Consider the following 130,933-nt stretch of genomic DNA (forward strand, 5'->3'; position numbering starts at 1 on the left):
AAGGTAACAGTATAATTTATATTCCTGTTCACATTTTTTCCTGGTTATCTAGAGTTACAAATACATTTGGACTTTTAAAAATATATCATTAAAATTTGTCTTTAAAATCTATGCTTCTCAAAAGATTTATATATGCTTCCTATTTCTACCTCTATACCTCCCATACACATTTTTCAAACTCCTAGAATCTGGCTTCTGCCCCATCACTATCATCACCAATGAGCTGTATGTCACTAAACTCAAATAATATCTTTCAGTCCTCAGATGTCTCAAAGCCTTCAACATTTGGACCAATTACACTCTCTTTCCTTGGATTTTTTGACTCCACATTCTCCTGTGATCCTCGACCTTTCTAACCACTCCATCTGTGTCTGTCTTCTTTGCAGGCTTATTCTCTTCTACCTGGCCATTAAATGTTGAAGTTCCCTCAATATCAGTCCTAGGCTGTCTCTTCATCTCACTCCTTACTTTGTTTCTAGGAAATTTCACATTCACACAGTGGTTTCAAACTGCCTATTACACCCATCCTTACACACAGATGGATTGCAAATTTATATCTTTGGCCTGGACAAATCATCTAAGCCCCAGACCCAGTTTTCCAATGTCTAATTGTGTCAGACACTGAGAAGCACTGCTTAGACCTCACGCCTTTCAACAAATGACCCATCATTCAGCTGCAAATAATGTGATGAGCTGACAGAGCTTGACTATTGGCTTCATCAGGGTCCATCTCAGGTTTCAAGACAGTCAAACTCCTCAGGAAGGCAGTGATGGTGGAGCAAGGTTCAAGGCCTAACCATGTCCACACAATCCAGGTCTCCTCTAACAGACAGTCTTTGCCCCACATTACCCACTGGACTTTGGGTAGTCTTTGCTCCAAACTACCCACTGGACAGAGACTTGTTGTCAGCTCTGCATCATCAACTGATGGTTCCCCTGCCCAATCCTCTTCCTTCCACTTTTCTTTCAGAAATGTTACTCCCCAATAAACCTTTAAATTTCTAACTCCATCTCAGCATCTGCTTTCTGGAAAACTCAATATTTTGTACTAGGAGTCATCCATGAAAACCTATATGGATAGACACGGGAATGGGTACAAAGAGTAAATATCTTGGTAGCACATTAACAACCACTGGAAAGCCCACTGTGGAAAAGGGACTACACAACTTAAGCAAAATGAATTGACTGATTGGTGGTAGCCTGACTCTCAGCAGCCACTCCAGTGCTGGCTAATAGCTCTAGCGACAAGTAGTCAGGGTAGTCAAGATGGAGGCTATGCATGGGTCCTACACCATAGATTCCCATGACTACCTCTGAATGTCTTACCTGCCAACAACAGAGAGCAAAGCTGAGTCCCTAATATGGTACTAGCCTTTGAGGGGACCAACTGGCTACTTGGCAGCAAGTTGAGTATATTGGACACCTTCCATCCAGAAAGGCAAGCAATTCTTTTTCATAAGAATAGATAGACACCTGTGAATTTGTTTTTCTGTCCTCAAAGACTCAACCAGAACCACTATCCCTGATCTATAGGCATAAAATCTCACACAACACAGCATCTGACCAGGAAACCCACTTTATAGCAAAGGAAGTACAGGGATGGGACAATAAGCATGAGATATACTGGCCATATCACATAACTTGCCACTCAGAAGCTGTCGGCCAGATAACATAATGAAATGGCCTTCTCAAGGCACAGCTGAAGCATCAGCTTGTAGGCAATGTCCTTTAGAATGAGGCACCATTTTTCTAGGACACAATATTGGTTTTGAGTCAGAGATCTTTACATAGTTCTGTGTCCCAAATAGAAAAGAATACAAGGGTTCAGAAACCAAGTGTGGAAAAAGAAATGGCCTCAATTTCCATTATTCCCAATGACCTACTGGGGAACTTTGAGGCTTTCCATCCTCTCAACCCTGGGCTCTGTAGGTAGCACACTCTTGCCAGGGGACACAACAAGGATCCTCTTGAACTAAAAGCCACAGACACCACCTGGGCTCTTGCACCTCTTTGTGTCTAGGGAGCAGCAGGCTTGAAGAAGAGTTACTTTAGCATCACAAGTAAATGACCATAATCTGCAGCAGATGTAGAGTTCTGTGACGCATTCACAGCAAGGAGGAATAAATGTGAAACTCGGGATCCACATAGGCGCGCCTTTTGGTTTCTCTCTTCTCCAATTATGACTATGAAGAGAGAAGTGCGGTAACCCTAGCCTGAGAGGAATATGATTACCAGCAGCTCTGACCCCTCAGGAATGAGAGGCTACCACCAGGTAGCTCACGAAGAGTAGCGGAAATGCTATCTGAGGTTGCAAAATTATTCTAATAGAGAAAAGTAGTAAAAGAATTGAGTCATCAAGTAACAGGCATACTAAATTCAAAAAACCTATACTAGATGGGTCAGTATTATATTTATGTTGCAAATAACAATTTACTTTCAGTAAAAGAGCAGCATCTTTCTCACTAAGTCTTGTTAATGTGAACTTATTTGGTTTTGTTAGATATTTTTGTATTTAATTTGTAAATTTACTTTGGGTTTGTGAATGTGTATCATCTACATACATAAGGAACTTCAACCTAGTTTTATGGTTATATTTATACAGTAACATTTGTCATCACTGGGAATTCATGAAAACTGGTTTCTTCAAAAGAGATTTATTTATAAATTACTGGGGTTTGAGAAAACACTATGCAACATTAGTACTTGAATGACTGGCCCAGTCTCCTTAAATTTTCTCTGAATCAGAATAGGGTCAGCTTGGAGCCTGAGCTAAAACAGCTCTTCAATAAAAATTACATGGCTCTGGGGTCATACATTGGAAGGCCAAAAAAAGAAAAATGCAGTGGACAAATCCTAGTCTAGCTTTTGCCCTGGTGAGATTTTCTGATCCTAGTCAAACAAAAATGATATTTGACAATTTGTTACCATAGAATGATTGCTACTCAGCATGGAAAGTTTAACTTTTTCAACATGAACAAAATTAGATCTGTTCTTGCAGCCATCTCACATTGACTTCTTTCATGTTCATGTTTAAGAGTTTCATCCAACTCATTTCTGACAGCAAACCTAAGTGTGTTCTCCCATGTGACTTGGAATGTGATTATTTCAAAAATGCAAATAGTACCATAATCATCAACAAGTTTTCAAATATTCTATTCAAATAGAGTATCAAATACTACCATCAAATACTCTTTTGCACTTAGGTTGTGGGAAACTGAAGCCTAAACAATTTAAGTATGGTCATAAAATGTCACTGAATAGCATGTCAGCAACACCAAGCTCAATATTTTGGCAATCTAAAAACAGTATAGATTATGACACTGAAGAAACTGGGTGGGGGTCTAAATAAAACAAGACAGTCACAGTGACTAGAACAGTTGTATTTTGATTCCGATATTTCTATAGAGAAAGGCTGAATAAAAAGAAACCACCTAGGTTTATCTTATCAATATGGAATCTGGAATTTAGCAAAACTCAGGGAGGTTGCTTAAATTAAGTAAATAAACACATTAATTTCCTACTTTTTCATCTAACTTGGTGAGAGAAAACCCAAGCCCCAAACTTCAATAGTAACTGACAGAGATCCTTGCTCAGAACAGTACTTTTAATATCAAGAGGAACAAATAAACTTTAGGATCTGCAGAATAGAAGCGACAGAGGCTGTCATCAGACCTAGCTCTTTTTCCAGAAAAAGAAAACAAAAGAGCTATTTCTGGCAAACTGGTGCTGAATTATTTTGCTAAAACAAACAAACTCGATTAATTAGTTGATTAATAAGTCAATTTAATTACATTAAGATAAAAAATGAAAAAGAAACAAAACTTTTAAAGGACACCTGTCAGGAAATCCTTTCTTTTATCTAATTTCTCATGTGTGTTCATAATATCCCTATGTTTCCTGCTGATACTTTCACCCCAAAATGGAGGCAGGAAGGAGATTGTGAATGTGTATGAATACCAGTGTGCCACTAATATTGATACACTTAATAGAGAGTTACATGGATGAGAAATCTGAAGAAAATGTGCTCACAACATGGCCACAATCTGGAGGGAGATGTCTAGGGAAGATTGCCTAGCTACTCATTTAGCTCCCCTCCGGATGGCATTAACCTTACTGAATTCCTCACAGCCTCAGCTCTCAGCCTGGAAAGCTCATAAACCTGTCTGTCAGTTCAGCAGGCAGTATCTCATTAGACCAGCTCACAAAGACTGACGTATAAACGCAAACTCAAGTACGCTAATTTGCAAAGGAATGCATTTACTGCTACTCAATCTCACAGCCTACACCTTCTTTACCTATAGGAGCACTATATGAAAAGTTAAATTACGATCAAAAGGTTTCTTGGTAACCATAACCTTGGAGTGAGTATTGTCATTTTTCTGCTGTCTCTGCACCAAGGTCTCTTGTCTCGAGATACATTCAACTTTTGCCCCTGTGATCTTTCTCTTTCTGAAATTTCAGGGCTAACCAAGCTCCCATACCTTCTGGCTGACACATTCTTTCTTTAGCTACTAAATACATTCAATCAGGTTACAGTTCAGTGTTACCCGCTGGGAAGCCATTGTTCCTATTTAGAGAAGATTTTCCTATTCAATGCTGTGATCCTTTTAAAACATTAATTCTCAACAGGCAATCTAAAGTCTTTCTGAGGAGGAAGGGAGCTCACCTTCACCCCCAAATATTCATAGCACATTGTAATCTTGAATTTTAAAAAATCCTCTTTCTTTAGCCTCCCTTACATGTCTCCGAAGTGTCATTTGGATAGAATTCTGTTTTAAGCAAAACTACATTTAAAAAGGGAAGAGAAATAATTGGGAAGTGTTAGTTAGTACTTAGAAGTGGGATACCAGTTTACTTTAGCCATAGTCAGTCCTGAGACCAATAGGTCAAAAGCTCAAAAGTGTACACAAGGTGAAAGTAAAGACAGGGAAACCAAGAAGAGTCAGAAACTAGAAAACAGAAGTCATGATCCATAAATAGCGAAACCCAGAACATAGAGTCAATCAGAAAACTAGTGCAGGCAGGAAGGGAAAGAGTCAGAGCAGGATTACAGCTGCCCCTCTGGACGGTTCTAGGGGCACTTTTCAGGTCACCATCTATGTGAATGGTGCCTGCTGGAGTTTTGCCTGCACACGCATAATGTTTACAGAGGCCCTGGAGAGAAGAATTAGATCAGAGGCCTAGATAGTCAGGAATAAATGAACTGAAGAAGAAGGGCAAAACAGGCAGGTCAGAAGATGTGAAGTCATTGCACTAAGAGGACTTTAAACATTCACTTTGTCTTAGGGAGCTTTACCATAGTTCTGCCAAAGTGGGAAAGAAATTCCCTGAGTACGATTGGTCTATGACAGCAAATTGAAGCAGGCTACATACACTGCTATAATGAGGAGAGGTTGGGTGAGGAAGATAGCAAATCCCAAAAGGAAGAGGTGTTTACTGTTAGGATTTCATTCCAAGGTTCACCCTTAATCTAGAGTGATGTTTCCAAACATATATTCTGATCCAGCCTGATATACTATTGAAAACAGCTTCTGTGGCCAAGAAATGTTTCAGCAATGAATACAATGTATTCCCCAGAGGGAATTTACAATTCCCAATCATTTACTATTGTTCATACATAAATGGCGAATGTAGTTTATTTGAATATGGGATACCTTTTTGGTAACATTAATATTCCATGGAATACAGTTTAGGAATAGGAACTTACTATCATGTGAGATAACTACTTAATTCTTCCTCATAGAGTTGATAGTACATTTAGGTTTACAAATATACTGTATTCATAACCAGACAAGATGAAAGAAAAGGAGATCGGGGAAATGCATCAGTAAGGAAATGGTTTGGACTGGTAACTGAGTTTCAGCTACAATGGCTTGATCCCATTAGGATCTCAATCTCTCTCTCTCTGTGTCTCTCTCTTTCTCCTGCACACACACACAGGCACACACTAAGGAATTCACTAAGCTTAATGCCATCATGAGGGGAGCTAAATAAATAGCTAGGCACTCTTGCCTAGTCATCTCCCTCCAGATTGTGGCCATATTGTGAGCACATGCATTCTGGAGGTATGCAGTTCAGGGATGCTATGTGATGCTACCTACAATGCTATGAGGAACTTAAACTTTGTCTTTCTTTCACCACTCATCTTGTGGCTGCCATCCTGTGATGGTGAATTTTATAATGTGTCAACTTGACTAGGCCATGGGGTTCCCAGATTAAACATTATTTCTGGGTGCCTCTGTGAAGGTGTTTTGGGGTGAGATTAGCATTTGAACCAGTGGACTTAGTAAAGTAGATTGCCCTCCCCAATGTGAGCAGGAATCATCTAGTCTATTATGGGTCTGAATAGAACTAAGATTTATGCCATCTGCTCTCCTGGTTCTCAGGCCTTTGGTCTCAGATTGTGTTATACCACTGGCTTTCCTGGATCTCTAGCTTGAGAACAGCAGATTGTGGGACTTCTCAGCTTCCATAATAGCATGAGTTAATTCCTCATTATAAATAATAAATAAATAAATAATTATCTCCTATTGATTCTCTTTCTCTGAAGAATCCTAATACACATCCTCAAAGTTACATGACAATTGCCAGGAAGAAAAGCAAGACAAGGAACAAAAACTTATCCTCCAAGCCGTCAGATAATCACTTATCATTTTTTTAAATTGCGTTAAAATCCACATAACTGAACTGTAGAAATCTTACATGTACAATTCAATGGGTATACTGTGTAACCAACACCCCGATTAAGAGATAAAATATTTTCACAATGGCAGCAAATTACTGTCTCTTTCCACTCAATTCCAATCTTTATCGACAGCCACTGTTCTATCTATTACTACAGTTTAGTTTTGCCTGTTCTTGACCTTCATATAAATGGATTCATGCAGGGTGTTCTTGTCTGCATCTGGATTCTTTCATTTAACATAATGATGTTGAAACTTATCCATGTGATAGCTTATGTCATTTGTTCTTTCTTTTATCTTTAAAATAAAAATTTCCTGGCAACCAAAGCGGAAATGGACAAATGGGATCACATCAAGTTAAAAAGCTTCTGCATATTGCAAAGGAAACAATCCAGAAGTGAAGAGACAGCCCACAGAATGAAAGAAAATATTTGCGAACTATCCATCTGACAAGGGATTAATAATCAGAATATAAAAGGAGCTCAAACAACTCTATAGGAAAAACTCTAATAATCTGATCAAAAAATGGACAAAATATTTGAATAGACATTTCTCAAAAGAAGACATACAAATGGCAAACAGGCATATGAAAAGGTGTGCCACATCGTCAATGCAAATGCAAATAAATCTACAATGAGATATCATATTATCTCAGTTAAAGTGGCTTATATCCAAAAGATAGTCAATAACAAATGCTGGTGAGAATGTGGAGAAAAGGAAACCCTGGTACACTGTTTGTGGGAATGTAAATTAGTATAACCACTATGGAGAACAGTTTGGAGGTTCCTCAAAAACTAAAAATAGAACTGCGGTGTGATCCAGCAATCCCACTGCTAGGTATATGCCCAAAAGAAAGGAAATCAGTATATGCAAGAGATATCTGCACTTTCATGTTTGTTGCAGCAGTATTCACAGTAGCCAAGATTTGGAAGTAACATACATGTCCATCAATAGATGACTAGATAAAGAAAATGTGGTACTTACACAAAATGCGGTACTATTCAGCCATAAAAAAGAATGAGATTCTGTCATTTGCAAAAACACAGATGGAACTGGAGGTTATTATGTTAAGTAAAATAAGTCAGGCACATGTTCTCACTTATTTGTGGGACCTAAAAATCAAAACAATTGAACTCATGGACATGAGAGTAGAAGGATGGTTACCAAAGGCTAGGGAAGGTAGTGAGAAGGAGGGGGGAAATGGGGGTGGTTAATGAGTACAAAAATATAGTTAGAAAAATTGAATAAGACCTAGTATTTGATAGCACAACAGGGGGACTATAGTCAATAATAACTGAATTGTACATTTTAAAGTGACTAAAAGAGTATATAATTGGATTGTTTATAACACAAAGGATAAATGTTTGAGGGGATAGATACCCAAATTTCCATGATGTGATTATTACACATTGCACGTCTGTACAAAACTATCTCATGTACCTCATAAATATATATACCCACTATGTACCTACAAAAATTAAAAATGAAAAAATTTTAATTTTCTAAGCAGTATTTCATTGCATGAATATACCACAATTTTTATGCATCCTTCTGTTGAAGACATTTGTGTTTTCAGCTTTGAGCTTCTATGGATAAAGCTACATAACTATTCTTATCCAAGTCTCTTTATGAAGATATATCTAAAGTTCTGTCCACTGAGAGGACCTCAGAATAGCCACATTCCAATAGTAACGGCCACACCTACTGTCCACTTCTTTATTGGCAAATACCATTCTCTACTAAAAGAAAACCAGGCCTTCTTGGAATAATGACTGACTTAATGTGTGGGGCAGAGAAAGTACAAAACAAGCCTGGAACAAGAGGTTTGTTTGTTTACTTATTTATTTTACAAACAACAATTTATAGAATTTTATTTCATAATCCACCAAAACCCATAACAAAATAACTAACTAAATAAATAAATAATTCTATAGAGAACGGGATATTTGCATAGTACCAAAAATTTCACCCATAAAAGTTATTATTTATAGTGAGAAAACAAAGTGAAGGAAACTGGCAGAGATATCTGCACTTCCATGTTTGTTGCAGCAGTATCATGAACATCACTAAAAACGGGTGTGATAGGCAGAATAATGCCCACCTCTGATGTCACATCCTAATTCCCAGAACTTGTAAAGATGTTACTTTATATGGCAAAAAGAACTTTGCAGATGTGATAAATTAAGGATTTTGAGATGAAGAGACTATCCTGGATTACCAGGGCTGGGTCAATGTAATCACAAGGATCCTTGAAAGTAGATAAGGAAGGCAGAAGGAGTCAGACAAGGAGATGTAATGGACACAGAGTTTGAAGTGATGTGATTGTTGATTTTGAAGACGGAAGGGGGCCGTGAGTCGAGGAATTCAGGTAGCTTATAGAAGCTAAAAAAAAAAAAAAAGGAAGGAAACAGATTCTGCCCTGGAGCCTCTAGAAAGGATACACCTATACTGATACTTTCATTTTAACCCTGTGAACTCGTTTCAGGTTTCTGATATCCAGAAGTGGAAAATAATAAGTTCGTGTTATTTAGTCCACTAAATTCGGGTTAACTTATTACAGTAGCAATAAGACATTTTTTAAAAGACAGCATAAATCAAAATCTTGTGCCACCTGATGGGATACAATGCATTAAATAAGGCATTTTTTTCTGTTATTTCTGACAAAGCCAGAGAACATAAATTTTGTCATGAGGACACATTAGACAATTTCAAATGGGGGGATATTTTACAAAATAACCGGTCTGTAATTTTTGTTAAGTGTCAAGTTCATAAAAGTCAAGGAGAGGCTCTTCCATATTGAAGGAAACTAAAGAGACATGACAACTAAATACAACACATGATTCTGACCTGGATTCTCTTTCTATAAAAGATATATTGGGACATCTGGTGAAATTTGAATGATATCTGAAGATCAGATGGTAGTAATGTGTTGATTACAGGTATCTAAGAAAATGTCACTGTAGGAAATAACACTTTATTCATGGATGATGGTGCATCATATCAGCAACATATTCTCAAATGGGCTTAGAAAAATGTTCATTATACTGTACTTGCAACTTTTCTATAAATTTGATATTGGTACTATTTGAATAAAAAATAAATCAAAACTGGGTGGTGGGGGGTACCAAACTCAAGTCTTCAGAACTCTGTGTATAAGTAAACTTTCAAGTGTGAATTAACTAGTTAGTCCAAGGGAAGGTAACTGGTAAATGACAAAAAGTAACATTAAATAACAGATGCAAACTTCTGGATCAGATTTATAAAGACTTTTCCCTGCAGGAGACAATTCTATTACATTATTTTGGGTCATTTTAAATTGTCCAGTTTTTCATTTCAAAGATTTCAAATGTTTCTGCCTTCAAAATTGAGTTTAAATCTAGTTTCTGATTCTATTTTCATTGTGTTGTTCAAAGCAGGCACACATAGAGATCTTTGCTCTCTTTGGGTTTAGGACATCCAAATTCAGTTCTCTAGTGCTGGGGGTGGGGGCAGATGCTAGGGGAATGAGAAATGGGAAGTTAGGGAGGATACTGTTTTTCTCCAATTTAACTCTGTGCGCTTGCCAGCATTCTTCCCTTTTTCCATCTTCTATCATTCTTCCCAGAAGAAAACCCCACATCAGAGATGGGTACCAAAATATTTGGGGAAAGGAAACAGTATTGTGGGAGAAAGAGAGAACCATTACATTTCCTTCACCTCAACCTAAGAAAGTATCACAATATGGCCCATATATCATTCTATACTTTTTTCACACATTGTAAAAAGTAATTCACATTATGACTTTTCCACTTGATTAAAGTGCCAGTGTTTCCACTGTATTCTCTGAATGCATTCTGCAAGATCTTCAATCTAATTTAGTATCATTCCATTTTTGTCAACAGCTCATCTAAGTGCTGACAGCTCAAATAAGCAGCATATGCTCTTCATTCATTCTGTTCTCAATTATTTGAGCAATTATTAGTTACAAATTTGCCATTTGTTAGAAGTTATTTTTATTCCTTTATTTAACTATCAAATCCCTAGTCTGTGGCTTACACTGAGATAGTGTAACTTCTTATAAGTACATTTTGCTCCAAGGAGCTCAATACCATCTCTCTCCCTCCCTCTTCCATAGTCCTCTACCTTGGCCTAACACTCACTAGCTCCTGTTGCATTCTATTGCATCTCTAACCAGTTGTGAAACTCCTTGCACTCTCAAACACTTTTCCAAAAGTGTTCTTTCAGTTAAAATAACATTATCAAAATCTATCTTCCCCCGATTATATCTTTAGCTTTGAAACTTGCTATAATGTGTTAATTATTATTTTCTCCAATTCACATAAAAAGAGGAATAAACTTTTCCCTGCTTCCCAATGCCCTTTAGTTGGCCTCATGCCATTTCCTCTTTTTCCCATCCATGCCTTAGGCCATCTGCTCCTTATACATGTATGGCCTGGCTCTCTAGGCCACATGGTCTATATGCTAACTAGATCTATATGATCCAGGCTAAATAAAGGCCTATGATTATGATACAATGTCATGACAACTCTGAAAATGCCCAAATTATATTAGTGTGGTATACCACTGCTACCTTGATTACTGGATTTCATTTTCCCTTTGTAAAGTATTCCAACAGTTATTTTATACATGCCTACCATTTACCCTGCCTGTACAGTTATTGCACTGTCTTCCATATTCTTCCATTTGTCCTTCTCTAGTTCTCGCCAGGTGATATAGACTGCCCTTGAAGTTGCCCGAAGTGACGCTATTTTTCAGTTTCTACCTATGAAGTTCCTTTTTTTGCTAATTCATTTTACTTTATTTTTCCAACCTTGTCCCCACCCCAAGTAGTCCCCAGGGTCTATAGTTGCCATCTTTATGTCCATGAGTACCCAACATTTAGCTCTCACTTATAAGTGAGAACGTACAGCATTTGGTTTTCTGTTCCTATGTAATTCACTTAGGGTAATGGCCTCCAGCTGCATCCATGTTGCTGCAAAGGACATGATTTCATTCTTTTTTTATGGCTGCATACTATTTCATAGTTTATATACTCCTTATTCTCTTTATCTGATCCACGAATAATGGGCACCCAGGTTGATTCCATGTCTTTACTATTATGAATAGTGCTGCAATATACAAATGAGTGGATGTGTCTTTTTCATAGAATAATTTATTTTCTTTTGGATATATATCCAGTAATGGGATTGCTGGGTTAAATATTAGTTCTGTTTTAAACTCTTGGAGAAATCTCCAAACTGCTTTCCACAGTGGCTGAACTAATTTACATTACCACCAACAGTGTATAAGTGTTCTGTTTTTTCCGCAGCCTTGCCAGCATCTGTTGTTTTTTGACTTTTTAATAACAGCCATTCTGGGATAGCTGGCAAGCCACATGCAGAAGAATAAAACTGGAGCTCTACCTTTCACCATACACTAAAATTAACTCAAGATGGATTAAAGATTTAAATGTAACACCTCAAACTATAAGAATCCTAAAAGAAAACCTAGGAAACAACATTCTGGACATTGGCCTTGGGAAAGAATTTATGACTAAGTCCCCAAAAACAATTGCAACAAAAACAAAAATTAACCAGTTAGACCTAACTAAAGAGCTTTACACAGCAAAAGAAATTATTAACAAAGTAAAAAGACAAGCTACAGAATGGGAAAAAATATCTGCAAATTATGCATCCAGCAAAGATCAACTATCCAGAATATATAAGGCCCTTAAACAATTCAACAAACAAAAACCAAATAATCCCATTAAGAACTGGGCAAAAGACATGAATAGGCACTTTTCAAAAGAAGGCATATAAGCAGCTAATGAACATGAAACAATGCTCAACATCATTAATCATCAAATAAATGCAACTCAAATGAGATACCATCTCACACTCATCAGAATGCCTATTTGAAATTTCTAGGAGAAAAATTGTGGGGCTTAAGAGATGTGGTCAGTGAACCCTTCATTACATTTGTAACCTACTAAATTCCAACACTGTCCTAACTTCAATTATTATTTTACCCTCAGGTTTAGATTATTCTCTCTAACTTTGGACACTATTATCTTTTGACTTCAACATCTATCCTAATTCATTTAATATTATGAACTCACATCTTAACCACCAAAACTATACTCAGCTTCTATCAACCAACACAGCCATATCATAAAAACTTCCTTCTAGAGTATACTTTCTCCGTTGCTAAAATCTCAAATTCTGAGTTTCAGCTCACTGCCCCTTCTCTTCAACTGTATTCCATCCTCATGCTCTGCTCCCCAAGGGACTTTATGTTCAAGTAGAACAATTAATTACAGATAAAAAGATCCCAAGTTTGAAACCAAATTATTTTTCTCTTGCCTAATGTTTTTATTAAACTGAGATCTTCAAGGGCAGAAACCATACATTTTATTATTCATCGTTATATCTACCCTTCATTCTTTGACAAATGATTAGCACATATAGAAACTCATAAATGTTTGATGAGTGAATGGTCACTCCTGAATTATTAAATATTGAACATTATTGTCAGGCTGGCAGATATCTTTCATAATGAGTAGAACCGGGAGAGGTGGAGGCAAAGGAGGGACAATAACCAAATTCTTTCTCAAAAATGTTCCCTCTTTGCCCTTCCTCCATGAGATTTATTTATATTATTAAACAAATCTAGAGCCATAGTACCTGAATATCGTATGTGTAAACTATTGCATGATCAGTATTAATCAAAGAAGGAATTCAGAGTAGAGAAAAGGATTAGTTGGCAGAAATAAAATGAGGTAAGTCAGTAAATTCAAGAGAAAGGATACATGTCAGTGAGATCCTGGGGAGAAAAAGACAAAACAATGTTGAAAGTAGAATAGTGTAGGATTTTTTTTTTTTGCAACCATGGTAATATATTACAAAGCTGGAAAAAATTGAGCAAAAAAACAAAATAAACTTGTATTATATTATAACACAATGTATATGATAAACATCTATGAACTTATGCTGATATAAATGATTGAATATATTAATAAATGGGAAAGAATAACTAAATCTCCCATGTAGAATAATTCCTAATAATTTATGTAGATACTCTACCCTAAAGATGGAGGGTGTAAAATAACTCTCTAATCCTTAAGTGTGGGCTAAGAATAGAGACTTCCTTCCAAAAAGTACACAAAATGAGTGCAAATGTGTAACTTTACAGTAGAGAACAAAATTTCCTTGGCAGGTGATCAAGATTCACATTAAATGTGGGAAGTCATGTGGATAGTGTGTACCTTTGATATAATGCAATGAAAATGGCAATTTAGCTCTGTGGTCTTCCTCCCAAAAACCTATAATCTAAGTCTAATCATAAGAAAAACATCAGACAAATTCCAGTCAAGGTGCATCCTACAAAATATCCGACCAGTACTCCTCAAAACAGTCAAGGTCACCAAAAACAAAGTCTAAAAGACTGTCACAGCCTAGAAGAGCTAAGTAGATGTGACAATTAAATGTAATATGTCATCCTGATGATATCCTAGAACAAAAAATGAACATTAGATGAAAACTAAAGAAATATGAATAAAGTATAGACTTCAGTTAATAATACTGTATCAATATTGGTTCATTAATTGCAACAAATATACCATACTAATGTAAGATGTTAATAATAAGGAATACCTCACATGGGGGATATAGGGACTCTTTGCACTATCTTCTCCATTTTTCTGTAACTCTAAAACTGTTCTGTAAATCAAGTCTGTTTTTTTAAAGACCTTTTTTGGTTCCATCTAAGGTTGATCTCTAAGTTTGTGCCCTTCCTTCCTCACTGCATACCAATTAAAAGTCCAAATTTCTTAGCTTAGTATCCAAGGACCTAGAATATTGCAAAATATTGTCCCTTGACAATTTGCAGCTCTCCTTATCAAGCAGTGAAGGCTTTTCTTTCAACTTTTGTATGTGGTCTTGGTCAACGACTTGCTAGTGTAAAACAACTAGTGGCTTGGAAAGTGCTTGAACATTGAGTTATGCATTCTTACACTCTTGGAACATTGCTGCTATATGAACAAGCCCAAGCTAGACAACTGAAATGATGACATGGAGGGAAACTAAGGCATACTAGCCATCAACCTGTCAGCTAGACATGTTAATGAGGTCATCCAATCCCAGTTGATCCTCTAGCTGACTCCAATGCATGGGTAAACCCAGGTAAAACAGCACAAGAACTGACCAACTGCTGAGAGCCCCAACTGCCCACCATTTGGTAATGAACTAATAATTGTTTTAATACACTAAAAGTTGAGGTGTTTTGTCACACAGCAAAGCAGCAAAGGTTAACTAATATACCTCTCCATTACTTTATCCCACCCAAGTCACATTTCCAATGTTGTTTTCCAGAATTCTCCTATGTCCCACCCAAACTGCATGATGTTTTTATTCCATAGAAATGCTTTGCACTTTCTGGAATATTTAGTTATAAAACTTCCCTCTGCCTGAAGTGCCTTTATTCTCAAATCTTTACTAAAGGAAATGTCACTCATCTTCCCCTTCTACAGAAAGTTATATATAAATATAAGGAAGAGGAGAAAACTTGGTTAACTAGATTTCCTCTTAGAAAGAGCATTGTATTCTTAAGAAATGCCGGGTGAGAGGCTGAAGAAAATGGTATTGATTAGGATGTAGACTCAGCTGCAGAAACAGAGACCCAAACTATAAATTGATTAAACAGAATAGGAGTTTACTTCTCTCTTGTGTAACAGGATGTAGTCAACCAAAGATAGGCATGAGGATTTGACAGTGTCAATCTATCTTGTTGCTCCACTATTCCTGTTGGCCTTATCTACACAGTTCCAGATGATTCATTACCACCACATGCCAGGCAGAAGGAAAGGGTCAAGGTGAAAAGGAGGGCGTGCTCATTCCTTTAGGGAAAAAGACAGACATTGTACTTCAGTTCTGCTTGCATCACACTGGCCATGGTCATATAATTATACCTGGTTGCACAGAAGGCTGGGGAATATATTGTTATCTTGGCACTCAAATATTTTACTTTTACTATAGAAGAAAGGAGGAATGAAAATAAGGCTCAGTATAGTCACTAGCACAAGGAAGCTCAAGTATATCAGCCTACTAAAACGCTATATAAAGGGCAAGAAGACAAATTGGCTTTGTTCCTGAGAGGTAGGAGAGTAGGAAAGACAAAAAGGAAGCCACAGGAATGATAGAAGGCTATGATTCCTCTCAGAAACTTTTTACTCTATTATGAATTTCTTTTCTAAAATCTTGGAATGAGAACCCTGATGAAAACTGGTAAAGAAACTCAATTTTTTAAGGTAAAATAAAGTACTACATTCCTGAATGCAAAAATTAGAGGAAGAGAGAGCCATGATAGTATGAAACCCTGATAACATACAGAAGACTATGGAAAGCTTTGAGTTTAACTGGACTTTGGAATTGGACATTAAGAAAACCTTACACTGATTTCATGAAATAGGAGATAGGAGGCCTTGCTGACTTCTGAGTACCAACAGTTTCTTTTAAAATCTGTAACATTTAAACAAACAAGGGTGCTAAAAGCAGAATTAAGCATAAATGAAAAAAAAACATGGTTTCTTTAAAAATAATCAGTGTAGAGTTCCTAATCATGCTACATATAGCAATCATAAAGTTGGCAATTTTAGAGAGCTTTAGTTAGACTTAACATAGTGTTAGTTTTAGCTACTGGAAATAGACATGAAGTATGAATCACTTTCCTGACTGAAATGTAGGCTAAATGTAACTATCACAGATTTTAAGAATGCCACCTAAATTTCTTCTCGACCACATTTTGTGTACTGACACTAAGACATCAGTAAAGGAAACAGGATGAATTTCCAGTCTTTCCAAAAGAGGCCAAATGGACTATAGTTTATAATGTTAGTGCAAACTACACAACAGATGGACAACTGTGCACTTCTGACAGATTGAGGCATGCCTGATTACAAAATAATTCATTGCTGAAGAGGCCTCGTTACCAGTAGAAGCTCTCATGGAGAAAGTTTAGTCAGAAACAAATAAATATTAACAGTCAGCAGGAAAACTTAGGTAAGCTTTGATGTTTCATTATTCATAGAAAGTGAACTTTCAGATGTTAACCACGTATAACACAGGCAGCCGTCTTAGAAGAAATTGCTGTTGATCAATTAGTCCACTCCTTCCTGTATAAGCTGTGGAAGAATAGAAGTTTAAAATATCTGGTCAACTGATGTTCTATACAGAACATCATTGTGTCCTATTTGAACTACTGGTGGGAGTTTCAGATTTCTGCCCAGATACTCAGGTAATGTCTATGTTACTAATTACTGACATGTAGAATTCAGGTAATTTTGATAACTATTTTACTTTGTTGCAACATAATAAATGTGGGAATATCTATTACACTGACAAACACATTCCTTTTCTGCACACACTATGACTTGCAAGTGCTTGTGTCCATTATGTATTAAAATATGTTGAAAGTAATAAGCAACAAATTCAGCTTCTAACACGTAACATTTGCAAAATCCTCATCTTTTTAATCCTTTAATCTCTTGTGAGCAGGCTCAACATCTCTGAATTTTGCCCTATAACCACTTCTGATCTTGTCTCTATCACTTGGAAAGGACTCAGGTAAATGCTCCATTTCCAGCCCTTTTGGGACTCAGGGGCATCTCTATAGTCTTTAGAATACCCTCAGCTGTGCTGCTTTTCTCCTAAGAATACTGGAAATTTCCAAGTACATGTTTCTGCCAATCTGCATTTCCTATGTTGCAGTGTTGTAAACTGGAACTCTAGTCCTGGTTATCCATTCCGTTTCTCCCAAATCTCAAAATCTTTTGTAAAGAAAAATAAGATAATGAATTATGACATATATACATATTTTGTGCAAACTTGTAACTATGTAAAACCAAATACCACTTAATATAAATGCTACATGTCAAATGTTTCTTTAGCATAATAGTATCTTTGAGCTATTAATTGGTTGCTACTCCCTCCTGCACATTCTTGTACCTATTACGCTTCCCCCCAATAAAGGCAGCTTTGATACTTTCTATACTGACAGAAAACATATATATGAACTAGAACAAATAAATATTTAATGGATTTTTATAAATTTATATGAGCCAATAATATTGAAATCCAGAGCTTTTGATCTTTAAGAGCCAGGAATTATGGAGAAAAAATGGACTTGGAGAGTCTAAAACCTTTCATTTGAAAACTAAAAGAAGGGCATAGATTACCTAGATCAGAGTTTATATCATGAACCAGAGCACAGGGAGACTGCTGATGACATAAGGGCAGTTTTTCCAACCAAAACAAAGTGAAACTTTTGACAAACTTACAAGTACCAGTAGGTACCTGAGAAAAGCCCCCCATATGATACTCCCTTCTAGGAGTCAAAATCCTAGGGTGGCAGGAGAGAAAATAATAGAAACCCCATATTTTGAGGAAATCTCAGAGAAGAAGGAATTACTTTCTCGTTTTTCAGAGTTCAGTCCAGAAGATTCTATGTTCTGGTTAGCTAGTGCTAGGAAAAAAACTACCTTGAAACATAATGGCTTAAGACAACAATCATCATTTTATTATTGTTCATAGTTTCTGTGGACCAGGATTTTGGGAAAGGCTGGGATAAACTTCTGGGTGTCTCATGCTTTTGCAATGAGATGATAGCTGGATCTGTAACAGTGGATGAAGGGTGTCCAAAAATCCCTTCGAAAGGTAGAGTCTCATCTCTGTTCCCTTGGGTGTCAGCTGGCCTTAGTGACTCACTTCTTTTTTTTTTTCTTTGAGACGGAGTCTCACTCTGTCGCCGAGGCTGGAGTGCAGTGGAACAATCTCGGCTCACTGCAACCTCTGCCTCCTGGGTCCAGGCGGTTCTCCTGCCTCAGCCTCCTGAGTAGCTGGGATTACAGATGCCTGCCACCACGCCCAGCTAATTTTTGTATTTTTAGTAGAGACGGGGTTTCACCACGTTGATCAGGCTGGTCTTAAACTCCTGGCCTCAAGTGATCACACAGCCTCGGCCTCCCAAACTGCTGGGACTACAGGCGTGAGCCACTGTGCCCGGCCAGTGACTCACTTCTAATGAATAGAATAAAGTCGAAGTGACAATATGAACTTCTGAAACCACAAAAGGCATTCCAGCCTCCTGCTTGCTGTCATTCTTAGATCACTTGCTCTCTCAGGAAAGCCAGCTGCCATGTTGAGAGGACACTCAAGCAGCCCTATAGAAAGGCCCATGTGATGAGGAATTAAGGCCTTCAGCCAGTTGCCAGGGATGATGCCTCTCATCAATAGCCATGTGAATGAGCCATCTTGGAACTGGATCTTCTCATCTTGGTCAAGCCTTCAGATGACTGCAACTTCAGCTGACATCTTGATTGTAACCTCGCAGAAGTCCCTAAGCAAATCAGACAGTCACACCACTCTTGAATTCCTGATTCACAAAAATTGAGGTTATTAAACTCTGTGGTAAGCCACTACATTTTGGGGCAATTTGATATTACTATGAGGCGACAGGTAACTAATATGGAGGAGAGGCTGGAGCAGTTAATGGCTCTCCAGTCATTCACCTCTTCTCATATAGTCTCAGGCCTCTCTGTGTGGCTTTTCTGCATGGGCTAGTTTGGCCTTCCTCCTAGTATAGCAGCTGGACTATTTACATGATGGCTGATAGGTCTTTTATGACCTATTTTCAGAAGTCACATAGCACCACTTCCTGCATATTCACTTCGTTAAAATTGCCACAAAAGCTGTCCAGTTTCAAGAGGAAGGAGTCATATACCACCACCTGTCACTGAGAGAAGTGTCAGAGTCACATTATATAAAAAGGTTGTTGGATGGGAGATACTGCTGTAGCTATCTTTGAAAATATATGACCTGCTACATTGCAAGCCTTATAGGGAAGTTCCATAAGAAACAGGGCATTTGAGTAGTAGATTAGCAGAGTTATAAATGTAGGAGTCATCAGTGTATAGAGGGCAATTGAAGCCATTGGAGTGGATGACATTACTTAGGGAAAGAGGATAGAATAAGAAAGAGACATAGGCTTAGGGGTCACCGTGAAGAACTCTAAAATTTAAAAATCAGGCCAGCAAAAAAGTGTTTAAAGAAGTAGGAGGAATTCCAATGTACTGTATCAGAAAGCCTAGAAAATGCATTTTCAAAGAAGGAAGAGGTGGTTATTTCAGGAGGAAATGTTGCTGACAAATTAAGTAAAATGATCATAGAAAATTGTTCATTGGATCTAGCAGTGTGGAGGTCACTAATAATCTTCATAGCATGTTATGGGCAGAAATCAGACTATAGTGGTGGAAAACATATAAAAGGAAGTAAGAATAGTTCTATGGGGAGATGAGATCAAAAGCACAAAAAGAGGAATTAGCCTTGAATAAGAGAAGGAACATCTCTAGGATCGGAGGGAAGGAATTTAGAATGAGCACAGATGAATGCATGGGGATGGAGGCAGGCTATTGAGGGAGTTTATGCTTAAAAATCTCTGTAAAGGTCATTTATTTATAGAGAATTAAAAGGAACATCCATCAGGGTGTGAGAAGCACTCCGAAAGCTTGTTACAGAGTGAAAAACAGTTACATTCCTTGCAAACCTGCAGCGTATGATCCATGACTTCTTTCATTGGAATTGAATTTCACTTTTTACTTGTTTAAACAACAATAAAAAGAAAAACAATCAACCACTTTTCTATTTAAATTTTCAAATAAATAAAGGATTTAAGAATATCACACTGTAACACCAACTGAATATGAGAATGGTAGGAAAACCCTGGTCACTTGTTGAATGCTACCATCAATTGTAAGCCATTTACCCAAGAGAAATCTAAAATCCTTCTTTCGATTTATTACTTTATCAAAAATATTGTTGTGGTAAAGACATATAAGAAAGCCCTAAAAGTGAAAGGCTTCAGATTTATTTTCAGTGTTACCCATAGCAGGAGACGGATTTCTTATATAGTACTATATTTACTGTGACCTTTTCAAATAACAGTTATTTATAACATTATGTATGAGACATTGTTGTATCACATATTTCTCTAGCAATTGGTCTACAATGGTAAAGTACCATGGATTCCTTCCCAGAGGAGATTCTTGTGAAAATTTATTACAGGCTCAAGATCAAGAGTGTTCTCAGAGAATGATTCCATGGCAGACAGCTGTTCGGCAAAAGAATAGAAAAAAGAAAAAAAGATTCCAGCATCATATGAAAATGGACTTCTGTTCAACAAAAACAGAGCTTATCCAACAGAGATAGAGAAAGGAGTTTCACCTTATTTCAGAAAATGACTGCGATAGCCTTGTCTTGCTACACCAGGTTGAATTAACATAGGCCAAAAGTTCTACGTAAATGTATATTTCTGGTTAAGAAATGTAAATAAACACAGAAAACAAGATATTAGAGATACTGTGACTGCTGAATTCACATATCTTCCTTATCCTAGGTTTGCTAAAATAGATATAATACTGCTGAAATTACAAAATATGATTATATATAATAAGGTTATTCTCAAGTCTAAACACCCCATAGAAACTCTCCTTTCCTAATCCTATTAGCCCCAATTTTATTAAATTAAAAATTATATATTATATGACTTCACCTCTGCCCACTTAAGATGCAGTCACTGTAACAAAAGTACTATGCTATGGAATTTAATTTGATACAGTTATATTTACTACAACTTACTACAATGTAATTCTTAAACTAGGTATTAAAAGACTGGGTTGATATTTCAGGTAATTTTAGAGGAGAAATAACATGTTTGGCAGTGTTTTCTGTTGGTTCAGATCTTAACTCTTAACAATTTCAGGTCCAGAAAGACCTCTACATTGCCCGTGTTTATATACATACGTTGTATGTCTATTAAAGGGATTCAGAGAACACCAGCCAAAGGAGATTCAAGAGGACGTATGTGTTTCTCTTGTGCATAAAACACTTTGCCTAGAAACATGAAAACAGAAATTTCCAAGAAGAAACACATTGACCCATCTTTTCTAATACTAGTAATTTAGCTTAATCTGATGATACCAAGTGATTTTGTCACAGGATCCTTTGAGAGTCACGTCACCAGCCGGAAACCTCTGTGGCCGGCAGCACCTCTGCTTATGTTTCGCTCGCACCAGCTGGGCTCATTCTGCCCACTTGGCCTGGCAGACTGCCCTCGGCTCGCACTACCAGCCTTGATCCCAATGCCTGAGGATGGCAGGCCAGGCGTGAAGCGGTGAGGGGTGTGGGAGTGAGCGAGCGCGAGGTCTGGCCACTGCACACAGATAGGCACACTGGATGCTGCAGTGAGGCAGGCAGCTCCAGGCACCAGCACAGGCACCTGCTCCACGCGAGAGGCTGCAGCTGGACCAGGCATACTTCAAGCGGCTTCCACTGTGGGCACCGGCGTCTGGACGAAGGGAACATGGTGGCACCTGAAAACTTGGGAGTCACCAGCAACTGCAGAGCCCCCCAAGGGCGGGGGGTGGGGGTCATGCTACAGCTCTCTTTCCCACTGCCTGCAGCTCAGCGAACCAGGGCGGGGACATGTTTCAGCCCACTCAGTCCTCCTGCCTCACTCCAGCCCACCACTCCCGGGATGGCTCAGCCCCACCACCGCTTCCCATCACGTGGGGCAGCTGCCCAACACCAGCAGATGGCGGGAGGGCTATAGTGTTACAGCTCTGGCTCAGGGAATCCCAAGGTCTGGGCCTCCAAAAGACTCGCTGCTCTTCACTCCCCTAGTCGAGCAAGTGGGAGCATGTCATCGCCCACTGCTCAGTGAGCCAGCCAGGAAAGTGTTATAGCCCTTTTCATGCCCTCTCTTCTGCAGGTCATGAGTTCTTGTCCTGCATCCAGGAAAAATGAGGTTACGTGGATAATCGGAGGGTGAGCAAGGCAGAGAAGAGTTTCACTGAGTGACAGACAGCTCTCAGCAGAGAAGAGACGCAAGTGGGTAGCTCCTATCTGCAGGCAGGTAGTGTTGACTCGTGGATGAGTCCAGGGTTTTTATGGGCTCAGAATGGAGGAAGTGTGTGTTAACTGGCCCATGGGTGGGAGGAAGTGCGTGCTGATTGGTCCATGAGTGGGCCTGGAAAAAGCACCATTTGATTCATTCAAAGGCATTAAGAAAGTTCTCACTCTGGGTACTGGATTCTACTTGGAACTGGCGGCCCGGTTTTCAGGCTTCAGGCTGTCTTTGGCTTGAAGGTCAGGTTTCACTGGGACCTGTCCCATCCACCAAGGAATTTGTCTGCCTCCTACTGCTATCAATTTGATTCATATTTTGTTTTCTTCCCTCATTGTTAATTATAAGCAAGTTTTACAGGCAGTTGCCAGTAATTTAGTGAGTACTTTACCCAAAAAAGTTTGGCACAAAGATGCACTTATACTACTATAATGTAAGCTCCTCCATTAGAATATATGTTCCTTGAGAGCAGGGTTGTCTCTCTTGTTCTCCATCATATTTCCTGTGCCTAAAATAGTGCTCAGCCCAAAGGAGGTGCTCAGGAAGAGCTGCTGAATGAAATGACCGAGTGTATCACAAATGTGCAAACTCCTGAAAGTTATAAACATTATCGTAGTTCCTTGTTTCTTCCTGTTTCACTGCATATTCTGTGCAAAGGAATTAAATGTACAGTGAATAGAAGGGAAGGGGATTAATCCAGAAGTCTTTTAATTCTAGAGAGCTTTCTCATATTTTGATTTCAAAGCAGAATCCTTATCCCTTTAGCTTTATTACTGTTGAGGCTTGTCCTTGGTCTGCCACAGCATATCATTAGCAATGAAGGCCCCAAAATTTCTATCTACTGTTGAAGTTACTACTTGGGAAAGAAAAAACAAAAACAAAAACAAAAAAAAACTCCTGCTGAACAATAGGGACATCTGCTGGCTAAAATGACAAGCTTCTATTCTTAAAATACTGCATCTAGATGCACAAGACTTGGGCAATAAGGTTTAGAGTAACACCAAATATGTGATGTGTTAAAATAACTTCTTTCCACTTGAAAAATAGGTAACATGTGTTTGTTTTAGTCCAGAATTGTCCAAGTAGCAACACTATCTGGAAAAATACTGTGTGATCGCCAGTAGTCAGCTGTTCTTGCCAAAGAATAGAAATGGCTAGCTTCCAAGTCTTCTGGCTTAAGATAATTATCTTTAATATCAACAAACATTTAAATGTCTGCTAAGTTAAGGTATTGTGCCATATATTAGCAAATCAAAGCTCATGGCAAAGGGGTAAGATGGCCCATTTCTGCTATGTCTGGGCATGCACTGAGCTCTAGTCTCAGAGGAATAGGAATACTATTCAGTCTTAAAAAAGAAGAAAATTCTGCAATATGCAACAACATGGATGAACCTTGAGGACATTATACTAAGTGAAATAAACCAGTCACAGAAATACAAATACTACATGATTTCACTTATGTTAAGTATCTAAAATAGACGAATTTTTAGAATCAGAGTGGAATGGTGGTTTACCAGGGGCTGGGGAGAGGGGATGGGGAGTTAGTAATCAGCGGGCATAAAGTTTCAAGTAAGATGAATAAGCTCTAGAGATCTGCTGTACAACATTGTACCCATAGTCAATGATAATGTTTTATATACTTAAAATTTTATTGAGGGCAGATGTCATGTTGTGTTCTTACCACAATAAAGTTTTTTGAGAAATTCAGCTAACATTTGCAAGGGACAGCCTATCACCTGGCAGTGCTCTGCTTTCACCATTTTATAAACATTTTACAAGCCAGTTGCTTTCTGCAAATATGCTTTCATGCACTAGCTTGACAAATGCTTTCCCACCTTGCACCCCCTACTATGCTTCTTTATTCTTACCTTTCTGCTTAAGTATCTTCTCAGAAAGGCCTACTCTGAACTCTCTATGTAAAAGTTCACTTTCAGAGCACCCAAGTTGTATCTTTCTCAGAACTTACAAAACATGGCAATTATTGCTTAGTTAACTAATACATTGTCCCTCTCTCTTCCATGCTAGATTATAAAGGAACAGGTCTTTGAGTCTGGGTCTGGATATTATCCTGTTTTAGTGAAGTATCTGAACTGTTTTGTTTTGCACACCAAAATTACAAAGACAGAACAAAAATTTTTATCCTTATTGGCTAGGAGTATTGGACGCCTTAGCTCTCCATTCCCTTGATAAGGAAACACTTTTCTGGCTAATATTCTATCAATAGGTCTCAACAAAGATTTACCACAAAAGAAGAAAAAAGTGAAGTGGATATAGAGAGGTTGTCACCAGGCTGAGGTATTAAAAGGATTGCAGAGATGAGACACATAGGCAAAATGCAAGGCGGGAAAAGGATTGTAAGATGGAGTGTCATAAGGCCCAGAGGGAAGCCTACAGGAAGAATCTGAGACAGGAGACCACCTGGTAAAGCCTGGTGTGTGGGCATAACTGGGACAGTTTATTCATTCCTCCATTAGCACAGCAATCTCCATCAGCTGGAAGGCCCTACAGTGTATACCCATCAGCTATATTAACAGGACTCAGAGCCTGTGTAGAAAGAAAATTACTCAGTAATTGTAATTTTCTTTTACTTTGAACAAAAGCTTATAAACATCTTTTTTTTTTCTGAATTAGCAAAAGATGATCATGAAACAACAGAACCTGCTTCTCAGTATTTGAAATACTTTATATTAATATATCAACCTGTCATAAAAGGCAATTTCATCATCAATCACTGATGAGGTTCACAAAAGTGTTATAGACACCTGGAGTCCAACAAAGTCAATTTTAACTAGCAAATGCAGTAAATACCATAGCTAAGCTATAAATACTTTAATAATTATTGTTTAGGATAGAAATACTTCTAATGATTTTTCTACAAAACATTTAATTCCTAAATAGGTAAATCCTTGGATAATATTTAAAACCTCATCCATTCCCTAGGTACACATTGACTAAATAATGAGGTACGGATAACATAGAAGTATAACTGCAGAAAATTGCTCTAGGAATCAAGTTGTGTTATGGATAGTCTTTACATTGATTATTCAAGCTAAAGGGATAGAGACGTTATTATATTTTTTTAAATTATGCATTAAGCTAATATTAAAATACATTTGTCATCCCCAAATAAATACCAATTGACTTGGGAAAAGGTAGTTATAAAAGAAACTCAACCAGAAAGGGAGAATTTAGTTATGAGGATGCACTTGACTTTTTGCGGGGAGTTAGCAGCGTGCAGGCTGACCTAAAATTTAGCAGAGGAGAATGGATAGCCCGACTATAATTTATATATCACTATTTTGTGCCTTAGCAAAAATAATCCTATATGGTTATGTCTTATGAAAAATATGGCTCATTAGGAACCACCTTATCAATGTTAATGTCAACAATTTTGCATATGTAATTATTATTTTATTAGAACTGCTCTTTGAGTAGTTGTATTGCTTTCCTGGCTTTAAGGTTTATTAGTTACCATTTTTAATGCTTAATACACGTCAGATTCCATGCAAACTACGCTGTCTACAATATTCTGGAAGGTACATCTTATTACTCCTAAAGTAAACAAAGCTAAAAGAGGTGAAGTGCCATATCCACTACTAAGAAATGGAGCCAAGATTCACACTCAGGTCTGACTGCCTGAGTCCATACCACGATACTATTCTGCCTCATAGTTTTGCTTACATAAACATTATTATGTACTTATTAAAAAATGGAATGATACACGGCTTAACTCCAACAGAATGCAGAGTGCCACAAATTAGTAATAAAGTTATCAACACAAGAAAATGCTGCTTCTGAGATTTATTTTTGAAAATTAGTCAAACATGTCGATCCTCCAGTAAAGCAAAGCATTTGTAAACTGGTTGTAATCATTTGTTTTCGTTATGAAAGTACTGCCAAAGTGTATTTTGTGAACTGCAACCGGGTAGTTCAGAACACAGGCTTTGGAGCTGAGGCTTCAATTCTAATTCCACCGCCAACTTGGGAGCCCTTGGACACATTCCTTCACTTCTCTTTGGTTCCTGTGTAAAATGGGATTCATTTGTAATAATTGTAGCGATGCACTTAGAACTTATGAACATTAAATGAGTTTAATATACGTAAAACATTTACCTGTCACATACGCACTCAAAGAATGCTGGCTCACATTACAGAACCCAAAGGCTTATTTATCCTTTTCGTTTATAAGGGTATTAAAACGCGTTTTCTATTTAGGATGGGTTTATACGGCTGCAACCCAAGGAGCATCTGTACTTTTAAGAGGAACTGGGCACAGCAAAACAGCATCTTCCTAGTCTAACAGTGAGACTACATTCACAGAGGACACATTTCATCAAGAACGACTTAACACGCCCAGATATCTCATATTATGCCCCTGCGGTAAGGCAAATCAAGTATGAAGACACACACTCCCTGTTTTCTTCAGCACTGAGATCACTGGTTCCCTCCGTTCCACACCGCGGCTCCCTCGGCTCGGAGCCACAGGGAACTATGAAAATCGGCACGCGAGGCCTAAGTGTCCCCAGAACCAGAGGAACCACAGTTGCGTCATAGCAGAAGGACCTCTTTTACAGCATCAGCAGTGGGATAGTCAGTGCCGAGTTTTCCTGGCAGGACAGCCGACAACCACCGCCACAGACCAGTACAAACATTCCAACCCAGGACCTTTTTTCGCGCGCCGACACAGCCGGAAGTGACGCGTACAGCCAGCACGCTGGGCCGCCAGCGGGACAGACGAGCGGGAGGGGCAGCGTGCGGGGAGCTGGGGGCGGGGCGCGGCCGCAGCTCCGTTTCCGGTGGCTCGTCGCGCTCGCTCACTCCAGCTGCAGCCACTCTCGCCCGTGGCTGCTTCCTCCATCCTGGTATTTTTTGGAGCTTCCATCCTGGTTCTTCCAAAGTGCCCGGACCCAAAACAGGAAGTAAGTGCGATGGAACCTTCAGGTTCCAACCGCCGCCAGGGCCGCTCCGCCCAGTGGAGCCTGTCCGGCCCCCTTGCTGCCCGCTAGCTCCCGCCGGCTGGCGCAAGCTGTCGGCGCCGGGGCACTGCGGGCGGGGTCGGAGCCTGGCCTTCCTGACGTTGCAGCTGCCGTCCCCGCACGTTCCGGCCAGGGCCTCCCTCTTAGGGCCGGGCGGTGCCCGTGGCTCAGGCTGCAGAGTAGGGAAGCGAGCGGCTGCCGAGGCACAGCGGCGATCCGGCGGGGGCGGAAAATGGCGGCGGCTTCGGAGGAGCTAAATGGCGCCGGGACCCCTGGGGGGTGGGGTGGGCCGGGAGGTTGAGTAGAGAACTGGGCCAGAAGGAGTGGAGACAGTAAGGAAGCCCTACTTGTTTTCTCGTGGTGTTCTATTTTTAGTTTTTATTTTTGTTACGTTTTCGGTTTTGTTTTATGGTCCAGCGTAGGAGAGGTAGGCTTGGGTGGGGTCGAGAGAGTGGGGGTGGGTCTCGACCCAACTTCCCCCCCTTTGCTTTTTTGTTCTTTTCCCTCGTTTGCGCTTTAGATTCTTCTGTAATTTTGCGGGGGTTCAGCCTTGCTCGGCGATTCACGGCCCAGACATAGAGAATCGGGATAGCTGGCCGAACCGTCTCTCTCAGTCTGACTCTCTTTAAAGAAGGGATGTGGGCTGGGGCGCGGGGACAGTCCTGGTGGAGCACGGAAAATGCGGCTGTAAAGTTGTAATTACCCTATTGTGCCGAGTTCCGAGAAAGTTCTTAAAATTGTTAAGTCCACTTTGTTCTCTAAAATGTACTTCGCTTTGAGAATTTCTTCAGGGAGGTATGTAGAATGTTTTACCACAATCTCCAGAGCAGATTTGAGAGTAGAAGTGGCCAAGTGCCCTTTTGTGCAATTGAATGATAGAGCATATGTCTTTATATAAAATACTCGGTGTAGATAAGGAAAAGGATAATAGTATACAGTATGAGTCAGGACTCCTCCCTTTCTCTCATTGAATTTGTGTAGTTGCTTTTTTCGCAACTCATTCATCTTTGTGTACCTCTTTTTAATGTACATGGATTTGATTATGTGTGCCTCCTTTCTGACAGTCGAGGCTGCATGTTGGGACGTCCTACAAAATGCATATTCTGTGGAATTATTTTTTAATATGACATGTCTTAAGCTTAAAGTGACGCCATTTGGAAAATTTTAAATTATACCTGTATTTTTAATTCGTGGGAGAAAACCATTTGTAGCTTTTAAGCTCCAAATACGAAAATATTCTTCCACTATGTTGAAAGTATTGCAAAATCTGTTTTTTTCAGTTAAGGGTTTTCATGTTTTTTCATTACTTCAAATTTCTTTAAGCTGGTTTTGAAATTATATTTCAAATAGCTTTCTGAGGATTACTGTCTTTTAATAACTTGAATAATTTGCCATCACTTTAACATTTAAAGAATGACTATGGCGATACACCAAAATCTTATCTTTTTGCTCTTATGGTGTACTTAGAGACAGGATTTCATGTATTTGGTTAGGATTTAGAAATTCTGTTAAGATTTAGAGAAAAAAGGTTAAAGCTACATTCCTTAACGTTACAAAAATTGTCATGCTGAGAGAATCCAATTTGGTGTGAGAATAATTTTTTTCTTCCATACAGAAAGCACAAAAACCAGCCTGATTGTATCTGGAAAAAACCATTATGTTACAGGTGTGAAAAATACATTTCATGATTGTGGTGATTTTTATCTCATTTTAACTCTCGATACTAGGTGCTTCTGTATGCCACCAAACAAGCTAATTTTTTTTCTTACTATTTTAGTTGATAGGCTCACCCCAAAATATGCTTTTGGGGACTGATTTAGCACCTGCATATTCTGCGTGAATCTCTTTAATTGGTTGCAGTTGAGCTAATGGTGGAGCCAAAATGCTATTGCCCTGTCTTCATCAACATTTAATCAGTAAGTACTGGGCATTGCATCTTTCTTAGAACTTTAAGTTCATACGTTGCAGTTATATGAATACATTATTTTATGTAAACATTTTTCTGAGTGTTCAGGTTTTAGAAGTATTTTGAGGGGAAGAAATCAAAGTTTGGGCGTTATGACTTGAGCTTTGAAAACAGCATGGTTGGGAAATGTTTACTGGTGGAGACTCATATCAAAAGTAGATAGCTGTCCTCTAGTCCTTTTTTTAGAGATCTCTTTTTTCAATCCTTTAGTTATCTCATTACACCCCAGGGGTGCTTTAAAGGTGGGGAGATAGTGTATGTATTTTATAAGGTTAGTTTGATATCACTGGTTAGTATTTAAATAACAACAAAAAACTTGCCTTTACCTCCTCCGCAAAAAATCTTACCTTTCTATTAGCCTCATTTATCTCTCCAAAATCTACAGACTCTAATTTTTATTAATGGTGTAATAAACTTACATGTCCTGAAAATAACATCTCATTATTTTAAACAGTTGCCTTTGCCATGCTTCATTAAGTGCATTGGCTTAAATTAACACCTGTGAGGATGAATGGGATAATGTGAAACAAGTATTCCTAAGGATTTACTGCCTGGCACATAGATGTTAAAATATTGAGGGAGCTTAGAAGTGTTTTTGAAAGTATTGACGTCTTGCATCACTTGTATTAAACACACATCTGTCTGTTGCAAAGACATCAAAAGCTTAGAAAGGAACAAAGTTTAAGGAGGGTTCATTCTACTTTTTTTTATATCTTATGTAGAGACTGCATATTTAACACTGAGGTGGTGTTCTGCCTTTCCAAAATGGAGTTTTCCATTTTAATAGTCCATTTTTTTTCTTACCACCATCATATTTTTCCTATATGAAAGGATTTCCTAGGAATTGATATACTTTTAAATGCTTTGCAATTGCAGCTCCTTTATGTCTCCAAATGATACAAGAAGACCCGAGAAAGTGGTAAACTAAATGATTTTTATTAAAGTAATTGCCAAATATTAAAGATAAAATATGGATAGTTACCAAATGTATGTGGCGTTTGTTTACTTTCATGTCATTTCTCCGTTTATCTTGATGGTGCTTTCATTTTGTGAAGAAAATTCCTGTAATAGAAATCACAAATAGATTTTGTGTTTGCTTTGATTCTATAAAGGTAGATAAGTTTAAATAAAAGGAGGAACGTGGTTGTGTCTCCCCCACCCCACCCCCGCCCCACCCAAGTTTGTAGAAAGATAATCCATTCCATGACTGAGTACTAGAAATAAGTTGTCAGAGAAAAGCACACTGGAGAGCTCATTATGAACAGTTTAATTTTCTATCATTTCATATATTTAAATGTCATTTTGATTATGTACACTGTTAGGTCATTCTTCCAAGCACCAGTGGTCAAAGCTGATTCATTCACTTCCCATCAGGTGTTACGTATCAGAAATGCTCATTAGGTTTATTTTAGTGCCGGTGTATATTTTAGTATCTAATGAGTAAATGTGCTTTAAAAATTAACTTCACTGTAAATCACAGGTGTCTGGTGATACTGTATATGTCCATGTAAAGAGCCTCTGATGGTGCCTTGTAGAAAAGTACTCAGTTTTGAAAGGATGAAATCTTTCAAGTGTGGCGAATAACACATTGTAAGCTCCTGAACCATGCATGAAGTGAAAAATAACATTTTTGCTTTTTGAATAAGCAATATAGTTTTATTGTCAAACCAGATATGAAATGCTGCACCTTAAAATCCTTGCTATTAAGTAATCCTCCTTACTCAAGTAATAGTGACATTGTTTTCAATAGTTGGTAATTGAAATCAACAAAGCCTGCTAGAATAGACTCCACTAACAGCTCTGTTGACATTTTTATGATATATAATCATATTTTACCATCTTAAAACCAAGCCATAGTAAACATTAATTAGGTACCTTAATTGAATATGCCTTATGTTCATTTATGGCTCTGCTGCTCAAACTTTTCCACAAAGTATATAGAGGAACAAATCCCACGGGGCCTGGCACCATAGTCCAAAACATTCTTCTTCAAGTGTGTAGTGTTCCTATTCGTATCTTGAATAAAGTTTGTGCTTATGAAGATGTTATGCTTATTCTATGACCTTACCTCTTGTCTGACAGCCCTCTGTGTACCCATGTTTAGGATGTATGAATTTGTTACCTATTATCTTCCACTAAGATTTTCTACTAAGCAGACTTTCATTATTTCAAAATAAACATATCTTAAAATTTATCTTCCAAATTCCTTAGACGTTACTAAGCAAATTCTCTTTTAAGTAGTTTTTAAAGCATTAGTTATACAATGATAGAGTAATAGTCCATTTGGAGTTTTATAATAACATAGCTACAAAAATGTTGAGTAATAGGTACGAATTAGATAAATTTAGATCTATGTGCTCATTCAAAATGTAAAGTAGTAATGATACTGGAAAATGCTCCTGATACAGTAAGTACAAAAAAGTGTGACAGTATGATCTTGTGAAAACAGTAAAAGATAGGCATGCTGATAACATGGGTAGAAGACTTGCAAATCACATAGAAAGAACATGAATGATTTTTCTTATACTGTATTGGGTCAGGAGAAAAAAACATCTGAAAACTGTCCTTACTGCCTTATTAGTTGATCTATGCCAGAGACTGTTTCTCAGCCTGTGTTTCTCAGTCTTTAACTCACCTAACAAAATTGTGGTGCTATATGTTCTGTAGCTTGCAAGATTTCACAGTATAAAGTGAGTGTATTAAAATAGGGAATGTTTTATATCATGTGGTCTCATCCCATGTTCCATTTTAGAATCACAGCTCCAAGCCTCTAGGGTCAGCAAATGTTGGTTCCTGTGCTGCTCATGATTGCCACTAATAGCATCTAAACTCTTTCATACTTGTATCAGTACTGTAGTTGGAAATGAGTATACAGCTGTTTACAGAATTAGCCCCCAAAACTGGGAAGAAAGGTGACTTTATTCCTTGATTCTGGTTTTTAGAAGATATTCAACACTTAAATGCCCAGAAAAATCAGGACGATAGGTAGACTCAATTGATGGAAATACCAGTCTAAGATAACCCATTGGATAAGAACTTTACATCAATACTGAAAGGAAGAATAGCATGAATAACTCATTTCTTTAATTGAATTCTGTGTTAAATAACAGATCCAAGAGTTATTTCTTTATGCTTATCCCTTTTCGTTCTTCCAGGCTATAGTATATTAAATAGGTTCATCTTTTTCATTGGGAGCTATAAGGTTATATTATAATGAAGACACAATAACTCCATTATAAGAGTTTTGTACCACACTTAAGGTTATGTGTTTTTTTTTTTAAGCCACCAGAATGGTTTTATTTTTGTCATTGACAACATGTACAAACCTGCAATTGTATAATTGTTTTGTTTGGTTTTTAAAATACTAAGTACACATTAAAAGTATGTTTTAAGAAATATGATGCATTAAAGAAGTTCACTGTAAACATAATTCTCAATGTATTTTCCTGCCTTGTTTCATGCATAAATAACAATCTAAGTAGTCATAAATAAAACTATCAACTTTTGTGGCCCAGAAGTATATACAAATTTTGAAGTTTGGCAGAAGGTGTTCTGTATGGTTTTATAAATTAAAACGCACAGCATTTGTATTGATTATTAATGAAATGACTTATCCCAAGTCCTTATTGTATCCCAACCTGTTCTGTCAATAATAAACGTTCCAATGTACTTGGTAAAGATGCCACATGTTTAAAAACTCAATGATTAAAATAATTCTAAAAGGTAATTTAAATAGTACTCAGTCTTATTAAAACCACTTCAGCTTGTCTGAAAAAATGCTTCTAAGGAGTGAATTCTGTACCATTATTTAAATGGCATCTAACAAAATCTAAAATTTAAGGAATAAATCAAATACATTTTAGTCTTGCAAAAAAACTTCATTGAGATTGTTACAGGAACAGAATGCTATCCTAAGTTTTCTAAAATTTATTCTTGAGTCATCAATGAGTTAAAACTTTAAGAGTTATAATAATTTTAGAAAGCCATAATTCTTGATGCAGAACATGATTAGTTTTTAATGACCAGAAATTATTTCTTCAGAAAGCATTAAATAACTGTTGAAACGTACCACCTATCTAGTGATTTATCAAGTAATCACTCAAGATTTATTAAGTACACATTTAAATTTTAGGTAATAAAAGTCAACTGGAATTTTGTACATTTCACTGTATTTCATTTTATACTTTTTTTAGGTCTTCATTTATAGGGTATAAAACTTAGAAAACATTCTTAACCAGTGTCTTCCTTAGAGTTAAATGATTCAAACAACAAGTAATGCTAAGCTAAATGCTGTCGTTAATACTGAAACCTAAGTTTCTAAAAGTTGTATTTTTCAATCAATACAAAAATGATCTGGCTCACTGTAAACTGCCTAACTTTAAAAAACTATTATTTGTTAAACAGCAGATTACAAGAAATGTTTCCCCTGTTCTTTTAAAAAACAAGATTATGAGATACATAATCTAAATAAAAATTTACAGATGGTGGTTGAAATCCTGTCAACTTTCAGCCCAGTGTAACAAATTCCATAGTTATGCATGAATAATTCAAAATTAAAGTTTTTAATGGAAATGTCAGTAAGGCATATAACTACATTTGTCAGGCACATGATAAGACTAGAAAATTAAAGCTATCAAAGCTATAAATAAGGAGTGCATAAATAACAGCAATGCCAAAACATTAGGGCTGTTAAAATTTAAACACATCTGATAGTTCTTTCTGTAAGCCACTCTCCACTGATAAAGCTATGGATAAAACTTAATTCCTTGCACAGCTTTCTAATAACTGATGATAAAGCTGAATTCCTTGTTCATAAAGCTGTACACCAATAGAATTTTCACATCTATTCAAAATTCTTGAAATCTCAAGCAGATCGTCCATGGTTTTCCTAACTGCATTTGGATTTGCTGCTACCCTCAGGTATTTTTTTCTTTAACGTGCTAAGGTATTGTGCTATTTAAAGATACACAGCAAATGATGAAAACATGCAAAAATGCCACTTCAGTTAAAATGGCTGTTAAAATTGTGTTTATTTTTCTTCTGTATCTTCTCGTTTTTAGTGTAAAAATAGTACATATGGTATAACCCATTACAAAGAAGGAAAATTGAGCTGATGTGCAGTCATGTGTTGCTTAATGACAGAGTTCTGAGAAATGCAGTTTGGGTGATTGCATGTGAGCATCATAGAAAATACACAGACCTGTACAGCGTGTTACTGTACTGAGTACAATGTTAACACAATGGCAAGTATTTGTGTATCTAAACATATCTAAATATAGAAAAGGTACAGTAAAAATATAGTGGTATAATCTTTCAGGCTTACCATATATGCACATTTGATTGTTGACCAAAATGTTACGTGTTACATGACTGTCTTTATTTTGCTCCAAAAAGGACCAAAAAAGTGATAGCAGAGTTGGCGATTTTCCTGTTTTCCAGATAAACCAAATGGGGAGGGATTCCAAAAGTTGTTAACCATAGGTTCATGTATAATGAATTGGAATAAAGGCACTAAATTACTAAACTTTCTACTCTACTATCACAATTTGATTTATTTTGATTTATTCACCACCGTTTCTTAGTCCAACATCAGAATACAGATGTATTCTGTGTAACAACTGTCTTGATTGCACTTGGTCCTTTTGTTCTAATTTGAAAGCTAAACTTCGTGAAAAAAGTATCAGTAGTTTGTCATTTCTTTTTTTTTTTTTTTTTGACGAAGTCTCACTCTCGTCCTCCAGGCTGGAGTGCAATGGGACGATCTTGGCTCACTGCAACTTCCGCCTCCTGGGTTCAAGTGATTCTCCTGCCTCAGCCTCTCGAGTAGCTGGGATTACAGGCGCCTGCCACCACACCCGGCTAATTTTTGTATTTTTAGTAGAGACGGGGTTTCAGCATGTTGGCCAGGCGGGTTTCGAACTCCTGACCTCAGGTGATCTTCCTGCCTCGGCCTCCCAAAGTGCTGGGAGCCACCCAAAATGAGCCACCACACCCGGCCTGTAGTTTCTTTTCTTCCCTACTTCTAATTCTGTACATACTTCAGTAAGGCTTCTGCCTCTACTACTCCCACCAAAACTACTTTTGTTAAAGGCACCAGTTCTCCATATTGCCAGATTACGTAGCTACTTCTCAGTTATCTTTCCCCCCAGCAGTTTTCAACATAGTTAACTACTTAATGCTCATTGAAAAAACACTCTTGTGCTTCTTAGTTAATACCTCTTAGGTTTTCTCCTGCATCTCTCTAGCTGGTCCTTCTCATTCTCCTTTGTTTGACTTCCCAAATTTAGTGGAGTGCTCTAGAACTGTAATCTAGGCTGTCTTCTCTAACCTCTTTAAGAAATCTTTAAAAACAATGTGTATGCCAGTAAGATTTATAGGTCTAATCCTGGCCTGTTGAACTCTAGTTTTATATATTTAACTCTCAGTTTGACATCTTCATTTAGATACCTTATATCTTATATTATTAGTATTAATACTAATATTAATAAAAATAACCTACCTTTTGAATCTTGAACTGTGTGTGTTACCCATTAAAAGTGAAACTAGGTCAGTTTCTTAAATATTAATAAATGTACTGACCACATAGCTCAGACTATAGGGGAAAAAAGGTGAGTCAAGAACATATTTAGGATGACGGGACCAGGCACATTGGCTCACGCCTGTAATCCCAACACTTTGGGAGGCCGAGGCAAGTGGATCACCTGAGGTCAGGAGTTCGAGACCAGCCTGGTCAACATGGTGAAACCCCATCTCTACTAAAAAAATACCAAAAAATTAGCTGGGCATGGTGGCACACGCCTGTAGTCCCAGCTACTCAGGAGGCTGAGGCAGGAGAATCACTTGAACCTGGGAGGCGGAGGTTGCAGTGAGCCAAGATCGTGCCACTGCACTACAGCCTGGGCAACAGAGTGAGACTCCATCTCAAAAACCACAAAAGATGACAGCATAAAAACAAAAAAGGTGACTGTATCCCCAGTACCTGCATATAGTAGAGGTAATATATTTGGATATATTTGTTGATTGAACAAATAAGCTTGATAATTTACAAAGTAGCATAGAATCATTCACTAATCTCTAACATGAGTTGCAGAACTTTAAAAAAGGAGCCAGGATTCCTGTTCTTTTTCTCAACGTTGTGGATTAACTGGGGTCCTGAAATGATATCATTAAAATGTTAAACCTGTGACCATTTTGCACCTATAAAATAAGCATTGTACTTTTTGCTTTGAAGTTTTTAAAAAATAACTATTGGCAAGATTACCAAGAGTACAGTTTGCATCTCAATGGTTGGGATATAAATTTGTGCAATTTTTTGGGAAAATATATTGCAGTATGATTGAAAAGTTCGAAATTTTGTCATATCCTTTGATTTAACAATTTTTATTTACTAATATTCAAGGAAATAGTGTAAAAATATGTTTTTCAGTATGGGTTAAGGAAATTAAAAATTGGGAACAACATAAATGTCCAGTAACGGATAACTGTTAAATAATGTCATGCTTTTTATTGCAGCATAAGTTTTATTTTTTGCTTTTCTATTTTTTGAGACAGGTTCTCGCTCTCACCCAGACTGCGGCCTTGATCTCCTGGGCTGCAGCCATCCTCCCACCTCAGCCTCCAGAGTAGCTGAGATTATAGGCATACACCACCACACCTGGCTAATTTTTTATTTTTTTTCTGGAGACTAGATCTCACTATCTCAGGCTGGTCTCAAACTCCTGAGGTTAAGTGATCCTCCTCCCAAAGTGCTGGGATTATAAGGGTGAGCCACCACGCCTGGTGCAGTGTTAAGTTTTAAGTAATAACTTTTGTTAGATGCCTACCTTGGTTTCCTTCACACTTTTCAATCTGAGCAGATTCTAAAAAGCAGGATATAAAATTGCACAATACACTATAATCACAGACACACATACACCGGGAGATGAGATTAGAAGGAACTACAAAGAGTATGAAAAATCGTTGGGAAGTTTATGGATGATTTTAACCTTCTTTTTTTTACTTTTTTACATTTCTTTCTCCCATCTTTTGTAGTAGGTATTACAAAAAAGCCAGCCTTTAAAAAATTAATGGATTCAGAATGATAACAACATGAAATCTAATAGCTTAATGGTTCTCCAGCAGGATCTGTACCTTTTTCACTGAAAATGCAAAGAGGATCTAATTAGAATGCCGCAAAAATTAGAATTTTAATCCCTAATTTTTGCTGAAACGTCCCCTTGAACCTCAAATCATGTGCTTTTTTTTTTTTTTAAGGTCTTTGGTTGGCTTTTGAGGATAAAGATGAGAAGCTTATTGAAAGAAACCTTTAAAAACCATTTCATATTTCATAAAGTTTCACATTGCTTTCAAGAGCTTGTAATTTGTCTTTTCTGGCCTAATTGTTTAAGGTTTTGTTTTTGTTTTTTCCACAGATTCCTAGATAGGGTTGTTCATCTGTCATCTTAAAAGGGTTTTCTGGATGAATAGGGTACTATATAATTTTTAATGCTTTAAGATAAAACATAAAGAGGTGTTAATAATTATAAAGGAAAACTATAGTTACTAATAATATTTATGGTGCTGTATTGATTGATATACACATCATGTTACATAATGGTACCACAGTCTACAGTTCATAGAATCACTAGCATAGCTGAGCCTGTTTTTTTTTTTTTTTTCAGAGAACGTTTGTCTGCCTGATGAGAGCCACTTGGGTTAAGAAACTACCTGTGAATAGTCATCATTTCTGTCCTTCATTGGGGAATACTTTTAGAGGCCAGTTTCCAAAAATTCTGCTTAAAAAAGAATTCTGGTTTTGTCTTACTCTTCCAGATGAGATATCACAGAGGCTTGGGCCTAGATTGTCATCAGCATACTGCTATACTATTCGTTTGTTCTTATTAAGCCTTATTGTGTGTAATGCTGTTACTTTTTCAGAGTGTTGCGGAGATAGGAACATGGGAGAGAAACAATCTGGGTAACATGAAAGTGATGCTGGTTGCTAAGGGAAGGCAACTTGATTCTGTGGGAAGGGCTGTAGCTGATCCATCCGTTGTCTAGGTAAGTCTGCTTCTGTTGCAAGGATCTCACATGATTTGCAAATTTGTCAAAACTAGATCATGATTTCCATTTACCTTTATTTTGGGAATGGCATAATTACTATTGTAAAATGAATGATGTCCTTTTCAAATAGTAATTTGCATAGTAAAATTTTAATGAATTATTGGATCTTTACCATGTAAATGTTAATATATTTAAGTTTTTGTGCCAAAGGAAAATACATTCACTTCAGTGGTAAATATATGAATGGACTAATATCTTGTGTATAGGAGCCAGAGAGAGCCAGGCGTGTTGGCACGTGCCTGTACCCAGCTATTCGGGTGGCTAAGACAGGAGTATCACTTGAGCTCAGAAGTTCAAGGCTCTAGGACCCTTAAGACTGTGCCTGTGAATAGCCTCTGCACTCCAGCCTGGGCAACAATGAAGACGCCTTCTCTAAAAAAAAAAAAAAAAAAAAAAAAGCTTAATAAACATTGAGTAATTATATCAGGGTTTGTGTCCTCTGTATTATTTAGTTGGTAAAACATACGTGCCAAAAGTGAGTATTGAGGCAAGAACCTCCTTAAACCTTATAAGGTATTTCTGAAGACTTCAACCAGGCTATTGATTATAGTTTCATACCTTTCCCCCCACTAGCCATGAGATGCTATATTCTGAGACTAGTTATTCCATCTGTCTGAACAAGAGGAAAATAATATTTGTGTAAAATAGCAGGTAAGGATACTTTGAACGATGTTCAAAGTTACCTGTTTCAAAAGAAGGACTAACTCGTCTTTTAAAATTACAATTTGGTCAGTGATGGATGTATGCACTTTTTCAATATTTTGAAAACACAGCAAGAATTATTTAGTGTTCCTGTTTTTCAGATAATAGAGCTTAAATACCTGTAAAAAATGTTTTGAAAAAATAATTCTTAAGATAAAAGTTTTGATGAATCTTCTGCTTAAAGAAAAAGAAGTTAAGTACCTACAAAGCTGTCCATAAAAACACAGTAAAAAAGTGGGGAAAGTTTTGCTGATAAGACGGATTCTCTTTTGTTGGATGTTGCAAAAACGTTTTTTAAAGTATTACAAATGTTGTAGGTTTTTAAAATTTATCAGAGCAAACAGATTCTTTGAGATATCTAATTCTAAATAATGGGTATAAATTTGTGAAAGGCAGTTTTTGAAATCTGAACTCTCATTGCAGTTTTACATGAAGAACACTGTAGGCAGATACCCAAATAAATGTGTGTGGTATTTCAGGGGATTATAAGGGAATACTTCATATTTGGGAATAATTTTTGAAATCCTGATCTGGAATCTGTTCTTGTACAGATTTGAGTATGAGCACAGTGGAAGAGGATTCTGACACAGTAACAGTAGAAACTGTGAACTCTGTGACTTTGACTCAGGACACAGAAGGGAATCTCATTCTTCACTGCCCTCAGAATGGTAGGAGAACTTGCTGACATATAATTCTGACTCTCTGAATTTATGAATTCCATGTCACTTTTGACCCCTATTGCCCAAATAGGGGTCTAGGTGCCTATGAGTTTAGGCTGCACAGTAGAAAAGGAGATTATCTCTTTAACATAAATGTTAGTTTTTGTCAATCTTGTTGCTATGTTATAAATAGGATCTGTTGAGCCCCCAAAGGTAATGATGGAATAACTATAATATATACTTCTTTTTTTATACTAATTGGTACCAGCAGCATAGTTAATACATTAGAAAATGTAGAATTATTCCTCAATGCAAGTAGACTTTTTTGTTAGAAACTGTGTTAAAAAATTGTACACAATCATTTCAGTATGACTTAATATGGTGATCTACAATGAATTAAGATTCAATAGCTTTCCAGCTGATAATTTTGTTGTTACTCCCCGACTTGCTCATTATTTATGTCATTTATTTATTGTGCTCTGAAGTTCATCTTTACTCAACCTAGGTTATGTCTTCTCTTCTCACTCTGTATATAATTCATAGGTTATTTAATTCAAAGTTAGGATTTTAAGTAGCACCTACCTATAAAGATGACTCAGAATCTGTCTTTATACAGAATTCTCTGTGCTTCTCATAGGCATCTTAAGTTTCATATGTCCCAAACAATCCTTACATGTACTTCCTAAACCTAGTTCTCTTTTTTCCTTTCTCTGTGAATTTCATTACTTAGTGTCCAGATCATGAATGTGGTTGGGAATAAATTACTTCTCTCATCACCTGCATCATTTCATTTGAAGACTTCTTGATAGTATTATGTTTTTTAAATCCATTGCATCCTCTCTGTTTCAAGCCTGCCTTTGTTAGTTCAGTTTCTCATTTCTCATCTAGGTAGCTCTAATACCCTTTTAACCAGTGTCCTACCTATCATTCGTCTTTCAAGCAGCTGATGAAATTGTTCCTGATACATTTAATAGCATAAAGCTTCCCAAGGTTTTTAGAATATAGTACAGGTTCTTTAATTTGGCCCATAGGCCCCAGTCATTTCTGCTTTCCTCATAGTCTTACCTCCTGCCGCATTTCATATACCTGTGTTCCAGCAGATCACACTATCTTTATTTTCCTAACATACCTATACCTTAAGCTTCTCATACGTCTGTGTCATTGCACATATTGCTTCTACTGCCAAGAGAGATAGCAGTTTTCCCCGGGCTTCCCTTCTCTTTCAAGTTTAAGACACCGCCTTGAGGAGTTGAATACTGCATTGCAGTAGGCATAGAAAGGCAGTGTCCTTTTGAATCCTGTTTGCACAACTAGGTTTAGTTAAATGAGCAAATTGGTAAGAAAATTTTTTTAATAGATAAGAAAATTGTAGAGCCATTGTTAGAGATTTTATTTTCCCTCTTTGGTTTGAAATTTTTGTTTGTTTGTTTTCTTCCATTAGAAGCGGATGAAATAGACTCAGAAGATAGTATTGAACCTCCACATAAAAGGCTTTGTTTGTCCTCTGAGGATGATCAGAGTATTGATGATTCTACTCCTTGCATATCAGTTGTTGCACTTCCACGTAAGTCACTACGTATTAAGAGCCATAGAGTTCCCTTTTAAAATCAAAGTTTAGCTTCCAAGGCTTTCAGTTGGCATTTCTAATAGACTTGGACTTACTGCTTTTTTCTTCATTTAGTCAAACCACCTCTTTTTAGCTAACAATAAATACTATGTGCCAGGCATATCGTTAAATACTTTTATGTATATTGCCTACTTTAATCTTCCCAACCTTTTTTTTTTCAATTGCCCCACAAGGAGCCTTTTTAGACTTTTATTCCTGATTGTGCTTTTCATGAAAATTACAAAATGTCCTCAAAAATAGCTTGTATTTCTTAATGTACTGTCTGTATGTCCTTGCTTTGTTCATAAAGATAATAAAATTGTTTGTCACATGCATTTCCCCCTACCCCAAGAACCATATTTGCCCTCATTGAGAAGAAAGCATGCTTTACAATAGGTACTAATATTGTTATTCCTATTTTATAAGTCAGGAAACTGAGACACAGAAAATTATAATAACTTGGCTAAGAGCATATCTAGGCATTCTGGTTCCTGTAATACATACTCTTAACCCCAATGCCATATTGCCTCTTCAGTATGCTGTATGACAGCATGAAAGTTAGAAGCCTAATTAGTTTATTCTTACCGAGAAAGTTCTTAATGTGTTTCTATTTCAAGATCATTTAGAGTAGACTGGCTTCTATAGGAGGTACAATATTTCAAGTGCAATACTGTTGGCACAAGACAGCATACCAACTGCAACATTAGGTTGTATTTCTGATTTGCTTAGCAAAGAGTGTGGAGTGTTCAGGAAGATTCTGGAGTAGATGCTTTTGTCCATGGCAATGGGGATGCAACACATGGCTGTTGGCACTCTTAGCACAAAGGAGGGTTTTGCCATAGCTGAGAACTTTGATTTTACACTCAGCATCAGGCAAAATCACATCTTCATCTTTTGAAAAAGCAAGACTTGGTTTTCAGCATGGAAAATCATATCTATCATATCTTAACAAGTAGATATGTACTCTGAATTTAGAGTTAATTGCTTGCTAAATTGAACAGAAAAACTTTTAGTTTACTGTAAGACTTAATTGAAAAACAGTGTTAATATTGCTTCCAGTTGTGGCATAGACAAGCATAACATTTCTAATTAAATATTCGTTCCTCCTGATGATTCCTATGTTTTTTTAAAATCTTTCCTAATTTGACTATCATTATGTTGTGATTCAATTCTAAAACTTAATTGGCCTATCTATACAGATGTAATCCTAAATATTTTCTAAGCTAGAATTTTTGAGTGGCTATTTTGATATAAATTGACTTCAACCAATTCATTTTGTTAAAGTGCAATGTCTTGTTCATGATTGTAGGTTCAAACTACACTTGGTATTAGTTTTATTTTATGGTGGTAAACCAAATCCTTCATGGCGCTGTTCACTTAGCTTCAGATAATAGAGGTATGTTGACATGAAAGCACATGAGCTGCTTAATGTTGGGTCATAGCATCATCACATATGGAAGACACACTGAAGCCTTATGTTTAGCAATAAGACTGATAAAGTTTATCTGTCTAGATTGTAAAAATCCTCACAGCATCAGCCTAACTCTCATATTAATCATTCTAACTCACCACTTCTTTTTGTAGTCATCTGCCACTACATTTATCCCATTCCCTATTTATAGTTGTAACTGTATAGTGATTACAGTATTCATCTAGATGATTCTTTCAGTACCTTAGCCTCTTATTCCTTTTGTTCTCCATTTATTACTCCCTTTACCACTCTTACCTATTACTAGAGTCCATTTGTGATCTATTTCAGACTTTCTGTTTTCCTACCGCTACTTCTGTCTTTCCAGCTCACTTCCTGTAGGGCTCTAACTCTGTAGTCTTTTGCCTCACTGGGCCCCATTGATCCTGTTACGTTTTCATTGTTCCTTCTCTACTTGTATCCTTTCTTTCTTTTTTACCCTGTTTTACTTTTATGGTTAATCATTATAATCACTGTCTTGCATTCACCAAGTCCTTTTTTTTCTCTCACTTATTTGGTGAACTCATAACTGTCTAAATCTGTCTTTGTCTGTTTATTTCTGTACCAGTGCAGCTAATTGAAAAGTATTAGAGAAAAATGGCACAAGCAGGCTGACTATTCTCACTCTAATTCCTGATCATTAACCTGAAGTGGGCTCATAATGCTGCCCACCAGTAACAACAGCTCTCTAGTGTTCTTTTTCCCACTCTGAGATGACTGTTTCATTTGTCCCGAAACTTGCAAATACCTTTTCCACCTTTTTACTCTGAGCTGATAACCCTATTCCCTCTTCACAAAGAAAATGGAAGTAACCAGAAAATAATTTCTACAAATTCCCACTACCACAAATACATACCTACCTGCATCTATGTCCATCCATATATTTGTTGTCCTATCTTAGGCCTACCCTTCCATTTACTTAATTTCTTCCCCTTTACCTACTCAAGGACATTGTTCCAATAATTATTTTGTTTCTTCTGTATCACCAGTTTTTCTTCTACTGAGTCATTCCCACAGTATCACAAACATACTGTTATTTTTCCTTAAAATAAAAAGTCCCTGGTCAGGCATGGTGGCTCATGCCTATAATCCCAGCACTTTGCGGGGCAGAGGCGGGCAGTTTGCTTGAGCCCAGGGGTTTGAGACCAGCCTGGGCAACAAGGCAAAACTCTGTCTTTACAACGAATACAAAAATTAGCTGGGTGTGGTGGTGCACGCCTGTAATCTCAGCTGCTAGGGAGGCTGAGGTGGGAGAATTGCTTGAGCCTGGGAGGTTGAGGCTGCAGTAAGCTGTGAGTGTGCCACAGCACTCTGGCCTGGCAACAGAACAAGATCCTGTCAAAAAAATAAATAAAAAGTTCCTTTAGCTCACTTTTGGTTCTTACTCAATTTTCCTCCTTGCCTTTAGAGCAGAATACCTTGAAAATTGCCTATATTTGCCTTCATTTCCTTTCCTCTTTTTCCTTAAACTTACTCCAGTCAAGCTTTCACCCCTTAACTAAACTGTTTTTCCCAGCTCTCCAAAGACCTTCTTGTTGCCAAATTCAATGGTCACTTTTTTAGTGTTTGCGTTACTTGATCTGTTGGCAACTTTTGACAATATTTATTACTCCCTCCTCCCTGAAACGTTTTCACTTGGCCTGTAGAAAACATTCCTCTGGTTTTCTATTTTTCTGTCCATTTCTTCTTAGTCTCCACTGCTGACTTTTCCATGTCACCAGAACCTCTAAATGTGGAGCACCCCAGGACTAAGTCCTTAGACTGCTTCTTTGTTTTCTTTACTCACTTTTTAGGTGATCTCAACTCAAGGTTTTAAATACTATCTGGTGTTAACTACCAGATTTATTCCAGACCAGACTTCTCATTCTCTAAATATTTAGCAGTTGTCTCAAACTAATGTATTTAAAGCAGAGGTTCTGTAACTTCCTGAATCCTTACATTTGCTTCTTTTACAATCTTCTCCTACTAATTAGTAGCAGGTGTATTCTTCCAGTAGTTTTGATTTTTTTTAAAAAAATTTAACGTTATCCTTGGCTCTTCAGTCTCTTCCATCTCTTCTTTGTCTACAAATCATAGTGGCTCTGCCATCCAAAATACATTCACAATTTGAACTACCAGCCACTCTCACTTGCCTTCACCCTAGTCCAAGCCACTGACCTATCTTTTTTGCATTTGCCCTTCAGACTGTTTTTCTTATAGCAGCCAGAGTGAGCCTCTTAAAATAAAAGATTATATTATTCCACTATTCAAAATCTTCCAGTCGTTTCCCACCTAAGAGTTAAAACCAAAACCTTCTGGCTTACAAGGGCTTACACAATCTCCTACTGTTCTTGTTTAGTCTGCTTTAGCTACACTGGCCTCCTTGCTATTCTCGTGAACACTCCAAGCATGCCCTGTCTCAGAGCCTTTGCACTTGGCTCTCCTTGAAATGCTCTTCCTTGAGATACCTGTAAAACTAGCTTCCATCCTCACTTGTTCCAAGTCTTGGTCACTTTTCCTAGCCTCCTATATAAAATTTCAAATACTATCCTCCACCCCAACACATTCCCTTTCCTGTTAGGTTTTTTCTCACTACTAATCACCATCCAACGTAGTATCTTGTCCATTTTGTGTCTTTCCCCACTAGAATACAGGCTCCATGAAGAAAGGATTTTTGTTTCCCTTGCTCACTGCTATATCCCCAGCACCCACAGCAATATCTACTATGAATTAGGTGCACATTAAGTATTATTAAGCAAATGAATGTATGTATGTGAAGATGTATTAACAAGGAGTGTGTTAGGAAATTAGATGATCATGTTTTTTTTCCCATGGATATTTTTAGAATAATTAGAACTTGCCGTTATTATTCTGGAGATGAACGGTTCCTTTTCTTGAAGTTTCAGAAAATGATCAGAGCTTTGAAGTGACCATGACTGCAACCACAGAAGTAGCAGATGATGAGGTTACTGAGGGGACTGTGACACAGATACAGGTATAGTAAATCTTTTAACTGGCCTCAGGAGGATGATCCTTTACACATTGCTTAGCTAATAAAATGATGAGAAACCTCAGCCTCCCAAGTAGCGAGGACTACTGGCACATGCCACTGTGCCCAGGTTTAGCCCTTATTATGAAACAAATTACAAAGTTTTTTTGTTTTGATTACTGCCAAAGAGTTGAGTTATAATTTAATATTTAGCCTCTTGGTTTGTTATCACCATTTTAGTGAACAAAAAACTTTTCATAATAATTTCTAGTATTTGTTTAATAAGATTAACTTTAGACACAAAATGGACAAGATGTGAACTGAAAGTCAGCATAGTTAAAAACCCCCTCAGAAATAGTCTGTTTCTTACTGTGTCTTTGCTGTGAACCAGGTGCAGCTATTTTGACATAGTTTGGTAGTTAATGTACTGTGTCTCCTTCCAGTGATGAGACTAGCTTGAAAAACAATTAGAAACTATTATAAGTCCCTATGTATATAGTACTTTGTGGTTGCAAGAGGTCTTCAGTGGGCTGAATATTTTAATTTCTAAGCCTTATATATACATTATAGGCATGAAATCCTGCAACCAACTCATAAAAGCTTCATTTTAAAAGCAACAGCATACTAAATAAAGCTGAGTCAACTTAATAGATGCATAAAGTAGTGAAAAATGGGGGTAAAATACTCTAAGACTGATTAATATTTATATGTCATACATAGATAGGTACCCTTCAAGGTACCTGAGTTTCCTGCTGTTGTACTCACTAAACTCATTTTATTGACAGTGTTGAATACTACTGCTATTGCTTAAGAATTATTTGCTCATTTGAGGGAAAATTTGAGCCCTAAGGCATTAAATGTTTGCCCCCAAATAGTGGTTAATCAGCATAACAGACTTATTCCTAAGGTTCATGGAATGGGCTCTGCTATATAGACATACTTTGGGAAATGGTGATTTGATTCTCATATCCAACTGATTAAGAGAAGATAATTTAAGAGTATTTTCTACATTATAGTTCTTAAAAGTGAGTATTGTATGTATCAAGGTCTTTTGATAGCTCTCTGTTACACTCTTTACTGATGTATAACTCTAGGATCAAATCTTATAAAAATTGTGATCTTCAGAATATAAGAAGCCTTAGACACATATAGTCTGTCTCAATTCTTAGCTTTATACAGGTCCCTCTTGATTTAAAAAATCAAAAAGTATGACATGTAAATAGAGGGCTATAAAACTTATTCACACTTGTTCCAGTGATTTCCAGCTTTTTGCCCATGGATTCAAAAACGCTTTCATAAACACACTATATGTATTACCACCAGATATAAAAGTAAAGTAATAGGCAACAATAGAAATGTGGCTTTTCTCCTAATTGTACCTTGGTTGTCCACTGACAGCTTACCTCTTTCCAAGAGAGATGAGGACAACTTATCTCTTTCCAAGAGAGATGGGTTTCAATTTCTCTTTATATTAGAAGTTCAGTTTCTGTTTATTCAAGAAGTAGTAGTCCAGTCCTTCTTAGGATTTACCTTCAGCCGGTGACATTGCTTAGTCTTTTTTTAGCCCAGAGACTGAATTGGGTTCAGTGGTCACTAAATACGTGACTCTTCCCTTATTCTGCTTACGATAGGCTAATACCTCATACGGTAGCACTGTTGCCAGGTCTTCCTCATTTACATTACGGTTCTCTTTAGGCCAGGGTCAACTCTGCCGAAGGCAGCTTTTTTCCCCTACAGGGTTTGTTAGATTAGATATGCTTGTAACTGAAAATACAGCTAGTGGTGGTTGCACAGAAGACTTAGCTGCATTAAGAATAAGTAGTACCATATAGTTCTTTGAGAGAAAGGTGCATTAATAAGGCTCTAGAGGTTGGCTAAAGCAAAGTTGTCAGAAAACAATAAGCGGACAGTGATTTTGCAATAATGACTTATGATTGTGCCTGTTAATATTTTAAGTTAAGAGATGACATTATTGATGATTTAGGCAGCAAGCTTATCTCTGAGGGCATTAACAAATCATAACACCCAACCCTAGGACTTCCATTTTCCTATCTAGAACAGATAATAACTGTATATTGTATATTGAGCTCATTTACATGTGTAAATATTTAAATTTCCCTGAATATTCTATGTTGATTTAAATACTTAATGGACTCTTGGCCCATTTTATATAAAACTGAAGCCAATAGTACATTTACTTGCTTAAATGAAGGTCATATTGTGTTAATGCATATAATTTTGTTTTCATACTGCCATAATAAAAACAGCAAGAAATATTTTTTTGTAAATTGGATATATTTTTACTATATCTAAAACAAGTGAATTCCATATGACTATATTTAAGTTTTATAATGCTTAGCATTACAAAGATGAATCCGGTTGAGCATTAAATCAAGCTGCCATTTTTTTGTTTTGTTTTGTTTTGTTTTGTTTTACTTTTACCTTTTCAAGATTTTGCAGAATGAGCAACTAGATGAAATATCTCCCTTGGGTAACGAGGAAGTTTCAGCAGTTAGCCAAGCATGGTTTACAACTAAAGAAGATAAGGATTCTCTGACTAATAAAGGTAAGATAACACTGTGAATTTTAGTGCCTAGTGAAAAAAAATGGAGATAGAAAGGGCTTATAGTCATCAGGATTCTGAGTTGGACCTTCATCACTGGGATTGAGCAGTTAGAGTAATTGAGCTTTTCTAACTGAATTAAATTTGGCCCCAAATGACTTTGAATTAAGGTTATGAAACCACCATTTGTTTTTCAGTAATTAATTATTTCTCCCCTGATTTGAAGTAAATTTTGTCTTGTTAATTTTTGAACAAATGCATAGTGGTGGCATTTAAGACAATATAGTTATTGCTTATGAGAGTAGGAAGTCAAGCCTTTTCAAGGGTCTACTAACTTTGGTCTGATAAGCAGCTTAGAGGCTCAAGGTAACATAGTGTTTACAGTGTTGGCTATGCTCAAGCATAGCTGGGGAAGGTGCTACAAAAAAGTGAGGGTTGTGTCTGTGCCACTCTGAAGTACAGAAAGGAAGCAGAAAAACGTAAATAATTTTCAACCACTGTATAGTAAATACTCATTAAGAATACATTATTCACTTGATATTCAATATTTACCTTGCCCTAGAGTTTTTTGTATGTGTTCTTTTTGCCCATAAAATTTTCACTGGAGAAATTTTTCAAAAAGTTTTGAGCATGTTTGGCTTTTTTTATTTTTATAAGTTTCTTTTTAGCTGTTCTATATTGTTGAAAGGCTAAGAGAGGTAATTTTTTTTAAATCTTTTAATTACCATTGTCTTTTTTTAGTAGGGTCAAATAAATGTATTCTAGCGTAAAAACCAGAAGTTACAAAAGCAAGTTTACCTAGAGACCTTTCAGATTTCAGAGGAATGAGAAATGAAATTAGCTAAATTTTATCCCCAAATATAATTTAATCACAAAGGAAATCTTTGGTGTTTTATTTCTTTCAAGGAGTAACATTTTTTATAACATTACTTGTTTTCTTTTAAAGGACATAAATGGAAGCAGGGGATGTGGTCCAAGGAAGAAATTGATATTTTGATGAACAATATTGAACGCTATCTTAAGGTATCTTATGGCATATTTTTATGTTTCACCAATTTGTTTATTGCCAATTGCAAAAATATCAACACAGAATGTTGTGTGCACTTATTAGGAGCTTTTTACTTATTTTTGTAATGGATTTTCATAATGGCTAACATGTAGCTGAATAATTCTAAAATACATTATTATAGTACAATAATATTTTGAATTCTCAGTTTAAAATAGCTTTACTGCTTTAGTTACCACCCTAAAGTTTAGATAAAATCTTAGTAGCCTCTCAACATTTTAAAGCCTTATCTTTTCAAGAAGCCTATAGAGTTTAATTTATTTTGTTTAAAGCTTAAGGTATGCATCTTTGTTTTGTTTTGTTTTGTTTTTGTTTTTTTTTTTTTTGAGACAGTCTTGCTCTGTTGCCCAGGCTGGAGTACAGTGGCACAGTCTCAGCTCACTGCAACCTCCGTCTCTTGGGCTCCAGCTATATTCTCCTGCCTCAGCCTCCTGAGTAGCTGGGATTACAGGCATGCACCACCACGCCCGGCTAATTTTTATATTTTTAGTAGAGACGGGGTTTCACCATGTTGGCCAGGCTGGCCACAAACTGCTGACCTCAGGTGATCCACCCATCTCGGCCTCCCAAAGTGTTGGTATTACAGGCATGAGCCACCGCACCCGGCTAAGGTATGCATCTTTGAATGAATTTTTGATGTCATAGTAGTCCTTACCTTTTAAAAAAAATCAAAAATTTAGTTTATTTTCTTATTCAGGTTTATTTCTTATTAGCTTAGTACTCTTCATTAAATGTCTTTTGAACACAGTATTTTTAAGGCTTTGGATTGTGTTAAGGCATGGATTGCTTTAACAGTGTTTGCTTTTGAAGTCAGTGATCCATTTGGGCAGACTGGAAACAGGTGAAGAGTGTTAGAAAGCCTGGTATCATGTGAATGATACATGTGAATTCTGTACAAGATTACAGAAAGAAGAGTTTTTAGAGCAGTTATGGAAAATTTTGGTAGAGAAAGGATTTGAGCTGTCTTAAAGGATAGAACTTGGGCTAGAGTAGAACTTGAGGGAACTGCATGAATACATGCCGAAGCAGCAAGAAATCAAAGATCAAAACCAACACACATTAAATTAACCCCTTTACCTTGAACTAAGATAAATAGCCTCTGGAAAACTGGGCTCCGAAGTCCATGCCAAAGAATTTGAACTTTATCCTATAAGAGATGAGAAGCATTAAAGGGTTTAAGAAAAGCTAGTAGTTTAGTTGAGTAAGAAATTGGTGGGGTAAATCTGTATTCTCAAGGAAATCTTTCTAGAGACTTGCTGGCCATCTCTGTAATGGAGTTAGATTCAAATAGTGTTATGTCTAAAATGTAGATCATTAGCATCATTTGGGGAAGGATGGTGTACGGTGTTTAACCATTCTCCTATCGTTTGGTATATTGACTGCTTACTCTTTTCCACTCTACACTAATGTAGAAACGCAGTGCTGCCTAGAAGGCCCACATTTTTAAGTTTAATTTTAACTGCAACTTTCCCAACCTAAGCTCTTTGAAATACAGAATTTTAAAACTCTAATTCTTCACTAATAAATGAGATCCTTCCACCATGTTTGTTGTTTTAAGAGAAACAGAAATACAGTGGCCATTGAAAATGAATCCAGAAGTGTATTTCAGTTGTCCTCTAGTCACATATGCTTTAGTTAAACCTGGAAAATGCTATTAGTTTAGATAAAGCAGTAATCAGTGCTAAGGAACACTGAACTTTGAGAATTAAGCTGGTTTCTTGTCTAGGGGATTGAAGTAGATGATCTCAAGGACCCTTCCAAGTTAGTGATTAATGGGCAGGAGTGTGAGTAGGATTTGAGACCTTTTAGAGGACTGTTTCAGTAGACCAACTGATTGTGGCAAAGGACTTAAACTACAGTGGTAGAAATAGAATTGGTAGGGAAAGGGCAGATAACCAAGTATCTGCAAGGATGCCTGAACTGAATGTTGGGCAAGAAGGAAAAGGAGTTAGAGCAACTTAAGAGTTTTTATTTTAGGTGATTGGGAGAATGATGATCAGATTGGCAGAAATAGGAAATGTCCAAAAGATTATTTTGGAAAAAGATGATTTGTTCAATTTTGGTTTTTGACCATAGCTTTTATTATGTGGTGCTCTTCTAAGACTTCTGTAGAGCTAGTTTTAAACTTCAGAGAATTCGAATTAATTGGGTGTCATATGTTTCATATTTGGGTTAAAGGATAAATGCAAGTAACGTCTATAAGCAAGAAAAAGGGCAAGGAGTGTGGAGGCAGGAGAATCTTTCATCTCACTCTGTGGTCATCCTGCAACACAGTGTGCTTGCATGTAGTAGCTCAGTAAATATTTAGGTTTAATCATTGGCAAAATTGGAATTGCATAAGAAAGAATTTTAGAAACCATTCTAAAATTTAGAAATTTTTTGCTGTGAAGTTTCATACATTCAAAAGTGTATAAAATGCATACACTGTGATTTCACCTGTTTTTGAAATTTATATAAATAGATTCATTCTCTGGATATTCTGTAACTCAGTATTATTTTAATATCCTTACCCATTTATTTAGGTGTATTTCATTGTGCAAATGTGCAAGTTACCCATTTCACAGTTAATGGTCATTTGGGTTCTTTTTAGTTTTTTATTATTCATTTGTACCAATCTAGTGGGTGTTAATTATGGTTTTAATTTATTTCTCTGATAACATTTTGATATGCTTATTGGCTATTTGTGTTTCTTCTTTGAAATTCCTGTTTGTGTCTTTCACCAGTTTTTCTGTGGAGTTAACTTTTGTTTAACTTAGACTTTCTTAATGTATGCTGGGTACTAATGGTTTATTGGTCATTTGTATTACAGATACCTTGTCCCAATTTAGTGGCCTGTCTTTTCCTCCTCTTTAGGTGTCATTTGATGAGAAAAGATTTTTAACTGCAATATCAAATGTATCACCTTTTTTGTTTGTTTGTTTTGCATGCATGCATGCTTGCTTGTTTAAGAAATCATTCCCCGCCTCAAGGGCATGAAGACATTCTCACATTATCTTGTAAAAGTTTTATAATTCTGCATTTCATTGCTGTAGGTGTGAGATATAATTTCAGTTGTATCTCTTTCTGTGTAGATGTCTAATTCCTAATTTACAGTGTCCATTCTGTTCTAAATCAAGCTGCCACAAATTTGTTTCTAGGTTTTCTAACTTGTTTTTAGGTTCTGTTTGTTGATACTTGCACCAGTACAGCGCTGTCTTCAGAAATCCCAATATCTGATGGGGCAAGCCTCTTCATAAATATCTTGGCTGTTCTTGGCCCTTTGCTCTTTTGTTATAAATTTAGAATCAGCTTACAGAGAGTGAAACACTCAAATGGAGTTTTTATTGGATAGCATTGAATTTGTACATCAACTTGGGGGGAATTAATATCTTCACAGTATGTCATCTTCCTGTTTAAGAACATGGTATAACTTCATTTAGTTAGTTCCTCTTCAGTATCAAGTTTTATATTTTCCTCCATAAAGGACATTGATAACTTGCCTAAGTTCTGATGCTCTTAATTTTGACGCTGTGTGGGAGCTTTTTAAAATGTTATGTAAACTGTGTAGAAACGCAAATAACTGCATTTTGATTTTGTATCTAGCAACCTTGCTAAAATTAGTTCTTTTTTAAAGTAACATATTTTTTTCATAGATTTTTGGGTTTCTACATATATATCGCAAGTGATTCATCTTTTCTATTCTTTATAATTTTGGTTTTTTTAAAAATCTGATTATCAGTGAATCCTAATTTGATAAGACATACGAATATTGAATTTTATGAATGTTTTTCCCACATCTGTTGAGATTTTACATTTTTTTCCATAAATTTGCTGATGTGATTAATTACATTAATAATTTCCCTGAAATTAACACAAACTTGTATTCCTGGGATAAACTCACTTTTCTACGTGGACATACTAATGTTTTTATACATTGCTGGGTTCAGTGTGCTAAAATATTATTAGGATAGCTATGTTAGTGAATGCGTTTGACCTGAAAATTCTGTTCTGAAACTGTCCTTCTCTGGTTTCACTATTAAGGTTATGCTAGCCTGATAAAATAAGCAAAGAAATGTACCCACTTTTTTTTTTTTTTAAACTTTTGATAGTTTAAGAACAGGATTGTGTGTCTATTTGGTAGGATTTACCTATAATGTCATCTATGTCATGTGGGCCTAGTGTTTTTATTTTGAGAAGATTATTTAATAACTGATTCGATTTTCTTGATGGTCTGTGCCTATTTGATTTTCTGTCTCTTCCAGAGTCAGTTTTGGTAAGTTGATGTTTGATGTCTTCTAGGAATTGATTCATTTTACCAACATTTAAATTTATTACCATAAAATTGTTCATTTCTGTTAATGGTCTAATCTCTGCAGCGTCTCTATTTAGGCCTCATTTTTCCATTTCTAATACTGTTTGTGTCTTTTTTTAAAATTTTGGCAGAACTTTAATCATTTCAAGTTTTATTAATCTTAATGGATGTTTTCAAAGAACCAATTTCTAGATTAGTTTATCCTTTCTGTGCTTTGATTCTGGATTCCATTGATTTTGCTCTTGTGATTTTCTTCCTTCTGCTTTCTTTAGATCTATTTTTAACTTTTTATAATTTTAAAAGAGTTGATGGAAATTCAATTTATTGAATTTGATAGTTTATTCTTGGAACATTTAAGTGTCACTTTTGTATCTCTTGCATCATCTTAAAAGTTTATATTTGATTTATTAATGAATTAGTGATATATTATTTTTCTAAATGCCGTTGATGACCTTTAACATTAAAACAAATTTTAAAAGCATAGTATATCCATATGCATTTTATCAGAAATCCCTAAATCAAAGAAATGTAACCCATTTAGGCACGCGGAATAAAAGATGCTACAGAAATCATCTTTGAGATGTCAAAAGACGAAAGAAAAGATTTCTACAGGACTATAGCATGGGGTCTGAACCGGCCTTTGTTTGCAGTTTATAGAAGAGTGCTTCGCATGTATGATGACAGAAACCATGTGGGAAAGTATGAGAACTTGTAATGCTGCATGTTTTCATGTAATTAGGGGAAATATTTGAGGAACTGTCCATTTTTTTAAACAATAGAAATATGGTCAAGGTATTAATTGTTGTTAATATTTTTATCCTCCAGGTCCATGTTGTGAATATGGTGAAACCTTATTATTAAAGCCTCTTTTAGAAATTAGGATCTAATTCACTTTATATAGGTTAGATTTAAGACTTGGCTTACTTAATATGTCAAAGTCTGCTTTGTAGTAAAGTAACATAAAAAATACAGTAATGATTAAAGATTTAAGAAGTGTGAAAATAACTTGAAATTTATTGGTAACATTTTTCCTATTTATTTTTAGAATATAGCATTCCTAGGTCAGTGGCCTTTTTTTAAATCCAGAATGGAAAAGAACTACATTTCTGAAAACAATGTATGGATTTCTGTTTTAGATAGCATTTATGGGAAGGCATCATTAAGATTCTTCAAATGCAATGATTATATACTGTTACTGACATATTTTTAATTTCTCTTTGGAAATTTTAGGTGGCAGTAGTATGGCTTATTAGATACTGCCGAGCTAATGTTGGAGCTCTTTCTCTAGCTCTTCAGCAGCCTGCTAATGAAAGTACATTTGAAAGCTGAAGAGGATTAAATTATGTTTTTGTGACAGTGGAAAAAGAGAAAAAATTTTAAATGGAGCATAAATGACTTGTTAGCAATTCATAAACTTTCCATGCATTACAAATGGTTACAAAGTGAGCAGCGTTTCATAATTATTAAATGGACATTTTTAAAAAGAACATTACATAGGCTGTATTGAGTACTTGCCTACTGTAATAAAGAGCAAGAGTATGTCAGATGTCCATACCTGGGTAAAGGAAATGAAGATAATCTTAATTTGTTCAGTGCTTTGAGGGAATTTTCTGTAGATTTTCTTTTTAGCTCTAGTTTACAATGTCACCCATAAGTTTTTTTGGAGTAGTTATGATTTGAGAGTGCCAAAATCTAAGTTTGAAATAAAGGAACTGTTAGACAGCATAGGAGCAAATGTATGTTTTAAATGTTGATTCTTTTTCTAGAGAAAATTATACAATCCTTACCTTTATTATAACTAAAAAATATTTACTGTTTAAAAAAAAATAAAAATAGAAGCATTTATTTTCAACTTTTTTTTTTTTTTTTTTTTTGAGACAGAGTCTGTGTTGCGCAGGCTGGAGTACAGTGGCATGATCTTGGCTCACTGCAACCTCTGCCTCGTGAGTTCAAGCTATTCTCCTGCCTCAGCCACTCTAGTAGCTGGGATTACAGGCGCCTGCCACCAGCTAATTTTTCTGTTTTTGGTAGAGATGGGGTTTTGCCATGTTGGCCAGGCTGGTCTCGAACTCCTTGCCTCAAGTGATCCGCCTGCCTTGGCCTCCCAAAGTGCTGGGATTATAGGCGTGAGCCGCACCCTGCCTATTCTCAACTTTTATTAATCCACTTTAAAATGGGTTACTTTAAAAGTATTATATGCTAAGTGACTTAACATTCAGCTCCCTAAATGAAATTCTGATTTTTATTGAGGTTTTTAGCATTCATTGTTTTAATTGATTTTTTAAAAATTTCTCTGAATTTCTAGATATACACCTGAAGAAATTGAGAAGCTCAAGGAGTAAGTTTTAAAGTTTTTTTCATTAATTCTAATTTTTTATGTCTTACGTCCTTAAAAGTTTTACTTTGAAAATTTCAAGAGGTTTTTGGCAGACTGGTATAATTGAATTGTGCTATTAAGCATGATTGGCCTTAAAAAGATCACATCAAATCCATTACTTGCACAAAATAACCATTCTCATAATGTATAATCTGGTCTCCTGATGCCATTCACCAGATGCTTCCTCAGACCACTAATAGGGGTTCCAGAAAAGATTAAGGGGCCATTTTTGGTAGCCTGAAGACTAAATTTGGGGAATTTATATACCAGGATGAAAACCAGGGTTGTGCTACATGGCTTGGTTTAGAATGGTGACTTGGCAAATGTTTCAGTGAATATCTGGGCTGACTCAACCTTGCAAAGGCTATTGAATCTCAGGAAGTAGAATTTTGCTTTATTGAGTTAGACCTTAAAGTATGGTTTAATGAATTGTATGGATCATGAAAAAATTTGAAGGTAGATTCTGTTTATAATGATAAAGACCTGTGAAACTTTAGATGTCTAAAGAAGAGTTTGTTGGGTATATGCTCAAAAGGGAAAGTCTGGGGCTTGCCTGGGAGATTGTGTCAGTAACCTGAGGGGAAATTGGTCTTTTTTGAACACATATCCAAGTTACTTATTTCTTCTCTGACCCAGGAAAAAGGCAATTGCTGCCTGTTTTTTTTTCACCCACAGACAACTGTGGACCCCAAAAAAAGGCCACACTTTCAAACTTTGGCTCTCAAAGTATTGCTGCCCACAACTTCCAAACCAGTCAAATGGGAAGAAGAAGAATGAAGAATAAATGATGAAATTAAAAGGGAGAAAACAATTGAACCAAATGCTGATTGGCAGACTCTTGTTTTAGGCTCCGGATAAAGCATGGCAATGACTGGGCAACAATAGGGGCGGCGCTAGGAAGAAGTGCATCTTCTGTCAAAGATCGGTGCCGACTGATGAAGGATACTTGCAACACAGGTACTGTGACTACTACTGGTAGCGTTTTCTTGTCACCACTTAAGCCTCCTGCCCCTTAGGATACTGCCTTTTCTTTGCTCTTGGGGAGCGATTTAGATCATTCACCTTAGTTCAGACTTTATTTTCTAGTCTTCCTTTTCCTTGAGCTTATTAGATATATCAAACTAATCTTTTACTTTGTTTTTGTATAAGGTAACATTGTCTTCAGGGACACAACATCACCTTAGTGTCAAGATGATTCAGATCTAACATGTTTCAGTTTTGTAACAATTTCAATACTTCCCCAGTTGAGAAAGTATTTTGAAGACATACATGCAGCAAGTAATTTTAATTTAGGCCCATCTAACTGTTGAATTTACATTAGCAACAGCTAATCAGTGAGTGTTTATGAAAAACTTTAGTCACAGGTAAGTCCCAAATTAGGAAGAAGCTGTGTTCCAAAGATTTGTAAATATTTTGCTTATTTTAAACTCAAAGTATATTTTTCCATAGAAAAAATTTATGATTGGTGTTTCAGTCCCCTGGCAAGACCACAAATGCCTCTTAATGCATGCAGATGTCCTGATCATACTGTTAAACCTAATCTTTGCGACCAACAACGTATTTAGGCTCTGCTATTAACTGTCATTTAACCTTTCTGAGCCTCACTTCCTTCTGTAAAGTAAAGAGATTAGAGTAGGTGGTCTCATAGTGCCCTTTTAGCCATAATGTTCTCTGAAGGATCCACAATCCATGCCCACTGTTGCAATTAAAAAAAAAATTTCTGAAGTTTAGCTTTAGCTTCCAGGGCATATACATTTTGACCTTAACCCCCTGCTCTAAAAATGAAATCAGAATTCTTTCCTGCTTAACTACTGCACTATCACTGTTACCTGCAGGGCAGTGAGAACATAACTTCTACCAACTTTGTCATTCTGTGACATGGCCAGCTTAATGAAAGAAGCAGGGCTGTAAGCTTTAGATTTAGGATAGGATCTCAGAGTTTCATGTAAGATGCTGTGAGTACAGAACCCCTTTTGGTAACAAAATTTGGAAGGACACAGTGGCATTTCCTGATTGCCAACCTGAGGGATTGATTGATCTGCCTGCTTCCTTCTCATGTTGTGACATACAGCTGCTGATGAGGCCATGCCATGAAACAGCACAGTCTCAAAGTAGTCCCATCCTTTCACAGCATGCTAGAATAGGAGAGTAGAACTTTGTCTTGAATCCATCCACAGTATTCATAATTGTGCTTGGCATATAATGAAAATTCAATAAACATTTGCTAGATGAATGGAATCCCAAAGCAAGCACAGTCTTTTTGAAATTTTCTAGAGGTTTTCAGCTAGTAATAACAAAATGGAAACAGAGGTAAAGAAGATGAAAAAAAATGGCTTTTTTCCCTTTCTGTTTTTCTGCTCTAGCTCCATAAGAAAAAGACAGAGAGGAACATTTGGGGTTATCTATTAGTGGGTTTATGGGTTGAGAAAACACAGGAATAAAAGTAAATACTTGTATCAGACTTTACTAATATTTCATCACAGTAGCTTGGAGTTGGGATAGTGAGGAAACAAGATGGTAGAAACCTAGTTTTTACTAAAATAGGTTGAGCCCATTGGTGTAATTTCCCTTGTCCCTCATCATTCATTCCTATAAGTAATGGCCTCTTGAACTTACTTTTGCAGAGCAGGGAATCTTAGGTGACAGTAAGAAAAAAAGCATGCCATTTCTTGTCTGTCAGCCATTGACGAAGCTCTTCCCACTTCACTGTTTATAAAGGACTTAGTGTAACTTGAGAATACATTCTTCTTTGTAGTTATGTTTTGGGTGGTTTTTCTTTTCATAATTGGTCAGTGCTTTCCATTAGGATTCTTTATTTTCTTTTCTACTGAGACCCTTACTGGGCTAGTAAAATGAAACTGTCTTAGTGGGTATATATGGTTTTCCACCAGAGGGTCATTCAGAAACAAACTCTTAGTACTATTGCTTACTTCCTATCAGTCCTTGTAAATAGAGGGCTGAATCAGATTTGTAAAAGAAGTTAGCAGTGGTAGTCTGGATGATTTCCTTTTTTCAGGGAAGTGGACAGAAGAAGAAGAAAAGAGACTTGCAGAAGTGGTTCATGAGTTGACAAGCACTGAGCCAGGTGACATAGTCACACAGGGTGTGTCTTGGGCAGCTGTGGCTGAACGAGTCGGTACCCGCTCAGAAAAGCAATGTCGTTCTAAATGGCTCAACTACCTGAATTGGAAACAGAGTGGGGGTACTGAATGGACCAAGGAAGATGAAATCAATCTCATCCTCAGGTTTGTGTCCTGAATCTTGTAATGACAAAAGCAACTTAATTTCTGTGGATGTCTTGATAGACTTTCCTCTTTTGGTTTTCCTGGATGCCTAGTGTCTGAAAAGTATCCTTTCCATAGAGCACTACTGTTTAAGATCTTAAGTATTTCATATTGAGCTCTTTTTTTGTGTTGTGTTTGTTCCTTTTTTTTTTTAGTGGGTTTAGTGCTCATGCAAAGTACCAGATTGAAGGCGTGGAGACTGAAGTCCTCTCTATATCCACAGAACAGGTATGGCACAGGCAGCGGCAGTGTAGCTTTTCCACTGTCCCACCAATGTGCCTCAGTCCTAGCCTAGGGGGAACACGTTTAGGATAAGAGGGCTGTTCAGTCTCCATGCCCTTCAATCCTTGGCTACTGTGCTAAGATTGCCAAGAAGGGGGCCCAGTCTGTAGTTACCTCCACACCTCCAAAGTAGACCAAATCAAACACATCCATTTCATACAAATTCAAAAAAGCTTTAAGATATCATAATCCCAGCTTATTTTTTTAAGTAGCTGGTTTAACCATTAAGATTTATTAACTAAAATGGGCAAAAATACTAGCAAGAAATTATTTAAGACCCTGAAGTAATAGAGACTGTCACCATGGCTACTCCCTACCGAAAATCAAATTGTCACAACAAAGCTAGAAAACGAACAGATTTTTTTAAACCTCAAATTTTGTTGTACTGTTGTGTTGTTTTTTGATTGCAGCTATTGCTTTTGTGTTATTTTGTTTTGGATTTTTTTTTCAACTAGTCATCTTTATAAATAGCTCATTTCTAAATATTTTTGCTTAACAATGGAAACGCTCAGATCCAGGAAGTAAATGACTTAGTAAATGCCACACTATGAAACATTGCATATATACAACTAAATCTGTTCTTATTCTAACCTTTAGCATACTCCTTTTCCTTCACAGTGCCTCATCTGGCTCTAACCATTTATAGTTTAGCCCATTGGTTGTACCTTTAATTAAAAGTGGTTGCTGTTGGTATTTCTTAGCTGTTAGCTCTGAAAGCAGATCTGCACTCCTGGAATCCTTTCCCGTGTAACTTAACAATAGCATCTCATTGGCATAACCTGCCATTCCCTTTATTTGCCAGTGCAATTACCTGTAGTCAGAGGAGGGGTTCTTATAGAGAAATTAATTTAATGTCTAACGATGCTTATTTTGTAACTGTAGGATAGCAGAACTTGATGTAGCTGATGAAAATGACATTAACTGGGATCTGTTAGCTGAGGGATGGAGTAGTGTCCGTTCACCACAATGGCTACGAAGTAAATGGTGGACCATCAAAAGGCAAATTGCAAACCATAAGGATGTTTCGTTCCCTGGTAATGTATTACTTACTTTTTAAGCTCCTCCCCTTTTCTTACCATATTTACTCCTTAGGAGTGAGAGGTTAGAAGTTCTTTGCCCCAGCTAGAGATATCATAGCAGATTTCTACTTACACCACTTCCCTGTTTCTCTCAGTAATTGTTTCCTTCCCCAGAGAAGAGTTAATACTGTTTGTAATTCCTAAAGCCCCTAAAATGAAAATGTACACACTTATTCTTGTTCTTCTACGTAAACTATCAGGAGGAAATAAAATCATGCCACATAACGATTTAATTTTTATGTTTTTAGAGACAGGGTCTAGCTTGGTTGTCCAGGCCGACATGCAGTGGTGTGATCATAGCTCACTGTAACCTTAAACCTGTCGGCTCAAGTGATTCTCCCACCTCAGCCTCCTGAATAGCTCGGACTACAGGCACACACCACCATGTCCAGCTATTTTTTTTCGTAGAGATGAGGTCTTGCCATGTTACCCAGGTTGGTCTCCAACTCCTGGGCTCAAGTGATCTTCCCAGCTTGGCTTCCCAATGTGCTGGGATTACCTGCATGAGCCAGCATAGCTGGCCACTCATAACCTTTCAGTCAACAACAGATGTCATACATAGTATTGGTCTCACAATATTAAAATACTGTATTTTTACTTTTTTTCTATGTTTAGATACACAAATATTTACCATTGTGTTACAGTTGCCTACAGTATTTGGTACAGTAACATGCTGTAAGGGTTTGTAGCCTAGGAGCAATAGACTGTATAGATCATCTAGCCTACGTGTGTAGTAGGCTGTACCATCTAGGTTTGTGTAAGTACACTGTGATGATCCCATGACAGAATCACCTAATGGCTCATTTCTCAGAACATATCCCCATCCTTAAGTGATTGATGACTATATTTTTATTTTGTACAAAGATGTACTTCTGAAAACCTAAGTTTAAGTCAACTTTTGTGAGTTGTATAATTTCAAATATCTTAGCTAGGTGTGTTAGAGAAATTCTGTGATAATTTTGTAGAACAAAGGCTCTGTAATTTTCTAATTTTATTAATTATATAAATCTAGAGATCTTAAGTTGGGTTTGCTTAAAGTGAAGCATACTTTTTGTTGCCTGTTTTGCATTTAGGTATTAAACTTAGTTGTACAGTCTGTTTAATTTAGGTTACTAAATTTATTCCCCTTATTATAGCACTCTTAACTTCCATTATTCCAAAGGAAAATTTAATGCTGAGGAACTTTGCCTTGATGAAAATGTGGTTTTTTAAAATACCCAGGTATAGGCCAGGTGTGGTGGCTTATGCCTATAATCCCAGTACTGTGGGAGGCCAAGGCAGGAGGATCACTTGACGCTAGGAGTTTGAGACCAGCCTGGGCAACATAGCAAGACCCCATTACTACAGAAAAAATAAAAACCAATTAGCCAGGCATGGTGGGCATGTGCTTGTAGTCCCAGCTATTGGGGAGCAAGAGCCTGAGGCAGGAGGATGGCTTGAGTCCAGGGGTTCGAGGCTGCAGTGAGCTATGATTATGCCACTCCAGCCTGAGCAACAGAGCAAGACCTTGTCTAAAAATAAAATTAAATTAAAAAATCCAGTTAGAGAGGATAAGCGTATTTTACGAATAGAGCAAAGCAAAGTCTAGAATTGGCTTCCCTGCGCAAGAATACCATATTACTGTTTGGAAAAGAGAAGTTGCTACCTCTAGACCAACAGTCAAGGGCCCTTCAGCCCTGGCGGGGAAAACATACACTATTCGTTTAAAAAATGAAAATAAGCTGTTTAGCATTGCCAGTATTCTTCCTAAATAATAATCCTATCAAGACACCCTAGAATAGAAAATGTCCTGTTTCCATGTTCTTTGTAATGTCTACCTTTTTTTAACACTATAAATCTTAGATGGCAAGAATAACAATATTAAGAATTAAAATTTGTTACGATGTTTATAAAAATCTCAGGATATGTTGTTTTTTAAAATATCTTATTTTTATAAGCTCTCACATCCAGTATGCAGTTATTTATTCCAAATACTTTCCCTCCTTACCTCCCCCCACCTCCCTTGCTGCTTAGATGGTGGTCTGTCGGAGAATCAATGTTCTTTTTGTCTACCCATCTCCCTTCAGTCTTAATAAAAGGTCTTAAACAGTTACATGAGAACCAAAAAAACAACCCAACGCTTTTGGAGAATAAATCAGGATCTGGAGTTCCAAACAGTAATACCAATTCCAGTGTGCAGCATGTTCAGATAAGAGTTGCCCGCTTGGAAGATAATACAGCCATCTCTTCTAGCCCCATGGCAGCATTGCAGATTCCAGTCCAGATCACCCATGTTTGTAAGTGTTTGATCTTCAAGATTCCTTGCTGTTTGATCTATATGATTTGGTTAATGGCTCTGATGTCTTTTGGTTTTCTAGAATGTTAATAGAAATTTACCCAAGTCGGTGAACTGAAGGACATCTAAGATATTTTGTTTAGTTCAGTTAATATTTGCACACACAATGAATGTGTGACAGGAAGGATGTATAAGCAGTTGCCCAACCATTATAAACCATTTGAAACCATCTTAATTTCTAGATTTTGTAATTAATGACTTAATAGAAATTATTAAAAATAGAAATTAGAATGAATGATAGAAAACTACCTAAAAAGCAGTCAATCAAGCAAAGAAATAGAATTCACCAACTGGTATGTCGTGTAGTAATTTCACTAGAAGACATATCAATTGGGGATTGATTTGAGGTCGTTTGGTAAAGAAATGAGTTTTGGCAAGGTTAAGAATGATTTTCTTCAGGGAGTAAAGGGCCAGTTTCCTATTGGGAACTGTGTTTGGACAGTTTTATGCTTAATGAGATTATGGGAACCCAGCCATTGTTAGAGTGAGAACTTTTTTCTTCTTTAGGTATAAGTCAAATTGATCTTTATCCCTTCCCGTCAGTCTTGAATTATAGTGACAAAAAAAGGAATGAGGATGAAATTCTCAGAACCATATTCTTCCTTGTTTTTGGTCTACATATGCTACCTGCATTTGAAAAGATAACCCAAGAGTATTCCAATCACTATGTTAGTCTCAACCAGGTGATTATTGGCATTTTGAGCGACAGGTTTTTGCAGACTGTCCTTTACATTGCAGGATATTCAGTGTCCTTTGATCTTGCCCACAGAATATTAGTAGTACATGCCAGTCATTATGAGAAACAGAAACACCCTGCATGTTTCCAAATATACCATTATGATTCCCTGGTTGAGAATCGCAGAACCACATATTGGTGTTTAACACCATATATCCATGTACATTGACTGTCAGAGTTACCTTAGAGACATTTAAACTAACCATACCTCTTATTCTTAAAATCCTAATCTGAATTTGGTTATCTTTCTACCAGTGTAATCAACAATGAAGGATTTCTTTTCGTTTTTGTTACAGTCTGAGGATTGCAAAGCAACTAAAATTACTAGTCCAAGTAAATATGAGAGTTGCTATTGGTTATAAATTGATTGGGCATGTTAGTTTTTCTTGGCTATTGAGTTGACAGTACCCATTGGGAAGACAAACATTTTATAAATGATACCTTAATATTGATAGCATCATTTTAAATAGTATTTAGAATTTTCTCTCTTACAGCAAGAAAAATGAATATAGTTAAGTGTTCTACAATCCACCTATTACCTGTAGCATTCTAACTAAAATCTCTTTTCGTTTTTTAGGTTAGGGAACAGGGATCAGCAAATTTCTTTATGTAATGAGCCAGATAGTAAATATTTTAGGCTTTGCAGGCCACATAGGTTTCTGAGGGATAGTCTTTGTTTAGCTTTTAAACAACCCTTTGAAAATGTGAAAACCATATTGGCCTTAAGCTACATTTGTCCCTGACAGTAGTTTGCTAACCTTGATTTAGTTTTATCTGGAATCACTTCAAATTATTATAGCTGTGATCTTATGGATCCATCAAACAGTAAGATGAATATTACAAATCAAGTGCATTTCTATTGGTAAGGGCATTAGATTCCTTTTAAATAGCTGAGAAGTGTTGTAGTCAGAATTTAATAAACTATAATAAACATTACACAGTAAAAGTTCCAAATCATATTTCACATAATTTACCTATAGGTATGACTGCAAGCGCCAAAAAAGATGACATTTCTAGCATGTTCTATTTAACCTTGAGCAGACGTTGATAAAGTCTGATCCTCAGTTGACACACATGTAAAGACATTATACTGTCTGATCTTTATTCAGTCCCCAAATGTGGTCTTCGGAAATAATGCTCTCTTAACATTTATTTGTGTTTACAAGCACTTTTGATCCTCACAGCTGTATGAGGTAGGCAGGACAGGTAAAAAAAAAAATACCTGAACATTAGTTTATAAAGTAAGTTATTTACCCAGGTTTTATACTGCTAGGAAGTGATTAAAGCCTAGTATTTTTGGACTACCAGTCCAGACATCCATAGTGCTTACCCATATATACAAGAAAACTAGTTTTTACCAAGTTCCTGTCTTTTTGCAGGTTGGTCTTAGTGTGTTCCTCTTTACTTCCTACCGTTAGAAACATTTAATCATGTATACCAAGGGTTAGCAAACCTTTTCTATAAAGGAACAGATATAGTAAATATTTTAGGCTTTATGGGCCTTCTGGTGTCTGTCACAGGTACTCAACTCTGTTGTAGTGCTAAAGTAACCACAGAAAATATATAAACCAGTAGGTGTGGCTGTGTTCCAATAAACTTTATTTACAAAAACTGGCAATGGGCTGGATTTGTGGGCCATAGTTAGCCCACCCCTGCACTATATGTCATGCAAGACAAATTCATTAGATTCCTTATCTCTCTTAAGAAATGTAAATGACTTCAGGTCTCCAGGCAAATTATTCAATATTAAATTGCCTTTATGATAATTGAGTACACTAGAGAAACTTAAATTAACAAAACATTTATTGTAAATTATTCTTACCACAGCTTACCTTATTCTTACCACAGCTTCAGCAGACTCTCCTGCTACCGTTGACTCAGAAACAATAACACTAAACAGTGGAACACTACAGACATTTGAGATTCTTCCCGTGAGTAACGCTTCATATATATTGGCCATTTTTATGCATGAGAAAGATCAGTTGCTATCACTTTTGTGTTTCATTTGCTTATGATTCATAAAAGTCTGAGGCCAAATGAATGGTAGACTAAATCAGACTTCTACTTTTATAATTTTAATCAGCTTTTCTCTCATCTGTATATAAACCAAAATGTTATCTATATGAAAATGACAGTGCTAATGAGTATATACATACTGTGGATTTGTACTGAGTTATAATTTATAACCAAAAAGTTCATATTGGTTATTTGAGAAAGTCTGTGGACAAACTAATCATGAGCAATTTAACAACATTCATTCAGTAAACACTGTACTAGCCACTGGGGATACAAAATGTAACAGTCCCAGTGCTAAGTGGTTTAGCTGCTTTGGAAATGTGTTGTAGCTCCTGAAGAGGTTAAGCACAGTTACCAAAGGATCCACCTAAGAGAAATGAAAATATCTGTCCAATAAAAACTTGTACATGAATGTTCATGGCATTAAACAACCAAAATGTCTAGCAACAGAAAAATGGATAAAATGTGCTATTGCCATGCAAATATTACTCAGCAATGAAATACTGAAACATGGTACAACATTGATGAACCTTGAAAAATAGGCTAAGTGAAAGAAACCAGACAACACAAAATATCACATAGTACTGGGCTCCCATTTATTTGAAATGTCCAAAATAGGCAAATTTGTAGACGAAAAGTAGATCAGTGGTTTCCTGCAGCTGAAGTGTAGGTTGAAAGTGGAGCATGACTGAATGCCCTTTCTAAAACAAGTAAACCTATAATTCATATTTCCTTAAGAAAATAAAAATTTTATTAAATCAAGATTTAATTTACCATGAAGAACACAGAGTTATTATTAGTGCAAGACTTTATTCATCCTCTCCCCAGCCAAATCCCAAGAGGATGGCCACCTTTGGAACTTTTTACTGGCAGCTTACTTAACCTAAGTCAGTCTCCTAATCTAGTGGTCTTTGAAATGGGGATGTATAAGACAACCATTTGACACAGGTAGAAAACTTTTACTTTTTTAAGCCCATTCCCCTGGTAAACAATATATGTACACACCTACATATTTGAGGTATGTGTTCAGGTTTTTACTTATGGGGTCACAATATTTAGGCTTTCCCTTAATTTATTAACAGGATAATAATAGTACTCCAGCTTCAAAAAATTGTGAAAATTAAATGTTAAGTATATTAAATAAAACACATATAATATATACATGTACATATAAAGTATTTAAAATAAAGCCTCACATTTGTGATTAATATATGCTACCTTTAGGAAAATGATTTAACCTTTATGGAAAGGAAAAGAAATTGAGTCCTCACAGAGTTCCAGGCACTTTCATAATCATTTCTAATCCCAAACACTTTCCATGAGAAGTAGTTACTGTCTCCACTTTAGCAATAAGGAAACCTATATTTGGGGATTTAGTACCCAGGAGAGTTGTTTCAGCTAAGTACACAAGACTGAAAAACAGGCTACATGATTTTAACTCCCAGACCTATTTTAGAGTGCAAATACTTTTTTAGAATATTAAGATAAACCTAAATCAAATTTTTTATATAGAAGCTTATGGTCGTGAAAAGTTTATTGGTCAATTTTATTATACTTCCTTTAAAAATTCAAAAGAAAATGTGTTATTTAATAGTTAACCAGCTTTTTCAGATAAACATCTTTCTCCTTCAGCAGAACATTGCTAATTACTATTTCTGTACCCTGTCCCTTTCTATAAAAAATTTCCCAAAATTATACCGTGAAAAAGTGTTCAAGTAAACACTGCTGTTGTGCCTTTTTTTTTTAAACTGGGGGCCTGCCAGTTTTTACGTGCTACAAAGAAAGAAAAAGAGGGGTGATTGGGTGTTGTGGGTTACTGCACTGGAAACAGTGGCTCATACAACTGTCTTGGTGCCCTGAAACAAATAGCTGAGACCAGACCATAGAAATACACAGGAGCAAAGAGCAGCCTCTTAAACCTTCAGGCTAGGTAATGACTTGAGACGATTATGCCCTACATTGTATTACTTGTTCGCACCTTCACAATGGGTAAGTACATTTGTGTCTAGTAAACTAAACTCAGTCCGTTTTTGTATATAAAAGTAGACTTAATCATTGTTAAACTATCTTTCCTTTTTCCTTTAGTCTTTCCATCTACAGCCCACTGGCACTCCAGGCACCTACCTACTTCAAACAAGCTCAAGCCAAGGCCTTCCCCTAACTCTGACTGCTAGTCCCACAGTAACCCTGACAGCTGCTGCTCCTGCTTCTCCTGAACAGATTATTGTTCATGCTTTATCCGTATGTTACATAAATTACTTGATTTTTGAGTACCTGTTATAGACCAGGATTAGTTGATAAGGACCAAAATAGAAGGTAGTTATCTAAACAGTTCTTCCTACTGCTGCTGTTCCAGGCACAGTGTTATACACCATCACTCTGCCTTCACTGGAGTGTATGTTTCATCCCTTCTCTTTATGTAAGATGGCTATACATTAGAATAGGGACATTAGAAGAACAAAGGCCCTAGCAAGTAAAGGACAAGGGTTCTAGAAAAATAGTGATAAAAGTATTTACAGTTTGAGAGGTAAGAGATGTGGGGGGAGACAGTGAGGTACCCCCATAAATGTCATTTGATTTACAACTTTAACAGGTTCTTTAATGTTTTATAGCCAGAACATTTGTTGAACACAAGTGATAATGTTACAGTGCAGTGTCACACACCAAGAGTCATCATTCAGACTGTTGCCACAGAGGACATCACTTCTTCCATATCCCAAGCAGAACTGACAGTCGATAGTGATATTCAGTCATCTGATTTTCCTGAGCCTCCAGACGCCCTAGAAGCAGACACTTTCCCAGATGAAATTCATCACCCTAAGATGACTGTGGAGCCATCATTTAATGATGCTCATGTATCCAAATTCAGTGACCAAAATAGCACAGAACTGATGAATAGTGTTATGGTCAGAACAGAAGAAGAAATCTCTGACACCGACCTTAAACAAGAGGAATCACCCTCTGATTTAGCCAGTGCTTATGTTACTGAGGTAAGTTGTACTTTAAGAACAACTGAATGGATTCTTGCCTTGAGCCTCAAACCTGCAGTTTGGGAAACTTTTTTCTGAAGACTCATGAAATTAAGCTCAAACCCCCAACCTCACACCTCACAAAGTGTTGTCACTGGCAGAAATGGGCAGGCAGTGATCCTGTGGCAGTCAGGAAGAATAAGAAAACCATGTTCTATCTTACCACAGTTCCTCACTAAAACTTTTTCCTCTTTACCTACAATACATTGAGAAATGTTTGTTAGAACCCATAGAAGCATTTTCCTGAGTGGTTAGTAATCTTTGTGGTTCAGCCTAGGAACATCATCCTACACTGTAACAGCATTGTTTCTTCTGTTATATTCAGCTGACCTATAACTGACCTAGTCCTTATGAGTTCCTTTTGTTAAAAGTATGTTAGATTGTGAGGTCATCTTTTGTCCCTGTGAGACCTTAACTTTTTATTTTATATTCTGATTTTTAAATGGGTTATGTTTAAGTCTAACCTATACATACCTATACATGGGATTTTAAGGAAGACTAGTAAGAATATGAGTCAATATTTTTTTTTTAATGTTATTTAGGGTTTAGAGTCTCCCACTATAGAAGAACAAGTTGATCAAACAATTGATGATGAAACAATACTTATCGTTCCTTCACCACATGGCTTTATCCAGGCATCTGATGTTATAGATACTGAATCTGTCTTGCCTTTGACAACACTAACAGGTACTGTAATATAATACTTACTATGTGCCTGATAAATTTTAGATGGAAAAAAACAGACATTTAATTAACTTGTTTCAGTCTTTCTTGATCCAATAAGCTACTAGTCCTGTTGAGTTCTACACTGTGGTAGAATACCTTAAATTCTTGACATGGATTAGAGAATAAATATATACATTTAAGACTAACTTGAAACTCATTACAGATCCCATACTCCAACATCATCAGGAAGAATCAAATATCATTGGATCATCCTTGGGCAGTCCTGTTTCAGAAGATTCAAAGGATGTCGAAGATTTGGTAAACTGTCATTAGAATAATTCTTAGAAATAGGCAGTTCAAGCAAAGAAGGCACACTGTTAATTACAACCTCTTCAAAGAAATAGGAGCAACCCCCAAGAGGCTTAATTTACCAATTTAAATAGCCACAGTCCTTAAGCCACACACATTGTTGCTGCTATGACTTTTTACCTCCTTTAAACACATCATCTGAGGTTGAGTTTTATGACAGTATGTAGTTGAGTGGAGGCTGGGAGTTTTAAGCATAAATCCCTGTTTAGTGTTACATGGGAATAAGGAATTTCATTCACTTCAGCCACTAAGAAAAGTTTAGAATCACGAAAGCTTAACTGCTGTGGTTTAAAGTACAGTTTCTCTAAAGATCAGACATGGCACTGTCTCCTCTCAAGCCTGGTTGTAGTTCAGATGAGTCTTTTCAACATGGTCTTCAACATGGTCTAGAGCTTACCAGTGATCTTCTGATCTTCAAGAAGACTAAGTTTGAGACTTGACCAGCATACAAGTATAGAGACCTAGGAGGTGGTCTTGTGGTGGTACATTTGGTTAACCCATTGCTGGCAGTGGGAGCTGATTTAGGCAGGGTAAACAGGAAAGCATTAAAAGTTAAAATTCACTACAGGTTTTTTGTTACTTTTAAAGGGAATATGGATAAGCATAGTAACAAAACCCACCAGAATCTAAGCAGTTTTCACCCCCTCAGAAACCACTGTCATTAGTTTACAAAGTTAGCACTTTGAAGTAAAACTAAATGAGGAAGGAAGTAATGTTACCTATCCTTGATACCATGACCATTTATTAGATGTTTTGCTATATAAATTACCGAGAGAATAGTTTGTCATCCACTTAGTGTGTTAGCTGGTGGGGTACAATATAACCTCTCATCTCAGGCTATTTTAAAAAAACAATATTTGCTTCTATAACAAAAGGAAACAAATCTAAGAATCATTCCTGTACTACAGAAGGGTTAAGGCAAAGGTAGCCTTTTGGGCTTTTTAATGAATATGACCCCTATAGAAAAGTCAAGAAAAAAAAACCCTTGTATAAATTATTTTATTTATTATTGTAATTAGATCTTCACAAAGTTGTCTTTTCACTGTGTTTTGTCAACGTGAAATTAAATTGTAGTTATAAGCAAAAGTTGGTTGCCTAGGGAACAATTGTATATTCAGTTTAACAGAAATAAAAGAATATTTGTCTTAAGATGCAAGATTTGTTTTTACATAGCCTTTTGCCATACAATTATAAAAATTTCATTTCAAAAGTGAAATTTTTTTGTGCTGTTTTAGCTTTAAGGGTTGGAATGTTTAGGTGCAACATCAGCTCCTTAAAGAAAAAGCAAAGTGATCTAGGATATGTCTCCCTTGCAAGAGGGAATTAACATTTACAATTAACATGAAAATCATGTATCAGACTTCTGCAGGAGATTCTTCAGCATACCTTATCCAAAAATTACTCACTGTCCTAATGTATCATTTTGAAGAGTCCTGGTAAGTACTTCTCCTTGGCAGCCTCACCTTCCCACATCATGGAAGTACAGGTTTGCACATATACACAACATGATGATAGAAAATATGATATAGTAAATTAGCTTTCTAAATTTCGGTTCTAAGTCTCCTTGTCGATACCAGTAGATCTAAAAGAAGAATTAAAGTTTATAAATTAAAATTTGAAATATAACATTTTCTCTACCAATTTCAAATTTCATTAGTATTTGTTTATTCCCCTAAATGAGACAGACATTCTCCATATTCTGAGGTCTCTACATTCCTGAGATCAGTACAGCCAGAATTTAATTCTTACTCTGAGTTTCCACATCCAAGATCATACTTATTCCTACTTTCTCAGTTTACTTTCCTCTATATTCACACCTGTATACTCCACCAGTCATCTGGCAAGCTATCCAAGAACATATACCTGGGCATACTACTTAACAGGAAAGGAAGACAACATTTAGACTCATGATTCATACAGTTGGTTCAGACCGTAAAATAGGGCTTCCATAATATATTTGGATTAAACTAGTTCATTGTCTGTTAGTCACTTTAGGCTTCAAGCTAGGGGAACAGGAAAGCTCCCAAAGTGGGATGGGCTAGTTCTTCTTCGGGTCATGGGAGTATATAGCAGGATCAGTGAATGAGAACACTTGGAGGTGTCTCCTGGTTTAATTAATTTTAACTCAGATAAGCAAATTACTATTGTTTTTTCTTTTGATTCTGCCTCTAAAGGAACATGAAACAATGTAGCCAACTAATGAATGAACACTGAGGAGCCACCACCATCTTTGTTTCTTCACCATAAAAGAAACATTTGCAGTAAATCAAACATTTTTACAACAACTGCAGCTTTAGATTTCCCAGGAGGTTTTGGTGTTAATACCTCCATTTTGGGAAACAAACATGTAGATTAAACTAATTTTGTAATAATTAGAATTAAATCCAGAGTGCTCTATCTCTTCCCTTAGCAGTAACTGGCATTTCCCAAAGACTGTTGGCCCTTACGTAGTCCTTGAGTGAAGATGAATTAAGTAAATTAAAATCTTTGGCCACCTACGTCTTTCCACTAATTTTTTTTTTTTTTTTTTTTTTTTTTTTAAGCTATCAAGGGAGTGGAATTTCTCTTTGGGGTTACAACTTTGGGATTTAGGAGAAAAGGAGAAGACTCAGATTTTATTGAGAATTCTAACATACTTTTAGGGGGAGGATGAGGATATAATTAAGAGATACCCTTTTGTATAGACCCAAGGCTGAAAATTTTTGTCCTGTGCATTGCAACTTAAACCCTCAAGAACACTGTTTAAATTCTCAACAGTACTTACAAGTATGCAGGCAGTAATACTACTCAAAGAGATGCAGACAGCAAAGAATATATTCAACGGTTTTGGAGGTAGTTGAGGGAAAACAAAAGCACTTATCAGCGTTACCTGTATGAAGAGAAATTATGTAAGGCCTTAACAGTAATTCCAAGACTTGGTAATTACCAACTGGAGTCTAGGCAACAGTACTACAAAATGCTTCATGTTATAAAATTACATCTGCCACCAAGTTTGCTTTCTAGAATGTTAATACAGTAATTATAAATATGTTCGAGTTATTTTAGTACTTCTTTTCTAAACTTTCCCTTACTTATGAAAGGAGAGAAAACATCAGTAATACTAGCTGATGCCAAAATAACTTCATTAACTAAACCTCACTCCCAGGATTAATGATTCTGCTGGTAAAAGTTCTAGCCATTTTGTTATTTTAAATATTTCTAGCAAAATGAATATAATCAAAGCTGGTTTTGCTATAACATTATGAAACACACTGAAAGACTTCTAATGTTGTATAGTTCTGTTTCTAACAGATGCAGCATTATATGCAATCTTTTCATTAAGAAGCCATGGAAAAAAATTCTCTTAAATTTAATGTGCCAGAAAAATGTCAAACTATGGAAAATACAGCTTTTAAAAATTTTATTGTAATAGCTCCCAGATGTATACTGTATACAGGATGTATACAGTACAACTACTATACACTGTGACCAAATCTTTTAAAACTTGACCAAAGGGTAATGGATATGTTCTTCAGGAACAAAATAGAAATGGGGAATTATGGTAGATGACAGAAGGAAGTGGCTACTAGCCACTGACATTTTTACAAATTTACTAGGCAAAACATGGTAAACTCAATTATCTTAAAACGAAGTTGTCTGACTTGTACCATTTCACATATTCAACCTGGGGGTGGGGCAGAATTAAATTAGCTACTCCAATTAGCAACTGCAATTTTGTGGTAATAAAATTAAAAGCACTTATTTAGCTTTTTTTGGAAAGTTAACCATAATTGATAAAGTTTTCAAAACTGGCTAAGAGCCTGGGTGAGGCACAAAATGAGGATACTTACTAGAATCAATAAGGATGTTAAGCTGCCAACAACTAAATTGATGATTCGATCCTGAAAGAGAAAAGAATTTTTAAGCCATATGACTTGGATCCATGTTACCTTCAGTATAGTACAATGCAAGGCATTTGGATGGTTTACTATAAAGAAACCCAAGATCCAGTCCTCTGAGCTTTACACATAAAACTACCAGACAAAGCAAAGTGTACTGAACCATAAGAGTGGAAAATGTACTTTGGGAAAATGGCCAACTGGGGAAGGTTTCTTGAAGGGACAGAACATTTATACTAGAGTCTTGATTGGGTAGTATCAAATGGGTAAGGGAGGCTTACAAATAATGCATGTGCTGCTGAGGATAGCATAAGCCAAAGGAGAAGGACAGGCACTGCAGGAATGGCCAGGCCAGAGCATTGGTTAAAGGTATCAGGAACCGGACTAGATGTAGAGTACCATGATGTGTCTGGAACTATATTTGTAATACAGCTTAGGTATCCTTGTCTAGTCTAAAAATAGATGCTACTGTTAAAAGGGATGGGTCCTAGAGTGCCAAGGCTTGGCACTTGCAATCTTAAGAGACCATCCAGTCCAGTAGTTTTTCCAAGTTATTTAATAGTGAAGGGCTTTAGTATATAAACAAAATATTGGTTGAATGAAGAACCTACCTACTGAGCTTTCTTGTCATTCCCATCCCACCCCAACCAACAAAGAATGTTTGAAAAACTGATCCAATCCTAATTTTACAGGTTAAACTAAATTTAGGCCCAGTGTGGTTAAATTATTTTCTAAGAGTCATAACAAGTTAGAAGCAATTTTGAAACCAGAGATTCCTAAATCCAGGTCACTGGTTAGAAGTAGTTTCAGGTACTACTAAAAAGGTAAAGTATGATAGTGACATGCAGTCTTATTTCTGAGAAGTCAAAGCTGAGTCTTTAACGAATCAGTCGTCTTAAATGTTGTTTTGATAATGGTCTGAGCAGAGAATGGCAGGATATGGAACATGCCGCCAATAAACAAAACCTCAGAGATGGGAAGGACACAGGAACAATCACAGAGCAGCAACCGAATTCTCATTTCCAAGTAGTCGCCTTTTAAGGATAAGAACCCACAGAAGTTAAGAGTCAGGCAAAATTGGGAGGGAAAGAGTAAGAAAGCCAAGTATTGGATGTGTGTGATCTAACCAAGGACAAATCACAACTCTCCAGACCAAGGCCACTGCAACTGAAAGGTTACAGAACAAAAGATACTGGACTCCAGCCACACCCTAACTCCAGAGGACTCAGAAGAGATCTTACCACGACCTCAGCTAGAGAAGCCTACACAGCACACAGGAGCCTGAACTTAGGACCACTTTGTTAGGAAAGGGACCCAGGGACAAGTCACCACTCACTTTAACTTCTTCCCACATGGGACAACATAAAATGTGTAGAGAGACAAAATCCATGGGAGCCCCACTATTTTTGAGAAGCAAGAATATCTGCTGCTCTCTGAGCGCCAGGGATTTCCAAAATGAAGCACTGCATACCTCATAACAGCTCCCACCAATAGAAGTCAAGCCAATATATCACTAATTGCCAAATGACACACAGCAAGTTGCCTACCAGGATCAAAGTAGGAGAAAAATAATGGTAAAAGGATATTAACTATGCCAAGCACATTCACCAATCCTCTCTTTAAAAATTCTAGGATGAAATGGTAATATGACTGTTTCACAGGTAGCAAAACAGGCTCAGGGAAACTGAGAACTTTCCCAAGATCTCAATACCATTAAGTGATAAAGACAAGATTCAGTGCCAGGCCTCCTTTCCCTATTTATGCTTCTCACCCAAAGAACAACCTAGAGTGCTAGTGCTGGTCTAGACAAAGATGTCAAGTGGCAGATGACACCTCAAAAAGCCTATTAGCAAAGTACTACACTGTGCTTACCTTTCAAGAATGATTTCCTCATGGGTGACTTTGTTCCACATTTTTGGATTTCTCCATATAACTGATTTTAATCATCCTGATGAAAATATATCTAAACTTTAATGAATACTTTCCTGCCTACCTTTTAGATAGTCACTGAACAGAATTCCAACAGATTTTCATGAATATCAGTTATTGTTATAATGTAGTGGTCCCCTCTGGGATTCCCAAGATGGGATGAACTATTTCGGACATGGCAGAAGTGTTTCTCAGAATATTTTCTTTCTCCAAGCCAAGGCCTTCTATCAACCATGAATTCAGGTATGCAGAGTTAACTTCAGAAGCCCTCCTACTTCTAATGCTCTCTGTTTTAAACTTGCTACTCAAAGTGTAGTCTATGAACCAGCACATCGGCCTCACCTGAGAGAACTGCAAGAAATGCAGAATCTTAGGCCTCACTGAGACCAACTGAATCAGAATCTGCGTTTTAACAGGATCTGGTAATTTATGTGCACATTTAAAATGGAGAGGCTGTGCTCTAAAGTTTAGTCTAAAATAAGCCATTTTTAAATATTAAGTTCAAATCACAGGGTACAGCTCCTTCCCTGGGCCTAGAGATTATTTTTCAGGGTTTTAGCAGCTCTTCTAGCTCCCAATCTCCAAAGAGGATAATAGAGAATAATTAAATAGCTAGTTAATTAACACTTCAAAGGACAGTTTGGGGAATAATATGCTCCAAATTGGAGCTAGAGTACATGGAGAAAAGTGAGTAATACATTTAAACTTTGCTGTTTATGGAGTAAATTGAAACTCATTATTTCTACTTCTACAGCTAGTCTCTATTAACTCAATTATTTCTCACAGAAACTAGCTCTGTCTCCTCCCCAGTTTTATTTTCACTCTAGTTCTACCTACCATAACTTGTCTCTCCTACCAGAATTTTAAACCTTGTACTGTGGCTTATTTTCACTCCACAAGGAAGCTTGACAGGACAAAGGATGGCAATTAGCCTGGATCCTTGCCTGCTGAGAGGACAGGATACAGATTTAGGATTTCCTTCCCAGAGACAAAATATTCTGCAACAGGTTTAGAGATAGTCTGAATTCATATATACATGAACATAAAGACAGACGTTGTGTGCATACATACATGTATATATATAGTTGAGATTTCACCTATATCATCTTGTAAGTCATATATTTATGCATTTAAACATTATCTACTATAATTCAGATGCAAATACAAAAGTGAATAAAAACATCTCTACCTTCCAGAAGTTTACACTATCCAGAGTTCAGGAGGGCACTAAGAAGACAGAAAGTGAGCTATCTTGGACAGTCAAGGAGAGACTACCAGAGAAGTCAAAACCCTGAGGAAGACTAGCAGATGAAAAGGAAAGGAAAGATGGTTCATGAAAGGAATTCCACAAAGACCCATGGGAGAACAAAAGCATTGCTGTTACAAAAAATCAATGGGACAAATGGAGATTGTTGACCAAGTTTCATGAGAGCTGAGAGGAAAAGAGCTGGAATGCAATGCACAGTGAAGAGCCTGGGCCTGACGGATTCATGTCTTTGTCTTCCTTTAGAATGAGGAAGGAGAAAAAGATGGAGATATATGCAACTGGTTTGTATCTGGAATGGTGGAAAGCAAGTAAGGAGTGTTATCTCTATTTACCAATGGGTAACTAGGTTCCAGAAGACTGACTTGCCAAAGGTCACACGGCTAGGTAATGGCAAAAAATCTCCTATCCAATGCTGTTCACAAAAGACAAGTGTAATGAACAGTTCAAAAGGTCTAACAGTCCTAAAACTAATAAATACAGACCTTAACACGGTCTAGAAACCAAGGTTCTCATCTCATTCTGCCACTAGCTAGCTTCGTAACCTCAAAAGGATTCCTTAACCCATTTGACTCTATCAAATGAGAAGACTGGGCTAAATGATACCTGGTCCCTTTCAGTTCTTACACTTTATGGTTCTGAATCACCAGACTGCACTTGGGCCAGAGAAGGACTAATCCCCTAGTGATTAAAAGCCAGAGAACCCCTATACTTGCCTGGTCAGTCATTAGCCAGCATCTGCTAGAGAAACTAAAACTCAAATGATCAGGTGGTAACAATGGCCCTGGGAGGAAACTGGCAATAACATCCCAAATAACCAAAAGCTAGCTCTGCCCTCAGCTCCTCAGCTCCCTGGAAATATCCTGGTTCTAAACAGTTTGGAATGCTTACAAGCGACATTGTATTCAGCCTTCCATTTCCATGGCAATGTTTTGCCTACTTCCAAAATGAATTTCAAGGGCATGTGCTACTATAATAAAACCCTAACCTAACTAACCAACAATAAAAAGACCAAGACAAAATTTCGAAAAGGCTTTGGGGAATGGTGGAATGGGGGGGAAAAAAAGCTAAAGAATCTACAAAGGCCAGGCATGGTGGCTCACACCTGTAATCCCAGCACTTTGGGAGGCCAAGGTGGGAGGATCACTTGAGTTCAGGGATTCAAGACTAACCTGAGAAAAATACTGAGACCTTGTATCTACAAAAAAAATATAAAAATTATCTGGGTTTGATGACATGTGCCTGTAGTCTCAGCTACTTGGGAGGCTGAGGTGGGAGGATCACTTGAGTCCAGGAGGTCAAGAGTGCAGTGAGCAAGGATCACGCCACTGCACTCCAGCCTGGACAGAATGAGAATCTTAAAAAAAAAAAAAAAAATTGTCTTAAAAAACATTTCTCATTTAAACGCAAATGTTTGTATGAAGATTTCTGACAGCCAAGTGGGAAGTACAACAGAATTTTAAGTTCTAACTAATAATAAAAGTAAGCATACTGGATAGAGTCAAAATTCTCCTGGCTCTAAAAAGAATTTGTCCCATGGGTCAGAACAAATCTAGGTACACAGAAAATATAGATAATTCATACACAATCATTTCTTATATTGGTCCATAAAAAAATCCCAAAGGCATAATGTCAACTCATTTCCCAAAAAAGCAAGCTCTGGCATGGTTAAAATGCTACTCCCAATTTTGACTACTCATCTGTATTAGTTTCCACACTGCTGATAAAGACATACCCAAAACCAGGTAGTTTGTAAAGAAAAAGAGATTTAATGGACTCACAGTTCCACATAGCTGAGGTAGCCTCACAATCATGGCATACAGTGATAGGCACGTCTTACATGATGGCAGGCAAGAGAGAAAATGAGAGCCAAGCAAAAGGGGAAACCCCTTATAAAATCATCAGATCTTGTGAGACTCATTCACTACTACGAGAACAGTATGGGGGAAACCGTCCCCATGATTCAGTCATCTCCCACCAGGTCCCTCCCACAACACATGGGAATTATGGGAGCTACAATTCAGGAGGAGATTTGGGTGGAGACACGGCCAAACCACACAATTTCATCCCTGGCCCCTCCCAAATCTCATGTCCTCACATTTCAAAACCAATCATGCCTTTGCAACAGTCCCCCAAAGTCTTAACTCATTTCAGCATTAACTCAAAAGTCCACAGTCTGAAGTCTCATCTGAGACAAGTCCACCTATGAGTCTGTAAAATCAAAAGCATGTTAGTTACTTCCTAGATAAAATGGGGGTACGGGCATTGAGTAAATACACACATTCCAAATCAGAAAAACTGGCCAAAATAAAGGGGCTACAGGCCCCATGCAAATCCAAAAACCAGCAGGGCAGTCAATTTTTAAAGCTCCAATGTCTCACATCCAGGTCATGCTGATGCAAGAGGTAGGTTCCCATGGTCTTGGGTGGCTCTGCCCCTGTGGCTTTGCAGGGTACAGCCTCCCTCCCAGCTGCTTTTACAGGCTGGCCTTGAGTGTCTGTGGCTTTTCCAGGCACATGGAGCAAGTTTCGGTGAATCTACCATTCTGGCATCTGGAGGATGGTGGCCTTCTCACAGCTCCACTAGGCAATGCCCCATGGGGACTCTGTATGGGAGCTTCAACCCCACATTTCCCTTCCTTGCTGCCCTAGCAGAGGTTCTCCATGAGGGCCCTGGCCCTGCAGCAACCTCTGCCTGGACATCCAGGTGTTTCTGTATGTCCTCTAAAATCTAGGCAAAGGTTCCCAAACCTCAATTCTTGACTTCTGCGCACCTGCGGACCCAGCACCACATAGAAGTTGCCATGTGCAGCTCTGAAGTCATGCCCTGAGCTGTACCTTGGCCCCTTTTAGCCATGGCTAGAGCTGCTGGGACACAGAGCACCAAGTCCCTAAGCGGCATACAGCAGAGGGGGGCCTGGGCCCAGCCCACAAAACCATTTTATCCTCCTAGGCCTCTAGGCCTGTGATGGGAGGGGCTGCCTCAAAGGTCTCTGACATGGCCTGGAGACATTTTCCCCATTGTCTTGGGGATTAACATTTGGCTCCTCTTACTTGTGCAAATTTCCACAGCTGACTTAGATTTCTCCTCAGGATTTTTTTTTTTTTTCTATTGCATTGTCAGGCTGCAAGTTTTCTCCTTAGGAATTTTTTTTGTTCTATTGTACTGTCAGGCTGCAAATTTTCCAAACTTTTATGCTGTGTTTCCCTTTTAAAACTTAATGCTTTTAACAGCACCTAAGTCACCTCTTGAATGCTTTGCTGCTTAGAAATTTCTTCTGCCAGATACCCTAACTCATCTCCCTCAAGTTCAAAGTTCCACAAATCTCTAGGGCTGGGGCAAAGTGCCACCAGTCTCTTTGCTAAAACATAACAAGAGTCACCTTTACTCCAGTTCCCAACAAGTTCTTCATCTCCATCTGAGACCACCTCAGCGTGAACCTTATTGTCCATATCACTATCAGCATTTGGTCAAAACCAATCAACAAGTCTCTAGGAAGGAAACTTTCCCACATCTTCCTGTCTTGTGAGCCCTCCAAGTCTCTAGGAAGTGCCAAACTTTTCCTATCTTCTTCTGAGCCCTCCAAACTGTTCCAACCTGCCTGTTACCCAGTTCCAAAGTTGCTTCCACATTCTCGGGTATCTTTACAGCAGCACCCCACTCCTGGTACCAATTTATGTATTAGCCCGTTTTCACACTGCTGATAAAGACATACCTGAGACTGGGTAATTTATAAAGAAAAAGAGATTTAATGGACTCACAGTTTCAAGTGGCAGAAGGCAAAAGATAACGTCTTACATGGTGGCAGGCAAGAGAGAAAATGAGAGCCAAGCAAAAGGGGCTTCCCCTTATAAAATCATCAGATCTCATGAGACTTATTCACTACCACAAGAACAGTATGGGGGAAACTGCCCCCATGATTCAATTATCTCCCACCGGGTCCCTCCCACAACACGTGGGAATTATGGGAGCTAAAATTCAAGATGACATTTGGGTGAGGACACAGGCAAACCATATCATCATCCTTCAGAACTCAACACTATCAACTTCACTGTAAATCCTTTCTGGACACCACCCTGGGCACCTCCCCTCAGAGCACCCACATCACTTTGCTCAGTCTTTACACTTAACTGCATCAAAATGTATTGCTTGTGTCCCACACTGGCATTTAATGATGGGAAAGACAGTCTACAAGTAGTCCCCCTTACCGGCAGGGGATACACTCCAAGACCACCAGTGGATGCCTGAAACCACAAATAGTACCAAACCCTATACATACTGTTTTTTCAATCAGATAACAGAGATGGCTACTAAGTGACTAACAGGCAGGTAGCATCTACTGGACAAAGGGATGATTCACATCCCCAGCAGGAGCAGGACAGAGTGAGAGTTAATCATATTACATAGAACAGTGCACAGTTTAAAACTTACAAATTATTTCTGAAGTTTTCCATTTAATATTTTTGGACCATGGCTGACCACAGGTAACTGAAGCCTAGAAAAGTGAAGCTGTGAATTAGTGGGAACTACTACACTTGTTTTCCTTCTTGACAGTGTGGCACACTGTAAGCACTCAATGAATGTTCGTTAAATGAAAGACTCAAAGCAGAAATGGCCAACGGTATTTTCTTTAGAATGCCTCTCACCAGTAGAGACCATTCATCTCATCTTACCACTTAGGGCCTGGCCTATCAATAGGAACATAATGTGCCTCACTGCTGCAGGGCAGGCATGCAATGGCACCACAGAAGCTGTGGCCTGATCCTGCAGACCAACAGGTCACGGTCTGCCAGCCACAAAGGTGCAACACCCTAACAGATACCTCCCAGGCTAGGCTCTGTTGTTCCCAAAGAAATATCAATGGTAAACAATGGGGATCTCTGAGGTCCACGTTTTCCTGAGTAGAAGCCCAGTTACTTTCTGCTAGGGCAGGACCAAGGACTGATTTATAAGGCATCACAGCTCTGAACTCCAGCTGACAAATCAATCCTTCGGCAATGCTCCCCAACACTCCCAGAGAGGGGCAAGGCAAAACAGAGAAAAGTCTTTGCAGAAAAGCAAAAGCCGGCCGGGCGCGGTGGCTCACGCTTGTAATCCCAGCACTTTGGGAGGCCGAGGCGGGCGGATCACGAGGTCAGGAGTTCGAGACCATCCTGGCTAACACGGTGAAACCCCGTCTCTACTAAAAATACAAAAAAATTAGCCGGGCGTGGTGGCGGGCGCCTGTAGTCCCAGCTACTCGGGAGGCTGAGGCAGGAGAATGGCGTGAACCTGGGAGGCGGAGCTTGCAGTGAGCCGAGATTGCGCCACTGCACTCCCACCTGGGCCACAGAGCGAGACTCCGTCTCAAAAAAAAAAAAAGAAAAGCAAAAGCCTGGATGGACAATGCCATGAAGACATTCCCTACTACATTCTTGAGGGAGAAGGCAGGGTAGAGGGTGGAGGAAGATTGAGAACTCCATTTTTGGTGTTACTTCTAAACTTTCTATGTGATTCTACAAAAGTCTTTCTCCTCAGACAGCATCGCAGGGAGTCCTATAGACCCACATCCCTTACCAGGTGCTCAATCCGATTTCCAGGTTAGACCTCACACCTTCAAGTGTCCTCCTCTGTCAGACATCCTACCCCTGGGAAGCTGTTCCACATGAGCAAACTGCATCCTAACAGAGCTCATGCCCCTGTGTACTCAGCCAGAGCTCATGAGACTTATTTACCACCACGAGAACAGTATGGGGGAAACCAACCCCATGATTCAATCATCTCCCACCGGGTCCCTCCCACAACACATGGGAATTATGGGAGCTACAATTCAGGAGGAGATTTGGGTAGAGACACAGCCAAACCATATAATTTCATCCCTGGCCCCTCCCAAATCTCATGTCCTCACATTTCAAAACCAATCATGCCTTTGCAGCAGTCCCTAAAGTCTTAACTTATTTCAGCATTAACTCAAAAGTCCACAGTCTGAAGTCTCATCTGAGACAAGTCCACCTATGAGTCTGTAAAATCAAAAGCAAGTTAGTTACTTCCTAGATACAATGGGAGTATAGGCATTGGGTAAATACACACATTCCAAAATCAGAAAAACTGGCCAAAACAAAGGGGCTACAGGCCCCATGCAAATCCAAAAACCAGCAGGGCAGTCAATTTTTAAAGCTCCAATGTCTCATATCCAGGTCATGCTGATGCAAGAGGTAGGTTCCCATGGTTTTGGGCGGCTCTGCCCCTGTGCTTTTCAGGGTACAATTCTGATACTTTCTTTGAAAACCCAGCTCCAGGTCACCCCCAAACCTCCAACCACTTCTAGATACCAGCAATAGGCCTTGCTCTGAAGTCTTTAAGCTATCCTAACTACAAATGTCAGTTTACTCCTCTGTCTCTTCCTCTACCTTGGAAGGTCTGGGAAGGTAAGGACCATGTCTTCCTTGTTCACTGTTGAATTTTGGGCCACCGTATATGGCTATATAGCTGAAGTTCAGCCCAATGTTGCACTTTCCAAGTTTTGCAGCCTGGCATCAGCCTGCATCTACCCAGAGGCAACAGCACATTTTTCTAATTCAGACAAAGCCAAGCCACATGTTTTTGAGGGCTCCCACTACCCAGGGTGTAAATACTCTAACGATTGTACAAAGGTGCCACCGTATGGCTGGGTGATGGCCCTGGCCATATCCCTCTGCCAACCACGATGGCTAGCAGGAGAGATAATCAATATTAGTTGAAATAACACACTAACTGGGCTTACTACAAACTCATGTTTTCTATCCTCACCTGGGCCTTCACTGTATTTCCATGGCCTCTTATTTTGGGTGGACTGCCCCTGCTTCTCTCTGGGAAGTGGTTTGAAGCTCCAGCTTTCCTCAGGTTCCCAGTCCTACCCTTGAAGCCTTTACATCCATTCTCACACTACTAGAAAGAACTACCTGAGACTGGGTAATTTATAAAGAAAAGAGGTTTAACTGAATAACAGTTCCACATGGCTGGGGAGACCTCAGGAAACTTACAATCATGGTGGAATGTGAAGGGGAAGCAAGCTACATATTACATGGCAGCATGAGGGGGTGGGAAAGGGTGGGAATGAGGGAGACTGGGGAGAAGAGGTTGAGAGGGGGGAAGAAGAGGGGAAGAGAGAGAGGTGGGAGAGAGACAAAGACATAGTGAATGAGAGAGCGAGAGTGAAAGAGAGTGAGACAGAGATTGAGACAGTGAGACAGACAGAGTGAGACAGAGAGTGAGATAGTGAGAGAGAGAGAGAGAGAGTGAGAAAGACAGTGAGAGAGAGAGTGAGAGAGAAAGTGAGAGACAATGAGAGAGACAATGAGAGAGAGACAGTGAGAGAGACAGTGAGACAGTGAGAGAGAGAGAGACAGAGAGAGAGACTGAGATAGAGAGCGAGAGAGACAGTGAGAGACAGAGCGAGAGAGAGCGAGAGCGAGACACAGCGAGAGAGCGAGACACAGTGAGAGCGAGACACAGTGAGAGCGAGACACAGTGAGAGCGAGACACAGAGCGAGACAGTGAGAGCGAGACAGAGCGAGACAGTGAGAGCGAGACAGAGCGAGAGACAGTGAGAGAGCGAGAGACAGTGAGAGAGAGACAGTGAGAGCGAGAGAGAGAGAGAGCAAGAGACAGTGAGAGCGTGAGAGACAGTGAGAGAGTGAGAGACAGAGAGAGAGGACAGTGAGAGAGAAACAGGAGGGGGACAGAGAGACAGAGGAGGGGGAGGGGGGACAGAGAGAGAGACAGAGGAGAGGGAGGGGGGACAGAGAGAGAGGAGGGGGAGGAGGTGACAGAGAGACAGAGGAGGGGAAGGGGGGACAGATGGGGAGGGCGGGAGCGGGGAAGCGTGTGGGAGCGGGGAACTGCCACATGCATTTAAACCATCTGATGTCATGAGAACTCGTTCATGAGACAGCACTGGGGGATGGTGCTAAACCATTAGAAACTGCCCCCATGACCTGATCACGTCCCTCCCTGCCCCTCAACATGTGGAGATTACAATTTGACATGAGATTTGGGTAAGGACACAGCCAAACCATGTCATTCAGCCCCTGGGCCCTCCGAAACCTCATGTCCTTCTCACATTTCAAAACCAATCATGCCTTCCCAACAGTCCCCCCGAAGTCTTAACTCATTCCAGCATTAACTCAAAAGTCCAAGTCCAAAGTCTCATCTGAGACAAGGCAAGTCCCTTCCACCTATGAGCCTGTAAAATCAAAAACAAGTTAGTTACTTCCAAGATACAATGGGGGTTACAGGCATTGGGTAAACAGACCCATTCCAAAAGGGAGAAATCAGCCAAAATGAAGGGGCTACAGGCCCCATGCAAGTCTAAAACCCAGCAGGGCAGTCATTAAGTCTTAAAGCTCCAAAATAACCTCCTTTGGCTCTATGTTTCACATCTAGGCCACACTAATGCAAGGAGTGGGCTCCTAAGGCCTTGAGCAACTCCACATGGCCCTGTGGTTCTGCAGGGTACAGCCCCCACAGCTGCTTTCACAGGCTGGCGCTGAGTGTCTGTGGCTTTTCCAGGCATACAATGCAATCCATAACGGCTCCCCCTTGCAGCAGACTTCTGGACATCCAAGCATTTCCATACATCCTCTGAAATCTAGGCGGAGGCTCCCAAACTCTTGCCTTCTGTGCACCCACAGACCCAACAGCACGTGGAAGCCACCAAGGTTTGGGGCTTGGACCCTCTTAAGCAACAGCTCAAGCTATATCTTGGCCCCTTTTAGCCACAGCTGGAGCTGGAGCAGCTGTGACACAGGGCACTGGAGTCCAGGACCTGATCCACAAAACCATTTTTCCTTGACAGGCCTCAGGGCCTGTAGTGTGGGGGCTGCTGTGAAGCTCTCTGAAATTCCCTGGGGACATTTTCCCCATTGTCTTACCTATTAACATTCAGCTCCTCAACTGCATCTCATTATTGGGCCACCAGAAATAGCAGCCTGACCCTCAGTTTGGTCTAGGAACAATACCTCCAGGCACTTTGTTCTTCCTTTTATAAAAGGCTCAATCCCATTTTATACTCATCCCTTACCCTCCCTACCCACGAGTTCCTCAGGCCACTGAAGACAGTGATTGTCTTCTCCTGGGATGGGGAAAGAGCAAGGCAACACATTGAGCAGGTATTAAATGCCCAAAGGGTGCTACTTCCTACCATTGTTTACCTGGACTGAGTGATTCAGACCCTTGAGCCACATCCTACAATTTTGCCTCCAAAGTTCTGCATTTCTCAAGCAAACTTAAGGGTCCCAATACCATAAATAAAAGTTTGATTCTCAGAAATGACTTTGCTTCTCTTCTTCCAAATCACAACTTCTCACCATGAAAGCTGTGTAAGTGGCCCAGTCAGAAGCCTAAGGGGCCAGGAAAAAGCATAACGAGAGGATGCAAAATGTGGGAGAAGGTTTATTTTGAGCCCAGCTGAATAAAGAAACCTCAGGCCCTGTGTCCAGGGATTTAATATGGGTCCCTCAGAGCAGCATGGCTCTGACTGTACAGGAGCTTCCCCTTGCACTGTCACTAGAGACAACCGGAGGTATAGCAGCCACACAGGTGGAAAGCAAGGAGACATTCTGTCTCACTGGCTAACTCTAGGACGCCGCGAATTATGACCCATAGGTACTACTGCTCTGAGACTTCCCAAAGCAACACCAGACTTTGAACAGTGCCGAGAGCACGGGATGTGCAAGAGAAAGCATTTATGAGAATTTGGGCACACCCACCCTTTACAACTTTTACACTCGATTCTCTCCCAAACACATGACCTCCACTGCTACATGTGGACCTGTATTTTAAAAGTTACAACTTTTAAGCCTTAGTTTTCATATTTGTACAATGTCTACCATGTGAAGTCGTAATAAGGATTAGAAGAGAATACATAGAAAGCCCCTACAAGAGAGTATCTGACATTCAGTAGAGGGTCAGTAAATGGCAGCTAATATGGTATTTGCACTATTTATACCATGTCTAAGGGGGAATCTTACCAATGAGAGATCAGGCTCCTCAGAGCTGAGAGAGCTGAGCTGGCTTCACACCCTGGCCCCAATTTCTATGGCAGCTCCAATTTCAAATGCATTCCACCATTCTCACAGGGACACTGAGGTTTATCCACCCATATGTCCCTTCAGCAACTCAGAAAATATGGTCACTATACCCATACATAGCCTATGAGCCAACTATAAGAAAAAAGTGACTCAATTCAGTAAGCAAAGGATATTACCAAAGACCAGCAAAAATCACATCCAGAGAAAACTCAGTAGACCATCAGCTTCTGAGAGACCAGACCTCAGTTTAAGTTTTTTTTAATACAATATTTTATTTACTACTGGCCTCTGCTACATACAACTTAGCAGAAAGAAAAAGAGAAAAATGATTTTAATTGCATGAGAGCTTGAAGCACCATTTCCTGTTTTGATATCTAGCATATCCAGGTTTCTAAACAGTCCCTGCCTTCTACTGTGAGCTCAGAATGTCCCAAGAATGTAGGTTACTTTTTGATAACGCTAAATTCTCACTTTGCTTAAAACTTAATATACATGAAATCAAGAACTTGGTAAGTCATTGTCCCTAGGGCTAAAAAGGCTACAAAAATGAGGAAACTGGCACCTACCATTAAAGAAGAGCTTATTCTATAGTTAGGAGGCAAGACCTACACAAGTCCCTCACAGCACAAGGAGTAAGTGCCAGGGCACATCTTTGACAGCCAGGCTCACAGAAGGAAAGTGAGAAGAGACTGGATTACAGGGAAGGTTCTAAAGTAGGGAATCAGACTGAGCAGAATTCAGATATTTAGAGAAGAGAGGACACAGCAGAAAGGAGAACGACATTTATGAAGAGCAAAGAGGCAGCTAAAAGAAGGGGTCCATGGAGAGGTATTAGCCTGGACTGGGCTTACACACAGCAAGAGTAAGGCCAGTGCATCTCAACCCTTCCTATGCACCAGCATCCCCTGAGGACCTTCCAGAAATACCAGTGCCTAGGCCCCACACCCAGAGATTACAGTCCACTGATCTAGGGGTGGAAGAGAGAAAACTTAGAGTACTAAAGAAAAAGTGATGGCATTTATTTTTCTTAATTACTTTTCTAGCACACACAAAAAAAGGCAAAGTTGTTTTGGCAGGCTGAATGAGAGGAGAGGAGAGAACTGTTTCACCTTTGGGTGACTAACCCTCCTTTGAGAGAAATAGCTGTGCTTGATCACCTAGAAGCTCTATCTAGAGGAAATAAACTAAAGCCTGCACTCCTCAGAGAATAGCATTGGTAGCTCTAAGACAGAGGAAGGGGCTGCTGGCACAGACCCAGCTATCTTAATCATAGCTTTATTCTTTTTCTCTTCTTTGCATTTTTAAAAATTATTTTATTACCATCCCTACTGATCCTTGTTCTTAAATAAGCGACAACAAAAATGGCATGAAGTAGCAACTCTAATCTTACATGATTATTTGCAGAGGCCAAATGCTCCAAGTTTGAATTGCTTGACTAACACTAATCATAAAAAGCCCTTGCTTTTCACCGTCTTTGTTTTCTTCTTTTTTTTTTTATTGGGGGGATGGGGATAAAGGAAGATACTTTTGTCTTTGGAACCAAAGATCTGAGCCTCAGAGCCCACTACACTTGCCCCCTCCACAGAGGGCCTCCCTCTCACTATGGTATCTACTGAGGAATTCAGTGTATGTACCTTCTCCCCAAATCATTGACTTTATATATCACATCCAAGAAGGAATAAAGGAGCAAGAACTGTCACCACCCTTCTTAGAGGATGAGTCACTTATTTTGTGATCAGTGACCACCCACAGAGTGGGCTGATTTAGAAACTCGTTTGCACTACATGGCACCAAGTGGAGAGTGTTCCTTCTTTTCCCATTTGCCCTAGCTATGGGATGCTGCTTTGCTTTCTCGAGAAAACCATTCTCTCCCTCTCCTCCTAGTTTCACCAGTCTAGATGGACTGAAACTGACTTCAGATGATACCACAGCCAGCTAATAAGTTGAGATCAAGACTGACTCGCAAGCCCTGAGAATAATTTAGTGCTCTTCTAACACAAGACAGTGGGAAAGACTGTCCAAACTGTGTACTAAAGCTTGTACTAAAGAAAACTTTTAAAGGTAGTTGTGGGCAGAAGAGGGGAGGACATTTTCAGGTTTTAGTTTACCCTAGGGGGCAGGATGGGAGGGAAAAGCAGAGGAAGGCGATTCATTGAACCATGTTTCCCAAAGTATATTCTGCAGAAACGTATCTAGTGAATGCTCTAGGGAGCTGGAGTTAAGAATTGAGTAAGGCGTTGTGCTAGGGCTAAAAAGGCCACACCACCTAAACAGTTTATAAAGTGCTACTCATCCACCCTCACCAACTATAGTCACAATGAAAATTGGCATATTAAAGCTTCCAAAGTCCCACAACAAAGAAAAATGTTTCACAAACTTGGTTATGGAATCACCATAACATTTCAGCTGCTTTAAAACTAAGCTGTCTGAAATGGTTGGGTATCCCTTATCCAAAATGCTTGGGACCAGAAGCGTTTCTGATTTCAGATATTTTTTCGGGCTTTGGAATATTTACATATACATAGTGAGATCTTGGGGTGGGACACAAGTCTAAGCACAAAATTTGTTTCATATACACCTTACACACATAGCCTGGAAGACAATTTTATATTTTTAAAATTTTTGTGCATGAAATGAAGTTTGTGTTAAGTACTTTTGTGTGGAAATTCCCACTTGTAGCATCAAGTCAGTGCTCAGGAAGTTTTGGATTTTGGAGCATTTCGGATTTTGGATTTGGGACATCGCCTGTACTAGCCATACGTGGTAACTGAGCATCTGAAACATGGCTAGCGTGAATTCAGATGGGCTGTTAATGTAAAATACATACTGGATTTCAAAGACTTCATACAAAAAAATTGTAAAAGTATCTCAGTTTGTTTTCTGTTTGAGATAGAGTCTTGTTCTGTCACCCAGGCTGGAGTTCAGTGGTGCGAGCCTGCAGCTGGGACCACAGGTGGGTGCCACCATGCCCAGCTAATTTTTTGTGTGTGTGTGACAGGATCTCATTTTGTTGCTCAGGCTGGTTTCAAAATCCTGGGCTCAAGTGATTCTCCCACCTCAGCCTCCCAAAGTGCTGGGATTACAGGCCTGAGCCACCATGCCTAGTTTAAAATTTTTTTTTAAATATTGATTATATGTTGAAATGATAGTATTAATATTTTGGAAATAAGGGGTTAAATAAAATTATTAATATTTCACTTGTTTCTTTATACTTTTTCATATGGCTACTAAGAAATGTAAATTACATATATGGCTGCTCACATCATATTTCTACTGGACAGCACTCTTTTAGAAAATGCTAAGCCATAACACAGGCTTGGAAACTTCAGATATTTCTTATCATCTTGGTATCTGTGCCATATTTTTCACCTGAAAGAGAAGTACTATAGCACAAAACTTGGGAATGGTTCAAAAAAGATGTAAAAAGCATCTGGGCATTCAAACTAGGATTCATAAGATAGCCAACCTAACATGAAAATTCCATAGGTATCAAGGAATGAGGTCTATGTTTCTTACAAAAGATGAACACCTTTCGTTTTTTGTCTTGTCAATAATCCCTAGGACAGGCACGATGGCTCAAGCTTATAATCTCAGAACTTTGAGAGGCTGAGGTGGGAGGATCGCTTGAGGCCACTAGTTTGAGACCAGCCTGAGCAATACAGGAAGCCCCATCTCTACAACAAATTAAAAAGGGCCAGGCGTGGTGGCTCACGCCTGTAATCCCAGCACTTTGGGAGGCCGAGGCGGGCAGATCACAAGGTCAGGAGATCGAGACCATCCTGGCTAACACGGTGAAACCCCCATCTCAACTAAAAATACAAAAAAAAATTAGCCAGGTGTGGTGGTGGGTGCCTGTAGTCCCAGCTGCTTGGGAAGCTGAGGCAGGAGAATGGCATGAACCTGGGAGGCGGAGCTTGCAGTGAGCCGAGATTGCACCACTGCACTCCAGCCTGGGCAACAGAGTGAGACTCCGTCTCAAAAAAAAAAAAAAAAAAAAAAGTTAGCCAGGCTTGGTAGAAGGCGCCTATAGTCCCAGCTACTCAGGAGGCTGAAGTGGGGGAATTGCTTGAGCCCAGGAGGTCGAGACTGCAGTGAACCGTGGTCAGGCCACTGCACTCCGATATGAGTTACAAAGTGAGACACTGCCTCAAAGACAAAAAAATCCCTTAGATATTTATGGAACAATAGAGAACTGTTTCACTTTGCCTTTCTCTCCATGACTATGTCTGTAAAGCTATTCCTAAATAGGAATAACTTAGAATGAACAATTTTCATGCTAAAGATTGAACAAATTTCAGTAACTGAAATCACTATGTGCACTCAGCACCCATAAAGGCAAAAAAAGTTCCTTCAGGGATTCCCCAAGAGGGTGCTGCTCAAGGCCAACTTAGTTATATATTAATAGTCATTGTTCTATAATAGATTTCATTATCCCTCACTCACCTCACGACTTGGGGCAAACCACTTCAACCCCTATTTTCTGTGAAAGGGCAACAGGTATGCAGATGTCTGGAGCACTTTGAGAAGCAAAAACTGCCTAATTACTGACTTCACTATTCAACTCATGAAAGGGAGTTAGTGAAGCATTACCAGAGGAAACTACTTGTATGACTGAACACGTAACTGTCTCTGAGGGTTCCACTTCCTTAGTTGTATAACAGAAATAAGAACACCCATCTCACAAAGGAATTTGATGATCAAACAAGGGAAAGCTGAATGCCCACCATGTTGCCTGGCACTGAGGAAACACAAACATACTCTAGACTCTTCTCTGCTCTTTGAGCTTCAGTTCTCTTTGCCTTAGAGCTTGCACCTAAAGTTGAGAGGCTATATGTGTCCGTTCTCATAAAGCAAGTAAGATTACAAAATGCAAAGGAAACCACCTGTGAGACTAGGATAGGAACTGGGCTTTTATTCTTTCTCGATGTTCTCAGAACTTGTAGTTCACTAACAGCAAGTTTCCACTGTGAAGTGGCTATTGTGTCGTTTCCTGGCATGTAAAACAGCAAGCTGCAGACACCCACACACAAGAGCAAGGGATGGGTTTCTCAGTGTCCCCAGGATCCTGCTCTAGCAGTTGCTGCCTCTGTGGAAATGGCTCCACTGTAATGTGTCCTACCCTTTCACTATTGAGGCTCCATTCCTGGGCCTTACCCTCCTCAGGCCCTCAAATCTTCATTTGCTGTGAACACATATGGAGGCCTCTCCTCTCTCAGATGTGGCATCTCCATTTATAAGATACATGTTTTCTCCCACCTCAGACCAGGGGTCTCTCTCCCTTCTCCATTCTGTAGAATTTATCTATGTCCAATCACCCTGTCAACTTCACAGAGGGAGCTAAAGGGAGAAATTTTGAGAGATCAGGAATTAATATATATTAACTTTTTTCTCTGAATAGCTGAAGCTATTATTACAATGCCCTAAAGTTTCCTAAATAATCCCAGTGTGATATATTCTTGTAGTAAGTAAGTACGCAATAAAAGATACATTTGGAATAATAAAGTTCTTGAATGGGTTTCAAATGGATCATGGGCAATAGGAAACTGAAATCATTGGACGTTTTGGCCCAAGCTGTTCAGAAAACATCAATATTTCTAAGTGTTTGCATAAATGGACAAGTCCATTACACCAAGTCATCTACCTCTATAATTACAAGAGCTATGAGTTAAAAGAGGTCAAAGGTCTGGATCACCCAGAACCCCAATCTATGTGCTGAAGCACGCTGGGGAGGCACTCTCTTAGTTCTTGGGACAGATGGACAAATTTCTCATACAAAAGCAACCAGTTCTTGTCTGTACCCTAACATGTCCCTGTCGTAGCACAGATCCAACCACATCACATTTGTCTACGTTTTTTTTCTCCACCTGACAGGGTTCCTTGGCTCCCCAGGGCCAAGTACATAATGGTCAATAAAGTTTGCCTAAGATGGAACATCTACTGGAGGAGGAATGCGTCTCAAACCAGGAGCACTGTGGGCTGGGATTATACAAAGCCACAAGATGAACAAGGTGCATCTTCCTGGAGATCGAGTTTAAAACGCTTTCATATTAAAACATTTTGAGAAGAGAAAGTAAAATCCACGTGGAGTTTAAAAAATAAAGTAGTCCTGTGGCAGCCTCTTAGCTTCCAAATTCAGGGCTATTCCCCAGACTGCCAGGTGTACCACTTCCCTATCCTATCTGCTGGAGGGCTCCTGCCAAAACTAAGAAATCCCGGAAGCTCTGGACTCTACACGTGCATTACCTTTGGAGAGTTGAAAGCACTTTATCAGAGGTCAAAGACCACCAATGCCACTTTTTTTTTTTTTTCCTTCTTTTAGGCCAGTCAAGTGAAGCAGGGAGATTGGAGAAGGAGCAAAGAAATCTGTAACGGGCTATGATCAATTAGTTGTCAACACCACTGCACTGGGACCAGCCAACCAATGCCACTTTTAGATGAAAAAATAAACCAGGCAGATCTTGCCCAAACTACTCAGAAAGTTAATGCTGACGATAGAAAAAGATCTCTCCTCAATTGTTGGCCCAAGACATCACATAATTAATCCTTTTTAAAAGGTGTTAAACATTTTAAAGCCTAGAATAACGTATGGTAGCCTGTTCAGGTTCAGGGACCCCTTGATCACTTCCTGGAATGGAGGCCATCATTCAAGAATCCCTCACCTCAAGCCTCTCCCCTTTCCTTGCTTGGCTGCTTCACTGCTCAGCAATGAACCCTTATGAGTTCTATGTAAACAGGAATCAGAAGCACCCCTTCTCGGCTCTCTCAGGAAGCTCTGGGCGCACACCTGAAGTCTCTGGAGGGTCAGTACTCCTGCTGGAGGTGCAGCTGTACAACCACTAAATCAACCTCCCCTCCGGAGGGGGTTCCCGCACTCCCCAGAAGGGCTTCCAACAACCCCGAACTTTCTGAACTTTTCTCCACTCCAGCCTTCAAGGCTCTTAGCCAACCATGTCCCAAAGCAGGCGACGATTGGCCGGGCAAACATCTTGAGAGGGAAGTGGGATTGCAGAACCAGCTTCCTCCCTAAAAGTGCTTTTAGGAGCCGCAGAAAGACGCAGCCCGGACTCCGCCAGAGGGCAGGCAGCAGACACACCCCCCATCCCAGTCTGGAGTCACAATCCGCACTCACCTTGGCGGACGTCTCCCCAAACAGAGGTCTGTTGTCCAGGCCACTGGTGCCGTAGGTCCTGGTAGCAAAGTCCTCCATTTTGGGGTTTCTTCACTTTCCCCAAGCCACTTAAAAGCAAGACAGCATGACCTCCCGAGGTCTCAGGTCCACGACTGCAAGCCTCCTCCTCACGGCTCCCGCATAGCCGAACCCGAGTGGTCGGGGAAGCGCTGGCGCCAGGGATGGGTGGGGGCTCACACGCGGGGAACGCGACTGCTCCGCCCCGGCCCCGCGCACCTCCTCATCTTGAGCAGCTGCCGCAGGAAGTGAAAGGAAACAAACACTGCGTGGCAGACTCTCAGCGGGACGCCCCCGCCCGGGCAGCTCCCACTTCCTCAAATCTCAGCCCTTGGCGCCGCGTGGCTCTCCGCCCCTCTGGGCCGCCAGGGTAGCGCCGCCCGCCGCTCGCCCCCGGCTAGCACAGCAAATCGCAGTCCCCTCGCCCCGGGAGAGACTCCCACACGTCGCCCCCCATTTTTACACAATAATTTCCCATGTTTTCCCAATTTTCTACGGTAAGCACGTATTCCTTCATGTTCAAGGGAGAAAAAGTTTTCTTGGAAGAACGCATTGAGAACCCCTCGCCTAGCCTTCTGCGTCTCCCCCACTACGTTCCCCAGTGGCGGCGGGAGGAGTGAAGTTGCCGGAGCACAGCCCAGCGCTCCGCACACCCCTCCCGCAGGGCGGCGGGTTCAGGTCGCTGCCGGGGCCGACCCAAGCAACTTGGATTCCCTCTCATGTGTTGCATCTACCCCAGGGCCGGCGTGCTCGCCGCAGCTCCCGCCGCTGCTCTCCCCGCGCTCTCTGCCGGAACTGCAGCAGGAGTACGGTCTAGGCACAGCGAGAGGGAGAATCCCGCCTCGGCCCTGCCCATATTGGTCCCGCGCCCGCCAAACCTCGGCATCCCCTAGGCGCTCGCACGCTGGGGGGCCCTGGCCGCGCCGGGGAGAGTGGGCCCTGGGTCCACACCCCCGCCGGGATCCGGTGCCGAGGCCCAGGAACGCGGGCCAGATGCGTGGGAGAGGAATCGCGCGGTCCCGTCGCAGCGCTGCGGATCACCTCCCGGCTCCTTCTCAGGTCCCCCGACCCGGACCCGCTGCCTCCGTCGCAAGTCGGCCCGCCCAGGTCGCGTCACGACCGAGGCCGCCAATCCCGCGGGCCAAGGCGCCGCATTGGCTGCGGAGCTTTATTTCTAGAGGTGCCAGCTTATTCCCCGTGGGGCGGCCAATCTCCGCGGCTGCACGTTTCTCAGCTCCTTAGCCCTTAGTAATTAGTGTCCATGCGATCCACGTGGGCAAAGCACATTTCTGCAGATAGCCTTGCACCTGGCTGAAAGCATCTTAAAAACAATCAACCTGCTTTAACCACCTCAGTCTTCGCTTAACGAGGACAGAATGGCAGTCACTGGTAATTTTGGTTTAGGGTTGTTCGCATGTTTGCCTTGATTTGTTCTGTGACAGGGATCTTATGTGTTTATAGAAAGTCAGGAGGCGACAGTGCTAGATACTTATTTGACTTGTCCACTCATGCCGCCAGTGATGGTGCTGACTAAGCAAGTTTGCAGCTGTGGAGCCAGCGCTTCGCATACCAATCTCGTCTTCCAGGCTCTAGGGCATAGACAACTGGAGGTGGACAGGTCGTTAAAAGTAACAACGTCACTCTGCATTTCGAATCATGGATAAATATACAGCCACGCTGGATTCTCAGGGCACTATAGCGCCGAGACTGAAGAGAGCTCTGAAAACGTTTGTGTGCAGGGAGGATCTGGGTTGGAACGTTGTACCCACACAACATTTAGAATCCAAGCCATGATTCCCGGCGTCCACTCAACAGTTTAGGACACGGGATGGACTACAAACCATGTAGATACATAGATCTGGAATTTGCAACACTGAGCAGGATTAGTACGGTGCATATCTGACCTACAAGTTATATATTTTACAAATCATGTTTGTTTGCTCAGGACTTTCTGATAAAACAGCAATGCTACGCAATCCTGCACCCAGTTATCTTAGAAGATTGAATGGCGGTACAAATAACTTTATTCACTCACATTCAGCCACATTCAACAAAATACTTTTGAGAATCTGCTATGTACCAGACAACTACCAGACATGGTAATATAGTGGTGAAGACACAGGCATAGTCATAGTCTTGAAGCTAGAGTGGAAAACAGAGATGCATAATTAGAATCTAGAGAAAAGAGATACGGTGGCTAAGAGCACAAGCTTTGAGGTTGATCGTTTCTGCCTTCAAACCCTGATGCCACCATTGACAAGCTATGTGATCTTAGACAAGTTATCTAACCTCTCTTGATCTCCTTCATATGTAAAAAGTGAAGATCATAATAATAAGTGGAACTATAGTATATACGTTTAACTGTTTTTTTAAAAGTAATAAAGAATATATAAGACACCAACAAATAGTAAGTATCCAAATGGTGGCTGTCATAAATGGTGACAAGTGCTGTGAACTGGACACAATGGAATGCTATGGAGATACATGGGAGGAAACCCACTAGCTTCAGGTGGCAGGAAAAGTTTTCTCGAGGAAGGCTTCTAAATCAGGACCCAAAAGGAGAGTGTGAGTTAGCCAAGATGAGGAGGAGAAGCAAAATGCCAGTCCAGAGAGGCCAGATATCCGTGGAGGCTATGTTGGAGGTGGATGGTTGAGTAAGGTATCATGACCTTAGCACTCGAGAGCTGCTTATTCCCTTCTCATCAATTTTCTATGCCTCTGCTCCATTTGTTTTCCTAAAAACCAGCTTCCTCTGCTTCCTCATGATCACTACTTTCCCAAAACTTCAACTTGCATATGGCTTTAGTTTGTCTTGGTGCTAAACTCAAGGAAAATGGACCTTACAGCTCCAGTGTCCAACACTGCTTGGCAGGCCCAGTCTCTATTTCTCAGTTCGGTTTCTCACAAGGGGTTTTTATTGTCTCAGTCCGGATTATGAACGGATTTATAGCTGCATCAAGCTCTTCACCCCCAGCCAATAGGAGGGACAAAGTGGCACCTAGCTTCTAAGGTCTGCCTCCTTTAGCCAAGTGGGATAGAAGATTATTTAAAAGAAGACAATATATGTGGAAGTCAATGGTAAGATTTTCCAGTGCCTTGTGCTCAAAGTGTGGATCTCCAGACCAGCAACATGGTCATCCCCTTGTTAGGAATGCAGAATTTCAAGCCTCACCCCAAACCTACTGAATGGCAATCTACTTTTTAATAAATACCCGGGAGATTCATATGCACATTTAAACTTGGAAAGTCCTTATTTCATACACCTTTATATTTACAAATTGGACCAAGGCTGTAGAGTTTACTCTCCCAATACCATGACTTATCAATTATTTCTCTTCATTCTGCTTCAGCCACTCATTCCCGTTTCACATTCTGGACTTTGTCAACATTTAGAACTGTACCAAGCCTGAAATAAATCCAGACCATTTGGTGAGCTTTATCTTCCAGTTCTCTCACTCACGGTCAATATATCATTTATTTGGCCACCTTAGTGTCTCTGATCCTTTGGTCCCTTGACTTTCTCCTGGTAGATCTACTCCCCTATTTTCACTTTCTTCTAATTTAGATTCCGTGTTTTATCACTCTGATTGCTCTTTTGATAATATCTTCAATTCTTTTGCCTCATTTATTTTATCACCCCTGGGCAGAAAGTCCCCTGAGATATTAATCCTTCTGTGTTCTTAACACGTGTAACTTACTAGGTGTCTAGTGCAGCTGAAGGGGGAAAGAAATCATAAATGTCCCTGATTGCAGTAATCTTAAATTGAAAGCAGCCAATCTCAACTGTACCCTTAAAATCATCTGGAAATCCCGCGTTGCCTGGGCAACTCTCCTTATGTTGCCTATTTTATTCAGTCTCCTGGCCTCTCTCTGCTCCTCCCTTACTCTCAGCAGATAACTCAGCTGCCTACTTCACAGGGAAGAAAAAGAAGCTATCAGATGGGAATTTCCTCAACTCCCCAACAAAACTGCACATTTACCTATATCCAACCTGTTCCATTTCTCCTCCTTTCCAATTAGGATGGAAGAGATTCTTGCCCATCTCTCATATTTTATGTCCCATTGCATCCCATGATCACAGAGGTCTCACTATTCTGATTATATTTTTTCTTTCAAAGACATTTAAACATGATCAGTTCTAACCATGTTAAAACAAGCAAAAAAAAAAAAAAAAAAAAAAAAACAAACCACCATTGAGCCCATGTCTCTCTCTGGCTACCACACTCTCATCACACCCTTTGTGGAACTCCTAATTGGCTATACAGCCATCCTTCTCCTCCCTCTTCCCTAAAAGCAAAGCCTACCTGCGAATGTAAAGGAAAAATACACCATATAGTCACTTTCTGAGACTCCCTTGCAGCTGTGGGAAGGGATATGAGTGTTTAGGCTAATGAGTCATTAGGGCAAGTCCACTGGAGGCTTTCAAGAAGGTTTCCTCCCTGGTAAGAGAGAGGCCTATGAGGAGAGTTACCTTCTTAGACATTTTTTGTTGAGGACATGGTATTTGGAGAAGTTTCCAACATCTTATGACTATTAAGGGTGACCAAAAGTATCCCAAAGAAGCCAACCAGAGTCTAAACCTGTGAACCACCCACCTCTGGCTTCTTCTTATGTGTGGTGTGTGTGTGTGTGTGTGTGTATTTTGAGTGGAGATCTCTATTGTATAAGTCACTTTTAATTTGGATATTCTCATGCTTATAGCTGAGAACATACTGATAACATTTCTAAAGTCAAAATTTCTGTAGAAAAGTCCATACAGATTGTATCCACTTCCTTACCTCCCACATTTGCCTCAACTCACTGAAAGTCTGGTTTACATGTACTAGTCCATGAGTATTCTCCCATGAAAGTTCCAGTGAAGACTTATAGCTGAATCTAATGGATATTTTTCAGGCCTTCTCCCATATGGCCTTTCTGCAGCATTTAGCACTGAAAATTCCTGGAAATAGCCTTCACTGTAGCTCTTCTGCTCTTCCTCTCCACATCTCTTAAATATTATCTCCCAGGGCCTTGTTCTTGGCCTTTTTCTCTTCTCATGACGTGCTTTGCAAGGGTTAGTTATCTACATCCATGGCGACCATTAATACACCTCTATGCTAACTTCCCAAATGTATATGAATAGACATCCACAATTTAGCAGGAGGCGTGTAATTTATAAGGCCACTTTTACAATTAACTTAAATAACTCTATTCATTTTAGATGCAAATTAACTGTGTTTCTCTGTTTTATTGTCTCTACAGTAAAGCTGTCACAGTGGAAAGAAGTGGTTCTGAATTCTGGTTGGACATTAAAATACTTGAGGAGTTATATAATAGTCTCAGACTATACCCAGACGAATGAAATCAGAGTTTCTGGAGATGAGACTCCAGCATAAGTATTTTTTTTATTTTCTAGGTGGCTCTGGTGTGCAGCTACCAGAATCTCTGGGGTATTGAACCCCTGGATGAGCCTGAAGTTCTTCTGTGGATCCTCACTCTATTATCTGACAAGTATTAACATGGACTTTTGAGTCAACAGACATTAGTTTGAATCCTGGCTTAACCCTCACTAGATGCATACATTTGAGCAAGTTACTTAACCCCTATCAGCCTCAGTTTTTACTTTTGTGAAATAAATAAAACAATACTTGTCCTATAGGTTTTTGTGAGAATTAAATCAAATAAGGTATTGTAAACACCTGACACAGTTAACACTGTAAATTATGCATATTATGCATCTACTAAAGTGAACATTACAACAATTGCAGCAAAATGGAAAAATGCATATAATTTAATGTTAAAGGGAAAAAGTAAATATAAAGTAGAATTTATATAGTATAATTGTGTAAGATACCTATGCATATTGTGACATAACAAGAAATATGTATTTGATCTCCACTCCCAGATCATAGCACAGAGCTCCAAAATTCCTTAGAATGTCCTGGGTGATGGAAGCATCTTTTGTTTTAATGAGGCAACTCTTGGTGAGTCCCTAAACGGCTTGAGGATGGGGACTGGTCACCAGAAAGCCATGATTCGAAGCTTGGAACTTTCAGCCCCATTGCCCCATTCCCAGATCTTCCAGGGAGAAAGAGGGGCTAGAGATTGAATTAAAAATTGACCATGCCTATGTGATGAAACCTCCATAAAAAAAATCCCTAAAAGATGGAGTTCAGAGAGTTTCTGGGTTAGTGAACACATCCACATACCAGTGGGTAGCACACCCCAGTCCCACAGGGACAGAAGCTCCTGTACTCAAGACCCTTTCAGACTTTGCCCTATGTACTTCTTCATCTGGCTGTTCACCTCTATCTTTTATAATATCCTTAATAATAAACTAGTAAATGTAAGTGTTTCCCTGAGTTCTATGAGTCATCATAGCAAATCATCAAACTTGAGGAAGGGACCATAGGAATCCCTGATTTGTAGCTAAGGCAGGCAGAAGGGTGAGTCAGTGGGGATGCAGTACTTGGAACTGGTGCCTGAAGTGGGGGCAGTCTTTTGAGACTGAGCCCTTAACCTGCGGGGTGTGTGCTAACCCCAGGTAGTGTCAGAAGTAAAGTACTGAATAGAGAAAAATTGTTTTTCCTCTTTAGTTAGTGCCAAAAGTTGAGATGAGAGTGAGTAGAAAACAATATTGTGTTTTTTCTTTTACATATGAAACAAAACTGAAAGGGAGCATGAAAAATACAAAAATGGGTATTTTTTTTACTAGTCTTTCTCTCTTTTGAAGTTCTGTACCTTTGTGAGAAGACAACAAAACTGGCAATGATGCATTTGTGCCCCTTTATCTTTTCCCCCCTTAAAATATGCTCAGTAGCAAGAGTGGCATCATAAGATTTTTTTCAGTAGCCAAGTGCAAAAGTATTCAGAAGCTGAAAGTAAAGCCAGGAGAAGGTGAGGGAGGAAGCAATGTTCAAAGTCAGTCCAGGAAGGTGAGAACTGAATTAAAGGAAAAAATCAGAATCCAATTCCTGTCAGGGTTATAATAGGAGCAATGTAATTATCTACATGCAATCCTTGCTGGTGTATAGAATTATGTCAAATAGCTGGATGTAGGGAGGGTCACACTCAGTGGAGAAGTTAGAAGATGTGTGCTTTCACTCACGAATGAGAGGAGAGTAGATCAGGTAAGCAGAAGTTGGAAGATGTGTGCTTCTCTCAAAGCAGAAGTTGGAAGACTTGTGCTTTCTCTCTCTTCCCAGTGTTCACGAATGAGAAGAGAGTAGACCAGGTAAGCTGTGCCTGAGTCTTGCTGAACTGAGATGTCTCTTAAAGAGCAGGAAGTGGGGAGAAACACACATCTTCAAACTTCTGCTTTGAGTGTGACCCTCACAGCCTCACTCAGCGGACTTCATGAAAAAAGGCAAAGGGAAAAACCAAATCAAGATGGGAGGAAGGCTGCAGTTCCAAAGGAAAGTAACAGAAGGAGATTAAGGGAGAAAATGTCTTTCAGCAGCACAAGAGCCAGATGGGAGTAACTGCTAGGGGAGCACATAGTCTGAATAGTCATGTAATGGGAAAATTGATTTACAGATATAAGGAACTTAGGCATTGCAACCAATTGCACACATCAATCTGTATGTGCTCCTAAGTGTAGGTAGGATCTGTGGGCCTACTGATAAAACTTTTTGAATAGAAGGATGAGATTTCTACATACCCCTTGCATATCAGGCAGGTGCTATGGACCAACCACCTCCACAACTGGGAGACTCGAGCCTGGTCTGAGCTGGGGAAAGTCAGTGTCAGTACCAATTTCCTCATCTGTAAAAGGAAAAATTATATTCTACTCTGACTGATCTAAAATGCTAATACATTAGCTGGGCATGGTGGCAGGTGAATGTAGTCCCAGCTATTCAGTAGGCTGAGGTGGGAGGATCACTTGAGCCCAAAGTGGATCACTTGAGCCTGGGATGTCAAGGCTGCAGTGAGCCGTGATTGCACCACTACACTCCAACTTGGGTTGGACCCTGTAAAATAACATAATAAAATAAAATGCTAATACACTGTGAAATAATTAGAAGATCTATTTTTACATTTTTGTACTTTTGCACCAGGCATGGTGGCTCATGCCTGTAATCCCAGCACTTTGGGAGGCTGAGGCGGGAGGATTGCTTGAGGCCAGGAGTTCAAGACCAGCCCTGGCAACATAGCGAGGGCAGGCTTGATGGCACATGCTTGTAGTCACTGTACCAGGGAGGCTGAGGTGGGAGGATGGCTTGAGACCAGGAATTCAAGGTTGCGGTGTGCTGTGATCACACTCTGCACTCAGCCTGGGTGACAGAGCAGCAACTTGTCAAAAGAAGGAAGGAAGGAAGCAAAGAAGGAGAAAGAAAGAAGAGGGAGGGAGGAGAGAGAAAGAAAGAAAAAAGAGAAAGAAAGAAAAGACAAGAAAAGAAAAGGAAGGAAGTATTTCTAGATTTACGTAAAAGTTGAAGAGAGAGATAGTACAGGGTATACCCTTCACCCAGCTTCCCTAACATCTTATCAATATAAAACCATGGTACATTTAACAAAACTAAAAAAAAATAGCATTGGTACAATACTATTATCTAACTAGGGGTGTCCAATCTTTTGGCTTCCATAGGCCATATTGGAAAAAGAAGAATTATCTTTGGCCACACATAAAATACACTAACATTGATGATACCTGATGAGCTAAAAAAAAAATCACCAGAAAATCTAATAATGTTTTAAGAAAGTTTATGAATTTGCACTGGGCCACATTCAAAGCCATCTTGGACTGCATGTGGCCCATGGGCCACGGGTTGGACAAGCTTGATCTAAACTATAGATATTATTGAGAGTTCTCTATTTTTAAATAAGGCTGCTATGTAGTGAGACCTGTGTCCTTGAGCAAATCTCAGAGGCTGTCTCTTATGTCCACTAATAAACAAAAATTTCCTCTCTCATAGAGGTGTTGTAGGAATTAAATGAGATGTAATAGGTGAAATAGTTTTTTTTTTGTCTTTTTTTTTTCTTTTTGTGGAGAACGGGGTCTCACTATATTGCCCAGGCAGGTCTTGAACTTCTGGGCTCAAGCTATCCTCCTGCCTCTGCCTCCCTAAGAGCTGGGATTACAGGCTTGAGCCACTGTGCCCAGCCGTGAAATAGATTTTTACTCTAAACTGCTATTCACTGGAATAAGCCACAATGGATAAGAGATAATTTTTAGATGTTTTAATAATTGACTTGGCAGTGCTACTGAAGCAGATAAAATCTGCAGCACTGGTCTAGCAGCATACATTGCTGAAACACTGTTCTCAATTTGAAAGTGTAAAATTTGCCCAGAGAAATTAGAGAAATACATTCATTAAGTCAATCCTCTCAAATATGAGCAAATAGATTCTTGAGCAGATAAACAATTTCCTAAAGTTCCTACAATAACTTTTGGATTTTTCACATGTGTATTATTTTTAACTAATTAATTTCATGAGTCAGGAATTTGAAAATATTTAAGGACAGGTAAATAATTTTTCAGGTTTTGAACTATATTTCTTAAGAAAACTTAGGAAAAAGTAATGGAACTAATACCAGTTGTTATTTCATTATTTCATTCAAAATCTAGAATATTACTGATAATAATTTTGAGTAAATTATTTAAAATTCAGGCATACCTTTAGGAAATGTGTGTACCATACCCTGGCTGTTTTTTTTTTTTTCAGTTATTCATTTAGCCTTAGGAGTTTCCATTTCTTCATTGTAAAATGGGCACAATGGAATAGTTTTTCAAACCTCTCTGAGACTGACATCATGTGACTGTTTCACCACAAGAGAGAGGCCTAACATTAAAGGGGAGAAAGAAAAAACAAAATAAATGTAAATGTAGTTCACAGATGCAGGACAGTTATAGCTGTTTTTCATGTAATGATATTATTGGCCTTTATGTTTTAGACGGAGTGGTGGTTTAAAGTCTTTTTCACAAAGGTATTTTCTCTGTGATAATTTTAAACACAGCACGACACAAACACTGTACACACTCAAGCTTAAACCTGCCAGCCTTGATGTAGGTGACTTTCCCATACTATTTAAGTTGTTCTCTAAATAGACATAACAGTGGGGGTAGTAACACTTCTTTTCTTAGAATAATGCCACTCTAATTTTTTTAGGAAGACTAGACAGAAATACAATCTTATTGCTTAAACATCCAGCTTCACAGTGAAAAATAAATATCTGAAGAAGTTAATAATATTGCTTAACATATCTATGACATCTTTTTCTAATAATGGGCAATATATCAATTTAACCTTTCAAGTGTACAAATATGGGCAGGGTGTGGTGGTGCATCCCTATAATCCCAGTGCTTTGGAAGGCCAAGGCAGGAGGATCACTTGAGCCCAAGTGTTTGAGACCAGCCTGGACAACATAGGGAGACCCCACCTTGAGCCCAAGTGCTTGAGACCACCTGGGCAACATAGGGAGACCCCATTAACTAGGCATGGTGATGCGCACCTAAAGCCTTGGCTACTTGGGAGGCTAAGGTGGGAGAATCACTTGAACCCATGAGTTCAAGTGAGCTATGATCACACCACTTCATTCTAGCCTGGGTAACAGAGTAAGACCTTGTTGATGGCAAAGGCAGCCAATCTGGTGCACCCACTGCAAAGACGTCTACTGCAGCAGGGGAGGTTATCAGTCTGCAGGTAACTAGTGGGAGCCCAGCCCCTTTCTGAATTGGTGGGGCAGGAGCCCTGCCCTCCTGGGTGCAGCTGCAGCTGCCCAGCTGCAGCTGTGGACCTGGGCATCTCTGAACTCTTGGGGACCAAGGAAGACTCCTTCCCCCACAGGCTGGGAAGTGCCTGCTCCTGCTGCCTGGCCTCGCCCTCCTCCTGGCACCCTCTCTGATTTTGGAGCAAAGTTGAGGCCCAGCCCAGGCACTGTCATGACCCAACCAGGTGTGTGTGCACTCAGGGTGGTGCTAACATGCCAGCCCCCTGCCACCTTGGCCCCCTCTAGACTTTGGGTGCCTACCAGCATGGGAGGGAGGCTGATGGGGGCCACTGAGGGGAGCTCGGAAGAGGCCTGGAGGCTGCCCTCCTCACAAACAGACTGGGTGCTGTGGACAACATGATTGATGAAGGCAGGAGGCAGACAGGCTCCTGTGTGGAAAGGGGTGGTCCCCAGTGAAGCCCCACCTTCAAGTCAAGGATGGCCTGAAGCATGAGGGCTGGGCTGTCAGTTCCAGTGGAGTCAGCCAACTGGAGTGAGAGCTGGACACACCTTGGGGTGACCTGCCAGAGGAATGGAGCTACCCACTGTGGATCACCTCTCTGCTGAGAGCTGAACAGACATCAGGATGACCTGCCTGTGGATAGGAGCTACCCAGTCTAGATCTCCTCTCTGCTGAGGGCTACGCAGATGTCAGGACAACCTGCCAGCAGAAAGGAGCTAGCCACTCTGGGTCTTCTCTCCACTGAGAGCTGGACAGATGTCCAGACAACCTGCCTGCAGAAAGGAGCTGCTACCCACTTCGGGTCTCCTGAGAGCTGTTCTGTTGCTCAAGAAGCTCCTCTCTGCCTTGCTCACCCTCCAATTGTCTGTGCACCTCATTCTTCCTGTACATGGGACAAGAACTCGAGAGGGACTGAATGGCGGGACTGAAAGCGCTGTAACACAAACAGGGCTGAAATATGCCCCCATCCCCACTCACCATGTTGCCTAGGATGAGAAGGAGAAGAGCTGTGGCCCTTCGGGAACCCCAGACCTAGGGTGCTCCCTGAGCCAGGGCTGTGACACCCTCTTTGGGACTCTCCAGTTCCTAGTGTCTCCAAGCTTCTGGGTGCCACAGCATTCCCCTTGTCCAGACACAGGTGCCCACAGTGGAAGCTGTATATTGTACATCTGGTCCAGCCACAACCTCTCATGGAGCCGCCAGCCAACTGCAGCAGCCAGCGTGTCTGGCTGTGCATGGTGGCCAGACCCCATGCTTGCTTACCCACACACCACTCGCTGCTCCGCACCTGGCTCGCCTTTGGCAGTTGTGGGATGTGGGCCAGTAGTGCCAGCCAAGAGCAGCCTGCCAGGCCAAGGGGGCAGAACAAGCCCAGCAGTGCCAGCAATACTCAGGCAGAAGGCGCCGCTGGCCACAGAGGTTTCCAGCTGGCAAAGTGACAACTCAAGGATCCTGTGACATTTTCTTTAAAAATAAACAAATAAATAATGCAGAAAAATTAATCAAACAAAAACAAGAATGAAAACATTTTGTCATCATGACTTCTGACATTTTAGATAAAATAAACAGAACATCACAGAATAAGTTTGTCTAATTTGTTTCTCTCTCCAAGGAAGAAGTTTTGAGAGGCTTTATTTTTTCCTAAAGAAAAACATCAAGATTGAGAAGGAAAAAGCAAATAAATAGCAACCAGGACAAAGAAATTGTCTTGCAATCTGCCCTTCCAACAGTACACATTTTTCCTTCTTAGACAGTCATTTGCATTCTCCCCAGTGAAAACATTGGCACCACTATCCCTTGGCTGAGTTCCTTGACAATCCCTGCACTGAAGACATCTGTTACTGAAATAGATTAGGAAAATAAATAGATTAGGGAAAAGGTATTAAGTCTCAGAATATACAAAGGAAGAAATTTCATCTCTACCACCCAACATGGTGTTTTTCCACCTCAGACTCTAAAGAAAGAGATAACCAGAAACTCTGAATATCTAATGTAATTAACTTCTCCTGCCTACATGTCTTCTGTTGCCTCCTGTAATGGGTTGAATTGTGGCCTCCCAAAAGATATGTCCACCTAAAACCTGTGGCTGTAATTGTGTTAAAAAAAAAATCAGTGACACTTGTTAAAGCACAGCATGGAAAACTTTATCCAGAAACATCATGATTGGTATAGGGACTGCTACAATGGGGTCTTGCAGCAGCAGAGAGAGATTTGGCTCAACTCTGAATACAGAATAGGCAAGTGGGAATTTATAGCCAAGGAGTAAGGTGGGACTCAGTGCATGGAAAATTACTAAAAGGAAATATCAGATGGGCATTCTGGTTAAACCGGTGTCCTTGCTGAAGACACACCAGGGTGATCAGACATCACCTGGGGAATGATGGAGGATGAGGAACCCGATCAGCTACAGAGCATGATCAGATATGTAGGGGCTTTTAGCTATCCTGACCTAGCAGAGTTCTCTTCTACAACTGGATTTTACAAGGAAGTGCACAGATGAGCCTAGGAGAAGTGTCAGGAGCCTGACTAAAGTTTGGCCAAGCAGAGAATCTTTGTCAACTGCTCTGGATTGAATGTTTATGTCCTTCCCAAATTTATAAGTTGAAGCCCTATCCCCAATGTGATGGTATTTGAAAGTGGGGCCTTTAGGAGGTAATTAGATCATGAGGGTAGAACCTTCTTGAATGGGATTAGTACCCTTATAAGAAAATACATGAAAGATATTATCTCGGTCTCTCTCCCACATGAGGATAGAGCCAGAGGCAGCAATCTGCAAGCCAGGAATAAGTCCCTCACCAGAACCCAACCATACTGGTACCCTGATCTTGGACTTCCAGCTCCCAGAACTGTGAGGAATAAATGTTCATTGTTTAAGCCACCCGATTTATGTTATTTGTTATACCAGCCTGACCTGAGTAAGACAGTGAACGTATTTGGAGAGAAGGCTCTTTGCAGGTGTAGTTAACGATCTCGAGAGGAAATCATCTTGGATTGGGGTGGTCCCTAAGTCCAATGATTAGTGCCCTTTTAAGAGTAGGTGACCATATAGAGACACACAGAGAAGGCCATGTGAAAATGGGGTTGAGATTGGAGCATGGAAAGGATTATCCCTCAGAACTTCCTGAAGAAAACAACCATGACTACACTTTGATTTCAGACTTCTGACCTGCAGAACTGTGAGAGAATAAATAAATGTCTGTTGTTTGAAGCCACTAGTTTGTGGTAATTTGTTTCAGCAGCCCTAGGAAACTACAATTGTTCTACTGGGAACTGCTTTTCCCTTCATTAAAAATGTTTCAAGAATCTGTTAATGTTGACAAAGTTTTCTCCTGTTCACAGCCCCTAGAAAAACCACTTGTTCAAAAGTGAAAAGTGTTCTAAGAGAACGATTGCATACAGAATAGGAAACCTATCATCTGTATAGTATAAAACCTACCTATAAAATAAGAACACTGAATTTTTAATAGACCCCAGAACATTAGTGTCATACTTCAATGTCATCCTTAGACTATACACCTAAATCAAATTGCTACATTCATTCACTCACTCACCCTCTTGAAAGTCTTCTTTTGTATTCACCTTAGAACCTGTTGGCAAGTTACATGAGCAAGACAATTTCATTCATTTATAGTTACAACTCCAAGAATTATGATCCAATCTTTACTCTTAGAAAATTTAAGTTGCAGTGGCAGAAACAAATATTGAACTGGACCCCATTTTAAATTTAAAATATATGTATATTCCCAAAAGATGAAGAACTTTGTTGTTTTTTTTTTTTTTTTTTTTTGAGGCAGGGTCTCACTCTGTTGCCCAGGCTGCAGTGCAGTGATGAGATCACAACAGGCCTCGACCTTCCAGGCTCAGCTGATACTCCCACCTCAGCCTCTCAATTAGCTGGGATTACAGGCATGTGCCACCATGCCTAGCTAATTTTTTCTTTTTTTTTTAGAAACAGGGTTTTGCCATGTTGCCCAGGCTGGTCTCAAACTTCTGGGCTCAAGCGATCTACTTGTCTTGTCCTCCCAAAGTGCTGGGATTACAGGCATGAGCCGCTATACCAGGCCAAAACTTTCTTTATTTATTGTTTTTACACCCACCAAACTAGCGAAAATTAAAAGCCTAACAACAGCATGTTTTGGCAAAGATATAAAATATTAGAAAATCTCATACTTTGCTGGTGGTGTGGGTGTAACTGGAACACTACTTTAATCATCATATAGTTAAGTTTAAAATGCATTATCTCTTCCTCCAACAATTCTAAACCTAGGTGTATAGAAGAAACTTTCGCACAAATATACCAAGAGACTTGTGCAAGAAGCTGCAAGGGAACATTGTTTGTAACAACAAAAAGGTGGAAACAGCCCAAATGCCCATAAACAGATAGAACAAATAAATAGATGAAACATACTAATACAATAGAATATAGCAATGAAAATAAGCAAACCACAGTTATATATATCAACATACCAACAAGGGTAAATCACACAACCGTAATGGTGAACAACAACCAAAAAAGGAAGTTGCAGAATCTCATGGAGTTTGTAGCAGACACTGGCAATGCCTTGCTTGTATCCCATTGGACACTACCATTTCAGTGCAGGCCAATCCACCCTCCAACTGCCAGTAACTGCAACTCCTTGCCCAGGGGCTTCTCTTTGCTGAAATCACTCTGCCTGCATGCATGGAAGGCCAGAAGTGCCAGGGAATCACAGGTAATATGTGTAAATACCCCAGCTCCTTTACCCCATGGATGGGATAACTCTAAGGTATATATTCTGGTTCCAGAGCTCCTCCATGTGATTAAGATATAGTTGCCCACAGTGGTAACTTCTTTGATAGCAACCCTAAGCTGGCCTCCTTTCCTCCCCTATCTCAGTTCCCAGCTCCCCTACTGGGTTTTTGTGGCCCATTTCCCAAATCAACCACTTGCATTATAGTCCATATCTGAGGGTGTGCTTCTGACAAACAAAACTAAGACACTATGATTCTATTTGTATGTGGTTAGTAGAATGGCATTGCAGGCATACCTCAGAGATACTGAAGATTCAGTTCATGAATATTGCAGTAAAATGAGTCACACAAACATTTTGGTTTCCTAATGCATATAAAAGTTATGTTACACTATACAGTAGTCTGTTAAATGTGCAATAGCATTATATCTACAAATACAATGCACATACCTTGATTTTAAATTACTGTATTGCTAAAATATGCTATCATTTGAGCCGGTAGTGATCTTCAGTAATCTTTTTGCTTGTTATGCCTCAATGTTGATGGCTCCTGACTGATCAGGGTGGCGGTACTAAAGGTTAGGGCGGCACTAAAGTTTAGCACTTTCTAAAACTAAAACAATAATGAAGTTTGCCACATCAATTGACTTTCCCTTTTACAAAAGATTTCTCTGAAGCATGTGATGCTATCTGATAGCATTTTACCAATAGTAGAATGTCTTTCAAAACTGGAGTCAAACCTCTCAAACTCTGCCAATGCTTTATCAACTAAGTTTATGTAATATTTTAAATCCTTTGTTGTCATTTCAACAATGTTTATAGCATCTTCACCAGAAGTAGATTCTATCTCAAGAAACCACTTTGCTCATCCATAAGAAGCAACTCCCATTTATTGATCATGATATTGCATTAATTCAGTCACATCTTCCGATCCCCTTCTAGTTCTAGTTCTCTTGCTATTTCTACCATATCCGCAGTTATTTCCCCCACTGAAGTCTTGAACCCCTCCAAATCATTCATGAAGGTTGGAATCCACTTCTTCCAAACTCCTGTTAACGTTGATTTTTGGACCTCCTCCCAATGAATCACAAATATTCTTAATGGCATTTAAAATGATAAATCCATGCTGTCTTTCTGTGTGAGAAAAAATAATAAAATAGAATAAAATGATGAGTCCTTTCCAGCAGGGTTTTCATTGACTTTGCCCAGATCCACCAGAGGGATCACTATTTATGGCAGCTGTAGCCTTATAAAATGTATTTCTTAAATAATAATACTTGAAAGTCAAAAATATCCCTTAATCCATGGGCTGCAGAATGGATGTTGTGTTAGCAGCATCCATCCTGCAGCCCATGGATTGAGGTGTATTTTAATGAAAATAACATTCATCTCCTTGTATATCTCACCAGAAGTCTGTTTGACCAGGTTCATTGTCAATGAACATTAATATTTGGACAGGAGTCTCTTTTTCTAAGCTGTAGATCTCAACAGTGGGCTTAAAATATTCAGGAAACGATGCTGTAAACAGATTTACTGTCACTCTGGCTTTGTTGTTCCATTTATAGAGCAAAGGTAAAGTAGATTTTGCATAATTCTTAAGGGCCCTGGGGTTTTCAGAATGGTAAATGAGCATCAAAGTGAACTTATTATAAAATCACCAGTTGCATTAAAAAGGGAGTCAGCCTGTCCTTTACAGACTGAAGCTGCTGGCAGCAGGAGTCTGGGGCCTGACCCTAGGGTTTTGCCATTAATGTGATTACACAGTAATGCCTATCTCTTCCTGTCAACAGGCTTTCCAGTCCTGTGTCTTTCCCCCACTTATATCTCTTGCTTATTCATAGCTTCTATTTTCCCATAACCTCAACTTATTGAAACCTTTAGCTTATAAATGACCCATTATTACCATTCTAGCCTCTCCTTATCTCAAGGACTTTTACCTTTTGCCTACTCTGTCAACCACATAAAATCTTTCTGCATGTTCGATTTCAGATTCATGACACAGAGACTCTGATGGACCCTGACAGCCTCTTTATCAAAAAAGTTTTTTTGCATCAGGCGTTTTGATAGGTGATTGGTCAAGATAGAGACTGGCTACCCTGGTTGGACTGTGCCCTGCAAGGGTCAACATTCCTGCCCTTCCCAGTGGAGATCCCTTGGTATATTATGTGTCTGGCTAGAATTGTGGTGCCCTCTCGTGGACATTTTCAGTATTACAAGAGCCATAATTTTCTTCCAGGATTGTTTTCAAACTATGGGTACGTTAACTTAGGATGATGAAATCAACGAGCAGTTGACAACAATACATTTGGTCCAGAATTGTAATAATGAAATGGAAAGATATAAGAGTGCATCTCATTTATTAAGATTGAGTATTATTTTGGCCGGGCGCGGTGGCTCACGCCTGTAATCCCAGCACTTTGGGATGCCGAAGCGGGCCGATCACGAAGTCGAGAGATCGAGACTATCTTGGCTAACACGGTGAAACCCCGTCTTTACTAAAAATACAAAAAAAAAAAAATTAGCCGGGCGTGGTGGCGGGCGCCTGCAGTCCTGCTACTCGGGAGGCTGAGGCAGGAGAATGGCGTGAACCCCAGAGGCGGAGCTTGCAGTGAGCCGAGATCACGCCACCGCACTCCAGCCTGGGCAACAGAGCGAGACTCCGTCTCAAAACAAAACAAAAAACAAAAAACAAAGATTGAGTATTGTTTCATGAAATTTTGTTTTAGATGTATGTGTGTGTGTGTGTGTGCGCGAGTGCGTGCATATAAATGTATTTGGTGCAAAAGCAATTGCAGTTTAAAAAATGTCAAAAACCACAGTTGCTTTTGGACCAACCTAAATATGTGATATTCAAATATCATAACATAGGCATAACATAACATAGGCATATGTTATGCCTAATCTAATCTAATGTGGGTCAAATAACATAGGCATAGACACCCATTGTAAACAACTAACACAGCTATATTAGAGGGAACTAGCTATTCAGCCTTTAAAGGATGGCCAAGATTGAGATGTAAAATGTTTATTTTTTAATATAGGTCATGTCAAAAGAATTTGAAAGATACTGTTCTAGAATACAACTCAATATAGCTATATATCATACATTTTAATAATTACATAGTATTTGTATAATTTACTATAATTTAGGTAACCCAGTGGTTCTCTCTCCTTGTATAACACATTCCTACCAGTAAGAGAGGCTCTAGGTAATTTGGAAACACTCTCATGACACTTCTGTCTCCCATCTGACACCCACATTCTCTCTTTCTCTCTCTCACTCACACACACACACAAGTTGAGCATTACTAATTTTAACAATTTTCCTATCATTGGCTATTTAGATTAGAGAGTTTGGAGAGGGAATAGAATGAATGGTTAAGAATGTAGGCTCTAATGAACTCTTCCATTTACTGGGTGTGTGACCAGGTTACTTGATCTGTCAAATGGGGATGGTAATAGCCTCAATAGTACCTCCCTCATAGGGTTGTCTATGAGGTTTGAATGAATTAACTTATATAAAGTGCTCAGATCAATATATGGTAAATACTCAATTAAATGTTAGGTATTATCACTATTTAGGTTGTATCCAGTTTTTCACTATTGTAAGTAAAAATATTGATGCAATGAATATCTCTGTAGCAAAATCTTTGGAAAGCAGACTTTGTTAAGTCTACTTGTGAAAATAGAATTGCTAGGTATAATGATAAGTATATTTTTAAGGGGTTTTAAAATTTTTGCTAAATTATCCATCTGGAAGGACCCTTTACCACCAGTGATTGAAAGGCCAAACTCGGAGGAGGAGCCAAGATGGCCGAATAGGAACAGCTCCGGTCTACAGCTCCTAATGTGAGCGACACAGAAGACGAGTGATTTCTGCATTTCCATCTGAGCTTTGAAGAGAGCAGTGGTTCTCCCAGCACGCAGCTGGAGATCTGAGAACGGGCAGACTGCCTCCTCAAGTGGGTCCCTGACCCCTGACCCCCGAGCAGCCTAACTGGGAGGCACCCCCCAGCAGGGGCACACTGACACCTCACACGGCCGGCCGGGTACTCCAACAGACCTGCAGCTGAGGGTCCTGTCTGTTAGAAGGAAAACTAACAAACAGAAAGGACATCCACAACAAAAACCCATCTGTACATCACCATCATCAAAGACCAAAAGTAGATAAAACCACAAAGATGGGGAAAAAACAGAGCAGAAAAACTGGAAACTCTAAAAAGCAGAGCGCCTCTCTTCCTCCAAAGGAACGCAGTTCCTTATCAGCAACAGAACAAAGCTGGGCGGAGAATGACTTTGATGAGCTGAGAGAAGAAGGCTTCAGACGATCAAATTACTCCGAGCTATGGGAGGACATTCAAACCAAAGGCAAAGAAGTTGAAAACTTTGAAAAAAATTTAGAGGAATGTATAACTAGAATAACCAATACAGAGAAGTGCTTAAAGGAGCTGATGGAGCTGAAAACCAAGGCTCGAGAACTACGTGAAGAATGCAGAAGCCTCAGGAGCCGATGTGATAAACTGGAAGAAAGGGTATCAGTGATGGAAGTTGAAAGGAATGAAATGAAGCGAGAAGGGAAGTTTAGAGAAAAAAGAATAAAAAGAAACGAGCAAAGCCTCCAAGAAATATGGGACTATGTGAAAAGACCAAATCTACGTCTGATTGGTGTACCTGAAAGTGACGGGGAGAATGGAACCAAGTTGGAAAACACTCTGCAGGATATTATCCAGGAGAACTTCCCCAATCTAGCAAGGCAGGCCAACATTCAGATTCAGGAAATACAGAGAATGCCACAAAGATACTCCTCGAGAGGAGCAACACCAAGACACATAATTGTCAGATTCACCAAAGATGAAATGAAGGAAAAAATGTTAAGGGCAGCCAGAGAGAAAGGTCGGGTTACCCTCAAAGGGAAGCCCATCAGACTAACAGCAATTCTCTCAGTAGAAACTCTACAAGCCAGAAGAGAGTGGGGGCCAATATTCAACCTTCTTAAAGAAAAGAATTTTCAACCCAGAATTTCATATCCAGCCAAACCAAGCTTCATAAGTGAAGGAGAAATAAAATACTTTACAGACAAGCAAATGCTGAGAGATTTTGTCACCACCAGGCCTGCCCTAAAAGAGCTCCTGAAGGAAGCGCTAAACATGGAAAGGAACAACCGGTACCAGCCACTGCAAAATCATGCCAAAATGTAAAGACCATCGAGACTAGGAAGAAACTGCATCAACTAACGAGCAAAATAACCAGCTAACATCAAAATGACAGGATCAAATTCACACATAACAATATTAACTTTAAACGTAAATGGACTAAATGCTCCAATTAAAAGACACAGTCTGGCAAATTGGATAAAGAGTCAAGACCCATCAGTGTGCTGTATTCAGGAAACCCATCTCACGGGCAGAGACACACATAGGCTCAAAATAAAAGGATGGAGGAAGATCTACCAAGCAAATGGAAAACAAAAAAAGGCAGGGGTTGCAATCCTAGTCTGTGATAAAACAGACTTTAAACCAACAAAGATCAAAAGAGACGAAGAAGGCCATTACATAATGGTAAAGGGATCAATTCAACAAGAAGAGCTAAGTATCCTATATATATATATGCACCCAATACAGGAGCACTGAGATTCATAAAGTAAGTCCTGAGTGACCTACAAAGAGACTTAGACTCCCACACTAAGTGGGAGACTTTACCCCACTGTCAACATTAGACAGATCAACAAGACAGAAAGTCAACAAGGATACCCAGGAATTGAACTCAGCTCTGCACCAAGTGGACCTAATAGACATCTACAGAACTCTCCACCCCAAATCAACAGAATATACATTTTTTTCATCACCACACCACACCTATTCCATAATTGACCACATACTTGGAAGGAAAGCTCTCCTCAGCAAATGTAAAAGAACAGAAATTAGAACAAACTATCTCTCAGACCACAGTGCAATCAAACTAGAACTCAGGATTAAGAATCTCACTCAAAACCGCTCAACTACATGGAAACTGAACAACCTGCTCCTGAATGACTACTGGGTACATAACGAAATGAAGGCAGAAATAAAGATGTTCTTTGAAACCAATGAGAACAAAGACACAACATACCAGAATCTCTGGGACGCATTCAAAGCAGTGTGTAGAGGGAAATTTATAGCACTAAATGCCCATAAGAGAAAGCAGGAAAGATCCAAAATTGACACCCTAACATTACAATTAAAAGAACTAGAAAAGCAAGAGCAAACACATTCAAAATCTAGCAGAAGGCAAGAAATAACTAAAATCAGAGCAGAACTGAAGGAAATAGAGACACAAAAAACCCTTCAAAAAATTAACGAATCCAGGAGCTTGTTTTTTGAAAGGATCAACAAAATTGATAGACCGCTAGCGAGACTAATAAAGAAAAAAAGAGAGAAGAATCAAATAGACGCAACAAAAAATGATAAAGGGGATATCACCACCGATCCCGCAGAAATACAAACTACCATCAGAGAATACTACAAACACCTCTACGCAAATAAACTAGAAAATCTAGAAGAAATGGATAAATTCCTTGACACATACACTCTCCCAACACTAAATGAGGAATAAGTTGAATCTCTGAATAGACCAATAACAGGAGCTGAAATTGTGGCAATAATCAATAGCTTACCAACCAAAAAGTTTCCAGGACCAGATGGATTCACAGCCGAATTCTACCAGAGGTACAAGGAGGAACTGGTACCATTCCTTCTGAAACTATTTCCATCAATAGAAAAGGAGGGAATCCTCCCTAACTCATTTTATGAGGCCAGCATCATCCTGATACCAAAGCTGGGCAGAGACACAACCTAAAAAGAGAATTTTAGACCAATATCCTTGATGAACATTGATGCAAAAATCCTCAATAAAATACTGGCAAACGGAATCCAGCAGCACATCAAAAAGCTTATCCACCATGATCAAGTGGGCTTCATCCCTGGGATGCAAGGCTGGTTCAATATATGCAAATCAATAAATGTAATCCAGCATATAAAGAGAACCAAAGACAAAACCCACATGATCATCTCAATAGATGCAGAAGAGGCCTTTGACAAAATCCAACAACCTTCATGCTAAAAAACTCTCAATAAATTAGGTATTGATGGGACATATCTCAAAATAATAAGAGCTATCTATGACAAACCCACAGCCAATATCATACTGAATGGGCAAAAACTGGAAGCATTCCCTTTGAAAACTGGCACAAGACAGGGATGCCCTCTCTCACCACTCCTATTCAAAATAGTGTTGAAAGTTCTGGCCAGGGCAATTAGGCAGGAGAAGGAAATAAAGGGTATTCAATTAGGAAAAGAGGAAGTCAAATTGTCCCTGTTTGCAGATGACATGATTGTATATCTAGAAAACCCCATTGTCTCAGCCCAAAATCTCCTTAAGCTGATAAGCAACTACAGCAAAGTCTCAGGATACAAAATCAATGTACAAAAATCACAAGCATTCTTATACACCAACAACAAACAGAGAGCCAAATCATGAGTGAACTCCCATTCACAATTGCTTCAAAGAGAATAAAATACCTAGGAATCCAACTTACAAGGGATGTGAAGGACCTCTTCAAGGAGAACTACAAACCACTGCTCAAGGAAATAAAAGAGGATACAAACAAATGAAAGAACCTTTCATGCTCATGGGTAGGAAGAATCAATATCGTGAAAATGGCCATACTGCCCAAGGTAATTTACAGATTCAATGCCATCCCCATCAAGCTACCAATGACTTTCTTCACAGAATTGGAAAAAACTACTTTAAAGTTCATATGGAACCAAAAAAGAGCCCGCATCACCAAGTCAATCCTGAGCCAAAAGAACAAAGCTGGAGACATCACACTACCTGACTTCAAACTATACTACAAGGCTACAGTAACCAAAACAGCATGGTACTGGTACCAAAACAGAGATATAGATCAATGGAACAGAACAGAGCCCTCAGAAATAACGCCGCATATCTACAACTATCTGATCTTTGACAAACCTGAGAAAAACAAGCAATGGGGAAAGGATTCCCTATTTAATAAATGGTGCTGGGAAAACTGGCTAGCCATATGTAGAAAGCTGAAACTGGATCCCTTCCTTACACCTTATACAAAAATCAATTCAAGATGGATTAAAGACTTAAACGTTAGACCTAAAACCATAAAAACCCTAGAAGAAAACCTAGGCAATACCATTCAGGACATAGGCATGGGCAAAGACTTCATGTCTAAAACACCAAAAGCAATGGCAACAAAAGCCAAAATTGACAAATGGGATCTAATTAAACTAAAGAGCTTCTGCACAGCAAAAGAAACGACCATCAGAGTGAACAGGCAACCTACAAAATGGGAGAAAATTTTTGCAACCTACTCATCTGACAAAGGGCTAATATCCAGAATCTACAATGAACTCAAACAAATTTACAAGAAAAAAACAAACAACCCCATCAAAAAGTGGGCAAAGGACATGAACAGACACTTCTCAAAAGAAGACATTTATGCAGCCAAAAGACACATGAAAAAATGCTCACCATCACTGGCCATCAGAGAAATGCAAATCAAAACCACAATGAGATACCATCTCACACCAGTTAGAATGGCAATCATTAAAAAGTCAGGAAACAACAGGTGCTGGAGAGGATGTGGAGAAATAGGAACACTTTTACACTGTTGGTGGGAATGTAAACTAGTTCAACCATTGTGGAAGTCAGCGTGGTGATTCCTCAGGGATCTAGAACTAGAAATACCATTTGACCCAGCCATCCCATTACTTGGTATATACCCAAAGGACTATAAATCATGCTGCTATAAAGACACATGCACACATATGTTTATTGTGGCATTATTGACAATAGCAAAGACTTGGAACCAACCCAAATGTCCAACAATGATTGACTGGATTAAGAAAATGTGGCACATATACACCCTGGAATACTATGCAGCCATAAAAAATGATGAGTTCATGTCCTTTGTAGGGACATGGATGAAATTGGAAATCATCATTCTCAGTAAACTATTGCAAGAACAAAAAACCAAACACCGCATATTCTCACTCATAGGTGGGAATTGAACAATGAGAACACATGGACACAGGAAGGGGAACATCACACTCTGGGGCCTTTTGTGGGGTGGGGGGAGGGGGGAGGGATAGCATTGGGAGATATACCTAATGCTAGATGACGAGTTAGTGGGTGCAGTGCACCAGCATGGCACATGTATACATATGTAACTAACCTGCACATTGTGCACACGTACCCTAAAACTTAAAGTATAATAATAATAAATAAATTAAAAAAAAAAAAGAGGCCGGGCGCGGTGGCTCACGCCTGTAATCCCAGCACTTTGGGAGGCCGAGGCGGGCGGATCACGAGGTCAGGAGATCGAGACCATCCCGGCTAAAACGGTGAAACCCCGTCTCTACTAAAAATACAAAAAAATTAGCCAGGCGTAGTGGCGGGCGCCTGTAGTCCCAGCTACTTGGGAGGCTGAGGCAGGAGAATGGCGTGAACCCGGGAGGCGGAGCTTGCAGTGAGCCGAGATCCCGCCACTGCACTCCAGCCTGGGTGACAGAGCGAGACTCTGTCTCAAAAAAAAAAAAAAAAAAAGAAAAGAAAGGCCAAACTCTAGTCAACCCTGGATCTTAAGATTTAAAACAAAAAAAGCTTTGCCAATTTCATCAGGGAATGATATTATTTAAATTTTGTTTGTCTTTGTTTACTAGTGATGTAAGACAATTTTTCACATTTTTCAAGCTTATTTGTTGATATGGTTTGGCTGTGTCCCTACTCAAATCTCAACTTGAATTATATCTCCCAGAATTCCCACGTGTTATGGGAGAGATCCAGGGGGAGGTAATTGAATCATGGGGGCTGGTCTTTCCTGTCCTATTCTCATGATAGTAAGTCTCACCAGATTTGATGAGTTTATTAGGGGTTTCCACTTTTGCTTCTTCCTCATTTTATCTTGCTGCCACCATGTAAGAAATGCATTTCACCTCACGCCATCATTCTGAGACTTCCCCAGCCATGTAGAACTGTAAGTCCAGTTAAACTTCTTTTTCTTCCCAGTCACGAAAATGGACTAATACAGGAAATTGGTACCAGTAGAGTGTGGTGTTGCTGAAAAGATACCCAAAAATGTGGAAGCGACTTTGGAACTGAATAACAGGTAGAGGTTAGACAGTTTGGAGGGCTCAAAAGAAGACAAGAAAATGTGAGAAAATTTGGAACTTTCTAGAGACTTGTTGAACAGCTTTGCCCAGAATGCTGATAGCGATATGGACAATAAAGTCCTGGCTGAGGTGGTCACAGATGGAGATGAGGAATTTTTGCAAACTGGAGCAAAGGTGACTCTTGTTATATTTAGCATTTTGTCCCACCCTAGAGATTTGTGGAACTTTGAACTTGAGACAGATGATTTAGGGTATCTGGCAGAAGAAATTTCTAAGCAGCAAAGCATTTAAGAGGTGACTTGGGTACTGTTAAGGGAATTCTGTTTCATAAGGGAAGTAGAGCATAAAAGTTTGGAAAATTTGCAGCCTGACAATGTGATAGAAAAGAAAAGCATACTTTCTAGGGAGAAATTCAAGTTGGCTGCAGAAATTTGCAGAAGCAGCAAGGAGCCTATGTTAATCCCCAAGACCATGGAGAAAATGTCTCCAGGCCATGTCAGAGATCTTCATGGCAGCCCCTCCCATCACAGGCCCAGAGGCTCAGGGGGGAAAAGTGGTTTCATGGGCCAGGCCCAGGGTCTCCATGTTATATGCAGCCTAGGGACTTGGTGCCCTGTGTCCCAGTCACTCCAGCCATGGCAGAAAGGGGCCAACGTACTGCTCGGGCTGTGACTTCAGAGGGTGCAAGACCCAAGCTTTGGCAGCTCTCACATGGTGTTGGGTCTGTGGGTGCACAGAAGTCAAGAATTGAGGTTTGGAAACCTCCGCCTAGATTTCAGAAGATATATGGAAACGTCTGGATGCCCAGGCAGAAGTTTGCTGCAGGGATGGGGCCCTCATGGAGAACCTGTGCTAGGGCAGTGCAGAAGGGAAATGTGGGGTCAGAGCCTCCACAGAGTCCCTACTGGGGCACTGCCTAGTGGACCTGTGAGAAGAGGGCTGCCATCCTTGAGAACCCAGAATATTAGATCCACCGACAGCTTGTACTGTTCACCTGGAAAAGCCACAGACACTCAATGCCAGCTCATGAAAGCCACTGGGAGGGAGGCTGTACCCTGCAAAGCCACAGAGGCAGAGCTGCCCAAGACCATAGGAACCTACCTGTTACATCAGCGTGACCTGGATGTGAGACCTGGAGTTAAAGGAGATCATTCATTTTGGAGCTTTAAAATTTGATGGCCCTGCTGGATTTTGGACTTGCATGGGCCCTATAACCCCTTTGTTTTGGCCAATTTCTCCCATTTGGCTGTTTTTACCCAATACCTATACCCTCATTGTATCTAGGAAGTAACTAACTTGCTTTTGATTTTACAGGCTCATAGTCCAAAGGGACTTGCCTTGTCTTAGATGAGACTTTGGACTGTGGACTTTGGGTTAATGCTGAAATGAGTTAAGACTTTTGGGGACTATTGGGAAGGCATGATAGGTTTTGAAATGTGTGAACATAAATTTGGAGGAACCAAGGTTGGAATGATATGGTTTGGCTCTGTGTCCCCACCCAAATCTCAACTTAATTGTATCTCCCAGAATTTCCATGGGTTGTGGGAGGGACCCAGGGTGAGGTAATTGGATCACGGGGGCTGGCCTTTCCCATGCTATTCTCATGATAGTGAATAAGTCTCATGAGATCTGATGAGTTTATTAGGGGTTTCCACTTTTGCTTCTTCCTCATTTTCTCTTGCCACCACCATGTAAGAGGTGCCTTTTACCTCCCACCATGATTCTGAGGCCTCACCAGCCATGTGGAACTGTAAATCCAATTAAACCTCTTTTTCTTTTTTTTTTTTGAGACAGAGTCTCACTCTGTCGCCCAGGCTGGAGTGCAGTGGTGTGATCTCGGCTTACTGCAAGCTCCGCCTCCCGGGTTCAGGCCATTCTCCTGCCTCAGCCTCCGGAGTAGCTGGGACTACAGGCGCCCGCCACCACGCCCAGCTAATTTTTTGTATTTTTAGTAGAGATGGGGTTTCACCGTGGTCCCGATCTCCTGACCTCGTGATCCACCCACCTCGGCCTCCCAAAGTGCTGGGATTACAAGCGTGAGCCACCGCACCCGGCCAAACCTCTTTTTCTTCCCAGTCTTGGGTATGTCTTTATCAGTAGCATGAAAACAGACTAATATATTTGTCATCTATGTTTGACCCACCAGTAGGCCCCCTTGAGGATGTGTCTTGATATAGAGTAACTTTTACAATGTGACAATTTCCCAACTAACCTGTGAGGCTCTCATTTTATAATCTTATAACCTGGCCAAGTGCAAAGTCCTGAACATCACTGATCCAGATACATTTAGTTGAATTGAGTATTCCAGTTTCCACATCTGATTTCTGCAATGAATTTTTGAGCAGAATTATCTGGCAGTCAGGAAAAGGAAGACATCAGATTGATCTCTTCTACTGTCTCAAAATGGCCTTAAGGTATCCTTCCTTTGCACTTCTGGGAATTAGGTAATTACATAAGAACATTTAAATGCATTTCTTTATTATTACTGCTTCTCTCTAGTGGTTATACGTTAAAATGTTCCCCTCGTCAAAGAAAAAAATCATTTTCATATTTGAGACATTGTAATTCCAAATGGGACTGCCTTCTCATCAGCAGCAAACATTTATAAAGCACCTACTGCATATCAGACATGGGGATGGTGTGGGGGAAAGAGTATGTACAAAGAGGATACCCATTTCATTCCCACAAGGAAGTTAGCCCTTAGCTGGTGAGGGAAAAAGCATAGTGAGGGGAGAATGCTATGGAAGGGGCATTGGGAATTGATGTTCTATGCCCAGGCCAGATCTAACTTACTGGGTAACCATGGATAAATCCCTTAACCTCTCTGCGCTTTCATTTTCTTACCTGGGAAGTTAAGAACATGAGATTATGTTTATACCATCCTCCCAACTGCATCATTCTATGAGCTACAGGGTTTAAGAAATAAAAAGATGGAGTAAGAAAGACAGACAGTCAGATTACTAAGTGGTCACTGCCAGACAGCAAGATGGGAACCACACAACAGGGAAGGGCTTAAAGGAGAGAAAGGGCATGTCCAGTTGAGGCAATGGAGGGGGATTTGTAGAGGGTGAAGTCTGGCTGGACCTTGTTGGGAGAGGGTTCAGTAGGTAGAGAAGATGGTGTGAAAAATGAAGTTAGAGAAATGGCATGAACAAAGGGTAGATGCCAAGGTAAGAAAGTGCCACACATGCTCTTGGGACCCTGAATAGAGCAGTTTAGCTAGAACAGAAGGTTCTTGTAAATTTCCAATGAGATTTCACCCTAATAATGAAATGATTTATGGGGAAGGTCTTGACTATACAGCATAGTTTAGCTTCAAGGCTTCATGTGCACCTGTGCCAGATGAGATTTTCAGGAACACTAAATGTGAGAGGAGAGCGCTGTGGTCTGTTAGTGCTATGCACTGGGATAAGAGTCAGGTGTGCGGCAAGGAGGGGCTCCTCTGTGACACGAGTTTGTCATTCCAGTCATAGGTTCCAGGATGAATCAAAGTTTTTGAACAAGGTCAACACAATGCAGTGTTTTAGGGTAACTCACCTGTGTGAAACACAGATTACGCTGGAGAAAGAAGAGATTAGAGGAAGGAAACTGGTTAGGAGGTTATCATAGTACTCAAGGCCCCGTGCCTAGCTTTGGGTACTGGCCATGGGCATGATAAAGCTATGGCCAAAGATGGTTGCTGGAATGGCCGATAGAAAATTCCTAAAAGGAAGTGATTATGCAGGACTAGAAGGTGGGAGAGGTGAGAAGTCCTGGGAAACTGCAGGCAGTGGAAATGCAGAATACAGAAGGGGAAAGGAGCACTAACTCCTCTTCTGAGCTGTAAGGAAGACAAGATATTGAAAAGTTCCAGGTGGAGGAAAGGAAGCTCATACCTTTGTCTTTTTCTTTCTTTTCAGTGTATGGTACAGTGGGAAGTAATCTATTGGCATGGCTGGGGGCATGAGTTTTGCAGCCAGACAGAATGATTTTTTAGTCATAAAGTTTTACTTCAATTCTCCCATGAGAATATTTTTAGAAAACACACGACTAAAATTTAAAAAGAAAAATTGCTGGATTAAACTAAAGGGGGAGAAAACTGTTAAAAATACAATGAAGAGTTGGCAAGAAAAAGGAATTTTCAGAGGCAGAATAAGTGAAAATAAGAATCAGAGAATTAAGCAGAGAAATGAAACCAGGTTTCACTTTGAGGATTTTAATTTAACCCAAATGAACTTGAGCTTCTATTCTTAATGGTTTCTATGGATGCACCAGAGAGGACCTAAAACCCAAATCCACACAAGATGGGAGGATGAGAGATCACCACTCTTCCACATTTAAGCTGGGCTCCCCTGGGGCCACATCCTCAGTGGTAATGTAAGCTAGAAATAGCCAGCTTCCCAGGGAGACACAAGAAAAACCGATTGCCTCAAACCTTGATACTGAGCGACGTAGAAAAACATCTATGAGAATTTATAACCACAAAACACTCTCTCAATAGGTTCTCAGCCCCAAAACAGCCCTATCAGAGTACTTTGGAAAATGAAAAACCCTTAGGGCAAGAATTTAAAGTGGCCCTGAGTTAGCAGTGGCCTCAGGCATCTGGCAGACACAAACATATGTTCTCCGTGGAAGAAAACACCTTAAATATGGGCTTCCAAGAATTTCCATAAAGTTCCAAGAAAATGTAACTCACTGTCAAAAACCACAATACTCACAAACAAACATGAATGAGAGCCAACAAGAAAACAGGCACCAGACACTAGAATCAGAACCACAAATCCTTCACATATAAGAATCATCAGACAAGTATCAGAACATACGTGTGTAGGTAAAGCAATTAACACTAAGAGAAGTAGGTAACTTGCCTAAGTTTGGCGAGCTGTAAGTGACAGCCGAAGTCTTTAGCCACAGTCTGAAATCAGGTCTGTCTGATGCTAAAGCTTTTTATTTTTTCTTTTAAAGGGAATACTTAATGCATTAAGTATACACCTGCCACAGCTTTGCCAATGTTTTATCATGTTTGCTTCATATTTTTGTAAAGAAATAAAATATATTTAATATATAAAATTGAAGCCCCATTTGCACCTCTGCCCCATACCATTTCCATCCCACATACCCTAGAAGTTTATAATACCCTTGCATGCTTTTGTCATTCTTCTGCAACTTGCTTTTCCCCTTACCACTGCATTTTTGAGTTTCATCTATGTTGAAACTTAGAGCTCATCTAGTTCATTTATTTTAATATTGTATAATTCTCTATTATTTGAAAATATACAAAGACTCATTTACTCACTTTTACAATAATGGAAATTTAGGTTTTCAATTTTGTACCGCACTTGGGGGTTTCTTTGGTATATACAGATGGCAGGAAGAGATGAGCATCTTTAACTTATTAGATATAGCCAGATGGATTTCCAAAGTTGCACAGTTATTATTATTATTATTTTGAGACAGAGTTTCACTCTGTTGCCCAGGCTGGAGTGCAGTGGCACAATCTCGGCTCACCGCAAAGTTGCACAGTTTTATGTTCCCACTAGCGATGCATCCAAGTTACTTCAGCTCCACATTCTTAACAATAGTCAGTATTGTGAGATGTTTTTATTTTTGCTAATATTACAGGTATGAAATTCTATCTCATTGTATTAATTTGCATTTTCCTGATTACTAGGGAGACTAAGCATTGTTTCAGATATTTATTGGCTTTTGGGTTTTCTCGTTAGTGACTTACCTATTCAAATCCTTTGCCCATTTTGCTATTGACTTCTTTGCCATTTTTCTTGCTGATTTGTAGAAGTCCTATTATATATTCTGGATACCAATTTTTCACTGGTAATAGATGCCAGTGAATCTATTAGTGAATATCTTTTCCCTATCCATGGTTTGTCTTTTCATTTTTAAAAAGCATATTTTGATGTGCAAAAGTTTTAATTTGGACACAATTTATTAATCTTTCCCTTTATGGTTTGTTCCTTGCATGTCTTGTTTAAAAAGCATTACTCTATTCAAGGTTATAAATATACTCTTCTATACTTCATGCTAGATGTTTTAATTCTGCTTTCCACATTTAGATCTTTAATCCATCTGGAATCCATGTACGTGTTTGATGTGAAATAGGAACGTAATTTTACTGTATGCTGTGTAGGTAACCAAGAACCCGTCCTTTCCCAGTTAATTTAGTAATATAATGTCAATGAAGACAAGGAAGATGATGATTCAGAAACTCACTAAGAACCAGGACATTTATCAGAATGTGGCAGAAATGTTTATTAAGTCCACTAGAACTGAACTGAACACATAATTGGCAGACAATCTGTTCTATGCTTCGGAAACTGAGCAAACTGGCCTGCTTTCAATAGAGGGAATGTCTTTAGTTTTTTTGCCACTGTATTTCAGAAAGTCAAAGTCTATTGGCCAGTCATAGGCACTGTCTTTTGAGGCAGCCATTGTGCTTTTCCCATTTTTCCAACTGCCAACCCCATCAATTTACTCTTGTTAAAATTCCTTCTCACAATATATATCTTATTCACTTTTGTATCCCCAAGTGCCATTTATACTATTTAACTCATACTTTTGAGTAAATGTTTTTTGCATAAATATCTTAAAAGAATCAGTCCCTTTCTTCATATATCCATCCAGGGATTGCGACCTTCAGAAAACAATTAGACAGAAAGCTATTTTCAGTCACACAACACATGCTGGAACATATAGTTCCCATAGCAAAAGCTGTAAATACAGGCAGAAACGTTCTGGGAAATAGTTTTGTTTCCTCTATTTGATTACCAAGAGCCAGGCACCGAGGGCAGAAAGCTCCACTTCATTTAGCAAAATCACATCAGAGTGACTGTCAGACACTGAGCATCAGGAGAGAGGCATACAGCTAAGGATGTGGGAAGGATGCCTGCCAATTCAACATGCTTATTGAACATCTGTAAAATGATAATGTCTGTGTTTTATACACCTGGCATCTAGTAGAAGCATATTAAACTGAAGTTTATCATTGTAGTTATTGTTTTTATGTGCCAGTTACTTACAAACCAGAGAATAATAAGACAAGGTTCTTATCCAAGTACATTTAAAAGGGTGGTTGGGGTGGGGTAGTAAGGCCTTCAGGAGGGAGAAGCAGACATGGAAAGGAGTGGGATGTTTGCTTTTGAATAATAGGTGAAATTTAAGCATGTGTGTAGACTGAGGGGAAGGAATCCAGGAAGAGAGAATAACAAAATCTAGGAGAATCAGAACATCATGCAGAAAGCTTCCAGTGAAGTGACAAGAAATTCCAATCAAGAGCTCAGATGGAGGAGTTACACTTGGAAAGCAGGGAAACTTCTCTTCTTAGAGAAGATTGGCAAAGGGCCAAAGAACTAGGGTGGACTTCAGATCTTCTGGGCTTCCGCACAAGAATAAATCCTGGTGACCCTGGCAAGGAGACAGCACAGTGGAGAGAAGATACTTTGGAGCCAAACAGACCCAGTGTTACATCCTAATTCACCACTTACAGCTTTGGACCCTTAATCAAATTTCTGATGTCTCTTATTTTCCTTTTCATCATCTGTAAGATGGAAATAAAACACAAGCAATGACATGAGTGTTTACATAAAATGCACATAATCGCAGGTAATTATTTAATGCACGTAATGGGCATAGCACTGTGTTGGGCAATAATCCGTGAGTGGTAGCAATCATTAAGAAGCTAAGAAAAAATGACACTAAATTCTGACCAAGTGAGTTTACAGCTTTGTATAAAAATAATTACTTGAGTAAAAATCTTTTAGAATCCTTTGTCTGCCTGAGAATGTTCCTTTATTTAAAAAAATTTCAAAGTAAGCCTTCCTGTATGTCTTCCCATTACTCTCTACCACACTCCCAACAACTGAAGATATTTTCTTTATTCAAATGTATTTAACTAATATTAAACAAGAACAGTTTTAAAAATCAGCTTTTTAAAAGAAACTTTTAAGAATAAAACAACTTTTAGAAAACATATTAAATACATATATTATTGAATATTAGTCATTTGGGTTAAATATATAATTTAATAAAATACATGAAGTTATATATTATATAATTTATTAAAATCAAGTAAAGTGTCTATAATATTTGGAGATTAATTTTTAATGCTGAATTCCCAAATTTAGAAAGATGTTGATTTTTTTTTGTTGAAACTTTGAAAGAGTAGAAAATTATTTATTTTCTTACTAAATAGAATGAACATTTAGAGATATGGCATGATGAACTACCCAATTATCATGTTATCAAAAATTTTTTAAAATAGTAGAGAAAGACTCACAATAAAAATGCAATAATCCCCTGCCCTACTTCTTCCTAGTTTGTTTCTCACCTCCACAGACAACCATTATTAATCATTTGTTTTTTGTCTTTCTGGAATTATCAACAGGAAGACTATAACAAAAAGTATATATTATACTTTCTCATACTATTTTTTAAAATTCTTGTCATTGAAAAGCTCAAACAAAATAATCACATAGCAATAACTAATTTAAAAACCTAACTCAAGATCATTTAAAGTGTACTCAGCTTCTAAAGAGCGTGTATCTATATTAAACAAGTTCTCTTTAAACATATGTGTATTAGTCCGTTTTCACACTGCTGATAAAGACATACCCAAGACTGGGCAATTTACAAAAGAAAGAGGTTTAACTAGACTTACAGTTCCACATGGCTGGGGAAGCCTCACAATCATGGTGGAAGACAAGGAGGAGCAAATCACATTTTACATGGATGGCAGCAAGCAAAAAGAGCTTGTGCAGAAAAACTCCCCCTTATAATGACCATCAGAACTCGTGAGACTTACTCACTATCACGAGCACAGCAAGGGAAAGACCTGCCCTGATGATTTAATTATCTCCTACCAGCTCCCTCCCACAACATGTGGGAATTCAAGATAAGATTTGGGTAGGACAAAGCCAAACCATATCATATGGTATAACTTAATTGGCAATGCATGACTCTAAATAGTCAAGTAGTTCAAATCAACAAAAATGGTCCAGGGTATGGCAACTTATGTATGCTTACAAGAAAAATTATTGACTGCCAAAATTATACTCACATTTTATTTATTTTTACCAGACTGTAGTGAAAGCATGCACCATATCACAGTCATGTATTGAAGTAGAAATAATATATCTCTCCCTGCTGAGCTACTAGGGAAATTTCAAATGGGTTCTGTGTAGTTCTTATTAAGAAGTGAGAGGCCGGGCGCAGTGGCACATGCCTGTAATCCTAGCACTTTGGGAGGCCGAGGCAGGCAGATCACGAGGTCAGTAGATCAAGACCATCCTGGCTAACATGGTGAAACCCCGTCTCTACTAAAAATACAAAAAATTAGCCAGGCATGGTGGCGAGTGCCTGTAGTCCCACCTACTCGGGAGGCTGAGGCAGGAGAATGGTGTGAACCCAGGAGGTGGAGTTTGCAGTGAGCCCAGATCGTGCCACTGCACTCCAGCCTGGGTGACAGAGTGAGGCTCCATCTCAAAAATAAATAAATAAATAAATAAATAAATAAATAAATAAGAAGAAGTGAGATTCTCCCTTCCTCCCCACAAGATAGTCAAGTGTCCAGCCCTTGTTCTGGCAGCTTGCTTTGCCCTCAGGTACATTGGATGGTGGTCTGATGGGCTGGCAACTGATGGGACTCACTCTACTCCAGCTGGGCACAGGGCCCTTTCCATGCTGTTCCCTGGGCCCTGTGTTGGACCATCTTCTTCCCTCCCTTTCTAGAACTCAGGCACTCCACTCTTTCCTCTCCCTCTTATGCTAGTCTCTCTTTTCACTCTTCCATCCTCTTCCGCAGTCTGAGTTGCCTCTAGTTTTTGGATATGGAGAATTTTGCTTTACAAGCTGGCTTCTAAAATAAGTAAGTTAGATTCATTGATTTTGGGGGTAGGAGAAGGAAAAAGCAGAGATTAGAAAGAGCATCAGGAAGAGAAAACAAGCTTACATCCTTATAGACATGGACCCAGCATACATGTATTACGTTGAAGACATTTTAAATATGGTTGTGAAAAATAGAAATATCTTAGTTATTGCATTCCTTTATAATTCATGACTCAAATTTGGAAGTGGAAATCTGATACCTTTTCTTCTGTTTCTAGCTGCCAGTCTTAGTTCTGGTATCTATTATAAAATTTTTGCCTTGGATTCTTTAATTGGAGGCAAAAGTTAGTTTTATTTAAAATGGAAAAGAGTGATTCACAAAGATATGTTCTTCTAAATATGAAAAGATACCATAATTTTTTGTTTAAAAATATTTTATTTTATTTTATTTTATTTTACTTTTTAGAGACAGGGTCTCACTCTGTCACCCAGGCTGGAGTGCAGTGGTACCATCATAGCTCAATGCAACCTCAAATTCCTGGGCTTAATTGATCCTCCCACGTCAGCCTCCCAAGTAGCTAGGACTACGGGCACCTGCTGTCAAGCCCAGCTAATTTCTTATTTTTATTTTTGAAGAGATGGGTGTCTCACTTCATTGCCCAGGCTGAACTGCTGGCCTCAACCAATCCTCCCACCTCAGGCTCTCAAAATAGTGGAATTGTGTGAGCCACCATGCCTGGCCCCAAGAAAAGGATTTTAGAGATATTTATAATGAATTTGATTTTCTAAGAGTCTGATGTTTCATTTTCAGTATTATATTGCATCACTGATCTATAGCTTCCATTTTTAGTTCTTCACTCATACTGTCAATATTCATTGAACAAAGAGAACAGGACAATGTTAATTAATTTTCTCTAAGTTTTAAGACAGAGAGCCTTTCCTTAAATCTATTTTCCAACTCCACAATTTTAGGAGTGTAGCTGCCTAGAACATCACTTTAATATCTGGGAACCAACTTCATTGCAGAAAAGTAGAACACATTTTTTTCTCATGAAATTAGTGATTTAAATCATACATTTATGCAACTATTGTT

At 39.2% G+C, this 130,933-nt stretch overlaps 2 protein-coding genes and 2 long non-coding RNA genes across 65 annotated transcripts, besides 13 other annotated features; 2 read left to right on the forward strand and 2 right to left on the reverse strand.

Moving 5' to 3' along the window:
- Window positions 4,072-4,832: an enhancer, noted in NCBI's record as "OCT4-NANOG-H3K27ac hESC enhancer chr7:86758408-86759168 (GRCh37/hg19 assembly coordinates)". NCBI's record gives its function as "activates a minimal SCP1, AML or CMV promoter by ChIP-STARR-seq in naive H9 embryonic stem cells {active_cell/tissue: H9 hESC(naive)}" and the evidence as "EXISTENCE:reporter gene assay evidence [ECO:0000049][PMID:30033119]".
- Window positions 18,947-19,026: an enhancer, noted in NCBI's record as "active region_26226". NCBI's record gives its function as "activates an Ori minimal core promoter by ATAC-STARR-seq in GM12878 lymphoblastoid cells {active_cell/tissue: GM12878}" and the evidence as "EXISTENCE:reporter gene assay evidence [ECO:0000049][PMID:35858748]".
- Window positions 26,403-27,473, reverse strand: DMTF1-AS1 (DMTF1 antisense RNA 1). Of its 2 annotated transcripts, none has more exons than NR_136253.1 (2): window positions 27,282-27,473; window positions 26,403-26,638 (listed from the first exon to the last, which is right to left on the reverse strand). It is a non-coding gene; the product is annotated as a DMTF1 antisense RNA 1 (long non-coding RNA). The 2 variants fall into 2 exon arrangements; NR_136252.1 differs by having other exon boundaries at window positions 26,730-27,297.
- Window positions 26,503-27,066: an enhancer, noted in NCBI's record as "NANOG-H3K27ac-H3K4me1 hESC enhancer chr7:86780839-86781402 (GRCh37/hg19 assembly coordinates)". NCBI's record gives its function as "activates a minimal SCP1, AML or CMV promoter by ChIP-STARR-seq in primed H9 embryonic stem cells {active_cell/tissue: H9 hESC(primed)}" and the evidence as "EXISTENCE:reporter gene assay evidence [ECO:0000049][PMID:30033119]".
- Window positions 26,982-27,221: an enhancer, noted in NCBI's record as "active region_26227". NCBI's record gives its function as "activates an Ori minimal core promoter by ATAC-STARR-seq in GM12878 lymphoblastoid cells {active_cell/tissue: GM12878}" and the evidence as "EXISTENCE:reporter gene assay evidence [ECO:0000049][PMID:35858748]".
- Window positions 26,982-27,628: a biological region, named in NCBI's record as "NANOG-H3K27ac-H3K4me1 hESC enhancer GRCh37_chr7:86781403-86781964".
- Window positions 27,067-27,628: an enhancer, noted in NCBI's record as "NANOG-H3K27ac-H3K4me1 hESC enhancer chr7:86781403-86781964 (GRCh37/hg19 assembly coordinates)". NCBI's record gives its function as "activates a minimal SCP1, AML or CMV promoter by ChIP-STARR-seq in primed H9 embryonic stem cells {active_cell/tissue: H9 hESC(primed)}" and the evidence as "EXISTENCE:reporter gene assay evidence [ECO:0000049][PMID:30033119]".
- Window positions 27,433-71,305, forward strand: DMTF1 (cyclin D binding myb like transcription factor 1). Of its 53 annotated transcripts, XM_047421101.1 has the most exons (22): window positions 27,535-27,924; window positions 29,208-29,258; window positions 29,370-29,508; window positions 34,619-34,801; window positions 38,219-38,312; window positions 38,475-38,597; window positions 39,914-40,030; window positions 41,463-41,585; window positions 45,975-46,069; window positions 48,515-48,629; window positions 49,573-49,649; window positions 54,525-54,682; window positions 56,289-56,321; window positions 57,208-57,317; window positions 59,377-59,605; window positions 60,809-60,960; window positions 63,072-63,281; window positions 65,925-66,007; window positions 68,178-68,333; window positions 68,705-69,082; window positions 69,664-69,808; window positions 70,011-71,305. In XM_047421101.1, exons 7-22 carry the CDS (start codon window positions 39,922-39,924, stop codon window positions 70,118-70,120), a joined length of 2,283 nt encoding a protein of 760 aa, XP_047277057.1. In that variant the 5' UTR covers window positions 27,535-27,924; window positions 29,208-29,258; window positions 29,370-29,508; window positions 34,619-34,801; window positions 38,219-38,312; window positions 38,475-38,597; window positions 39,914-39,921; the 3' UTR covers window positions 70,121-71,305. The 53 variants fall into 53 exon arrangements, 51 of the variants coding, with proteins under 51 accessions (XP_047277056.1, XP_047277067.1, XP_047277059.1 ...); XM_047421100.1 differs by lacking the exon at window positions 34,619-34,801 and having other exon boundaries at window positions 27,433-27,924; XM_047421111.1 differs by lacking the exon at window positions 29,208-29,258 and having other exon boundaries at window positions 27,433-27,535; window positions 30,435-34,801.
- Window positions 30,844-30,973: a silencer, noted in NCBI's record as "silent region_18343". NCBI's record gives its function as "represses an Ori minimal core promoter by ATAC-STARR-seq in GM12878 lymphoblastoid cells {active_cell/tissue: GM12878}" and the evidence as "EXISTENCE:reporter gene assay evidence [ECO:0000049][PMID:35858748]".
- On the reverse strand, window positions 71,140-95,567 carry TMEM243 (transmembrane protein 243). 9 transcript variants are annotated; one of them, NM_001329473.2, is made up of 5 exons: window positions 95,414-95,519; window positions 94,406-94,698; window positions 73,987-74,037; window positions 72,921-73,025; window positions 71,140-71,738 (listed from the first exon to the last, which is right to left on the reverse strand). In NM_001329473.2, the coding sequence occupies exons 2-5, from the start codon at window positions 94,481-94,483 to the stop codon at window positions 71,616-71,618; spliced, it is 357 nt and encodes a 118-aa protein (NP_001316402.1). In that variant the 5' UTR covers window positions 94,484-94,698; window positions 95,414-95,519; the 3' UTR covers window positions 71,140-71,615. The 9 variants fall into 9 exon arrangements, 8 of the variants coding, with proteins under 8 accessions (NP_001316402.1, NP_001316403.1, NP_001316404.1 ...); NM_001329474.2 differs by having other exon boundaries at window positions 95,341-95,519; NM_001329475.2 differs by having other exon boundaries at window positions 95,197-95,519.
- LOC105375384 (uncharacterized) lies at window positions 72,698-77,734 on the forward strand. Its single transcript, XR_927722.3, has 2 exons — window positions 72,698-76,206; window positions 77,160-77,734. It is a non-coding gene; the product is annotated as an uncharacterized LOC105375384 (long non-coding RNA).
- Window positions 76,643-77,180: an enhancer, noted in NCBI's record as "NANOG hESC enhancer chr7:86830979-86831516 (GRCh37/hg19 assembly coordinates)". NCBI's record gives its function as "activates a minimal SCP1, AML or CMV promoter by ChIP-STARR-seq in primed H9 embryonic stem cells {active_cell/tissue: H9 hESC(primed)}" and the evidence as "EXISTENCE:reporter gene assay evidence [ECO:0000049][PMID:30033119]".
- Window positions 87,642-87,691: an enhancer, noted in NCBI's record as "active region_26228". NCBI's record gives its function as "activates an Ori minimal core promoter by ATAC-STARR-seq in GM12878 lymphoblastoid cells {active_cell/tissue: GM12878}" and the evidence as "EXISTENCE:reporter gene assay evidence [ECO:0000049][PMID:35858748]".
- Window positions 91,595-91,714: an enhancer, noted in NCBI's record as "active region_26229". NCBI's record gives its function as "activates an Ori minimal core promoter by ATAC-STARR-seq in GM12878 lymphoblastoid cells {active_cell/tissue: GM12878}" and the evidence as "EXISTENCE:reporter gene assay evidence [ECO:0000049][PMID:35858748]".
- Window positions 94,103-94,162: an enhancer, noted in NCBI's record as "active region_26230". NCBI's record gives its function as "activates an Ori minimal core promoter by ATAC-STARR-seq in GM12878 lymphoblastoid cells {active_cell/tissue: GM12878}" and the evidence as "EXISTENCE:reporter gene assay evidence [ECO:0000049][PMID:35858748]".
- Window positions 94,833-94,922: a silencer, noted in NCBI's record as "silent region_18344". NCBI's record gives its function as "represses an Ori minimal core promoter by ATAC-STARR-seq in GM12878 lymphoblastoid cells {active_cell/tissue: GM12878}" and the evidence as "EXISTENCE:reporter gene assay evidence [ECO:0000049][PMID:35858748]".
- Window positions 95,273-95,552: a silencer, noted in NCBI's record as "silent region_18345". NCBI's record gives its function as "represses an Ori minimal core promoter by ATAC-STARR-seq in GM12878 lymphoblastoid cells {active_cell/tissue: GM12878}" and the evidence as "EXISTENCE:reporter gene assay evidence [ECO:0000049][PMID:35858748]".

This window comes from Homo sapiens, chromosome 7, assembly GCF_000001405.40.
Source record: "Homo sapiens chromosome 7, GRCh38.p14 Primary Assembly".
NCBI classification, from domain to species: domain Eukaryota; kingdom Metazoa; phylum Chordata; class Mammalia; order Primates; family Hominidae; genus Homo; species Homo sapiens.

What these genes read in the sequence shown, in the direction of transcription:
- DMTF1 (XM_047421106.1), top strand. Translation starts at nt 39,922, where the DNA reads ATGAGCACAGTGGAAGAGGATTCTGACACAGTAACAGTAGAAACTGTG. An exon ending in TAAGGATGTTTCGTTCCCTG is followed by an intron (nt 60,961 to 63,071) that starts GTAATGTATTAC and finishes ATCTCCCTTCAG; the next exon opens with TCTTAATAAAAGGTCTTAAA. An exon ending in AGTCCAGATCACCCATGTTT is followed by an intron (nt 63,282 to 65,924) that starts GTAAGTGTTTGA and finishes TTCTTACCACAG; the next exon opens with CTTCAGCAGACTCTCCTGCT.
- TMEM243 (XM_005250586.4), bottom strand. Translation starts at nt 94,483, where the DNA reads ATGGAGGACTTTGCTACCAGGACCTACGGCACCAGTGGCCTGGACAAC. An exon ending in TTGGGGAGACGTCCGCCAAG is followed by an intron (nt 74,038 to 94,405) that starts GTGAGTGCGGAT and finishes TTTCTCTTTCAG; the next exon opens with GATCGAATCATCAATTTAGT. An exon ending in TAACATCCTTATTGATTCTA is followed by an intron (nt 73,026 to 73,986) that starts GTAAGTATCCTC and finishes CTCTTCATACAG; the next exon opens with GTAACGCTGATAAGTGCTTT.